The sequence below is a fragment of the Pogona vitticeps genome, chromosome 3 (assembly GCF_051106095.1).
Source record: "Pogona vitticeps strain Pit_001003342236 chromosome 3, PviZW2.1, whole genome shotgun sequence".
NCBI lineage: Eukaryota > Metazoa > Chordata > Lepidosauria > Squamata > Agamidae > Pogona > Pogona vitticeps.
This window is the reverse complement of record NC_135785.1, coordinates 83,239,780-83,383,958: the sequence shown is the minus strand read 5'-3', so window position 1 is coordinate 83,383,958 and position 144,179 is coordinate 83,239,780. Positions and strand designations below refer to the sequence as shown.

The 144,179-nt window shown below is 40.6% G+C and overlaps 3 protein-coding genes and 2 long non-coding RNA genes across 9 annotated transcripts in view; 2 read left to right on the top strand and 3 right to left on the bottom strand.

The window, feature by feature from the left end:
* FGFBP3 (fibroblast growth factor binding protein 3) overlaps positions 1–2,923 on the bottom strand; it is a 3,300-nt gene extending 377 nt beyond the window's left edge. The window contains exons 1-2 of the mRNA XM_020803211.3: positions 2,619–2,923; positions 1–1,239 (exon numbers count right to left, since the gene is read on the bottom strand). The exon at positions 1–1,239 is cut by the window's left edge and continues 377 nt beyond it. Coding sequence (XP_020658870.3) covers positions 390–1,163 — 774 coding nt within the window. The 5' untranslated portion in view covers positions 1,164–1,239; positions 2,619–2,923 and the 3' untranslated portion in view covers positions 1–389. The remainder of the gene's footprint in view (positions 1,240–2,618) is intronic.
* A 16,198-nt stretch (positions 2,924–19,121) lies between these two features.
* LOC110084122 (D(1) dopamine receptor) lies at positions 19,122–28,757 on the bottom strand. The gene has a single exon (XM_020803192.3). The coding sequence runs from the start codon at positions 23,346–23,348 to the stop codon at positions 21,972–21,974; it is 1,377 nt and encodes a 458-aa protein (XP_020658851.3). The 5' UTR covers positions 23,349–28,757; the 3' UTR covers positions 19,122–21,971.
* A 20,792-nt stretch (positions 28,758–49,549) lies between these two features.
* On the bottom strand, positions 49,550–59,479 carry LOC140705921 (uncharacterized). Of its 3 annotated transcripts, none has more exons than XR_013543969.1 (3): positions 59,374–59,479; positions 50,986–51,045; positions 49,550–49,744 (listed from the first exon to the last, which is right to left on the bottom strand). It is a non-coding gene; the product is annotated as an uncharacterized LOC140705921 (long non-coding RNA). The 3 variants fall into 3 exon arrangements; XR_013543968.1 differs by lacking the exon at positions 59,374–59,479 and adding an exon at positions 59,111–59,239; XR_013543970.1 differs by lacking the exon at positions 59,374–59,479 and adding an exon at positions 51,760–51,892.
* A 183-nt stretch (positions 59,480–59,662) lies between these two features.
* Positions 59,663–143,122, top strand: TBC1D12 (TBC1 domain family member 12). 3 transcript variants are annotated; one of them, XM_072995305.2, is made up of 15 exons: positions 59,663–60,688; positions 94,584–94,707; positions 104,019–104,075; positions 106,737–106,781; positions 112,392–112,507; positions 117,195–117,277; positions 120,479–120,596; positions 121,697–121,803; positions 122,905–122,985; positions 124,078–124,172; positions 135,687–135,758; positions 137,159–137,287; positions 137,640–137,749; positions 138,591–138,849; positions 141,442–143,122. In XM_072995305.2, the coding sequence occupies exons 1-15, from the start codon at positions 59,802–59,804 to the stop codon at positions 141,505–141,507; spliced, it is 2,349 nt and encodes a 782-aa protein (XP_072851406.2). In that variant the 5' UTR covers positions 59,663–59,801; the 3' UTR covers positions 141,508–143,122. The 3 variants fall into 3 exon arrangements, with proteins under 3 accessions (XP_072851406.2, XP_072851407.2, XP_072851409.2); XM_072995306.2 differs by lacking the exon at positions 106,737–106,781 and having other exon boundaries at positions 59,664–60,688; XM_072995308.2 differs by lacking the exons at positions 104,019–104,075; positions 106,737–106,781 and having other exon boundaries at positions 59,664–60,688.
* On the top strand, positions 126,987–132,835 carry LOC144588415 (uncharacterized). Its single transcript, XR_013543967.1, has 2 exons — positions 126,987–127,704; positions 132,518–132,835. It is a non-coding gene; the product is annotated as an uncharacterized LOC144588415 (long non-coding RNA).
* Positions 143,123–144,179: the final 1,057 nt, after the last annotated feature.

Here is a 144,179-nt window from a genome sequence, read left to right as displayed (position 1 = left end):
GCCCTGTTGCTGTACCATTCCCCTTACTATCCCAAATCTTTGCTCATGTTCTGTTGACACTCTGAAGCCTGCCTCTCACCTGCTCCTTCATTAGTCCCGCCTTCATTTTCCTGCACCATTTGCTGTCCAGGCCTATCTTTTCCTAGCCTCTACCATACAGTGCTTTCCCTTTTCCCTCCCTCCCCTGCACCCCAGCTTCGCAAACTTACTTTCTGGGACTACAGCTAGCAGAATACCCCAGGCAACATGACTACTATATTGGGGTTCTATGACAACTACTACTTGCATAACTGTACAAGACCACTACATGGTATTCTTGTCGTCCAAAATAAAAAGGTTCACTTTTCCAAGCTCTGTTTGCTCCTCTTTCTTCCCCTGTTGTTTCCAGTTCAGCCGTTCCAGAAATTCACAAAGAAGTTACACAGTGAATGCCACTTCTCCTCACAGTAGGCCTCTACCACGTCAGCATTGAGCTCGGTGGGCTGCTCGGTGCCTTCCAGGGCTGCTGTAGAGTGCCAATTTGGTGGTTGGGTTGGGGCCATGGAGGAACTGGAGTTTCCTTTTCTCTTCCCTCCTTTGTTCCGCTTCTCTGGAGGATGTGTCTTTCCTGGATGGGGCAGCACCTGATCCCTGGCCGCTTTCTCCACTGCTGGTGGGTCCTTGGCCCGGGCCTTCCCTTTGGGTTTCACTTTAGCAGGACTCGCAGTAGCCACTGGGGCTTCTGTGCTGGGAGTGGCAGTGACCAGGTGTAGCTGTGCTTCAGATCCCCCCTTCTTGCCACTACAAAGCCGGGATTTGAGCGGGCTGCTGTCCCGGCAGGGGTGGTGCTTCTTGCGTAGCTTGCCCAGGATCTGCTTCCAGAACTGACGACCTTTGGAGCTGTAGGCAGAGCATAACTCTGGCTGGCCCCGATAGACACACTGCTGGCCCTGGTTGATGTCCTCTTCAGGCAGGTGGCAGCTAAGCTCGATTTCAGTGGCTGCTTCCTTGGTGATCAGCTGCCAAGTGCACAGGTGTTTGTCCCGGGTGGAGAACTGCCCAGATTGTGCCCAGGCAGAAGCAAGTTTTGCTTTTTCATTACTTTCTTTGCTTTTCCTGCCAGTGCTGCTTTCCAGGCAGCTCAGGAAGAGAAGGGTGAGTGGAAGGGTTTGAGGGAGCCTCATTTCCTGAAGTCAGTGTAACTGATGGCGTGGGTCATTCAAGAACATCAGATAAGAGACCTTGGACATTTCCCAAGTCCTATGGAGACAGAAGAAGATCAGCATTGGACAGAGGGAATGCTAATCTATACATGTATAGATAACCCATCAACAGAGATGAAATTATGTTAGTATTCAAAAGACCTGACCAAGGCAGTCTTTCCTATCTGAGAATGCTTATTTCCTGAAGATCAATTACAAAACAAAATAAGCTGATTTGTAGTGATAATCACATACAATCAACACTTGATGCATTTATGCTTTTCATGGCAGGTTATTTGTTGTATAAATGTTGACCCTCCCTCAGCAACGTGGCCAATGTGATCTAATAGATAAAGACTCAAGAGACCCGTGTTTGAATCCCCTTTTGGTCATGGAAACTAAAGGGGAAAGGGGTGACAGTAAAAGCACTCCTTAAATATCTTACTTATTTTGAAGGCCATGTTACGGCCACAATAGCCCTGTTCAGAGTTGAATGCATAATACACACAAGTTCTTAATCAGAGCTTTGAAATCAGCTCTAGGGATTCTGCTTCCCAGGAACCCATCTTAACAGAAAGATGCTTCCTCTTGTACTAAAACAAACAAACAAACAAACAAAAGTAATATTTCCAAGCTCTGTTCTTAAATGAATGCATGATCCTTCCCAGGGTGCAGTGCCCATACAGGATGAATTCACCCTCTCCTTTAGAGAAAGCAAGTACTTAGAGTTGAAGAGCATAGCCAAAGACTAGGTACTTTGCATTAATTACAACCAAGGATATCCTTACCTGTTACACCAGTGGCATTTAACTAAGCCTTAGCCAGATAAAATAGTTGCATCTTTTGATTTGCATAAAGACAGTCATTCTTTTAAAATAAAAAAATAGAAAACTTAAAAATGAATTTTAAATTGTTTCCTTCTTTTAAAATTAAAGTATTTAAGACACCCCATGTCTGTGTTCTACATCATTTCTCCTCCCATGTGATCAGAGGAAATGCCCCAACCATATTTTTCTTAAGAAACACAAGCTCCACCTGATTTTTCTAGCAGATTTCTTGCTGAAAAGATCAGGAATAAAAAGTGTCGGCAGCAACAGTCCTTGTACATGTTGTCTGCTATTACCATAGTTTCCTTCTCCCCCCCCCACACACACCTTCCACAAAAACATTGTCATAATGCTTTCTTCTGTTTTCTAGACTTTGTTTTCACACTTCTTGGGGTTGGGGAGAGGGGGGAAAAGCTCTTTCCAATTTGGTACTGCTACTCAACATTGGCAAGCTGCTGATGCATATTGGCAAGAAGTCACTGAAAGGGTGATTCAGTAACAAACCAATTCTTTTCCTTGCTGCAGCACCAAAGCAGACTGCACAGCTAGAATCCCTCAACTAACGGAAGTATTCCCAAGACTGAACATCTTCCCTCTTGTTTCCACTTACCGTTGTCAGTGAAGAAGGCAGGGAGCTCTGCGAGAAAATAGCAAGTGTGTTTAGCCTCTGTTTCGGGGGATGTCCAGTGCATGCATGTGTTATCAACAGCCCAGGAGGGGCTAACCAGAGGCTATGCCCCTCCCCAGTCTTATGCATACGCGTGTACACACACACACACACACACACACACACACACACACACACACACACACACACACACACACACAGAGGGGGGGAGAAAGGAGGCAAACAAACCTCTCTGACACAGAACTGAACTGTTTGGCTGCTACAGATTTGCAGGCAACATCAGAACTAGTGTAATCCATTGCTTGTGGGAAGAACTACTACTGCTTCTCTTGCTTTATTAAGTTTGAAGACATTTTAAATGCCATATTTCCCCAGCTATATTAGTCTGTTGAGGGTGAGTGTTGTGCCTCCTTATTGAAAGATGAACATGTTTTAGTTGGCTTCAGTTAAGATCTACAGCAGCCCTGAGCATGTTTATATTTTATACATAATGCTATTTGTTTGGCCTGAACCCAGTTGTTAACCTCCAATACAGTAGGTCCGCTAAATCGATGGGAATGAGCTAAGTCAACACTTACACAACTTTCATTGGTTGAATGGGTCTACTCTAGTTGGGACTAACATTTGAAAGTTGGCCTTAAGATGCCAAGAGACATTTAGGAGCTGACTTGTGCAAAGGGGATGACTCAAGGTCATCTCAGATGTTTCATGGTTTAGCAGAGAATGGGAATAATCTGTTTAATTTCATCACGGTTCTGCATTGAATTATTGCAAACTAACTGTCACAGTACTAGCAATGATCTCCTAAGTCAGCTGCCAGGGCTTATGCTCCGCTACAGATTCATTGGAACTGGGGGAGGGGAAATGAGAGGTTCAGGGGGCTCACGCCACTCCTGCAGATCTTTTCAAGGGCAAAGCTGATGGCACTTGCCCCTGCTGAGTCAGTCTGCTCGGAAGCCTGAGCCACGGGGGGAGCCTTGATGTCCTCGATGTCTTTCAGATGAGGCCTCCACCGTGGTCCGAAGGTGGGGGCTTGGAAGAGGTGGAGGCTTCTAAGCCCACCGTCTGGACAGGGCCTGAGTCTGCCAGGTACTGGCTGCTGCTCTTGCAGCGGGAGGTGCTGCTACCACTCCTTTTACTTTTCTCACCTCCAGCATCACCTTTGGGTAGGAGTTGGGCCAGCTTGGCCTGGTGGAGGCTGCTGAGGATGGACAAAGCATTGAGGTGCGAAGCCGAGGGGTGTGCGGGCATCCTCAGGCTAAGCTGGCTTGTCTCCGAGGGACCTTATCCAGGGGTCATCATCATCATAGATGTAGTCCCAGTCCTTATTGTACATCCAGACCTCCTCTGTGTTCAAGAGTCTGTGCTCCGGTCCTCCCTCAGCCTCCTTTAAGGTCTCTTTTATGTCCCTCACCTGTCATGTAGCTCCATTCCCCTTGCCCTTCACTAGTTGGCTCTCATCTGCAGAGGCCTCCTTTCCAGGGCTAATCACTCCTGCCCAGCTTGTGCTTCAAACCTGAGGATCCCCCTGCCTGGATAGGGGGTGGCAGTCCACCAGGGGTGGCCACAGCAACCATTTCACAGGTACCACACAGTTTTTGTCTCTTTTTTCCATTTTGTTTCTTTTCTTTTTTTATATTAGTCGTGATACATTCTTATAGTGCAAATACATGGGCAAATATCACGGGATCTGCTTTGCTTATAAAACTGGTGAATTCAAAATATTTTCTACTGATCACATAACATAAAAGGCTAATTCGAACTGGTCCAGCCCCAATCAGCTTTTTCTCTTTTGCTGCTGGGGCCCTTCTACTTTTTCAAGTTGGAAATATTCAAATGGGCTTTCTTCCATGTGATTAGTCGTAATGCATTCTTGTAAAGAAGGAGGGGTTTGTCCATACGTGGCGTTTCCGTGACATAGGGAGTTGGGATGTGATGTTCAGGCGCAAAGCAACATAGTTTTAATGTGGGTAATTCGGTACCAGTCCTAAACCTTGTCAAACACAGAAAGATTCAGATCGTGTGGGAAGGCTTTTTGGTGTGAAGCAAAGGCATAGTGCTGTTAATTACCTTACTTAGAGGCCTGAAAGTACTGTAGACTTTTAAAAGTCATGCCAAAAGTTTAAAACTATATAAGACATAAGACATAAGACATAAGAAATTTATTTGTCATTGCGCTCACAAGTGGGTGCAACGAAATGAGGTGCTCTTCCCCAAAGATGTGACCAAAGATGATGTAATTCTTGAAAACAAAGGAAAACAATAATAGATGGGAAGGTGGGGATGGTGATCTCTGTTATGGAATCATTCTGACATGTGGATTACGATATATTTTGCAAACTTACTGTTCAAACTTTTGATGGTCTGTACTCTTAGACTGTTAAGTACCTTTCCATTTTGTTTTTCTTTAGAAAAGTTTTGGAGAAATGTAGCAGTTTGAACCTTGAAATGAGAAAGTGGCTCTACAGTGAACCATAAAAGGATCAGCAGAGGTGCGAAAGAAGGGGGGCTGTGGGCTAGAATGTGACCCACATTCTATCCAGTATAAAGAGTGCACGCCTGAATCAATCTGCAGTCCCTGTCTGAGCACTGATTGAGATTTCAAATGCAATACAGGCTACAAATCAGATCACAGCAAAGCTGAATTTTTCAGTGTAGTCAGACTCATAATTAGCTAAAGAAAAAAACCTAACTTGATTCATATATCTAGATAGCTCATTAAAAGAAGTCATTAACACTGTACTCATATATCATTACTGCCTAAAAAATCTTAGTATGTGACTTTAACGACTAAACAAAACAAAAGAATTGAAATGTCTCTTGCCATTTATGGGCAATTTCTTACAATAGCATTAATATTTGCAACATTACCTGTACAGCTGTTCTCTTTCTTCATTACAACACTAAAATGTCTGCGAATTGTTTGGGTTTGTGGGTGTTTCCATTAGCATTTATTTAGAGCACACATTACCATCCTCCCCAAGCTGATGTGCTCCAGAAATGGTGGACTACAACTCCCATCACACAGACAATCCCATACTATCTAGGGATGGTGGGAGTGTAGTCCAACTCCACTGGAGGATGCCAATTTGTGGATCTAGAAGGATCCTGCTCCCATTTGTTCTCTTTCTTGGGAGGCTGAAATGTTTTTAAACCCTGTTCTCAGCAGTAGAGAATAGAAGCATCCTTCCTGTCACCTCTGATCTTGTTCAGCTTAAACCGAGAACAGTTCAGCTTGCACACATGGGCCTACTTCCTCTCCATCACACTCATGCACATCTGGAAGATAACTCAAGAGAGGTCTACTGCAAACTGCAGGACTTTTGCAAGAGTAAGCCCTGAGATTACAGAATTAGCCTCCTGGAAGATATGTCTACCTATCCCGCTTTACCCATCTCCTGTATTTGCTTTTGTGAAAAAGGTGAAGCCTTTTTCAGATGGCTGTCTAATCTGATACACGTTGACTTAGAAGTAAATCTGTTTGCTTTCAATGAGCTTTACAATCTCAGCTACCCTCTTTGCCCATCCACCTGATCAGTGCCTCAATACCCACAAGAAAGCATGAGGCGCAGCATGTGAACCATAGAATACTCTTCCTTCACTGGTTAGTGGGTCAAAAACCTGTAATTTTTCAAATAATATTAAAAGTAAAGTTATACTGTTAAAAGAATGAAGTTATTACACTGGCTTAAATCCTGTTGCACAGCTTCCCCCCCCCCCCGTGCCACATCACACTGTGGCAATATTAAGGGGAAAGCATGGCAAAGTGGTAGTGTTATTCACAGAACGCTTCTGCATGCATGCTGCTCAATGGGCAAAACAGAAGTCACATGGGCAGTCGTGCAGTCTGGACTACTTGAGCGTAACACCCAGCATGATTATGCATGTATAATTTTACATTACATGAAAATGAGCAGAATTTTGGCTAAAGCAAAGAGCAAAGCATGGTGCTAATATGCCACCCCATCGCACTTAAAGCATTATCAAGGCAGTTTACAATGTAATTATGCAGGCTACACCTTGTCCGCCCCCCAGCAAGCTGAGTACCATACTCAATTTACCAACCTTAGATGGATGGAAGGGTGAGTGAATCCTGAGCTAGCTACCTGGAATTGAACCCAGATTGTAAGCAGTAACCACTGTGCCACAAGTTGCCACAAGCCACCAAGTTAGATTCATACTACATATGATTCTGCCTTTGTGTTCAGAAGAAGGAATTCATCACAACTGTGTGGCTTTTTGTAACTAGGTACTTCCAAGCTCTGGGCAGGGGTCTCCTTGCTCTTCCTCCTGCTTTTCATAGCACACCCCCCACTCATGTATAGCAATTTCACCTTGGATTTTTTTGAAACTTTCCTTGATGTTGGGGAGGTTTTTAATAAGTTAAATTGCAGAAAGGAAGGAAGGAAGGAAGGAAGGAAGGAAGGAAGGAAGGAAGGAAGGAAGGAAGAAAGAAAGAAAGAAAGAAAGAAAGAAAGAAAGAAAGAAAGAAAGAAAGAAAGAAAGAAAGGAAGAAAGAAAGAAAGAAAGAAAGAAAGAAAGAAAGAAAGAAAGAAAGAAAGAAAGAAAGAAAGAAAGAAAGAAAGAAGCAAGTAACGTAACAAACTTTTCTGCCACAGGATGCAGCAATAGTAAGAATTTTCTCATCAGTTGTTAAATAAAAGAGCAAATGGCAGAGCAAGAATTTATTATTTAGCCCAATGGAGACATCTAGTGGCAGTTTTTTGTGAAAACACAGGGTGGCCCCACAGATGGCTTGGAAAGGTACTTTTCAAAGGCAGTTAATATTTGTAAAGTTTGGAGGGTATGCTGTTGTTTAGTCATTAAGTCGTGTCCGACTCTTCATGACCCCATGGACCAGAGCAAGCCAAGCCCTCCTGCCTTCCACTCCCTCCTGGAGTTTGGTCAAATTCATGTTGGTAGCTTCGATGAGGAGGGTATAGAGACTTGAAAAAACTGGGGAAGTTATTTTTGAAACTACAGTTCACCAAACAACCCCAACCCTAGACAGGATGTCTTTTTAATGTCGAACTCTGCTAGCTTGTGGGGGAAGGGGGAGGCTGCACTACCTTGACAGGTGCCTGAATCAGTCCAAAGTTGCTTGAACTTTGACTGTACATGATAGACAGTTATTTATTTTATTTATTTAAAATATTTCTATGCTGCCTTTCTCCCCCAAAGGACCCAAGGCAGCTTACATCACTAAAACAGTATTTAAAAGCTAAAACAGTAAGTAGATAAATATTTAAAAAAGAATTAAACAAGTACTATATTATTAGACTGTAATCTTATGCACATCTCCTGGGATAAAGTCCCACTGACATCCATGGGACTTCCACATGTATTTATTTATTTACTTATTTATTTATTGCTTCACAAAATAAAATTCTGTAGTGACATACAAATATATGAATATACAGTGGTGCCTCGCAAGACGAAAGTAATTCATTCTGCAAGTAGCTCTGTCTTGCGAAATTTTCGTCTTGTGAAAAGCGGTTTCCCAAAGGAATGCATTGCAATGCTTTCCTATGGGAATTTCGCAAGATGAATGAATTATTTTCATCTTGCAAGGCATCAGTCTTGTGGGAAAAAAATCGTCTTGAGAAGTACAGCCATAGAAGAAGCCATCTTGCAAGGCACCACAGCGATCGCAAAAACTATTCGTCTTGCGGGTTTTTCATCCCATGAGGCGTTCGTCTTGTGAGGCACCACTGTCTGTTCAATCAAATAAGTATTAAAATTCTAACCATTCAGAGGAAAACAACAAGATAAAATATAAAAATCAAGAGGGAAAGCATATGTTTGTCATTATCATGCTTTTTCTTGTCACATGCAAAATTTTTCCCTTCAAAGTTTCTGAGGTGAATTACCGCCTGCCCCTTGCAAGCCTTACTCTTCGACCTGCTTTCTCCCACTCCCTCCTTCCTTGGTGTTACCACTTTCTATTACAGTACCTTCAAAAGAATCAGTGTCGTTTTGGTAGGGGAAATGGAGCATCACCAATGAAATAGATCAGCATGTTTTCAAATGGTCCCGGTAGAGGGGGGCACTGATGTGTAATTGAATAGTTTAAGTTGTTGGGGTGTGGGTGTGTAGTTCTTTTTATTTGTTAGTCTTGTATTATTATAGGGACGTGGTGGCGCTGTGGGCTAAACCGCAGAAGCCTGTGCTGCAGGGTCAGAAGACCAAGCAGTCGTAAGATCGAATCCACGCGACGGAGTGAGCGCCCATCGCTTGTCCCAGCTCCCGCCAACCTAGCAGTTCGAAAGCATGCAAATGCGAGTAGATTAATAGGGACCACTTCGGTGGGAAAGTAACAGCGTTCCGTGTCTAAGTCACACTGGCCATGTGACCACGGAAGATTGTCTTCGGACAAAACGCTGGCTCTATGGCTTGGAAACGGGGATGAGCACCGCCCCCTAGAGTCGGACACGACTGGACAAAAACTGTCAAGGGGAACCTTTACCTTTACCTTTACCTTTACCTTGTATTATTAATGTTGTTTTTTAAGATTCTTTAATAAAGAAAAAATGTATTACAGACAAAAACCCCAACAACTTGCTGTGCCTTGTTGCAATATCTGTCAGTGCCACATCTGGGTCCCCCAAATGTACTACTCATTGCACAGCCCAAGTCAGAGAGCTGCACATTTGGTATCCACCTACACTGGAACATGTGCAGGTCCCCACAGCCAAGAAAAGGAAAAGTTCTGCAAGGGGCAGCAGCAGTCATTGAAAATTAAAAGAAAGTAGTAAACAGTGTAGGGAGGGCAAAAATAGTTTCTAGAGCTCCTTTGACCTATGGAATCAAAATCCACACAATAAATATTGGTGAGGTCCATCTGAGCCCTCCTCAGGGCTCAGCTGGTGGAGTTTCCAGGAAAGAGTTTGGCTTTCATTGAGGTATCATCTATCAATCTCCTTCAGGTTTGGGACCTCATTCTTTTGCTACAACAACCAGCACCAAGCATTGTTGTTCAGATTTTAGTATTTTTAACTCTCCAAAAGCTGGAACAAACTGCTGTGATCTGAGCAGTCAAATGGAGGCTTCTTGAACTACCCTGTATTTTCTCTGAGTGTTCTCTACAAATATCCGTGCTTTCGACTCATTTGGCCATGCTTTTTTTTAACTGAAGGTTGTGGACATCTCTATTTGATTAACCTATTGAAGTGAGTTTTACTTGGAACTTTAAGTTTAAAAACACCTTAAAACAGTGAACCCAAGAGTTCCCCATTTCAGGTTTCACTTCAGCCAAAAAAATCACCATAATCCTCATCAACAAAGCAACAACAGCAGGTTCCCATTTCCCCTTCCTTCCCTCTGAACAAATAATCAGAAGAGCTGTTGCAATAATGCACAGGAGTTTGGAAGTATCTCCAACATAAACGCCGAGATGGCAGGAAAAAAACTAGAACATTTGTTAGCATGACCAGGATGGACATATGTGGAGGTGTATCAGAAGAAGGGAGATGGGGTGGGGTGGATGATGGAAATGAATGTGGAGGTGGAGGTATGTTCTCGGCTTGTTTTCTGCTGCTTCCCACAGACCTCACAAGCCACGAAGCTAAAAATCAATATTAAACAAGCTATTAGTGAGATGTGTGTTATTTAACCTCAGGTCTAACTTATTTTCTTTTTCTTAGACAAGGAATTTAAGGTATTACTAGCAGACCAATCCTTCATTTCTTTCTTCTTCTTTATGGTAAAACAATTATATCCTTTAATTTTGGACATCAGACAAATATCTGCATCTCTCTCTAAAGGGCAAGATTAAGGAGTATCAATAGAATAGAAGAACAAGACAAAGGAGGAGGAGGAAGAGGAGGAGATTCAATTACAAGCAGAGTCTTAAATTGCTTTATTTTAATCAACCTTCAAAGAAACCTTCAAATAAACCTCTGTGAGCCTTAGTTAAAGAAAGTAGTTTAATGGCTGCTGCTGTACAAATGTACAATCTTATAAGGATGGCGTAGTAGTTCTCTGAGTAATTTCAGGTGAATACAAGTGAGAACAGTTGGAATTGAATACAGTAATTGATAAAAATTACTTTATAAACTGGTTAATCCCCCCCCCCCCCAAGATGTCCTAAAAAGAGTGTGGATAGCTTCAATTTTGCAAGAAAAACCAATGATCAGCCACTTCACTTAAGTCACAATTGTTTGTGTGGTCTGATGCATGTTTGTGCAACCCATCTGCAGAGGATATTGAGTCTGACCAACACATGGAAAAGTGTTTTGTTGCTTTTGTTGCTTTGAACTACAACACTCCAAATCCCGCAGCCAGCACATTTGGGATATCTGGTCCAACATGGACCTTTTGCCAAGCTGTGTTTCCAATTCACCTCTCAGGAAATGCCTGTTCCCTGTCTTCCAAAAATATAGCTGGGACACACATGCACCCAGCTCACACAATGCTCTGAGATTCAAGGAAAGAGGGGTCTCTTTTTTCTCTCCCTTCTTTCTGCAAGAACATACAGTACTAGCTATCTACATTCATGATTTTTGCAGTCTGGTGAAGAGTCGTGTTAGGAGACAGCTCCCAGGAGTTGCTATTTGATTTGTAACTGAGACCATCCATCCTCTCATTTTTTTTTTTTATTTTTAATTTTTTAATTAACATATCCATACATAACCATTTCTCTTATCTTTACATAGTCATCATTTTCCTATTTATTTCTACCCCCTTATCCCACCCCCCCCCAAAAAAAAAAAAGACCATTTAATTTTAAATCTGCAACCATGAGCACACCTTTTGGAGTTTAACCAATATAACATTATTGGCCCCCCCTTCTCTTACCCATCTTACATATCCCGACCATTTCTTTCTTATCTCTAATGTTTTTTCTTCCCATACCTTATCCTGTGTCAAAATCGACAGTATGTCTGATTGAATCCATTCATATAAATACCAATTCCATCTTTCCAAAGTCCATTTTGATGCATCCTTCCACCCATAAGCTATTACTGCATGTGCTGCTATAATCATAGCTTTAAATAAATTCTGTTTAGGTTTTTTTACTTTATTATTCCCCAGAACTCCCATAAACAAGATTTTCCCAGTCAGCTGCAATTTAATATTACACACGGCGTTCACCTTTTCTAAAATCAGCTGCCAAAATTCAATAACCTTAGGGCATTCGCACCAAAGATGTGCATAATATCCCTTACTCCTCTTACAATGCCAGCAACTTGAATTCAAACCTTTTATCATATAAGACAACTGAGGGGGTGTCCTATACCATTTCAATATTAATTTCATCTCCAATTCTCTAAATTTATCCATTTTGATTTCCAATATGCCTTCCATTAACCCATCTATTTCGTATGCTGACAATGTCATTTCTCTTTCCCACTTCGTTTGTATTATCCCAATCATATAATCTTTATCTGTATTTATCAAGTTGTACAACTTCCTTGCAATACCCTTCTTATTATCCTCTTTATTATTATATAGTTTTTCTAGCGGGGTATCCTCTTTATTTAGTATTCCAGAATACCTTCTCTGTTTCAAAATATTATATAAAGCCATAGTCTGTAACCAGTATTGTCTTCCAACTTGTCCTACTACATTTTGTGCCGGAATCTGTGTCCCCTGAGGGTTATATAAATCCTTCACTCTATAATAGCCAGTTTCTTTTAGTTTCTTCCAAAAAGTTTTCTCAATTTTCAAATCCTCACCTAGAGATTCTAGTGGGGTCCATTTGGAAAGACTTGGCATCCAATTAAGTTGCCTTTCCCCCCATATTGTTAGTGCTGTCTGTCTTGGGCCTATTGTATTTTTAATGTCGTTTTTAACCTTCTGTGTAAATATTCCAAATTTACCTACTCCTTTATTTATTATATCCTCCCATCTTACCCATTTCTCCACACTTTTCCCATCTAATTCCAATAGCATTTTTATTTGAAAAGCTTCGTAATAGCTTTCCAAATGTGGGAGACCCCACCCTAAATCTTCCTGTGGTGAATATATTACCCTCTTTACTATTCTAGCTTTCTTCTTCCCAAAAACCCAATTTTTTAATTCTTGATCCCATACAGCTAATTGTTTTTTTGGGATGTACTCCGGGAGTACCTGAAATAGATATAACATCTTTGGTATTATAAACATTTTTATTGCCCTTATTTTCCCTAAAATACTTATATATCTATTATCCCATTCGTTTAGTTTTTCCTGTATCCTTCTCCAAGTTATTTTATAATTAGTTCCCATCAAATTTTTAATACTTTTTGTTATTGTTATACCTAAATACTTTAATCTCCTAATTCCTAATTTCATACCTGTCAGCTTTGCTATTTCTTTTTGTTCCTTTAAATCTATCCTTTTAAACATTATTTCTGATTTCGAAATATTTACTCCTAAACCTGAATATTCTTTAAACTCTTCTAAAATTATCAGTAGTTCTCTTATTGCATCAAGAGGATTTTGTAACACCAATATTATATCATCCGCATACAGATTTAATTTAATTACCTCTTTCCCTACTGTATATCCTCTTATTTTACTACTACTTCTAATTTTTTCGGCTAAGGGTTCCATAGATAACACAAACAGCATTGGGGATAAGGGACATCCCTGCTTCACTCCTCTCTGGAGCAAAATTTCTTTTGTATAATTATCATTAACTTTAATCATTGCCTTCCCTTCTCTATAAATTTCTTTTAATGCTATCAAAAAGGGACCGTCAAATCCAAATTTACTTAGTACTTGAAATAAATACCCATGACTTAGAGTGTCAAATGCCTTATATACATCTAATTTTAAAAGGGCAAATCTTCCTTCACTGTTTCCGTGATGTAGAGTATTAATCACATTCCTTATAGGGTGTCCAATATATCTCCCTTTAACAAAACCATATTGATCCTCTCCTATTAATCTTGGGAGTGTTTTCTCTAATCTATTTGCTAAAATTTTTGCAAAAATTTTATAATCCTGGTTTGTTAAACTAATAGGCCTATAAGAGTTGGGGTCCGTCGGGTCTCTCGATTGTTTCAAGATTATCATAATTTCTGTTTTCCTCCATGATTCAGGGGCTCTCCCTCCCTTCATTATCTTGTTAAACAAACTCTGCATTTCTGGAACTATTAAAGGCCCCACCATCTTATAAAATTCTGATGTAAAACCATCTAAGCCTGGTGATTTCCTACTTTTTAAATTTTTAATAACTGTCAAGATTTCTTGTTGTGTGATTTCTTCATTTAAAATTGCTAAATCTTGTTTCTTAATTTTGTTCACAATAGCTTCTTCAAATTGTTTCTCTTCATTTACTTTAAATAACTTACTATAAAAATCTTCAAAGATCTCCCTTATTTGTTTGTCTTTAAACACCTTACTTCCCGTTTCATTTTTCATGCACCCTATCTTTTGTTTTTCCTTTCTTTTCTTCAAATAGTTTGCCAATCTTTTCATCGAGTTTATATTTATTCTCTGATACTCATTCCTCACCAATAAATCTTTTTTCCACAAAAACAAATTATCTAACTCTTGCAGCTCCTCTTTCACCCTATTCAACTGTTCCTGTATTTGTCTTTCAAACTTCACCTGTAATCTTCTTTGTAATTCAACTATCTCCTTTAATTTTTGTTCCCTTTTAAAATTCACCTTTCTTCTAAAATGAATTTCTTTAGAAATACATATTCCCCTGATTACTGCCTTTGCAGCATCCCAAATTATATCTTCCTCCGCAGATCCTTTATTTTCTTTAAAATATTTTTGTATCCCTCTTATTAAATCCTCTCTATCCTTTTGTTGCAAAAATATCCTAGAGTTAAACCTCCACCTTCTAACTTTCTGTTCCTCCTCCAAACCAATCTCAACAAGTAATGGTGCGTGATCTGAAATCCATATAGCTCCTGTTTCCACACTATTAACTTCCATATCGTTAGTTTCTTTCACTAAGATATGATCAATACAGGAAAATTTTTTATACCTTTTTGAGTAAAAGGTAGGATGCTTTTCATCCTGCAGGAGACTAAATACCTCTTTAAGTTTCCATTTTTTTAAGTTTAATTTCTTATTTTCCCTAATATCATTATTCAAATCCCCTGCAATTAACAAGTCTCCTTCATAAAATGACTGCAATCTTTGAAAGGTTCGGTTCAAAAATAGGGTTTGTCCTTTGTTAGGTGCATAAATACATGCCAAAGTATACTTCTTTCCATTCATTCTGAATTTCACAAAAATAAATCTTCCATCTCTATCTTTACATTGTTCCAAAACATCTATATTCATTCTAGAGTGCAAGAGAATAGCCACACCCCTTGCTTTGTTTGTTCCCCTTGACTCTATCTGCAAACTCCAGTCAGAGGACTTCATCAAAGGTCTTACGTCTCTCTTACTCTTATGCGTTTCCTGCAAACACAGAATATCAACCCCTTGATCCTTTATCATCTTATTTAATCTATAACGTTTCAGATCTGAGGCCAAACCATTCACATTTAAGGAGAGTACTTTAATTATCCTCCCCATTTTTTGTCTATCTCAACTCCCCCTGGTGTGCCCCTATTATTTACTATTTTTTGATGGTCTTTCCCTCCCCCATAGCCCAAAAATAACCCCTTCCCAAGGAGTTGGGTGAGGATACTATATCCCCCCATTTTCGTCTCTATACGTGGAGATCTGTCTACCCACATACTCCCCCCCCAAAAAAAAAATTTCATTCTTTTCAACCAACACTAACCAAAAACAAAAAAACTATTTTCACATGGTATAAATTTTACATTCCTGAAGGAAGCTTATTCATATTTACAGTCACATATAAATTCCCTCAATCTTCTTCTTCTTCTTCTTCTCCTCCCTCCTTCTCTTCTTCGGCCTGCTGAGTAGTACGTTGTATGTTAAGTCTGTATAGTAACTTCTCCGCCTCTGCTGGGTTGCTAGCTTTCAAGAGTTTTCCATCTTTAAAAATTAAAATATTGGCTGGATAACCCCAGGAAAATAAAACACCATTCTCATGCAACTTCTGTGCAAAGGGTTTCATAAGTCTTCTTTCATTCATGGTTTCTGGTGATAAGTCAGGGCGAGGAAATATCTTCTGTCCCTGAAGTTGTAAGTCTTTAATTTTCCTGAGTTTGTTCCAAACATAGTTCTGCGTTTTCTCTCTTGAAAAAGCTATTATAATGTCTCTAGGCCTGGCTCCAGGCTTTGGTTTCGGTTTCAGAGATCGGTGAGTGCGTTCAATGTCCTCATCTGTTATATTTATGCCATGTTCCTGAAAAAAAGCAATTACAGTCTTCCCAAGGTCTCCTGCAGCAATGTCTTCTGTTACTCCTGAAAGTCTTAAATTCTTTCGCCTTTGGCGGTCTGATAATATGGCCAGCCTTTTTTTTAATTGCTGTATTTCTTTCTCGTTGTTTTCACTTTTTTTCACAGCACTATCTGCAGCTGACCTTGCTGTTTTAACCTCTTCCACTAATTGCCCAAACTTAGATTGAAGCGTTTTTAGGTCTTGTCTAATATTTTTCTCCATATTAGTTATCAACTCCGACAGTTCTTTAACTTCACGTTTTGTCGCCATTATGCTTGTTATGTTGTTTTGTTGTTTTCGCGGTGAGTATTATTGCTTGTAATTAGCAAGGAAAAACTCACCAAGTCAAGGGAAAGTTTGTAGCTGAGTTTCCGGAACCTCCTCAAAAGTTCCTTCAGGCTTATCTTTCAATTGTTTGGTTGTATTATAGTTTTATCTGTAAGTTTCCTGGAGGGCGATGTAAAGGCGTCTAGCTTCGTCGACGCATGCGCAGATCTCCCCATCCTCTCATTTTAGCTCATTTTTAGAAAAGGGGAAATTAATCCAAAATGCACCCACTTATGTAAACAATCCTTAATTTTTATCCTATCTAGCATTATATCGCTGTCCCCACGTTTGCTGTTTTGGGACTGTATTTTCCCCCAAAACAGAATTATTGTCTTCATTCTCCAGTAACATGTTTATTATTCCATGCTTTCTTGGTGATGATTTGGATGGTGCAGAACTTGGGAAACACTGGCTGGAGGATTCTGGGAATGGCACTTTCAGAAGTAACTTCTCCAAGCTCTCAGATCATATTTTTCCTTCAAATGGGAAGTCGGGCTCAGAGAGAGTGACAGACCTAATCACCCAACAAATGTCACCACTGAGAAACTGGAGCCTCTTCTTCCTGAGCAGGAATTGTTCTGGGGAAGAGGTGAGTCGGGACATCACAGACATTAACCAATCAGACCTGAGCAGATCAGAATTCTGTTTCAAACTTACAGAATCAGTTTCCTTGATCCTAGACAGAGAATGGTTCACTCCATTTAAAATGTCTTTAGTGAGCTTCTCAATTGCTGACATAACAGGATGACCATGTATGCCTGAAAGGGCTTTATCGTTTAACATAAAAATATGTTGTTGTTGTTTTAAAAAAAGAGATGATTCATAAATAATAAACAATAAGTATTTATATTAAAAATGGAAGATAACATTTTAAAAAATTAAAAGCAGACAAATTTCAAGCAAAAAGCCATGTAATAGCTTTGAAATTGTGCTTTGTCTTCACTGTCAGTCTATTTTAAATTGGATTTAGTAGCTAATATGTCTGGGTTATGTGCATATGCATCCATAATTTTAAATTGTGCAAAGCTCCAATACGAATAAAGATACGCAGATGCACTTTTGGAGAGAGAATGGGGGAAAGTGACACATCGCAGCTTAGGTGTTGGCAGGATTCTTGACAAGAGGTTCATTCTGAGCTCAAGTATAGCAGATGGATGCATCCTCCTTTCTTTCACAAAGAGCTGCCACTATTTCAGAACAGTGAAATGATGCACCATAACATTATATAATTTTCAGATTTATTTTGCAACCCTGGATAACACTTTAATATATCCTGCTAAAAAAAGTACAAGTTTTGAAACTTTTAATGGAAACTAAATGGCTATGAATTTTTTACAAACTCAGAAAAACTGTTCAAGCCCTCTGAAAGTGTAATTGTCTTTGAAATTAGCCAGTTCTGCTACAATAGAAATTTTATTTTTTTAAAAAATAACTGCCAGCCAAATCAAATGCCAGCAGATTCCTCTATTTAATTACCCAACCAGAAGGAACATTACTTTTTCCCCTTAGTTCCACAGCAATGGAACTAAGACTACAACTAGTTCAGAATTCAGCTGCCAGATTAATAACTGGGGTGAAGAAATTTCAGCACATCTCCCCCATTCTGGCCACCCTTTGTTGGCTACTGGTACACTGCCCAGAGTGGCATGGTTGCCAGATGGTGCGGGGGTATAAATCCAATAATAATAATAATAATAATAATAATAATAAGAATAAGAAGAAGAAGAAGAAGAAGAAGAAGAAGAAGAAGAAGAAGAAGAAGAAGAAGAAGACTGTATATTTTTGAAGAATTGGTAGCACACAAAGACACCACTGGCATTCAAAAGAGCAGATGACATTTACCTGTAATGTCAGTTATTTGTTAAGAGTAGAGAAGACTAATTTAGTCCCCTGGACTGCAAGGAGAACAAACCTATCAATTCTAAAGGAAATCAGAGTGCTCACTGGAAGGACAGATCCTGAAGCTGAGGCTCCAGTACTTTGGCCATCTCATGGAAAGAGAAGACTCCTTGGAAAAGACCTTGATGTTAGGAAAGTGTGACGGCAAGAGGAGAAGGGGACGACCGAGGATGAGATGGCTGGACAGTGTCATCGAAGCAACCAAGATGAATTTGACACAACTACGGGAGGCAGTGGAAGATAGGAGGGCCTGGCGTGCTCTGGTCCATGGGGTCTCGAAGAGTCGGACATGACTAAACGACTAGATGATGATGAGTATGCTTAAGTAGAATTTTTTTTTCTCTCATGGTGCAGATATTACTTCAGATTATATCAAGTACCTTTGAAGACTGAAATTTAACAAGGCAATTGTACACACATGTACCTGGAAGCAAGCACCACTGAACTCAGTGAGGTTCACTTTTGAGTAGACAATACATACCAAAGTTTGTACTGTAAAGTAAGAAGGGGATCAAATTATTTTCCATATACTGTACTCTGAGGAGGTAAATGCAGGTTCACTGGCTCTGAAAAGCTAAGCACTGCTTCCGTCAAAAGTCTTCTCCTCATGCAGCCTGGAGATACTATGGCACCACCAACATTTTATTCACAGATTTGTGTGCGGGGGGGGGGATATAACTGTAAAACTGCATTTACCTCTATAATTTGGGTTCGTAGCTATACTAGGCCTTAGAGTTGGGCTTGCATTCTGTCCAGCTGTTCTGTACTTATTGCCAGGTGTGACTACTGCCTCTGGCACAAATACTAAGAATTAATGTGAGCAAAATGTTGCTGCTCCCATTAATTTTGTCATTGAGACAAGACAGAAACAGCATGCTTGATCGACATGGGTGTATAATGAGACTCCGATTCAAATAGAAAGAGTATAGTGTTGCCAAATTGTATCAGGATTTTCAAGGTTTCTTCAATCATAGCTGACTTGATCCTCTGCCCCCACCCCACCCCAGAAAAATGTATTTTATCTAGGAGATTTTATTGCCCAGGAAGCAGAACAAAAGCAAAGCAAATATCGGTACTTACATTCTTATTCATATAATCATGAGAGGTCTCACAGTGAAGTCCCACTAACGTGACATGCCCAAGATAAGCACAATGTCTAATTGTATGCGTTTCAATGCTGTGGCAGTACCTTATGTTTTAAATGCACAGCCCAAGCCGCCTTAGAGAGAAATGGGATGCTTGAGGAATCATGCTGGCCTCAGGCGCTTTACACTGCTGAGAGTTTTCCTTTTTTCTCTCTTTCTTTGAAGATCAGGGTTATGGGCTAGGCACGAAGGATACATGCGCCTGCGAGCGCACACACACAAACACAATTCCGTAGTTGCCTATGATAATATTTAATATAGCAACCAAAAAAATGAAAGGTTTCAGGTTGCTGGATCATAGAATCTGAATTCACTTTAGAGACTGTACGGCTGAAAGTTGAGAGCAGCAAAGTACCATATAAAATGACTACTGCATAATGCCAGGACAACATTTACATAGACTTACCATCATACTCTTAAAGTGCATATTTAGATATATCTTTTTTTAAAAAACAGGGATGGTGGGGGTAACAGGCAATACACCGTCCATCTTCTCATCTGCTGAGGTGTTTCCTCTCAATCCAGTCTTTAACCATTGCTACGAGGGAAATTGAGAAGTACCTTGCCGTTTTCTCTGAGCTGGCACTACCATTGCCCTAAGGCAGGTGGCTGGCTGCCTCTGCTTGTGAGCCTTAGGTTTCATGAAGACTTATTGTGATCTGTTTTTCCTGGCCAAGGAAAGAGAAAACTGGTTTTGCAAGGGTCTCCCTCACAGGCCAAAACAAGATGGCCTGTCAGGGGAACTCTGCACCTTGACCTGCTTGAAAAGACAGCCATCTGTTGCTGTTCCAAGTCCTCCATACAGAGCACGTTACCATAGTCTCTCGAGACTGAAGGATGCCTAATCTGCTGCTTTGCCTCAGGCCAAAAAAAAAAAATGCCTTGGGCTGGTCTCAGAGCCTGAAAATATTGCTTTCTTGAGCTGGTGAAGCTGGCCAGAGGATTCTGGGAGTTGTAGTCCAAAACAGTTTTGTTTCCAAGCTCTGGCCAATCCTGCCTGCTCCTCCTCCAGAGGGCATATAACAGTGGATGGTATCTGAGAATGGCTTCATTTTTCAAGGCACACTTCAGCCCTTCCAACAGCACCGTCTTGGAATTAAGTACAGTATTGTAGCCTAGACATTCTCTCCCCACCCCCAACATGCACACACCTTCAAAGCCAGACCACTCATTGCCAACACATCTATGCAGGTAGGATTTTGCTTGGCTAGTTGCAGACTCCGTTGTAACACTGCAGGTTGCTAACATACGCGTCTTCACCTGCAGAGCTCTCAAAAAAGCTACTTTCCCCAACTATATATCCCAGAATCACACAACTAGGCTAGCCAATGGGCATGAGGGCTAAGAAGCCCTTTCTCCTTTTGTTTTTCAAGCTTCTCCAAGCCCTTTTACACAGCATCTGTTCTGTATATTCTCTGCCCTTTCCTCAAACTTACTGCTGCATTTCCCAATCAACTTCCACACACTGGTCTTTACGACAAAAATAGTCCTGTGAGAAATAACATAATTAAACGATCATAAATTCAAAAGAAGTAATAGCATGCTTAGCACAAAGCATGCAAAGCACACGTGACAGATCCATGGATTCACATAATGCATTTGAAGTAAACTCTGTGTTGTGTATCCAGTACAATACTGATTCTAACACTAAATAAATGCTTAAATAAAAATATCCATGGTCTAAAAATATTCTTCTAAGGTTAGGGCACAACCAGAGATATTAGAAACAGGATAAGACGAATGAAAACCCAAGTGTGCAGAAATGCTTAAAATATGATGTGGAAATTATTTCCATGCATGGTCATTTCCGGGATGGAATCTGGATTTTGCACAAAGGATGACTTGTGATGTCAAAGTGGTAAATTAAAATTACAATTGGGCACCCATGCTATAAGTATTGTTATATACTGTATGTATTAATTACGTTTATAACTCACCACCTTTTCTCCACTGAACCCAAAACTCACCTCCTCCTCTGTCTGGTTGTTTTCCTCACCACAGCCCACATCTTCTCAGCCCAAGAGTGTGACTGGGCCAAGGTCACTTGGGGAATTTTTTTATTGCTCACCAAGGACCAGATCTGGAATCTCCCAAATTCTAGTGGCACTAACCAGTACACTGTAACATTATGTGAGCCCCATTTGCAACCTGACATGGCCCAGAGACAGGCCTACAGAGAAAAAGACTGGTCAAATGCCAACCAGTGGCAACCATTATGAGGAAAGCAAAGGAGGAACAGGGTAGCCATCTTGAACTGTTCCAAATTTATGGCGGGCAATTATAATGGCTATAGGCCACCTCCAGTATCAGGGCAGAAATAGAAAAGAGGGCTACTTCACAGAAAGTGACAAAACATTATTCCACCATTTACAAAATGAACTTGCAAATTGATTCCAAACTGATACAAAAATATCTAATTCATAGGGAAAAAAACCAAAAGTCTATTCACTCTTAAGGGAGATGTGCTTCTTATCACAAAACTGCCCTTTTGTCCGCTTCTGCCCTTAGAGGCAGGAAGCTACTCCATCCAAATAGTAGGGAAGAGAGCTGTTGTCCTCACACGTTTCTTGAGGACATCTCAAGACACACATGGGCTGACCACAAGGTGCCAGAGCACGTAGCCCAACTCTTTTTGACTAAAGAACAAGGGAAGCTTCTAAATGGTCCCATCCATCCACAGATATGACCGTGACACATTTCCTGGATGGGTCTATAGACACTCTAGTGTCCAGTGATCTCTGTAAAGGGAGTGATAGTCTCTAAAGAGACCTCCGTTTCACATTCAAGCGGGAGCAAAGCTCTCTGGCAAACATTTGTGGCCTCACTCCTGTGAATGGCCTGACACGATGGTAGCTTCTCTTTCTGAAGCAGGGGTTCGCCACAATTCTCCTCCTCTCCTTGAGAGTCCACAGTGTGAGGCAGCGGCTGGCTCCAGGCAGCAAGCATGGGCGATGGCAATGGGAAAGGGCCGCTTCCTCTGCTTTTGTGGCAGGAGGAGTTGTGGTGGTAGGAAGCCAGCTCATTGCTCAAGTTGACTCTCTCAACAGTGGAACTGCTGGGAAGCCCACAAGGGCACTGGGGGCAGCCCAGCAAGCTGCTGAATGCCCGCCGGAAGTCTGCATTGAAAGCGTAGATGACTGGGTTGAGGGAAGAGTTGGCCCAGCCCAACCACATGAAAACATTGAAGACAGCCGGGCTCACGCAGGGGCCTTGACCAGAAAGTCGGCCTTCCTTGTCTGGCTTGGAGTCGCAAAAGGGCAATAGACAATTGAGGAAGAAAAAAGGCAGCCAGCAGCAGACAAAGACCCCCACAATGATGGACAAAGTCTGAAGCACCTTGGTCTCCTTGCACAGCGAGGTGCGCAGGGAAGAGGCAGGCTCCTTCCCCTGAGCCGAGCACAGGCCTCCTGCCTTTTCCAGTGAGGAGATGCGGCGGATCTGAGCTTGAGCGATGCGGTAGATCTGGGTGTAGGTCCCAATCATAATAGAGACTGGGATGTAGAAGCTGATCAAGGAAGAGGTGACAGCATAGGTGGGATTAAGCCGCGTGTCGCAGCGGTGTGGCGGATCAGGGCTGCCCCGTTCCTCGGCTTTGTGCCAATGGAGCTCCACCGGGACGAAAGAGATGAGCAGGGAGAGGGTCCAGGCCAAGGTGATCATGGCAGAAGCCACCCCCCGCGTCATGCGCCGCTCATAGCGGAAGGGGCTGGCAATGGCCCAGTACCGGTCCAAGCTGATGATGCAGAGGTGGAAGATGGAGGCTGTGGAGCACATGATGTCAAAGGCCACCCACGTGTCGCAAAAGCGGGCGCCAAAGAGCCAGGTCCCCCCTGCCACCTCAGTGACAGCCTTCCAGGGCATCACCAGAAGGGCCACGCAGAGATCGGAGACAGCCAGCGAGAGGACAAACCAGTTGGTGACTCTGGCACGCAGGTGGCGCGACCGGATAACAGCTAGGCAGACCAAGCTGTTGCCCGCCAGGGTACTCAGCACCAGCAGCGCCAGCAAGCAACCTGCCAGCACCTGCCCGCTATGAGCGCCGGCCTCCTCCGGCTGCTGCTCCACCGGTGCACGGCTGTCGTTAGAGGCGTTCTCCATCAGAGGGCGCGCTCTCGATTCCTGTCCAGGAGACGCTTCAATCGCTCTTCGTCCCGCAGGGTCCCCGCCTCTGCTCGGCCGGCATCAAAGCTTGGTCGGCTCCTTCTGCGGCGGCTCCCGCGAGCATCGCTTGCAAGCGCCGGATCCGGAGCAGAGGCAGCGCGTCGTCAGAGCTCGATCCAACTCCCCGGGGCTGGGCGGGCGGGATCGGTGCCGCTCCTCCGGTGCCAGCCTCGGATCTCCCCGCGGGGAAAGCTGCGAAAGTTTCCCACGATGCCTGCCGCGCCCCGCGCCTGATCCTGCCCGGTCAGAGAAGAGGCAAGAGAGTCAGACCGGTGGAGAGGAGCCCCTTTGGGCTTACCTGCGCTCTGGGCACCTGTCGGTTTAGGAAAGGAGGTGGCGCGGGAGCCGCCGTTTCTGCAGCGGCTTCGCTCAGTCCGCCGGTGCTTTGGAATCGGGGCGCTGTCTCCCTCCTCTTGCATCGCGGGGGCAGCAGGAGGCGAGGAAGGAGCACGTGGGGAGGAGACCAGCCCTTCCCCCGGGTGTGTGCGTGTGTGCGCGCATTGCTTTATATGCACTTGAGTTACGTGCCGCCCCCTGGTCTTTTGCGCGCTGGGGAGACTTCCTCCTCTTTTAAACTGGTCGCTCAAGGTCACTTAATTCACACACAGCAATTCAGGGAAAGGGACAGGTGGCTCTCAGAATTTCTCCGGCTTCAATTCCCAGCAGCCCCAGCGGACTCCTCGAGGATGATAGGAGTTATAGTTCAACAAGGTCTGGAAGGGCCCAGGTTCCTCTCCAAAAACAAAATTGAGCAAGGTGAGATTATAGCTCAAATATGCTTGTCTGCAAGGTTGCTGATGTCTCAGCCCCTCCATCTCCTAGGTCAGTGGTTCCCTACCTTGGGTAACCCGGGTGTTCTTGGACTACAGTTCCCAGAAGCCTTCACCACCAGTTGTGCTGTCTGGGGTTTCTGGGAGTTGCAGTCCAAGAACACCTGGATTACCCAAGGTTGGGAACCACTGCTGTCCTAAGGCCATCCGATCTCCACCACTTTCTTTCCTCCTATGGATTTACCAGACCTTCCTTCGCTGTCTGCGGATCTTATATCTGTCATATTTTCTGACTTGCCACCATTTCTAGTCCCTCCTCCATTTTATTTTTATATCTTCAGTAGACAAAATATTCTATAGCTGCTATGGGAAAGCTGTAATCAAAAGTTGTCGGCTGCTGGATATTTTCCCCTCAAAGTGGTGTCACGGTTTGTGGCCCTGAAACCAACATCAAACATACTGTTTCAAGTACTGGTATAATGTCATATGGAGTTAAACCCTGAGTGGCAACTTTGAAGGCTTGTGAGGGAAAAGTGAGGACATAGGGAACAGTGAGAATGAATCACTTCATGTTACTTTAATTATCACTACTCCAGTGTGAACACTTCCCAACGAGAAATTCTGGAGAAAAAGCTATTTTGGCACACTTCTCCTTCAACAACACTGGGGTTGGGGTGCCAGGCAGCTGGGTAGTTCAGAATCCATGTATAACTCTTATACCTATTGGAATAGCTTCTCTCGAGTCAACTGGCTGTCCTCTCTGGAAGCACTCTACTACCTATACCACATGGCTTGTCCTGCACCGCTTGAATAAACTTGCTTCTCTCAGGCATAGGTGAACATGCTAGGCTGACAACATAGAAGTCCAGTTGCCAGTCCAGTCCAGTTCTGCTCCGTCTTCTTGTCCTTTGTTCCAGATAGCAAAAAATGTTGGGACCATCCTTCCCCCAGCATCCTCTTAAAAAGTTCAAGGCCTCCCCTGGAAAGTGTGATGTGGGGTACATGTTGCATTTCATCAACTACTAGCCAGTTTGGTGTAGTGGTTAATCTGTGTCAGATTAAGAGACTTGGTTTCAAACCACCATTCGCCCATGAAACTTGAGCCCCTCTCTCAGCCTGTCCTACCTCAAAATGTTGCTGTAAGAATAAAATGGTAAGGAGAGCCACATACACTACCTTGACTTCACTTGAAGGAAAGCCAGATATAAATGCCATCCATAAACAAATAGGTTTAGTTCATTAAATGGTATATTATTTCCCTATCATGCAGACACTGTTTATTTACTGAATGTACTTTATTTATATCCTGCCTTTCTCCCAGGGAAGGGACTCAAGGTGGTACGTAACAGCTAAAACACATGTTTAAAAGCACAGTAAATTAAAAGATTGATATTAAAATACAATTAGCCCCAAACAGTGTTAAAAACATCATTAATTTTTTTAAAAAAATACATATTTAACACATCCCTCAGCATCTTATCCTGACCTGTTAGTACAAAGTTCAGCCTTTCATGCAATGTGGGGAGTGTGAATGCAGATGAACTCCACCTCTGGCATGAGGCCAGAGCAAACCGTTGCCCGTGAAACATCTTGCCTCAGAAGGTGGTAGGTTCATACTTGCCGAAGCATCTCAGGGCCAGCATTAAATTGAAATGTATAGATGAGAGTGCCTTCAAATCTTACAATTATGAAGATAAAAATTCGTGATATATAGATTTTCTAAATTTTAGCATCTCAAGCTGATGTCTTTCTGCCTTGTTTTGTCTTTTTTTTGTGGGGAGGGCTTGCTAGAACTTGATTCCCCAATAGTGCTATTAATGTTACAACACAGTCTGCACGGCACCGTGTCTGAGTTATCACTTCCTCCTGGGAATTAAAACAGATACTGCGACAACTTGAAAGAAAATGTTACAGCTGTGAAACTGCTTACATTGTTCTGTGAAAATGATTGGCTTTAAAATAAAAAGCCAGCTGGATTTCATTTGAGGGTGAGGGCTGCTCATAACACGATTAAAAAACAGTTTTATGCCTTATGGACTGCAAATCTAAATGGCAATTCAAAAATGCAAAAGAGTCCTCTCAGATTTACAAAACTCTCGAGTTTAACCTCATGTAATGAAGTGGGCCTGTTGCCAGGTAAGGGTATTATATAGGATTCCAACTTTGATATTCCAACATTTTTATTACAGTATCAACACATTATGACTGCTATCTTTAACCTTCTTGGACGACTCTGTGGTGAGAGGTAAAATGGGTTGATACCGTGGTCTTCCACTTTACCTCTGAATAGACTCATAGATATTTACCTGCAGCAATGCTTGGAAAGACAAGATGGTTCCCCCTTTTTTTGGACTACAGTTCTATTGTCCATGCCAGCTGGGGATTTTCTTGCAGGCAGAGTGCATGAGGAAACTGAGTGTGGCTTAGTAAAATTTAAAAAATAAACTTCCTCTAATTATACAGTGGATGAAATGGTTCAGTCAGGAACCTACAGAGCCGATTGGTCTCTCTCAGTAGACCTTATTTTGTTAGTTTACCTCTGTTGGCACTTTTTGTCTTAATATATTCACTTGGAGAATCTAGTAATGAGAAAGAATAAAATGTTTTCAGTTTACTTACAGCTCTTCATTAAAAAGAAGCCCAAACATAATGTGTGGGAAATAATGAGCTTAACTGGTCAACTAGCTTCATTACTGATTAACTGACTGGTTACATAGCTGACAGTACACTTCACTGTAACTGTCCCACTTCTGACAGACTTCATTGCTAACAGTGACAGAACCCTGACTGGGGGAAAAGGTGGGAAAAAGAAACTGTACAGTGACCTTAAACTTTTACACACTGATTTACAATTGGTTAGCTAGCTATGGTGCCCAGGTGCATAGATGGGATATGGGAAGCCTTGGATCCCTTCCCGACATTGCATTTTTGCCTGGGGGTGAGGAAGCAACTGCCTGTGGAATGGGCCATTACACACAGGATGAAAACAAGCAAGGTTTTGCCTAATTAGTGAAGCTAAACCTTTAATTAGCAGCACTGTTTTGTGCACATACACTTAAAAGTGCCTTCCACTAAACTGAATGGATTTAACTAAACATATATGGGATTACATCTGAACTAAAGCCGCAATGCACATTTGCCTGGGAGTAAGCCTCACTGGACTCAACAGAATTTATTCCTCAGTAGAGATCTACATATAGGCTTGCACAGTAAACAGTACAGCCCTAATTTAGGTGAATTTAACACCTAAATCAGCGTGTTCTATGTAGGGACACAACATAAAGGAGAAAATGCATAATAATATTTTTGGCAAATGATACCTGTTAGGTATTAAGCCATGATACAAAAATAATTTGGCAATTATAATTTCTTAATGTTATGTCAGTCCTGTTGCCTTGCCCTTCTTCCTTTGTAGACTGAGTAGTACAGTCAAAGAGGAGAGGTCTCTGCAATCAGGAGTTATGTAGAAGATGGAACTTCAGAGATTAGCTGAGGTTCCTGTGCACCTATTACAGACGTTCTGAAATTGGCCGTCCTCTTATCAAGGGTGGAAATGTCATTCTGATTGGAATTACAGAAATGTGGGGAAAAAATCACTAGCGTGTCTACGGTGGTGTAACTAAAGGTTAGGGATTTGATGAAGTGGGCCACCAGTGTTCCTGAATAAATAAATGTCAAATCATCTTAGCCTTGAGGGTGCTACAGGGCACTTTGCTGCTTTCACTTTTATTAGTCTGGAGTTTTTACCCTCTCCCTATGACTAGAGGTTGAGTCTCCTCTCACACTCACTTAAAAAGTTTTATATGATTTGGAAATGTTTCTTGATTGTAACATGACCCTTAATTTATTGAACGAAGTGTAAAAGCACTGAGAATTAATTTGCTGACAGGCTTCTGCAGCAATGAACACTTACCACTGTCATTCCTTGTGCAAACTGAAAGGCTGTCTGCTATGCGTTTCTGTTGGTTAGAAATTTTTAGCATTTAATATTTAGGCTACAGTCTTTTACGTACTTTCCTGGAAGTAGGTACCGATAAAAGCCATAGGACTTGGATCTCAGTTGCACAGTTAATAGTTTGGAAGAAGTAGCCGTGTTAGTCTGTATAAAGCATATCAGGCCAAATCCAAAGAAACAAAAAAGACAAAAACATGTGGTGCTTATTATATTATATAACAGATGATATAGAGTGGACGAGTAGTCCAGATAGGCGGGGTATAAATCAAATGTTTGTATTTTTAGTGGGGGACTTTTAGTGGGTGGGGAGTGTTTGGGGAATTTTATGTGTGTGCATGTGTCTGGTCTCTGAGTGTCTGTGAATTTCGTTGTATGGGTATATACTTACAATGACAATAAATTATTATTATTATTATTATTATTATTATTATTATTATTATTATTATCATCATCATCATCATCATCATCATCATCATCATCATCATCATCATCATCATCATCATCATCATCATCATCATTAAATAAATAAATAAATGAATGAATGAATGAATGAATTTTAATGCAAGCTTTTGTGGACACAAATCCACTTCGTCAGAAGTATGGAAACAGAATGAAATATTGAATGAAATACTAGTTCATACTAAATATTGATTGGCTTTTGGATATACAGTTGTGTTCAAAATTATTCAACCCCCAATGCTGTAAAGGGGTTTAGGGACTATAGTGTACATTTGGAATTGTATTCAGAATGAAATCCTACAAGGACGTTTTAAAGAACCAAATGCAACTAAAATAACATCAATTGTTTATGTAATACAGTAGTAAATGTTTCTTTTGTGGTTTCTTCATTGCCACAATTATTCAACCCCTTAAAGACTACCACTCTGAAGAAGAGAGGTTCATTCAGGTGTTTTCGATCAGGTATTGAAAACACCTGTGGATGTCACCGAGCACCAATCAAGCATAATAAGCACCAATTAGGCAGCTTTAAAATGACTGTGATACTCAGCTCCTTCTAGACATTTACTGGTGTGGTTACAAACATGGTGAAGTCAAGAGAATGGTCCAGGAAGACAAGAGAAGAGGTGATTTGTCTTCACAGGAAGGGCAATGGCTATAAGAAGATTGCAAAGAAGTTAAACATACCAAGAGACACCATAGGAAGCATCATTCGCAAATTCAAGGCAAAGGGCACTGTTGAAATGCTACCTGGTTGTGGAAGAAAGAAGATGCTGACTTCGACTGCTGTGCGCTACCTAAAGCGTAGAGTGGTGAAAAGTCCCCGTGTGACTGCTGAGGAACTGAAAAAAGATTTGTCAGATGTGGGTATAGAAGTTTCAGCTCAGACAATAAGGCGCACACTGCGTAATGAAGGTCTCCATGTCAGAACCCCCAGGCGCACCCCCTTGCTGTCTCCCAAGAATAAGAAGAGTCGACTGCAGTATGCCAAAAGTCATGTGGGCAAACCACAAAAGTTGTGGGATAGTGTTCTGTGGACTGATGAAACAAAATTAGAACTGTTTGGGCCCATGGATCAACGCTATGTTTGGAGGAGGAAGAACAAGGCATATGACGAAAAGAACACCTTGCCTACTGTGAAGCATGGCGGAGGGTCAATAATGCTTTGGGGCTGTTTTGCTTCTGCAGGTACAGGGAAGCTTCAGCGTGTACAAGGTACCTTGAATTCTCTTCAGTACCAGGAGATATTGGATGAAAATGTGATGCAGTCCATCACACACCTGAGGCTTGGGAGACGTTGGACCTTTCAACAGGACAATGATCCCAAGCATACCTCCAAGTCCACTAGAGCATGGTTGCAGAGGAAAGGCTGGAACATTTTGGAGTGGCCATCGCAGTCACCAGACTTAAATCCGATTGAGAACCTCTGGTGGGACATAAAGAAAGCAGTTGCAGTGCGCAAGCCTAAGAATTTGACTGAACTGGAGGCTTTTGCCCATGAAGAATGGGCGAAGATACCCGTAGATCGCTGCAAGACACTTGTGTCAAGCTATGCTTCACGTTTAAAAGCTGTTATAACTGTAAAAGGATGTTGTACTAAGTACTAAGATTGAATGTCACTTGGGGGTTGAATAAAAACGAATAATGATGTGAGCACAGAAAAGACATCTGTGGTTATTTCATTATAAACTTAAGGTTATATTTCTCTGACCTACAAGTGCCTCTTTCATGTAAATGTAAACAAGATGACTGAATGATCAAAATCAATGTCAAAATGGCCAAAACATTCAATTTCAGTGGGGGTTGAATAATTTTGAACACAACTGTATGTTGCATTTACATGCAGTAATTTATGGTTTCTGTTGTTTTAGAGCTCTGTTGTAAAAATTCCTCAGGAGACGAAAAACAGACAATGGGCAAAGATGAGAGGGGACAGAGAAGAGAGAGGTGTGAGGGGATTGAAGACTGGGTATTCACTTAAACCTCAAGATGGAGGGGAAAAAGAGAATATTATTCATAAAGGTGAAAGAAGATGGCAGAGGAATCATGTGTGTTAATACAGGGAATATTGACAGTTTTTACCTTTGAGCCTTTTGATGAGAGATGGACTTGGTGGTTGTGAAGAAAATAACAGTGGCAGTAGGTAGCAGCTGAGTTATTATATTTGGTGATGACTTAAAAAGCCTAGGCTTATATTCAATCCATTTATATGGGTGTCCATCATGCATTTAAATTTTCTCTCAGCTGTTTCACTCTGTATTCTTTATTTGTAATGATTCTGCTCTAAAATAGTGTCTTTCGAATCTTCCACAGAGTGCCCTGGTAGACTGAAATGGCTGGAGACAGGTTTATGTGTGTTGTGGTTTCTGATGTGAAATTTGTGACTGTTCCCCTCTTTCTGTAGAATTTGTCCTGCTTGCCTTTGTAGAGCGCAGAGGGGCATTGTTGGCAAAAGATGGCATAGATCACATAAGCTGAGGAGCAAGTGAAGCTGCCTTTGATATTGCGTGTGGCATTGTTAGGTCCTGTGATTGTGTTGCCAGAATAGATGTGTGGGCAGAGTTGGCATCTGGATCTATGGCAGCATTTAGTCCCCCTGTCTGTGTTGCTGTTTTGTGGTTCATTGTGTTTTAGTGTTTGCTTGAGGTTGGGGGGGTTGTCTGTATGGGTCAAGTACCAAAGGTTTTGGAGAGTGAGTTGTTCTTGTCAAGACCGGACTAGAGATCATTAAAGATGTGTGTGAGTGGTCTCAGTGGTCTGTAAGTGACAATTAGTGGTGCTCTGTCATTTTGTCATCTGGATCTGTCAGTAAGTTACTTCTGGGTATGTGTCTTGCTTCGTTGATTTGTTCCTTAATCATTTGATGTGGGCATTGCAGTCTGAGGAACACATTTTTTTTTAGATCCTTGAGTCTGGAGTCTCTATCCTGTTGTTGGAGCAGATGCAATTGTATCTTAGGGTGTGGCTGTATACAATGGATTTTGTTGTGTGTTCAGGATAGAAGCTGGATCTCATCTTCACAACTACCAAGCCCAACTCTCTTTACAAGGCTTAAAGGTAAAAACTGTCAATATATCCCTTCATGTGTTTCCTCTGACATTTTCTTCCATCTTTATAATTACCGATAATGTTCTCTTTTTCTCTTAATCTTGAGCATTTAAGTGAATCCTCAGTCTTGAAACCTCACCCCATGTCTCTCTTTTCTCTCTCCCCCCTCGTCTTTGCCCAGGCTTGGCATCTATATTCTGTCTCCTGATAAATTTTTACAACAGAGCCCTAAAACAACAGAAGCCATAAATTACTGCATGTAAATGTAACATTCATCCAAAGGCCAATCAATATTTAGTATGAAACTGATATTTCATTCAACATTGCATTCTGTTTCCATGTCTGATGAAGTGCATGTGTCCACGAAAGATCACATTAAAATATAATAGTCTTTAAGGTGCCACATGTTTTTGACATTTTTTGTTTTGTCTTTGGATTTTACCCCATACAGTTAATGGTGTTTATGTATAGGAAGGCAGGACCTACTGAAATTAAGCATGTTTAGATCTATCTTATTAAATCTTTCTCATTTCTCCCTTTTTTCATTAAAAGAGGACTTAAAGTACATGACTCATTCTTCCAAGAAAATAAATCTGGTTATAAAATGAGAGAACTTTGTATATTTAAAGGAACAAGCTGAGTAACAATGATTCTATTGATTACAGCAAAAATGTGCATTTCCTCTTACCATGGAAAGCCCAGGGTTATCTGTTTGCTTAAGGGAAAAACCTGGAAAATTAGTGATTAATCAGTTAAACTGACATGCTTCCTTAGCAGTGATCCAGATCTGAAGAAAATTTATAGGAAAATAAATTGATCAACTTTCTTTAAATGTTTGAAATTTACCATATGCCTTTTTGTCTGGGACTATTTATTGTAAGATTGTTGTAACAGATTTGTTCAAATTGTATTTGTGCTTTATATTTTTCCCATATAAAAAAAATCTAACTTTGGAAAGACTGGACTGCAATGCTCCCTATGAGATGCTTATTTTGGATACTGTCATCTTGTTTTGAATTTTGTATTACATTTTCTTCCTTGAATATATCACTTGTACTGCAATCTTCCTATATGTAATAGTGGATTAAGTATCTGGCTGTGGAGACATAGTTTGGGAATTTAATTCCCCACTGTGCCTCCTGAGAGAAGAGCCAGCCTCTGTAGCCTTGGGCAAGCTGCAAAATTCCAGGGTGCCCTCAGAAGGGAACGATAAACCACTTCTGAGAACTGTCTAACCTGGAAAACCCTGAAAATATCGCCACAAATTGACTTGATAGCACATGATTGTTTGTTATTGAAGAAGATTTTTTCCATCTATGTATTTATTGGTTTGGGGTACCCAGTGTCATCTAGTGTATAGAGTAATGGACTGGGATACAGGAGGCCTGAATCATCACTCAGCCATGTGAATTCATTAGGTGTAGAACATGCTACAGGTTGTTTCTGATTTGAAGGCACATAACAACATTTATTGGTTTATTTATATACAAAAATATTTATTCATCACTTTCTGCCCTCCAGGACTCCCAAGGCAATGTATAATGAAACAGATACAAGCTGGGTCTTCACATTGGAAAAAGGCTATGCCAAAGTAGATTAGTAGGTTTATAGATTGTCACTGCACAGACAACGTATTTCCCTTTGTTCTGGAGCAGAGATTGGCACTAACATATTACAATAAATGAAGTGATCCATAGTTGGATATTTTCTCACATAACTGGACAATTTAATTTGTGTTTGACTTAACGTGGAGTGTTTGCATCAAAGTTTTTCCAGTGATAAACATAGTTTTGTATAGCAAAGTGCAGGGAAAGAAAGCTATTCCAATGAACTATGTAAGAAAAGCTGTGTTTCTCCTCCTGCACCAAGATCTGCATTGTCCAGTCGGATTAAGAGTCTTACGGTAAAGAAAGAGCAAGGGGTAAGGAGAAGATTGTAAGGGAGGGAGAAAAGCAAAAACAAGAGAAAAAAATTTGGTTGAGTGGCCAAGAAATAAGAGTTGCAGCTCTTTCCTTCATTCAGAAGCTCAAAGGGCAAAGGGAGTAAAATCACTGATGAGATTTTTCATCTTCACGAAAAAGGCTTTTCATCTAGTAATGTAACATACATTAAAACACAAATGTCCGATTTCAACGTAAATGTAATTTAATTAGTTGGTGGGTTTTTAAAAAAGATTGTTAACAAATAACTAAATGTATGACAATTTATTTTTAATTTTTTTAAACATCATATAACATCCACGAACCATAGATGAACAACACTTGTAAAAAGACAGATACTGTATAGAAGAAAAGAAGAGGGGGAAAACCCAAGAAAAACAAAACAAAACAAAAGAGGAAGGTGGCTACAATAATAGAGTATAATCGTGGCTCTATGGCTATGTCACCATACTAAAATCCATATGCTATATTCTCTACTCATACTGGTTTCTGGGCCTAATCATAGAACATTTTCCAGCTTTCTTTAATATATATTCTCAGGTTTTCATGTAATGCCTCTGAAAGGCTATCAATTTCTGCAATATCCAATAATCTTTCATCAGCTCCTCCACCTTTGGGTTCTCCTGATTTTTCCATTTTGAAGCCCAAATCAGCCTTCCAGCTGTGAATATGTGTAACAGCATGTATTTAATTTTTTTATCAACAATTTCTGGCATTATATTCAGTAAAAACATTTCTGGTTTAAAGGTTATTTTTATTGTATAATTTCTTCTGTAATATCTTTTATCTGTCTCCAAAATCTTTTTACAATGGTGCCCCATATGACGATGATAATCCGTCCCATTGAAATCTCTGTTTAGCAAAATCGTTGTCATCCGAAAACCCTCTCCCCATTGGAATGCATTGAAACCTGGTTTAATGTGCTCCAATGGAGAAAATACTTCCTTGTCCAGCAAAGATCGCCCATAGGGAAGCCATTTTGCGAACGCCGATCAGCTGTAAAAATGGCTGCCCTGCAAAGCATGGGTCTGGAAAACACTGGGCAGCCATTTTGCAAAGCCGAAAAAATAGTTGTCTTGCGACCAAATGGTCTGTGAAGAACGGACCTAATCGACGTCCAGCAAAAATCCCCATTGGAATGACTGTTTTGCGAATCGCTATAGCGATCGCAAAACATCGTTGTTATGCGGATTCGTTGTTTAGCGGGGTCATCATCTTGTAAAGTACCACTGTACTTTATTGCATGTCCACCACATATGAAAAAAAGTCCCAGGTTGCTTATCACACTTCCAACATGAGTTACTAGCTCCTGGTGCCACTTTTGCCAACTTTACAGGTGTGAAACGCCATCTATAAAACATCTTTAAGACATTTTCTCTCAAATTTATTGGCTTAATCCATTTACAGTTATCATTCTACATTCAAATCCAATCATCTATGTCTATACTGTAACCAAAATTTTGACGCCATTTAATCATTGTTTTCACCCTTTCATCTTCTAAATTGTATTCTAACAAAAAAGTCTAAATTTTTTGTACAATCTTATTGCTGGTATAAATCTGTAAGTCATCTACCTGTACCTTCCCCATCATAAAAGCCAATTGTTTTATCTTTTTTAAACCTCGATTCTTTCAACAGTGCCCACCAGTCCATTGGTGGACCCATTTCCTTCAAGATCTGTATATATTTTAGCTGTTAATCTTTGGTTAAAAGATCTTTATGTGTGTATCTCAATTCTTTCGAGATTTTTTTTTTGTTGTTCAGACGATGCAAGACCTTTATCAATACTTTTGTTCTCGCTCTGTGGAAAATCCAGCCTGCTGGGAGGCTACTGCTATAGTTGTTCTGTATTTCACCATGCAGTTCAACCAACATCCCATTAAGTGTGTACTCTGAAACCAATTCATTTCCCATTCATCTGGCATGCAGTCCCACCTCCTTCACCTGGTGTTGTTTGACTCTCTTACATTTTTAAAATTAATTTTCAAATGGGAAAAGGTCAGTGCATTGGTATACTTCTGTCAAATATGGAGCATCCGTCCTTCTACTGTCTTTTGACTGCCACTGCAGTGTGTTGTGGGTTCTCCTTCACAAAGGATAATGAAGCATGGAAATAGGAGGAAATGGTCCAGATCTGTACTGTATGTGGCCAGCAAGGGTGTTCCGCCGACACAGCAATGTACCCACACTTTTTTTAAAAATGGAAGCAGGGCAGATAAAGGTACAAGAAAAGGAAGGGGATATTCCCACTCTAGGGGTGTAGATGAACATACTGTAACTAATTCACCCCCCAAAGCAGAATGGTTAAAAAAGTATGAACCACTGCCACAGGATATATGCCACGTGACCACAATGCAGGAAGCAGAAGACACAAGAAAGAAGGGGGGCATTTCTCTTGTGAGACTGTGGCCTGAGTCACTCTGCTTTGGTGGTGGTGGGAAACCCTTAAGCAGTGGCCATTTTGATTCAGAATGGGTGTGTCTGTGACAGTGTGTGGAACAACAGGTGTGACTGTGAGTTGAGGAAAGATGAAAAGAGAAACTCCCCAAGGTCCAGACTGCACTCATTTGGGGCAGGTTGCTGAGTTTGGAAAAGCTTTGCTGGGCCACATCTCCAAGAATCTTCCACCCACTGGCCTGAGTTAAATATCTTCACGGCAGAAGTTGAAGGGGGTAGCGGAGAAACAGGCAAGTCCTAAAAACTCTGGATATGTTACATTTTTGATTGTAACTCAGGGCATCGCCCAGCTCGGGGAAGCTGGAATTTAAAGAATTAACTTTTCTCAAACTCTGAATGAGACACATCCCAGATCCCAGGACTTTTTCCTTTAATTTAATAAGGCTTTGAGTTACTATTGAAACATTTTGTTCTGAGCACTTTTTGTTTCTTAAAAAACACACTGGTGAGGAAATATCTTTCTAATCTCAAAACAATTTGAAAAGATTAATTTGGATCATAAAATGGTGCCTATTGAGAAGCTAGATATCTTGTACTATCCCAGTACATAAATGAAACACAATAAAATACAGGAAAGAAGGTCTTGGTGATTCGTAACATGCTCTGCAGCACAGTCCTGGGAACAATTAATCACAAAGAATTTATCTAGCTGAGCAGAAGTTTTGAAGTGGCCCAATTAAGCTTGTCTTCCAGCATTAGATCTGAACACTGCTGCTTTAGCACCAACAAATACAGAGGAAGTGTTTTGGAAAAGTCCTGAGCATTGCCCTTCTCTGCAACAAGGTCATTTGCATATAACAAAGCGAAGAAGAAGTCATTATAACGGAACAAATGAATCCACTGGGAAGAGGAGAAGAGGAGGTCTAAATATAACATTCCGTCAGATTCCCTAAATTCATGCTAGCTCTGTTCAGAGCTTAGTAGACTTGGAAGCCTGAGGAGAACACGTGACCCACAGGAACAATCTGGCCCATGGGTGATCCCAAGCTAATCTCTAGAAAGAAGCCCCAAAGTTCTAGCCTTGAGGGTGGGGCTGGATTCCTTCACATTTCCAGAGACTGGAGATAGCAGGATTTGCCCTGCCCTATTCACATTCGCTATAGGGAAGGCAAACAGGATAGGGAGAGGGAATCCTGATATTATCTCCAATCACTGATCAGTGATAATGCTGGGAACCCCTTCTTGTGCCCCACGTCTTCAGAAATAACTTTGTGTAAAGAGATGGAGAAGGTGAAAATGGGCAATGGAGCAGAGGGGAACCACTGAACATCAGGGAATGGGTTTGAGTTTAGGATAGAGCTTCCCAAGAGATGCGGCCTGCCGGCAATCCACCTTCTCAAACTGAAACAGTTCCTTTCCTATTGTGTGGGCAACATTTAAAGGATCAGAGATCAGTTTTTGCTAGGATCCACAGTGGCGTGCAAAACACAGTGGCCCCCCAAACAGAAAACAGAAATGATCCATTCAAAATCCTCTTTCGAACAAGAAAAGAACAAGGAGTGCTGCTACTGTTGGAAGTTTCCAGGAGTGGCAATTTCCCCTTTTTTGATATTTGGGGGAGGGAAAGGCTGGGAGGGTTTCAAGGATGCCATATTACAGTACCTGGTAGGCTGGTCTTTGCCCAGATTTTAGATGTGCCATGTAGTGCTTGTTTAAGCTATTAGCAGGCCTGCAGTCTAAACTGTCATTTTATTAGCAGACCAGAAATATCTACACTGGAATTAATAAAAAATAATTGATCATTGTGGTAGAACCTCAGGATAGGCAATTAATTGGTCAAAATCGGAGCTAATGTCCGTGGGCAGTTATAAAACATTTGTATTGCATAGTAAACTGGAGTTTTGTTGGGTGTCCAGATGTATTGACATGTTTAGGTATTTTGGTCCCAAAATATATATCTCAAATTATTGAATTGAATTTAAATAATTTGATTAGAGAGAATTCCAATGACCTAGAAAGATGGGCATGACTTAAACTTAATATTTGGATCTAGGTTTATATATTTAAGATGAATACACTGCCATGAATAATATATAAATGTTGTGGTATTTCACTGTTTATTCCCCAAGTACATTTTAAAAAAGATCAACAGAATATTTCATGAGTTTATTTGGAATAACTCTCCACCTCGCTTCTCACTTAAGAAAATGCAGTTACTAATATCAGAAGGTGGTTTTAACTTCCCAGATACCAGTTTGTACCATAAGGCATATCTTTTAGCACATGCAAATTGTTGGCAAGTCTCTGCTTCTATAAATACCCCAGCTTGGGTGACTTCAGAGATGGCCTATCTAGCATCTGTTTACAGATGGTTTGTTCTGGGTTCCAAATACAGTAAAAAGAAAGGAGTTATGCCTCCTTCAATTTTAGCAATTAGAGAGACATGGTGTATACTGACTCATCAGCTACAATTTGATCCCTATGTCCGTGGTAAAATAACTTTAAGGGGAAATCCGGATTTGAAGATAGAAAGAAAGCCCTTTCTGTATAAGAAACAGGTGGAATGTGGTATATATAGATCTGACATTCTCCACTTTACATGCAAAATATGATCTACCTGTGAGTGCAGAATGGCAGCGTCTCCAGTTTCAGTATTTGCTGAGGTCCTTCTTTGGCCTATCTGCACTGAATGGTTCAGCCTCACCTGTTCAAAGTACAGTATACAATTTGAGGAAAAACAGATAGGGCCTGGAAACTCAAATTATGCCTCTAACATTGCTAATGCCATACATTGTAATACTTATAGCTTTGGGAAATGGAGTAAATATAAAAAGGGAGTCAAAATGAAAAAAAAATCTCATATGAAAAAACATAAATCTGAAATAATTTTTCTTCATCATCTTCATAATCATCATCATAAACTAGAAGCAGACAACATCATGCACACAAAAGTTAAAGGACTGACAGAAAGAGAATGTATATCAAAAGACTGCGGGAAATCTTGAAATCAAAATTAAATGGTGGAAATACAATCAAAGTCATAAACACATGGATCGTTCCAGTAATCAGACACCCTACTGGAATAATAGGTTGGACTCAAAATGAATTAGAAGAATTGGATCAAAGAACATGGAAACTAATGAACATGCATCACACACTAGATCCAAAAAGTGATGTGGACAGATTATATTTACCATGAAAAATCGGAGGCCATGGAGTACTGCAAATACAGCAGGTAGTAGAGGAGGAAAAAAGAAGGCTAAATGATTATATCAGTACAAGCAGAGAAAAATTGTTTAAGGCAGTGAAAATGGAGAATATTTTGAAAATAACAGAAACAAAGGCTCAATATAAGAAACAACAATTAGAAAATAGATTAAACAGCTGGAAAAATAAACCACAAGATGGACAACACCTGAGAAATATTGATGGAAAGCATGATCACAATTCAACATGGGCATGGCTAAAACTGGGGACCCTTAAGAAAGAAACCAAAGACTTGATTTTTGCTGCAGAAGAACAAACACTCCAAACCAACGTGATGAAAGCTAAGATCCAAGGAATTAGTGCTAACAGCAGATGTCGACTCTGTCAAGAAAAAGATGAAACTGCGTCACACCTCATCTGTGAATGTCCAAAGATTACACAAACAGATAACAAAGTTAGATATCTGGCAAAGTTAGTGCACTGGTCATTATGCAAAAAATATAACTTGCTGGCCTCCAAAAACCCATTGAACACAAGGTAGAGAAGGTGTCAGAAAATGAGGAACTCAAGATCTTGTGAGATTTCTGGATCCAAATGAATAGACACTTTGAACATAACACACCAGACATAGTAGTAATAGAACAAAGAAATGTCCAGATCATTCACATTGCAATTCCAGGGGATGCTAGAGTTGAAAATAAAGAATTGGAAAAACTAACAAAGTACAGAGATCTAGCAATCAAAACATCTTGCCTCTGGAAGAAACACACTTCAGTGGTCCCCATAGTCATTGGGGCTTTGGAAACAATATCAAGAAATTTCACATAATACTATAATCAGTTGCAGATCTCAGAAATCACACCATTAGAGCTACAAAAAAATGGCAATATTAGGAAAAGCATACATACTACGTCGATATTTAACATATACTTAGGTTTTTGGTTAAAACATGTGTCTATTATATAGTACCAATATTTTTATAATTTTGATTGGCAGTGCCTAGTGTTTTTGGATAATAATAATAATTTATAATGATCAAACACATAATTCTGAAATAAATCTATTGGTTTTTAAAGCGCTCCAATATGTTTTTTTCTTCTTCTTAATTCATTCACCTCTCTTCCCTCCATTTTTAATTTTGCCAGCATGCTGAGCCAGTGATAATTGGATATTTCCTCGGAAAAGAGTCTTTTATACTACCACTTGATGGCGCCAACAGGTTTTTGAAACCTGAACAGACTGTGTCATAATATGTGATCCTTTAACCAACCACAGCCTGGAACAGAGGGTAAAACTACAGGGACTTAATGTCAGCCTTTCCTCTACTCCACCGTCAAAACAGTGCTTACTTTTAACGTTTCACCTAAGGACAGTATTCCAGAAAGCTTCTACAGCGTTATTTGCCTCTGCAATCCTCAATCTGGAGTTTGGTCTTTTGATCATCACTTACTTGCCCTCTTGTTAAATTATTCATATATTGTAGTTTTAGACATGCATAAATATATACATATATCTCAATTCCAAACCACTGAGGACAGAAAAGGAAGTCCAGAAGAACCCCCAAACTGTTTCCTTTTCCTCCTGGATTATCTCCCAAATAAGAGTTCTAAAATTGTGTTTGAGGAGACAGCAGACTAAATTAATGCTACGGCAAGAAAAACAGCCTTGCAGCTATATCTAACATTGCTTCTTGTTTCCAACAGAAGTGAAGGGAAACAGTAAATATATTTATTGGAGTGCAGATGTCAGCAGAAATGGAGTATTTCACTGCAGAAAAAGCATGGCTAGGGAGAAAAAAGCAGTCCATAACATGATAGTTTATTTTCTTGAGGGAAATGTAAACCAAAGTTATATTTTAAATGTAATACAAGTAAGCATGATATCAATATGCAGAGTAATGAGTTTTCTAATTACTTTTTCTAGCTAGCAATGAGGTTTTAAAGGCACATGGAGTTTTAAGAAGCATCTTCAATAGAAAATGTCAAAGTTTGGCATTCCCTTGGCAACCATGATAGATCAAGAAATGCAAACAGCTAAGCAACAAGTTACCTTTGAAACGATGCACTGCATAACAGGAATTAAAACGTTTTCTTAAACATCAGATGGAGTAATACCAACAAAATACAGTAGTTCTAATTAGTAACTCCTCAAGCTCTTCTGGGGGGAGGGGTATTATCTTACTGTTCCTCTGTCTACTCTTTCACATGCCTCAGTTCAGACCAAACAAAACTTTTAATGCACATTTTAATGAACAGAGAAAATAAATTGCACAGTTTGACTGCCATCTGGTAAATATCTCAACTGTTATGCCATTAGCATGAGAGCAAGAAATAGGTAAACCATCCTGATGAATACATTGTTGGATTTTTTGGAGTTAATGTTCCCCTAGTGCCCATTTCACAAACTTTTATTTTTAACTGGTAATTTTTTATTTCTAAGAAAATTGGAAGTAGATAGGAATGGTCATCAAAAAAGTTTAAAGGCAAGAGGAATTATTTGGCAATATCTTTGTAAGAAGGATATTAAGGAATGAATTTTACATGAGGGGAAGTTCTCATATCTCCTCTCTAAGTAGCCACCATGACATAAGGAAAACCTGATGATCAGGACAATTTCTTATTATCTTCTGTTTCCACTGGTGTTAGGAATGATTAGTGATGACCTTGATTATCCCTTTCTTCTCCTACCAGAGACCGGATGACGGTAATGGCTCTTCTGTCTTAGGCCCTTATCACACAAGGGAAATGTTCTCTAGTTCTTCCAATACTTCCCATACATCTGATATACTGATTCTCTGTCATGTGGTATACAGGTATATACTGGGATGAACATTCCAATAACTTTTAGCCGTAACAATTTATTTCCTCCTATTTGAATAATTATGGCCAGCTACATCATGGTGCTAGTTTATTTTCTCACTAACTTCAAGGGGCAGTTCAGCCCCTTGATTTATATAAATATATATTTTTAAATAGTTATTGATACATCAATATATCAGGAAGGGGTTTCTGTTTTGGAATACATCCTCTTTGCACTGGCTGCTCCTGAAGAATCACATTGTTCTGTCTACGTCCCCTACCATCTCCTCTGTCTTTCAGCTTAATCTGCCATTCCCACTCACACACACACACACACACAACCAGCCCCTGCAAATGTCTTCTCACAATGACTGGCAAAAAGTGGTGTGCTGAACTGTCGCTACTGCAGCAATGGCTCAAATTGCTCTGTGACGTGCTTTTACCAACATATGGACGTAACAGCCATGAAATATGGGCGGGTTGTGCACACAGGCAATTTGAGTAAGGAATGCACCAATATTTATTACAGCGGTAAAAAATAACAGAACTCTCAGAGGAAGTGGAAAATAAACTGCAGTTACACCGCTGCCTGGGAAAATGTTTCAATTTTGACTTTGCATCCCGTGACCAGAAAAAATAAAGTAACACTCTAACTGGGGGATAACTGGAAGACATTTACCTCATGTGACCAGGGCCTTAGACACTCTCCAGCCTCCAGGAGGAGGAGGAGGAGGAGCAGAAAAGTTGACTAAGTATCTTCTCTTTTGCTTCAGGCAACAAAATACCTCGGCCTGGCTTTGTGCTGCTCTTTTGTGTGACTCAGCTCCCACCAAGTGGCTTGACTCATGCTCAAGAAATATTTGACGTGGACAGCAGTCTCACAATGAGGCTAGCCTGTCTGATGACTCTGAAGACACAAATTACTTTCTGTATTGTACAGCAGCAACCATGTGGAAATAGCTCAGAGAAGTCTTGGCATTCCGCTCTGATTGCAAAAAATGGCCTGTGCCTCTTAGAAAGAGGAAGCTCATCCTGCAGCCTAAGGATACCACAGGAGAAAAATTGATTCCTAAGAATGTTGGTACTTGTGACTCATTCCCAGTTCCCTAGCTGCACAGAGCTTTGAAACAGAACTCAGTCAGAAAACACAAGAGCCTATCACGTGCCTGTCCTTACACCTGTTAATAAGCTTTAATTGCCCCCAAGCATATTGCACTATTGAGCAGTATATACTAGCATAGGCATCCTTCAGTCTCGAGAGACTATGGTAACATGCTCTGAATCGAGGAGTGTCCTCTCCAGAGCATGAAGCCTGGATAAAGTAATATGGAGGATAGGCTGTTACCCAAGTAGCAGATCCCCCCTCTCCACATTGCTGAAATGGTCCAATGGAAAGGCAAGAGCCAATACAACTGGTTCCAGCAACGTCACAGGAGTTGGCAGAACGACACGAACTGCTTTCGGGACTCCAGCTCCGATTTTGCCTCTAGGTTAACTCCTGAAGCCTTTTCCATGAGTGGATATAGCCACAAGGCAGTGGAGGTATATACTGTAAGTCAAATAAACAAACATTTTATATAACTCTCTAATGAAATGACAATTTCCTTCAAGATGAACAATAATGATCTCCAATCAAAACCAACATTTTTGTGCAGCACTAATTAATCATTTTTTACTCCAAATGACAATAACACTTAAGAAACCAATGGTATGAATACTTGATAAGCTTTGGGGTACTCTGCACAGTACACCCACATGTCCAAGGGAGTATCCTTTACTAGATGCTATTAAACAATCTCTGGTTCAACTCTAAAGACATTCAAGAGAAAATTGGAGAACCATTTGTCAGATCTGCTTTGATTTGGATTTGGATTCCTGCATAGAGCTGGACTCAATGGCCTTCTATGATCCTAGGATTTATTCGCACAAGAGTTCCTCTGTGACACATGCTAATTGTTAGTCATGGTGCTCCCCCCCATGCCAATAAAAGCCGAAATATGCAGGCAAACACATGGAACAGGATTTGTGTGCTCCATGATTTGGGGTCGGCCAAGCTTTGGTTGACCCCAAATCAGGGATCCATATTGTGTCTGGTACTGAACTGTGTTCACCCAAAAGTTTTGCCTGGAGATAATATACCATCAAGTGCAAGCATTAGTGCCAGGAAGAGCCAAAATATGTAGACAAGGATCAGAAACTGAAGATATGTGTCCAGCAGCAAACTTTAGTACTTCCCCACACCTCTGCATGAAGGACAATGTTTCCCACCCAAGCAAATGCTGAGTAGACATAATTCAATCCCATCTTGTAGAGGCCACTGCCTTGGAAATGCAGTGGTCTAATCTGGACAGAAATTGGGTAAATTACCTTTCGGACAATTACTCTCAAAATCCCCCTGCCAGTGAAGTCACAATACACTCCAGGTTCCAGGAAAATATCCTCTACACAATGGCACCAAGTGCTTTGTTCTCTCCAGGGTTGAGAGTTAGCAAAGTTTGCCTGTCCGGAATTATTTATTTATTTATTTATTTATTTATTTATTTATTTATTTATTTATTTATTGTTTGTTTGTTTGTTTGTTTGTTTGTTTGTTTCCCACCCATCTGATCTAAAAGACCACTCTAGGTTTTGGATTGCAATTCCTGTGTGTCCTACCTTGCACAACCAAGAGAAAAACGCTGGGAGTTGCAGTCCAGTAACATCCAAAGGCCTTCATTTTATCCACCCTGGCCAAGCATGTGTTTTCACACCAATAGCCATATGTGGGAATAGCAGGTGTGTATCCCAGTATTGTAGAGAGGATTTTCATTAAAAGTCTGAACACCAGCAGACGGATCGTCCATAGCAACTATAAACACAACAATGACATTAACTAATTTCTATTTGCATCAGTGGAGGGTCTCTTGGCACCAATGACATCATGGCTGTTCAAAATATTCAAGATAAATCTTAAGTACAGTACAGTTCCCAGAATCACACCCTAGACAGTACTGTATTCAGAACTTGAGAAAATTGCTTTTTAAAGACATCTCCCAGAATCCCCCAGTCAGCGTGGTCTATAACAGTGGTTCTTAACCTTGGGTTACTCAGGTGTTTTGGACTGCAACTCCCAGAAGCCTTCACCACCAGCTTTGCTGGCTGGGGTTTCTGGGAATTGCAGTTCAAAAACACCTGAATAACCCAAGGTTAAGAACCACTGGTCTATAGGTTCTGGGAGTTGCAGTCTTTAAAAAAGTAACTATTTGGCAAGCTCTGCTTGCTTTACAGATGACGTTGGGGCAACTGATGCAGGAAGAAAATGGTTTCCTTAATACCATCACTAAGACTTTGGGTGGGACATATCTAAATCACAGATCCTGTGCTCAGCAATCAAAACGCTGTACCAGAGATGCTGTCATGTACTGTATGTTGCAGAGCTGTTTCCTGGCTGAGACGTCCAGCTGTTTTTGCAGGGTGGTATCAGCACTCTGGGCAGGTTAGGTCTGGTTCACAACCAAGCCGCCTAAAGAAAAACAACAGTCTATTTCACCAGGGACACTCTGAGGCTTGAAATGTTGCATTGCTGAGCTGTCAGTTTCTCTGAACAAAGCAAAAGATGTGTGACCTCCATCTGCAAGCAGTTTTATTGCCTTTTATAACCTGGCAAGAATGATCTAGTTAGTACAGAAAAGGCCATATTGAATCTGAAGATAAAAAAGCAGTGCTGGAGTAATACTTTTAAGTTCTATGGGGCTATATGCTTTCTTAGCAATCTATTGATGAACCTTGCAAACACAATTGCACAAAATGAGTTTTATGCACAGACAACACAAGCAATTATAACAACAAAATGTTTCAGTTTGTGTACCCAAATCCTAGGCAACAGCATCAATACAGATATGGCTTGTAGAACTGCAAAGTTCACATTCAGATAAAAATTTAAATTCAGATAAAAACCCAAGACATCTTGTATTCGCGAAGACATCTTCTTCAATTGGGCTGGGTGTCAAATATGTAGAAGGATCAGTTCCACATGTGGAATCTTCAGAATCCTAAACCAAGTTGGCAAGGGCCTCAGCAGTCCAAATGGCAACAGCAGCTCCAACCTCTTCAGTTCTCCTGCTCTTTCTGATTCCAATTCCTTATTCACAGCCCTGCTTTCCTGTTCTTCCCTTATTAGCTGTTGTTCTTCCATTTTTTGCAATCCAAAGATAAGACATGTGGAGATGTAGCTAGATGTAGCACATTACCTATATAAGAACAAAGCCGTGAACTGTAAGTAAAAGTCTTCCTTTTCCTATATCCAAGAAGGATACAGACTGATCATGTTTTCTTCATCCAAGGAAGAGAGTGGAACTGCGAAATCCCAACATGTTATTTTCTTTGTTCCAAAAGGGGAATACTGTAATGAAATGCCAAATCCCTCTAACAATCCTATGGTAGCCAGGTCACAACTATACACCACAATCATACACCCTATGGGACAATCTTACACAAGTCCTGGACTGGAGCTTGGAAAAACCCTGGACCAGTGGATTCAGGCAGATGTGGTCCAAAAAGGAATATTTTCCGAGTTCTACTTTGGAACTGGCTCAATAAATGCCTCTCCCCAATTCATATCCAATGAAATGTGGTACAGTGGATAGAGTGATGGACTTGGATTCTGGAGAACAGGGTCTGAATCCCCACTTGTTCACAGAAAGTCACTGGGGGAGTGGAACTGCTAAAACTACTCCTTAATTATCTGACTTTCCTTGAAAGCCCTATTAAGGTTGCTATAAACTGGTTCCGACTTGACAGGACAGAGCACACACAAGTGGGTTTTAGTCAACAAAAGCTTGTGCTCCAATAAATATATTCATCTACAAAGTGTTGACTGTTTCTGCTGTAACAGATTAACTGGGCTGCCTATCTGGAAATTTCTGTTGTTGTCTATTAAATTATGAAATGTTCCTCCTATTCCTTAAAAGAAGCCATGGAACCGGTTTTATTCTAGATATTGCAGCCCCTATACAGATAAGAACAGATACCTTTTGGGATCAACATAATTTTAACAGAGGCATGGATAGGGGATGAAAACCTTGGAGGACAGCAGACGTGTGGAAAGACAAGGGAAGCAGGGAATTAAAATTCATGTGAGAACTTAATACTCTTGCTTTACCAGCCCCGAAATAGGACCTGTACGTGTGGCCTGTAAATTGTTGTAGCATAAAATGGACTGGATCCTTGTAACAGGCACACTTGTAATTAATACAATAAATAATAAATGAGTTGAATTGGTATTGGTAATTCAAGGTTGGCATCGCAAAAGATCTCCAGTGACTTTGCTGAAATGTGGTTTTAAATGAAGCAGCACCTAGGGTGGGTAGTGGTGGTCACACTTATAAATAATAAACTGCCTTGGGCTGATGGAAGATATCTTTTCTGGGTGTGCAATAGATAGTGTCTGCTATGACTTCTATCGATGCTGGGTTTAATAGACAATCCTAGGGATGTCTATTCAGAAGTAAGTCTAACTGACACTCTCCCAGGTTTATACTGACTGTGAATGCAGGTCTTTCAAGGTAATCTTCCACCAAAATAAATATAAATAAAAGGTTCAGTTCGTACGGATTTGTTGAATCAGAGACAGACATCTGTTTTAGAGATACTGTATTTTCCTGGCACTTAAGTTAAAACATTTAATCGCTGGAAAATATTTTTTCAATCTTTGACTAGCACTGTAATTATGGGATTGTAAATGTTCTCTAATTAGAGCTGGCCCTACTGGTAGGTAGAATGAAGTGCAACCACACAGACATTTGTCCCAGGCTTATGCAAGCTTTTTTGTACCACACCTTGGCATTTAAATCACTGTCACCATTCATAAAAGAATGTTTAACCCGGGAAGTTGTGTTTCAAGCATCCACATGTCACACAACCCCCTTCTCCCTCACCCTTCTTTGGCATTATTATTACACTCTCACTCACCTAATGCATTGGCATCTTCTTTTTTAGTGTTTAGCAAGTGAAATAGTGCTGAATTGACAATACAGTTGAATTACTACTTGATTTAGCACTACAATACTAAACTAAGAAAACATTTTTAAAAACAATTTACAAATTATATTCCAGTTGTAGTCCCTACCAGTGCAAACAGAAGGCAGACAATAGAGTAAGGTTCACCCCCACACCATGCTCCACTCTGCATCATCAGTGATATCATCTCGAAATGCCCAGCAAGTGTCTGAAAGGACTGTTATAGGCCATCAACCAAACCGAAACCAAAAAGAAATAATGTAACTAGATTGCTACTACCAAGAAGAAGAAGAAGAAGACGAAGAAGACGAAGAAGACGAAGAAGAAGAAGAAGAAGAAGAAGAAGAAGAAGAAGAAGAAGAAGAAGAAGAAGAAGAAGGAAAGGGGAGGGAGAGCCAGCTTAACAAAATACAGCACACAATCATGCAAAAAGATTGGATCTACTCACAATTAGTGCTAATGTTGAGTAGCTGACAGATTAAATATTGAAAGAAACCGTGAGAAATGTGGCACACACAACAGGACAAATATTTGTCTAATTGCTGAGTAGTTACTTCAGTAAACAGATTTTGGGATATTGTGTAGGAGTATATTGTTGTTTATTTATTTATCTTTTTATCCGCTAGAGTCTGACTGACTGTTAGGCCTATGGAAGTATAATGGTGTAACTTGGAGTGACTACCTGCTAGCTAACAAGTCCTTAATTGAATTCCAAATTTGATTGCTAGTTGTATGACTTGGCATGCCACAAGGATTTCGCCTATGGATTCATTAATTAGAAGCTATTTGCTCTTCCGAGTTATACTGTTGTAGTTACACCAGCATATACAGTATATTAAAGTGGATTCAAAGCATTTTTGTATTTGTTTAAGTTAACTGTCAGGAATAAACACGGATTTTATGTCTCATGCACCAGAACAACTTGATTGACACCATCACAGTAACACAGTGACTAGTACTTGTGACATTGTTATATTCAACATTTCATAGCTAAAAGTAAGAACATTGCTGTGTTCTTACAATACTGTACTGTACCTTATTCTCTCACTCTACCCCATTGTCTGTGTATATCAGGGTAGCTATGGCCCAGAAATGTTTCAGGATGGCAACTTCCACCCTTCACAGCTCAACAACATATAGAGATCCAGGAGTGGCCCACTGCACCGCATGCACTAATGCCCACTGCAAAATGACCTTCCGTTGTTGTATAAGAAATTCCCTTATTTGCAAGGACATCTCCAGGATCACCTTTGGAAGCACTGTTAAAATAAGAATAGCTAAACTTTGCTAAGGAAGAGTCATGGGCAAGTGCTCTGCAAAGTCTTACCTCATCAAAGTTTTGGAGATCCTCAACAGCAGGACTGAGATATGTGTGGCCTTCCAGATGTTGTTAGACTATATCTCCCAGCATTCCTTACCACTGGCTATGCTATCTAGGCCTGATGGGAACTGATGTCCAAGGTGACCACTTACAGAAAGGAAGACACCCAAAACGAGCACAAAATAGGATAGTAATTTACATAAATTTGCATATACCAATTAATATGAGCAGATGCAAAATTAGAGGTGATTTTCATAGTTGAAACAAATTTATTATGTGTATCACTAATGTTAGGAAGACAATAACCAGGTCACATATGAGTTGCTGAGTCAAGGCCTTCTGTTTCTTGATCTTTAACGCAGTCATGGTTTGGGCAAATGGAGAACAACTTCAAAAGTAGTATTGTCCACTGGCAGCCCTTAAGATGGAGAACCATCTTTCCTGAAAGAGGATACAGGGTTACCCTATATTCAACAACAGTACAGTAGATGTATCACAGTTCCTAATGCTTACTGAAAAAACCCACAATATTGATCAGTGTAGTCCTGCCCACATTAAATATTGGAACTTTTCTTTGAAAATGACCAAATCTCATACCAGACATTTACCTGATTTAATGGCTAGGCTTAACAATGGGAAGCTGAGTGCTTGTCCTAGGCTCCGAGGTGAAGGATGCCCCAAACTAAGCCCATCCAGACAAGCTGTGTGCCTTGGATCAATGTGGGTTGGAACTGTGGCCCCTTTCCCCCCCCCCACAGATCTGAACTGGGTCACTGCAACCTCCCATTCCTGTAGTCAGTACTTCCAAGTGGAGTTTCCATACCAGAACACATCCTCTCTCTCCCTTCCACATTCTTTCCTTTCGTGCCCTCCCCATTTTCCACTCTGCCTTTACCCCTTGAGTGTTTCCCTCCCTTGGTGTTGCTTCATTTGGTAGAGGAAATTTACATTTTGTGAAGAAGGGGATGTTAGTTTCTTCCTGGTATGGTGAAAATTGCCATCAGCTCTTGTTTTTTTGCTTTACTTTTGGTAAAGCACCTCGGCTTCGTATCTATCAGAATATTGACCCTGACAGATATGAAGCAGAGGGCAAGAGCCAGCTGTGTTGGGAAGAAACCGAAACCCCAACCCCAACCCTGTTTAGGGAGTTAAGTGCAGCCACTCTCAACTGTTTTTTTAGCCACAAGCCTTTTAGGAACTATTCTAACATTCAAGGGGCCACTGTGAAACAAAGATGCAAATACTGTAAAGCACAAAATAAAGTGATTTGGTCTGTGGCCCTCTTCAAATGTATCAGGGCCCCTGTTGAGAATGGCTGAGTTAGAGCCAACTTGTTCTGTGCTGAGGAGAATACTCCCACAGGTGACATCACACCTGATGCCAGAGGTAGTTCCAATTGTATACAGTGGACCCTCGACTTACAGACGGCTTGACTTACAGACTTTTCAAGTTACCGACTTCTCTGGCTGCAAAATTTAGATTCGACTTGCAACCAGAGAATCGACTTACAGACCAGAAAAAAACCAAAATGGAACAAAAATAGAATAAAAACCACTGGTTATGGGATTAATCGGTTTTCAGTGCATTGTAGGTCAATGGAGATTCGATTTACAGACTTTTCGACTTGCAGCCACCATTCCAATACGGATTAATTCCTTAAGTAGAGGGTCCACTGTACTCACCCACAGGACTCACACTTGTTCAAGACAAAGGAAGAGATGGGATAACAGATCTGGAAGACTCTGGGATTGCAAAAACAAAACAAACAAAAAAACAGTTCCCAAGTGAGGGCAAATAATCTAAAGGGAACAAGGAAAGATTCAGTACTCCAGTAAGGTCATGTGGATCTGCTGGACTAATACGAATCACTGGAGCCACCTCTTTGCCAGAAGCAAACAAAACTCATGGATGTGTTTGTTGAATACAGTACTCTGCTTACAATGAAGATGAATTAAAGTACAAAGGAAGTAAATGTCTACCTTCTCCCATCCAAAGTGCTGCTGGTTGTTTGCAGTAACTACAAAAAAATGTCTACCATCTTTAAGTATATTTCCTTTCCCCTATCCAGTTCAATGTTATCCACTCTAGATAAAAAATCTACAGAACGTGGCTTTTCTTTGAGCTGACATATTTACCAAACATTTTAAGTACTTCCAAGTACTATAAACACAACAAATGGAGCTTGGAAATATATCTTGATTATTTCTATTTTAGTAAAGGAAACTGACCAGGGGTGTGGCACTGAATCTGCTTCCTGCCCAGGAAATTATTTATTCTAGGGCTCCTGCCTCTAGATAGATGTATCCATAGGGTTGCCAGAGCAGTAGCATCCCATGCCTTGAGATTTCAGGGCCTTTTAAGAATCTGACACCTTGGCTTTGTGGGCCCTCCTGATATCACAGAGGCAGAGCAGGCAATGGTTGGGAAGGAAGCATGCAGAATAAATAAGTCAATACCTTTGTCCTTCATCAGTGAGCCCCGGCACAAGCTGGGAGTGGGGCAGAGATAAGCACCAGGAATTAACACCACCAAACAAAAGAAAACCATGTACTCCTGATTTGAAGTAGGTGCCTGGATCAATTTCCCTCCTCAAATCTCCCTGCTGCTCTTTGCCTCGACTACAAAGGGCTCCTTGAAAATAGAGGTGGAAATATACTTCTGGGTAGCAGATGCTGGCGACAAAAAAAAGCAGAATTAGAAAAAAAAAACTATTTTTTTTCTGGTCTAGAGCTATAAGCATAGCCAGTAGAAGTCTCAGCAACTTTGCCAACTTCTGAAAATAAGATGGAGGCATTTAAATATATATATATGAACTATATCAGGACTATATATATAGTCCTGATTTTCAAAAGCATCCTATTGGCTTCTACTGCAAATAAACTACCAGAGCAGATGAATGTAAGCAGAGTTCTTTATTTATCAGTTACATCTAATATCCTGCCTTTCCTTTAAGGGGCTTAAGGCAACATCCGTGGTTTTTAATCTCCATCCTCAAATGCTTTATATTACAATAGGGAAGAGTTGCAACATACAGTTCCCTGGAAAACCCATTTCCCTCTCAATCACTATGAAGATCATAAAAGGAACAAGAGAGCCTGAGGTAAGTGGCAAAGGATGCTGGAAAGTCCTGGGATTTCAAACTTGCAAACTCTGGCTCCACTATACCACTGCTTATGAGGGCTCTGTTTATTAGATTTTCCAGCCATTTTTCAAAAACAAGTATTCTACCATCGAGCCTCCCCATAGATCCTATCAGGCCTCTTTGTTCCAGTTCTACCCTAGATTTCCAAACGGGCACCAGTATAATATGGTCAAGGTGAATTAAAAGGTGCACAACAATGGAAAACATTTAATACCTGAGGACAGCTTTTTTTTTAAAGCAACTAAATGCTTTCAAATTTGCAGTGGAATATTTAACTCCCAGAGAGAAAGATTTTATGCCAAGTTTCCCTCAGGAATGTACTTTTATGGTTGAGTTATAAACCTGTGGAAACAGAACCTTGTAATATTAAAACGACTCAGTTCAAAAATTACAAGGTAAGAGATTAGTGCAAGATAAACAGGCTCTTAGATGAAGTGTACACAAAATAATAAGGGTGACATTGAGTTTGTTATAGAAGACTGGCTTAGGACAGGATAAACTTGTTTTGCAGTCTACAGTGAAATATTTCTAAAACTTAACATTGTATGAGGAGCACCGTTTTATTGATCCAAATGTGGGGGATCATTTGCCTCATCCCACCACTGTGGGATGAAGGGCTGACCCTGACCAGACTACAAGTCATCCTGTTTAACCATCTACAGTATATGCGTGAATTACTCCAGTCTGAAGGCCCAATGAATACTGTGTTATTTACTTTTACACTGTCAAGTTCACTTGGAAAAGTACTGTGGTGTATTTTCTTCTTCTTTTATTGTGTCAAATAATTTTGAAATAAAAACTGTAATCACAGATTGAGTTACCTAAATAATCTCAAGTTTTGGTGATCGTTTCTAATTGTTTAATGGCCCTCTGCCTCCTTTTCTTTTCTGGGGGTCCCCAGGCTTGCATGGGTCTCTCACCTCACTGCGTACTAACAAGATATACAGTAACTCCTCCTGTTTCTAGGCCTGCATGAGGTTTCACTCTAGTCTTCTGTTTCTTAGTGGCTCCCTCCTTCTCTTCTGATCAAACTTTATCACTTAATGAGATATAAACCTTTTGTTTTGTCCCTGTCTTTGCCATAGGTTGCTCCTTCTCGGCCCATTGCCTCCTGTGTCATCTTTCCTGCAAACATGTGATTCTTTTGGACTCTGTCTTATAACTGCCTTGTTTTCTTTCCACTCAGCTTTTAAGCTTTTCCAACAATCCTGCAGGCAAAAAATGCATGTCTATTTTTTAAAACTCTGACATTCTCAGTTCCTTCAAATATGAATACTATGATTTTCAGCCAGAAGTGGGGAAGGGGCTTTGGAATCTTGTATCAATTTATGTGAGTTCCCTTTAATATGATTTTCTAGATGCTTTTTATTCCTTTTTGATCAAAAGCAGATTTTTGGGAGTGGGGTTGGGGAATTAGCAGGAAAACCTCCAGAAGAAAAAGGGTTTCAAAGCAGGTACTGCTGTTGTTGCACCCTTTTTTTCTAATACCAATATCAAACCTCCCTTTGTCTTGTCACTTGACTTTTTATGTTATGGTCCCTTTCAATCATCATGGGAATAGGTAAAGGTAAAGGTAAAGGTTCCCCTTGACAATTTTTGTCCAGTCGTGTCCGACTCTAGGGGGCGGCGCTCATCCCGCTCTTCAAGCCATAGAGCCAGCGTTTTGTCCGAAGACAATCTTTCCGTGGTCACATGGCCAGTGTGATTTAGACACGGAACGCTGTTTACCTTCCCACTGCGATGGTACCTATTTATCTACTCGCATTTGCATGTTTTCGAATACCCTGTGTAATATTCTTGATATGGCCAGCCCTCAGCATCACTCAGCTTGACTATAGCTAATAACGTTTCATTAAAACAACAGTGTTAAAAGAACATTATTTATTGCTAAATTTTAAATTTACTCTCTCCATTATCTATTCCCACCCCCAATCTCTCTCAGGGCACGTCCACACCATCCCTTTCCATACGGGCTCGTGTGATGTAAACAGGGTTGCTTGAGGTCATGGGGGAGGACAAATATCCATTTGGTGTGATCCTCGCATCCAAGTGCCATTTCAACCTCAAGTGAGCCTCCAGCTCCTTATGCTGTCAACTGAATACTCCCTGCTCCTTGGTAGAGGGGCAGGAGAAGTGATTTTTTTTGCATCTGCTAGACCAGTGGTCCCCCAACCTTTTCCAAACTGCAGACTGGTTGGGAGGGCAGGGTGCATGTGGAAGAGCGTGGCATGTTCACATGCACTCGTGCATGCAGGTGGGTGGGCTGTGCGTGCATGTGGGCGTGTGTGGGGGGAGTGCAATGGGGGCAGGAGATCTGTCTCCACTGGCCAGTCCTGCAAAGGCCACAGACCGGCAGTGGGCTGCGGACTGGGGCTTGGGGACCCCTGCGCAGACTGGGGGTTGGGGACCCCTGTGCTAGACTATCACTGATGTGTTGAATCATTTAGATATTTTTTTTAAAAAAAAAATCCCTTTCCCTATTGTGTAAGGTAAAGGTTCCCCTTGACATTTAGTCCAGTCATGTCTGACTCTAGGGCGCGGTGCTCATCCCCGTCTCCAAGCTGTAGAGCCAGCGTTTGTCCGTAGACAAGTTTCCGTGGTCACGTGGCCAGCGCAACCAGACACGGAACGCCATTACCTTCCCACCGAAGTGGTACCTATTTATCTCCTTGCATTTTTACATGCTTTTGAACTGCTAGGTTGGCAGGAGCTGCGACAAGCTTCCGTATTGTGTAGTGCTGATCAAAACTGTGGCTGCAGGGAGTTTCTCAATCAGCACTACACACAAGCGAAAGAAAATATTTTTAGAAATTTTATTTAAGTGATTTTGAGCATCAGCAATGGTGATGGCAAAAAATAATAATTTCATTTCCCTGCCCCTCTGCAGAGGAGCAGAGGAAGTGTTCGATATCCCAAAGTGACTTGATTATTAAGCTACTTCATGATATTGGGAATTCAAACTCGAAGGATCCTTGGCAACTTTGACTGGTGCAAGTCTTGATTTTAATCCACCCGCAGTGATCACACACACAGGAAACAGACTAAATTAGAACACATCAATCCTCACCAAAAAACCACCTGACAGGGGTTTAAAAAGATCTGTAGGCTAGGGTCTCCTGAGGGGCTCATTGTGTGGTCGCTAAAAAAGGAGTGAACTAACCCACCCCCACAATGCACGAAAATAGCAGGATAAGTGCCTGTCTGGTTATGCCCTGAGACTGCTTTCTCCAATGTCTCCGACAGACCCAAGACTCCAAAACCACCCTCTTCTTAATATGTCCAACCCTAGACGCTCCCCTACATCAAGCTTCTTTTCCTTATCCAGTTTCACTCCCAGCCAATCAGAACCATTCTTACCAACATTCCATACTCCTCACTTCCATCATATACTTACCAAGCCAATTAATTTCAAACAATACACCTACCATCACAATATAAACAATACATTTCAATGCATCCAAACTGCATTAAGAGAGAGAAAGAGTGATGGGAGATAATTTGACTCTTATTATTTGTTTTTTCCTGCTGTGTTTATATGAGTCCCTGTCCCCCCCCCCCCCCATAACCTTTGGCATTACAAATGTTGTGGCAGTTTTAATATTGTATTATTGAGCAGACAGAGTCTTAACAAACAACACTAGTTGGTGTGTGTGTGTGTGTGTGAGAACCACCCTGCCATTTTGGGACACATACACTCACCACCATTGCGACTTCCAGGCCAGAGAAGGAAGAAAGGCATTTCTTTGCATTTGACAATCAACACAACTTTCAGTCTATAAACACAGATTGGTTGCTACTTAAAATTTCCCCATCCCAACAAACTATTAAAAAATGTGAAGGAGTCGCCACAAACAGAGTGGAACAAACAACACCTCCTTCAGTTTGGATGCACTTTAGCTGTGTGAAGAGAGAGATCTGACATCCTGTGGTTCAAGGACTGGGATTAGGACTTGAGAAATCAAGGTCCAAGTTCCCACTGAGCTGTCAGTTTTACTGGTTCACCTTGGGCCCATTACTCTAAGCCAGACTTAACTTCCACGGTTGTTGTAAGAATACAGAATTGATACCACCTTCAGCTCACATGAGAAAAAGCAGGATAGTAATGTAACCAGAAATAATTGTCTTAAAAACAATAATCATATCCCATTTATGGTTCCGTTTGTGCTGTTATAGAGCTAACACATTTTGAAAAAGGGAAGCATTTTTAGATTTTTCTAATAGCTTGGGAAGATTACAATTTTTGTGTAATGCTGTGAAAATATCTTCACAATTTCAATGCCCTGTGCCACTGTATAAACTGAAAAACAGGTAAGATGATTTCAGACACTAATGTGAAGGATTTAGTTGCCTATTGAATTATTGAGACATGCTTTCAGCTGAGGAGCCTGTGATTAAATAGACTAGTAGACCAGGTCTAGTTGTCTTACTGACAGTTAATTCTGGCCCCTTGTTGGTACCTGTAACATTAGATGACACCTACACAATACAAATCATAGACAAGAGCATGGTTCCTAAGACTAGCAGCTAACTCATTCAGGGAATTCAGATCTGCAGGCAAGGACAGTATGATAATAAACCACTGGTGGGAAAGTTAGTTTTTGAACTATGATTTCCAGAATAATTTTTTTAAAGTAGATTTCCCAACTGCACCCAGGCCCTGTGAGATCCAGCACCGCATCCCAGCTCCCCCAAAGCCAAACAAAAACCCTCAGGCTGAGTGGTTGCTTTAGTATCTGTTACACTGCTTTCAGCAGGATTGCTGACTTTCAGGACTAACGCAGGTGAAGAAGAGGAGACTTTGGCCAAAACAAACAAACAAAAAAGGTGGTTTAATATGATTCAGGCAGTTTGATTTAATTATTGAAATCAATCTCCTCCTAACCCTTAAATTATATTATGTGACTCTGCCTCTCATTTAAGTTCTTAATAAACACATATACATAACCTAATTTTTTTCTGTTTCTCTATCTGCACACCTATCAGTTTCCAATACCACGTGTTATGTACAACCACATACTAAAAAAAACCCAAACAAACAGAATCAATAGCCAGCATTACCAGTAGCCATGTTGATGCACTGGTTCTTAACCTTGGGTTACTCAGGAGTTTTGGACTGCAACTCCCAGAAGCCTTCACCACCAACTGTGCTGGCTGGGATTTCTGGGAGTTGCAGTTCAAAAGCATCCGAGTAACAAAGGTTAAGAACCACTGGACTAGAGGATTCTGTGAGTTGTACTGAAAAAAAATCAACTTCTCCTATTTCTGATATGAAGAGTATCTAGGTCCTGGTTCAGGTCGATTATGGGAAGTGGGTGCAGTTGAAAGAATTGTTTCATTACAACCTAACTGTGCTGCTCCTACCGAAAATGCACACACCGATGTGGATACAGAAATATTTTAGAGGCTATTGTGACCAATCAGTCACCATGACAACCAGTTTATCTGTGATATATCTGGCACTGGTGGATTTCATTTCAAACTGGTCAGGATTTCATTTAAACTGGGCTATTATGGTTTGAATATTAGGGCTGACTTGTAGAGTAGGTGATCAGCACGGATACCCTGTCCTCAACATATATCACAATGTTCCCCCAAACATCTGGAATTTGTGACAAATAAGAGTTTCAGAACTGATCAACCAGCATACAGGGTAAAAAAAAAATGAGTGAAAGCATCCAGGTTCTAGACTCCACTGAATCATGAAACTCACTGGACACCTTCAGCCAGTCATTCTCTCTCAACCTGACTTACCTCACAGAGTGGTGGAGAGAAGAACCACCATGTACACCATCTTAAGCCCACTGGATGGAAAAATCATAGTAACATGCCATCACATCAATTGTGATTCATCGTAACCCTTTCCAGATTATCCTAGCTAGAGAGTACTCAGAACTGGTTCACCACTCCCTTCTTCTGAGGGCACTTTCCACTGAGAAGCACAGTGGATTGGATTTCAGGATCATGGATTTCTGGGCTGCAGGGTAGCCTTGCTGTCCAATCTGGTATATACATTTTTCCTATCTGTAACACTGATCTAGCTATATCCCAGTTTGAAAATAATAATAATGAAACAACGTTTATGAGAGAAGTTACACACACACATATATGTGTACTAGATTAGTGTTACAGATACGTATATATAGGTGTGTGTGTACTAGATTAGTGTTTTTTATAGCATGGCGGTGGATGGGCACAGAACAAAAATGTCAAAAGTAGTTCCAGGATGATGTGGCAGCCACCAGAGCATCTTCCTGTAGCTACAGCAACATGGTGTTTTGTTTTACTTTTTTGGTGCAGACATTTTACTCCATGAATGCATAGCTTGGGGAGGGGGAAACACAGGAATCTGTGGCCCCTCCCTGCCAATTTTTAAAAGCCCGGATAGCCTCCTTGGCAGATACACCACACAAGTTGTCCTAAGAGGATGCAGAACTCAACCAAAAACTAGGTGACATTAAACCGATTTCAAAAACCAATCCAGCTCCCGATATATTTCATTAGTGTAACCGTGCCAACAGGGGGCCTGGGTTCAAGTTTCTGATGAGCCAAGAAAACTCAGTGAGCAGGGGTGACAGTGGTAAAACCACTTCTTAAATATCTCACATACCTTGAAAACCTTATTTAGGGTCGTGATAATAAACAACAAAATGTCGCATTATACTAACTTCAGCTTCATTGATTTCAGGGGAAGTGAGATACAGTCTGATTAGAAACTGAAGGCTCGATCATGCTCCTACTTCATAAAGGAGGGACGCGCCGGCATCTAAAATGCGCCTCTCTTGAAACATGTTTTTTATCCATGGTTACTGGTGACGAATGACAGCTTTTATTAGTTTTTTTGCACATGCGCTCATGAGAGACCCAAGTGTGAGTTTTGTAAGCAAACAGTTACCGATAGCCGCGGATACAGAACATCGCGCAGTTGTACCTTGGTTTTTATGCGGAGATTTTACATGACATACGGTAAAACGGGGAACTTCCGCCGAAGTTCCTCTCGTCAGGTAAGGGAAGAACCCATACCACACCGGATGTTTACAAGCCTACATTTCCGCACCGACTACGTCTTCTCTATGATCAACGGCGGCGGCCAAGACGGCTGATGGGGACTTATGCGCCTGCGCGAGCCGGGCCCCCTTAGGCCGCTCCTGCCTCGACTACCACGGTAGTCGTCTCTGTGGAACCGCACCGGCTGGCAGGGCCGAGGAGCGGGGCCGCAGTCGCGGCCGTCCCGGGTGCCGCGCCTTCTCCTCTCCCGTGGGTCCCGCTGCGCCGCCGTGAGGGGCTGCTCCGCCTCCTCACCCCCCTCTCCCCGTTCCCAGCCGCGCCGCTGGCTCCCCTGGGCTTCTGCGTCGGCAAATGGTTGGGCCGGAGGATGCCGGAGCTCAGGGCGGTGCAGCCTTGCTTCCCTCGGGCCGGGAGGAGGAGGAGGAGGAGGAGGCGGCGGAGGAGGAGGCGACGGCGGCGGACGACGACGACAGTGGCGACAACGCGAAAGCGGGCGGCCAGCGAGATGGGGGCCGGGAGGGCCCCGAGGCCCGGTTGCATCGCTACTTGGCCGGTAAGCGGCGACCCAACGGAGACGCGTGCGGCGGAGGGAGGATGACCAACGGGGACGCCGGCTTCCTGCTGCCGCCGCCGCCGCCGCCGCCGCTGCCTCCGGAGAATCCGGCTCGCTCAGAGGAGCCGCCCCGGCCGCCGCCGCCGCCGCCTTCGGAGCGCAAGGAAGGGAAGCTGCACAACGGCGGTTGCGCCTTCTTTCTGCCCGGGGCCGAGAGCGGGAGCTCCTTGGAGGAAGTGCTGAAGAGCTGCAGCCTCTCGAGGGTGAGCGGGGCCCCCGCCTCGGGGCCAGCCGCCACTCCGGCCATGTCCCCGTCCCCGTCCCCGTCGTCCTCTTCTTCCTCGGGGAGCCCCTCGCCAACTTCGGAGCCAGCGGAGAGCCTGTCATCCCCGGCGAGGGGCCTCCCTTGTTTGCCCTCCTTGGCCTTCATGGACATCAACCTCCACTCCCGCAACACCTTCGAGGTGAGCCGCCGCCGCAGCGCCCCGGAACATTGGCAGCCGCCTCTGTCGCAGCCGCCGCCGCCACAGCAGCCGCCACAGCAGCCGCCCTCCTCCTCCTCCTCCTCCCTCGCGTCCGCCGCCAGCGCCGGTGCGGCTGCCGCCGGCGGGCCAGACCACCAAGGGGACCGGGCCAGGCGGGTGGGCGGCCTCGCCGGGTCCAGCTTCGCAGAGTTCTTCACGAGGTAAATGATTCCTATTGAGCCTCTTTGGTTCCTCCCCGGGGGGGGGGGAGGGAAGGTACGTGGTGTGTGTTTCCCAGACAAGATGTCGACCTTGTGCTCAAGTCATTAAACTGGAGTCACCAGGGATTCCTGAGTCTTTCCTTGTTGTCATTTATACCCGGCGTCTTGGCAGTTAAGCTTTGGAGGGGAAATCATGTGGTATCGTTTGCTTCTGGGAGTCAGGGAAGGGAGCTTCGAAGGAGGTATCATGTAAAATCCCTTAATTGCCTTAGAGGGAACCGGTGGTGTGTAGTTTTCTGGCTAGTATCCTTGCAGTTTAATCCACTCTGCTAATGGAACTGGCCGGCAAGTCAAAAGTTTAAGGGAATAGTTGTGAAAGAAGTGTCGAAGTTACATATAAATAGTATTTCGATGGGATCATTACTTTCTCTTTTCTTTTCTTAAATGTGTGTTTTTTACGCCTGGTCTCAAAGGAACACATCATTTTTTAAGTCCTTGTTTTCTCTGCTCAGTTCTGTCTCAATGTAGGAAGTTCTGCCTGTAAATGTGAGTCTGCAATCATGTTTATACTTCAGTGCTGTGTTACTCTCTGAAATTGAGACTGTTTTGTGAACTTAGAGCTGAGATAGATTCTATATAAAATTTCCTAAATATCTGAGTCTTATATTCATAGCATTGTTTTGCACTGAGTCTTTGACATCCAAGCTGTTTTTTATTGGATCTCGTGGATTTGACTTATGTGTCTGTATATAATTGCTATCAATTTTTTTGTTTAATCAGTCTTGTTAATCAGCAAGGTGATACAAACATTTGCATAGTGCTCTGCTCCAGTACTTCAGTTAAACATTTCCCAACAGGCACATGCTATATCTTTGTTTAAGCATGGATTGCTCCTTGTGACATCTGAAAGAACACACCTTGATACATTATTAGCACTTAGTTGATTGGGCCTATCCAGTCTCTCTGCATTTTTCTGGAGTGACTGCCCAAGAACAGTTGAGTAGATTCAGTACTGTTACAAAGCTTACTCAAACTACCGTAGTTAAATGCTAATGGATTTAATAACTTCTTTATTATATTTCACTGTATGATGGCATTTTTTTTTTATAATCCTAACTGTACTTGGGATATCAGACTCCAAATTGAGAATTTCTAGATCAGAAAATAAGAATTTCCAGTTGTAAGCCAGTGGTGGGTTTTTATACAGTACTGTGATGTTTCAAGTTAACCAACTCTTAGAATGAAAACATACATTGATGTTGGCAATGAAGAAACAACACATTCTGCTTTGCTGAATTTTATATTATTCATTTCCTTAAGCCATGTTAACTTAGAAGCAATTTTTAAAACATCATTTGCTTCTTGGATATTAGTCTTACAGGTGACCATTTACAGTTAGATGCTGATCTTTGCATCTCAAGTGTTTAAGACATTTTTCTCCCAGGCCTAGCATGACCAAAAGAGGTGCAGGAATGAGTAGAAAAAGAAGCTATAATGTGCAAAGTTGGTTGAAATATCCCACAAATCCTTTGAATGTTGATGTAATTGTTACATCATTGCCTTAAGAGGAGGAGGGGTAGGACTGGGAGTGAGTACTGAAATTTCAGCATCAGCATGTGCGATCCTTCTGCTGAGTAACTATTTGATGCCATCCTGCTACTTACTGCCATTTTTTTCTCTTGTCACATTCTATTTGTTCTTGAACAGCTACTATGGCACCAGCAGCTTTGACATTTTTTCAGAAACAGTTCTGCATTTTATTGCAACTGAAATTCTTACCACCTCAGAATATAACTTTATATAACAAAGGAAGATATTTGTGGCATGTCATATAAGGAAATGTGCATGTTATCTTTTAACTACAGGAGGTTTTAGCATTGTATTGTAAATAATCCTGAACTCTGACCTGGACTGATCTTTCTTTTTAAAAAGTATTTCTTTAGCATCCTCCACTGATTTGTTTTGAAAAATTACATTAGAAAAATAGTTTGGATACAAGAAACATGTCTAAATATTTTAAGTTATAATTTAAAGTAGCAGGTATAATGTAATACTATAATGAAAGTTGGTTGTACTGTCTTAAGCTGTATTCTGATACTGTGTGCAACAAATTTTTCATGATATAGCCATTCACTTGAGTGATTGTGTTGCTTACTGAACTCCTGGAATTACAGTTATCACAGTTAGTCATCTTACGTTGACCTGTTGCAAAAGCTGGCATAGCATACATTTTCACATGCCTGCTGATGGCTATTTACAATAGCTTCTGAAAGGAAGAAAAAAAAAAGACAGAGACTCTGCTACAATATTGTGTGAATGGCAACTTGTTTCTTTTCACTAGCAAACCATAGCCCTCTTTGGGATTTTTAGTGAGGAGGACTAGATTTACCCTTATAACTTTCATACAAGCTACTGTATAGCTTTCATGCACTTGTGTGCATCAATTATGATTACAATATATCACAGAAATGAGTACACCCCCTCACATTTCATAAATATTTTAGTATATCTTTTCATGTGACAACACTGAAGAAATGAGATGTGGCTACAATGTAAAGCTGTGAGTACACAGCTTGTATAACAGTGTAAATGTGCTGTCCTTTCAAAATAACCCAACACACAGCCATTAATGTCTAAACCTCTGGCAACAAAAGGGAGTAAACTCCTAAATGACAATGTCCAAATTGAGCCCAAGTAGCCATTTTCCCTCCCGGGTGTCATGAGACCCATTAGTGTAACAAGTCTCAGATGTGAAGGGGGAGCAGATATTATCGCTCTCACTCTCTGACAGGTTACTGGAAGTTTCACATGGCACCTCATGGTAATGAACTATCTGAGGATCTGAAAAAACAAATTGTTGCTCTACATAAAGATGGCCTAAGCTATAAGAAGATTGCCAAAACCCTGAAACTGAGCTGCAGCACGGTGGCCAAGACCATACAGCAGTTTAACAGGACAGGTTCCACTCAGAACAGGCAGCACCATGGTGGACCAAAGAATTTGAGTGCCCGTGCTCAGTGTCATATCCAGAGGCTGGCTTTGGGAAATAGATGTATGAGTACTGCCAGCATTGCTGCAGAGGTTGAAGGGGTTGGGGGTCAGCCTGTCAGTGCTCAGACCATATGCTGCACACTGCATCAAATTGGTTTTGAGGGCTGTTGTCCCAGAAGGAAGCCTCTTCTAAAGATGATGCACAAGGAAGCCCGCATAGAGTTTGCTGCAGACAAGCAGACTAAGGACATGGATATCTGGAACCATGTCCTGTAGTCTGATGAGACCAAGATAAACTTATTTGGTTCGGATGGTGTCAAGTGTGTGTGGCGGCAGCCAGGTGAGGAGTCCAAAGACAAATGTGTTGTGCGTACAGTCAAGCATGATGGTGGGAGTGTCATGGTCTGGGGCTGCATGAGTGCTGCTGGCACTGGGGAGCTACAGTTCATTGAGGGAACCATGAATGCCAACATGTACTGTGACATACTGAAGCAGAGCATGATCCCCTCCCTTTGGAGACTGGGCCGCAGGGCAGTATTCCAACATGATAACGACCCCAAAACACACTTCCAAAACGACCACTGTCTTGCTAAAGAAGCTGAGGGTAAAGGTGATAGACTGTCCAAGCATGTCTCCAGACCTAAACCCTATTGAGCATCTGTGGGGCATCCTGAAATGGAAGGTGGAGGTGCACAAGGTTTCTAACATCCACCAACACTGTGATGTCATCATGGAGGAGTCGAAGAGGACTCCAGTGGCAACCTGTGAAGCTCTGGTGAACTCTATGCCAAAGAGGGTTAAGGCAGTGCTGGAAAATAATGGTGGCACACAAAATATTGACACTTCGTGCCCAATTTGTATATTGTCACTTAGGGGTGTACTCACTTTTGTTGCCAGCGGTTTAGACATTAATGGCTGTGTTTTGCGTTATTTTGAGGGGACAGCACATTTACACTGTTATACAAGCTGTATAATCACTGCTTTATATTGTAGCCAAGTATCATTTCTTCAGTGTTGTCACATGAAAAGATATACTAAAATATTTATGAAATGTGAGGTGGTGTACTCACTTCTGTGATGTACTGTATATGCTGCCACTATTAATGACTTAATTTGAGCCAGGGTTTCATATCCAAGCATTCAGAAAGCATGTTGTTACATTTGCTTTAAATCACAGTGATGCTAGCTCTGCACATATCACACTGGCAACATATTATTGTAGTAGAACACTTTTATTCAAGATTACAGATAAACCATCCCCTCTCTAGTTTGGCTTCTTGTTCTTTCCTCAACACTCAGCATTCTGTGGTTGCTAAATATACTTGGTCTCCATAGTATTGCTTTTAGGTTTCCTTCCTTTAGGTTCTCTCTCCCTTGCTTCCTTTTCTGCTTCTGCAGATCTTGGGATGTCTCCAAACCTGCTGACCCCTCTTTTCTATGTGTTTCTATGGTAGCATTTGGGCTATGTGAGCAATAGACTCACCTCTGAACATGTGAAATGGAAGAGAATTACTGAAAGTTTTAAGGTAGATTTTATGTGTTGCTTTGTGCAGTAAGTCCACCTTAAAACTGAACACAGAAGAATAAACTAATAATGCTTAATTACTCCTGGGGTATGCATTTCAGACTGAAAACTGATATTAGGGATGTGACTTTGACATTAAAAGAAAATATGAAATAGGGTCTTGTTTTCATGTTCATGTTTTTTCATTGATTTCTGCAAGAGAGAATTTTTGTGTGTGTGTGTTCCCTTCCATTACACTTTTGTTCAGCCTGTTGTCTGTCAAACTGCCTGCAAATTTCTAATACTATTGGTATTGCAAGGGCTCCTGTCAGCAGTGAATCAGAACATCCAAGAAGGAGGAGTAGGAATTGGTTGAATCCAGCAGGGCCTGGATTGGTTGAAACTCAGAGTGCTTTAATTTGGTCATATTCTGGCTGTCCAACAAGGCCTTACAAATAGCAGAGAAGAGAAGGGAAACAAATGCAAGGGAGATAGGGAAAGTTACAGAAAATGGATTGCAGACTTCCAAAGAATAGCAAGGAGAGACAAGAAGGCCTTTTTAAATGAACAGTGCAAAGATATAGAGGAAAATAATAGAAAGGGAAAAATCTATTCAAGAAAATTGGAGATATTAAAGGAACATTTTTAAAGAATTAAGTTGTATCTGTGGAAAAGATATAGAATGTAAGGCTGAGATTGCTTTGTTATCAATATATGAGAACGTGGAATATGACAAAATGATTAAAGAATTGATAACTAATCTAATAACAGCAGCTAGATTGATTATTGCTAGACAGTGGAAATTAAAGACTGAATTACAAATTGAAGAATGGTATAAAGAAATATGGAATATAGCATTAAATGATAAATTAACTTGTAATTTAAAGATGAAGAAAGGAGAGTTGAAAAAGAATAATTTTTATGTAATATGGGGCAAATTTTTGGAATATGTGTTAATAAGGGGAAAAGGGAGAGCTCCAAATCAAGAATCTATGCAGTTCTGGAGAGGAGGACAATAGAAGAAGAAGAATGAGAAGAAGAAGAAAAAGAAGAATATGGCAAGAGGTCCCGTATATGGTGGTGGGGAACACTGTTATTGTGTTGTAAGTGTATATGTTTTATGTATATGATTTTTTTGTTATAGTTATAAATAAATAAATAAAAATATTAAAAAAAAAAAGAAAACATGGCTAACAACAAGGCCGTGGATGTGATGGCATTCCAATCGAACTATTTAAAATCTTAAAAAATTACGCTGTTAAGGTGCTGCACTCAATATGCCAGTGAGTTAGGAAAACTCAGCAGTGGCCAGAGGACTGGAAAAGATCAGTCTACATCCCAATCCCAAAGAAGGGCAGTGCCAAAGAATGCTCCAATTACCGTACAATTTTACTGATTTCACATACTAGCAAGGTTTTGCTCAAAACCCTACAAGGTAGGCTTCAGCAGAGTGTGGACTGAGAACTCCCAGAAGTACAAGCTGAATTTTGAAGGGGCAGAGGAACTAGAGACCAAATTGCTAACATGCACTGGATTATGCAGAAAGCCAGAGAGTTCCAGAAAAACATCTACTTCTGCTTCATTGACTATGCAAAAGCCTTTGACTGTGTGGATCACAGCAAACTATGGTAAGTTCTTAAAGAAATGGGAGTGCCTGACCATCTTATCCATCTCCTGAGAAATCTATATGTGGGACAGGAAGCAACAGTTAGAACTGGATATGGAACAACTGATTGGTTTAGAATTGGAAAAGGAATGCAACAAGGCTGTAGATTGTCTCCCTGCTTATATAACATATATGCAGAATACATTATCCGAAAGTCTGCACTGGATGAATCCCAAGCCGACAAGGCTGTAGATTGTCTCCCTGCTTGTATATGCAGGATACGTCATACAAAAGGCTGGACTGGATGAATCCCAAGCCGGAATTAAGATTGCTGGAAGAAGTACAGTGGGGTCTTGACGTGAGAACTTAATTCGTATTGGAAGGCGGTTCTCAAGTCAAAAAGTTCTCAGGTCAAATCTGCATTTCCCATAGGAATGCATTGAAAACCATTTGATCCGTATCTGCTCTTTTCCGTCCATAGAAACTAATGGGAAGCTGCTATTCTGCCTTCGACCACTAGAGGGGGATATTTTGTTTCTTTTTTTCTTATGTCAAGGAAGGTTCAGGGAAGGCAGGGAAAATACAGTCCAGGCAGTACAGTACCAGGCAGTCTCCCAGTCCACTCTCTAAACGCTGGGAGGAGTGAGGAAGCAGACAGGCACCCTTTTCACTGGCCAACAGTTAACTGAAAGTTCAAATTTTGCACTTTCCCTGCCTCCCACGTGGTTTTTTTCAGTTCTTAACTCAAATCTAAGTATGTAAGTCAAGTCAATATTTTCCTATGAGAGTGGTTCTTAAGTCAAAATGTTCTTAACTCAAGCCGTTCTTAAGTCAAGACCCCACTGTATCAACAACTTCAGATATGCAGATGATACCACTCTGAAAGTGAGGAGGAATTACAGAATGAGGGTGAAAGAGGAGAGCGCGAAAAATGGTCTGAAGCTCAACATCAAAAAAACTAAGATCATGGCCACTGGTCTCCATCACCTCCTGGCAAATAGAAGGGGAAGAAACGGAGGCAGTGTCAGATTTTACTTTCTTGGGTTCCATGAGCACTGCAGATGGTGACAGCAGCCACGAAATTAAAAGACGCCCTCTTCTTGGGAGAAAAGCCATGACAAACCTAGACAGCATCTTAAAAAACAGAGACATCACCTTGCCGACAAAGTTCTACATAGTCAAAGCTATGGTTTTTCCAGTAGCGATTTATGGAAATGAGAACTGGACCATAAAGAAGGCTGACCACCAAAGAATTGATGCTTTTCATCTGTGGTGCTGGAGGAGATTCTTGAGAGTCCCCTGGACTGCAAAGAGAACAAACCTATTCATTTTGGAGGAAATCAGCCCTGAGTGCTCACTGGAAGGACAGATCCTGAAGCTGAGGCTCCAATACTTTGGCCATGTCATGAGAAGAGAAGACTCCCTGGAAAAGACCCTGATGTTGGGAAAGTGTGAAGGCAAGAGGAGAAGGGGACGACAGAGGATGAGATGGTTGGACAGTGTCACCGAAAGTACCAACATGAATTTGACCCAACTCCGGGAGCCAGTGGAACACAGGAGGGCCTGGCGTGCTCTGGTCCATGGGGTCATGACTTAATGACTAAACAACAACAGACTACTTCAGGATTTGTTTAAATGGTAAGGAGTACAGATATATGTCAGATAGGTCAGTAACAAACCTTGAGTTAGTTGTATTAATAATGGAGTTTCATTCTCTGTTTCTGGAGAATGAGTAGTGAACGTCTATTGATCATGAACTTTTTAACAATTAAGTTACAGCAACTTCATGTGCATATGGTTTTGATTACAATTCACAGGTTTGTTTGAGCCTAGTACCAGAATGATTTTACTAATTATCATTTGGTTACTGGTATATATTAAGCTTAGCAGGACATGGTGGCGCTGCAGGGTGACTGCAGAAGCCTCTGTGCTGCAAGGTCAGAAGACGAGCAGTCGTAAAATTGAATCCACACGATGGAATGAGCTCCCATCGCTTGTCCCAACTCCTGCCAACCTAGCAGTTTGAAAGCATGCAGATGCATGTAGATAAATAGGTACCACCTTGGTGGGAAGGTAATGGTGTTCCATGTCTAGTTGCGCTAGACCACGGAAACCGTCTACGGCTTGGAGTCAGAGATGAGCACCACACCCTAGAGTCAGACATGACTGGACTAAATTTCAAGTGGAATGTTTACCTTATATATTGAGCTTAGAGATAAGTGAAACAAGTACAGTGGTGCCTCACATTACAAGCGCTCCGTTTGACGACGAAATCGCTATACGTTGATGTTTTTGCGATTGCAAAAGTGATTGCAAAACAATGTTCCCTATGGGGGAATTTCGCTTTGCGATGATCGGTCCCCTGTTTCGGTAACCGATCATCGCAAAGCGATGATTTTTGCACAGCTGATTGGTGGTTTCAAAATGGCCACCGGCTAAAAAAAATGGCCTTCCACTGTTTTCTGGCACAGATTCTCGCTGCACAGGTAGCAAAAATGGCTGCGCTATGGATGATCTTCGCTGGACGGTGAGTTTCAAGCCCCTAGGAACGCATTAATCGAGTTTTAATGCGTTTCTATGGGCTTTTCAAAATCGCATAACAAAGTTTTCGTTTTACAGTGATTTTTTGCGGAATGAATTAACGTCGTCATGCGAGGCACCACTGTAATATTTCAGTATTCAGGTTTCTTAATTAGAATTGACTTCAAATGTTGAAGTGAGCATGTTACAATGATAACACATTGATTTTGAAAATCTGAATTGCTAAATAGTTACGTTAACCAAGGCACCTAAAGTACTCTGCTGTATAAAGCACACATTGGAAATAATCTGTTTCGCGATAGGAAAATGTTTTTGCTCTATCTTGGCTGATCTGAACTAAATATTATCCTTTTTTACTTATAAAGGAGCATTTGCTATTTACCATGTTGGTTCCAAATGAGATTTGGAGCATAAGGACAATAATAACCAGTGAATGGACACAAATACCTAAATATAATTATTAAAAACTATTTACTACATTGTTTGAGTTCTTATGAAACTGTTTAAAAACAAAATATTCTGATGTTTCTTTTTTCTTGCATTTTTCTTAACTTTTATGTTTCTGTATTATTTTGAACACTGTTCCTAAGAAGTAAATCCTGTTGAACAGTGTAATATATCTCTGAATACACATGCAAAAGGTTGTGCTTTAAGATGACATTTCAGGCCATTAGATGTTTTACATCTCCAGGGCTTCATCTGTCTGTACTTAAGAGAGAGTTTAGAGAAATCTGTTCTGAACAGTGCTTATCTGCCCTAAAATGAATAATAGTGATTGTGTAGAATCACTTCTCCACTGAATTAAAGGCTTATGTATGAATAGTTCTTCCCACAACCTGCTTGAAAAGTTGCTGAACTTGAATTTTGGAGCATTGCAATGTGCAGTGACATGTTTTGCTGTGCTCTGGCTTGCAGTTATTATTTTTCAGAAATCTAATTTTATTCCAATTAAAACAAATTAGACTACTACTAGGATAAGCCAAAGGTATAAGAACAAGTTGGTGGTCTTTTACCATTTTTAAAATTGAAATAATTCTGAAAGCATAGTTGGAGCCAAATGTCTTGAGGTTTTAAACTTACGTTGACTGTAGATTAACTCTGCTTTTCCTGGTATGACTTAACGTTTCTCTTTCATATTTGTGGAGGTGATACTTCTCTGTGTACTGAATGACTTTCACAGCTACCAATTTCACCTTTGTTTCAACATGCTCCATAGAGCTGGAAAATGCTCTACCTAGTACATGTATATAAGCAAAAGTAAGTGTTAATAGACAATTACCCTGTCTACGGACAACAATGCCTTTGCACAATTAAAATTAGGATTCCAGCTGTGCCAGTTTCTTGAGAGGGCTGATCTTGCCATGGTGACACATGCCCTAGTTACATCTTGACTACATTACTGTAATGTGCTTTACGTGGGGCTGCCTTTGGAAAATGTTCAGAAACTCCAGAGGGTCCAAAATGCAGCAGCCTGATTGCTACGTGGGGCTGGTTACAGAGCTCTTGTGACCCTCCTGCTACAGCAGGCTGCTGGTCCGTTTCCAGGCACAGTTCGAAGTGCTGGTCTTAACCTATAAAGCCCTAAGCAGTTTGTGTCCAAGCTAAGTGCTGGTCTTAACCTATAAAGCCCTAAGCAGTTTGTGTCCAAGCTATCTATGTAAAAGACCATATTTCCCTATATGAGCCTACCCGGGCTTTAAGATCATCAGAGGAGGCCTTTCTCTTGGTTCCACCACCTTCACAGGTGCACTTGGTGAGGACACATGAAAGGGCCTTTTCTGTTGCTGCTTCCAGGCTCTAGAACTCCCTCCTGTGAGAAGCTAGGCTGGCCCCATCATTCCTGTCCTCCTGAAAGCAGCAAAGACCTTTCTCCAGTGAGGCTTTCCCTTAATAACTGGTGGTCTAAGAGGGATTTTTTAAATTTTCCTTATAAGGATAGTATAGGTGAGGGACAACTGGTATGGGGTACTCTCAGAGGGGATGGATTTGAATGGATACATTACAGATCATTATTTTCCATAGTAATTCTATACATTCTATCTAGTACTATTTCTACATCTCAAAAAGAAATAAAAAGAGTGAGCAAAAGGGAAAATCAAATTTGGACCGTTATATTATTGTTCTGATTATTGATTATACAGCTGATAGTCTTTATCCATTTTCATATTTTTTTTCTTATTTCCCAAGGGATATGCTTCAGTGTCTTCAGATTCCTTCCTTCTCTTCGCTTGTCTTGCGTTGCTTTCAGAATTTTGTCTCTGTATATGGTTTTAATGAATCTAATTTGGATTGCTCTTGAGGGATGATTTTTTAGTATATATACTGAGGAAGTTCTTCTGGCCGCATCTATATTATACTTAATTTCACCCTTTTCATAATCAGGCCAGTCTGATAGAAAATCAGTTGTAACTTCTAAGAGGTCTTCATTTTGAGTTTCTGGTAGATTCTGTACTTTCAGAATATTCTTCATCTGGGTTTGAGTTCTTGATGTCTCATGTTGGGTTTAGTCTGATTTCAACTTTTCCTGTCCTTCTGAAGTTGTATTACAGTGGTGCCCCGCATAGTGACGATAATCCGTTCCAGAAAAATCGTCGCTATACGGATTTGTTGGTATGCAAAATAAAAACCCCATAGGAATGCATTAAAACCCTTTTAATGCGTTCCTATGGGCAAAAAACTCACCTTAAAGCGAAAATCCTCCATACGGCGGCCATTTTCGCTGCCCGGTAAGCGAGGAATCCGTCCCTAAACACAGCGGGCGGCCATTTCTTTTACCTGACGGCCATTTTGGAACTGCCGATCAGCTGTTCTAAAAACATCGCTATGCGAAAATTGGTAAGCGAAACAGCTTACCGATCATTGCAAAGTGATTTTTTACCATCGCTGTCCTAATTGTAAATTTATGTCCTTCTGTTGTTTGGAAAGGTCAGACACTTTAGTTTTCAGAGCTGAAGTACCGGACTTAATTTCATCAAATTTTCTATCCAAATGGGCATGGTGCTTATAAACTTCTCAAAATATTCTTTCGTTAGTAAAGAGGACTGAGTCCTCTTTCTCAATCTCAGTGGTGTAGTTTCTGGTGCTGGACTTCCTTTCCCCACCTTAGGTTTTGCAGCCATTTTTTGCATTTCCAAAAAACAAACAAACAAACAAAAAAGAAAACAAAAAAACCTACAACCCTTTATATAACAGTTCTACAATATTCTCCTCCGGTGGGCCAAGAGTTGTGATCAGCACCAACTCTAGCATTAAAGTCTCCGAGAATGAACAGCGGCTCTCTCTCAGGGACGTTTTTGATAGTAGCTGCCAAATCGTCATAGAATTTGTCTTTGACTTCTGTTGTGGATGACAGTGTTGGTGCATATGCAGTGATGAGGGTGACCAGTCCCGCTGATGAGTGGAGCTGCAGAGACAGGATTCTTTCACTCCCCACAGTAGGTGGAACAATGGATCTCAGCAGAGTATTTCTGACCGCAAAGCCAACACCATATTCCCTGGTCTCGTTCAATGGTTTTCCCTGCCAGAAGAATGAGAAGTTTTTTTCTTTGACAGATCCCATGTCTGGCAATCTCGTCTCTTGCAGGGCAACAATGTCCATCTGCAGTCTACTCAGTTCAATGTCGATAACAGCTGTCTTGCGCACGTCGTCTATTTCCTGCAGGTTGTCAGAAAAGCCAGGGGTCATTGTCCGAACATTCCAGGTTCCCAACTTTAGGGCAGATGTTTTCTTTTGATTGTTGCGTGGTGCATGGTTATTGATCTGTTTTCCGGCTCTCTGACCATCAGAAGTAGTCCCTGGCATCATGCTCTGTGCCAATCGAGCAAAACGTATAACCAGTAACTGCTAGTTCCTGTGTTATTTCGACACTGTATGCAAAGCTGGAGTGTCCTCTCCAGAGCACGAAGCCTGGGTAGAATAATATGGAGGATAGGCTGTTACCCAAGCAGAAAATCCCCCCTCTCCACGTCACTGAAATAGTCCAATGGAGAGGCAAGAGCCAATACAACTGGTTCCAGCGACGTCGCAGGAGTTGGCAGAACAACACGAACTGTCTACGGGACTCCGGCTCCGGATTTTGCCTCGAGGTTATCTCCTGAAGCCTTTTCCATGAGTGGATATAGCCACAAGGCAGTGGAGGTTTGAAATCCGAGTTTTCCTTCTCCTAGATGGGCTGCCTTACATGGCTGACGAGTCCCACCTACCCGGCCTGCTCCCTAATAGTGTGGAAGTATGATCCTACTCCTGAAACATTCCTGCCGCCAGGTGTAAGAAATACTATTTGGCTATCCTATTTAGCAGATTAAAGTAAAAAAATAGAGTGAGAGGATTTCGCGCGCCGTTAGGCGCGCGCTTCTGCAGGCACTAATTTAAAGCCAAAGCCCCGCCCCCTCAGACCATGTGGTCAAAGGGTCAGCCTACCAGGAAGAACTCACCAACTAAAATGGCCCCCAAGCTCAGCTCCCTCCTGCCTCTGCTTCCTCTTCAGGAAAGGGGCTTAGAGCTTCTGCAGGCACTAATTTAAAGCCAAAGCCCCGCCCCCTCAGACCATGTGGTCAAAGGGTCAGCCTACCAGGAAGAACTCACCAACTAAAATGGCCCCCAAGCTCAGCTCCCTCCTGCCTCTGCTTCCTCTTCAGGAAAGGGGCTTAGAGCTTCTGCAGGCACTAATTTAAAGCCAAAGCCCCGCCCCCTCAGACCATGTGGTCAAAGGGTCAGCCTACCAGGAAGAACTCACCAACTAAAATGGCCCCCAAGCTCAGCTCCCTCCTGCCTCTGCTTCCTCTTCAGGAAAGGGGCTTAGAGCTTCTGCAGGCACTAATTTAAAGCCAAAGCCCCGCCCCCTCAGACCATGTGGTCAAAGGGTCAGCCTACCAGGAAGAACTCACCAACTAAAATGGCCCCCAAGCTCAGCTCCCTCCTGCCTCTGCTTCCTCTTCAGGAAAGGGGCTTAGAGCTTCTGCAGGCACTAATTTAAAGCCAAAGCCCCGCCCCCTCAGACCATGTGGTCAAAGGGTCAGCCTACCAGGAAGAACTCACCAACTAAAATGGCCCCCAAGCTCAGCTCCCTCCTGCCTCTGCTTCCTCTTCAGGAAAGGGGCTTAGAGCTTCTGCAGGCACTAATTTAAAGCCAAAGCCCCGCCCCCTCAGACCATGTGGTCAAAGGGTCAGCCTACCAGGAAGAACTCACCAACTAAAATGGCCCCCAAGCTCAGCTCCCTCCTGCCTCTGCTTCCTCTTCAGGAAAGGGGCTTAGAGCTTCTGCAGGCACTAATTTAAAGCCAAAGCCCCGCCCCCTCAGACCATGTGGTCAAAGGGTCAGCCTACCAGGAAGAACTCACCAACTAAAATGGCCCCCAAGCTCAGCTCCCTCCTGCCTCTGCTTCCTCTTCAGGAAAGGGGCTTAGAGCTTCTGCAGGCACTAATTTAAAGCCAAAGCCCCGCCCCCTCAGACCATGTGGTCAAAGGGTCAGCCTACCAGGAAGAACTCACCAACTAAAATGGCCCCCAAGCTCAGCTCCCTCCTGCCTCTGCTTCCTCTTCAGGAAAGGGGCTTAGAGCTTCTGCAGGCACTAATTTAAAGCCAAAGCCCCGCCCCCTCAGACCATGTGGTCAAAGGGTCAGCCTACCAGGAAGAACTCACCAACTAAAATGGCCCCCAAGCTCAGCTCCCTCCTGCCTCTGCTTCCTCTTCAGGAAAGGGGCTTAGAGCTTCTGCAGGCACTAATTTAAAGCCAAAGCCCCGCCCCCTCAGACCATGTGGTCAAAGGGTCAGCCTACCAGGAAGAACTCACCAACTAAAATGGCCCCCAAGCTCAGCTCCCTCCTGCCTCTGCTTCCTCTTCAGGAAAGGGGCTTAGAGCTTCTGCAGGCACTAATTTAAAGCCAAAGCCCCGCCCCCTCAGACCATGTGGTCAAAGGGTCAGCCTACCAGGAAGAACTCACCAACTAAAATGGCCCCCAAGCTCAGCTCCCTCCTGCCTCTGCTTCCTCTTCAGGAAAGGGGCTTAGAGCTTCTGCAGGCACTAATTTAAAGCCAAAGCCCCGCCCCCTCAGACCATGTGGTCAAAGGGTCAGCCTACCAGGAAGAACTCACCAACTAAAATGGCCCCCAAGCTCAGCTCCCTCCTGCCTCTGCTTCCTCTTCAGGAAAGGGGCTTAGAGCTTCTGCAGGCACTAATTTAAAGCCAAAGCCCCGCCCCCTCAGACCATGTGGTCAAAGGGTCAGCCTACCAGGAAGAACTCACCAACTAAAATGGCCCCCAAGCTCAGCTCCCTCCTGCCTCTGCTTCCTCTTCAGGAAAGGGGCTTAGAGCTTCTGCAGGCACTAATTTAAAGCCAAAGCCCCGCCCCCTCAGACCATGTGGTCAAAGGGTCAGCCTACCAGGAAGAACTCACCAACTAAAATGGCCCCCAAGCTCAGCTCCCTCCTGCCTCTGCTTCCTCTTCAGGAAAGGGGCTTAGAGCTTCTGCAGGCACTAATTTAAAGCCAAAGCCCCGCCCCCTCAGACCATGTGGTCAAAGGGTCAGCCTACCAGGAAGAACTCACCAACTAAAATGGCCCCCAAGCTCAGCTCCCTCCTGCCTCTGCTTCCTCTTCAGGAAAGGGCTAGAGTTGGTGCTGATCACAACTCTTGGCCCACCTGTCTAGGCCGTTTTGGCATTGGGAAGATGAATGAAAATGGCCAACGTTTGCTGGAGTTTTGCTGTTATTATGGTCTTTGTGTCACCAACACATTCTTTAATACAAAGCCTCAACACAAAGTTTCCTGGAGACATCCAAGATCGAAGCATTGGCATCAGCTTGATTTGATCCTCACTAGACGTTCTAGCTTATCTAGTATTACGATCACACGCAGTTACCAGAGTGTTGATTGTGACACTGATCATTCCCTGGTGTGTAGCAGAATAAAACTGCAAACAAAGAGATTGTATCACACTAAAAAGGAAGGAAAACCACGTATAGATATCAACAAGATTCGCAATCAAAGAAAAGTGGAGGAATTTGCCCAAGCGCTTCAGGAAACCCTTCCAGGCCCGGCTGATGCGAATGCACCTGAACGATGGGAACACTTCAAGAACGCTGTTTATAACACTGCCTTGTCCACATTTGGCAAGAAGACCAAAAAGACGGCTGACTGGTTCGAAGCCCATTCAGAGGAGCTGATTCCAGCCGTCGAGGATAAGAGGAGAGCTCTAGCAGCATACAAAGCCTGTCCTAGTGAGTACAACTTGCAGGCTCTTCGAGCTGCTCGTAGCCAAGTCCAACAGACTGCCAGGAGATGTTCCAATGATTATTGGCTTCAGCTCTGCTCTCAGATACAGATAGCAGCGGACACAGGTAACATCAAGGGAATGTATGATGGTATCAAGCAGGCTTTAGGTCCAATACAGAAGAAATCTGCTCCCTTGAAGTCTACTACAGGCGTGATCATCCAGGATCGAGCACAGCAGATGGAACGTTGGGTACAGCACTACTCTGAGCTATATTCTAAAGAGAATGTAGTAACGGAAGAGGCACTAAATAACATTGAGTGCCTGCCTCTCTTGGAAGAGCTGGACAGTGAACCAACTTTAGCAGAAATAAAAGCAGCCTTGGATTCCCTTGCCTCTGGCAAGGCACCTGGAAAGGACAACATCCCCGTTGAAGTTTTGAAGTGTTGTAAAGAGATCATCACCACTGAGCTGTATGAACTCTTTTCTCTTTGCTGGAGAGAAGGTGGAGTACCACAGGACATGAAGGACGCAAACATCGTCACATTGTATAAGAACAAAGGCGACAGGGGCGACTGCAATAACTACCGTGGTATCTCTCTTCTCAGCGTTGTAGGGAAGCTGCTGGCCCGTGTTGTGCTGAAGAGACTTCAGGTGCTTGCAGACAGAGTGTATCCAGAATCACAGTGTGGTTTTCGAGCTAACAGATCCACCACTGACATGGTATTCTCCCTCCGACAGCTGCAGGAGAAATGCAGGGAACAACAACAGCCACTCTTTGTGGCCTTCATAGATCTCACAAAGGCCTTTGACTTGGTTAGCAGGGACGGACTTTTTAAAATACTTCCCAAGATTGGATGTCCACCTCAACTCCTTAATATCATCAGGTCCTTTCATGAGGAAATGAAGGGCACTGTAGTTTTTGATGGCTCAACATCAGATCCCTTTGACATCCGAAGCGGAGTAAAACAAGGCTGTGTCCTTGCGCCAACCCTGTTTGGGATCTTCTTTGCTGTCATGCTGAAGCAGGCCTTTGGAACTGCAACAGAAGGTGTCTATCTCCGGACTAGATCAGATGGAAAGCTTTTTAATCTCACTAGATTGAGAGCGAAGACCAAAGTCCAAATGAAATGTATGCGGGACTTCCTCTTTGCTGATGATGCAGCCATTGTTGCCCACTCTGCTGAAGACCTCCAACAACTCATAAATCATTTTAGCAAGGCCTGCCAAGACTTTGGACTAACTATCAGCCTGAAGAAAACACAAGTCATGTGCCAGGGCGTGGACTCACCTCCCTCTATTACTATCTCCATGCAAGAACTGGAGGTTGTTCGTGAATTTGTATACCTTGGCTCAACAATCTCTGACACTCTCTCCCTAGATGTCGAGCTGGATAAACGCATTGGGAAAGCAGCTACCATGTTCTCTAGACTCACAAAGAGAGTATGGCTTAACAAGAAGTTGACGGCATACACCAAAATCCAGGTCTATAGAGCCTGTGTCCTGAGCACACTCCTATACTGCAGCGAGTCCTGGACCCTTTGTGCACGGCAGGAGAGGAAGCTGAACACCTTCCATATGCGTTGTCTCCGACGCATTTTTGGTATCACCTGGCAGGACAAAGTTCCAAATAGAGTAGTCCTAGAACGAGCTGGAATTTTCAGCATGTATACAATATTGAAACAGCGCCGTCTACGTTGGCTTGGGCACGTCGTGAGAATGGCTGATGGTCGGATTCCAAAAGATCTCCTGTATGGAGAATTAGTGCAGGGAAGCCGCCCCCGAGGGAGACCACAGCTGCGTTACAAGGACATCTGCAAGCGGGATCTGAAGGCCTTAGGAATGGACCTCAACAGATGGGAAACCTTGACGTCTGAGCGTTCAGCCTGGAGGCAGGCGGTGCATCATGGCCTCTCCCAATTTGAAGAGACACTTGTACAGCAGACCGAGGCAAAGAGGCAGTCCCGAAACAAGCAAAACCAGAGAGCTGGACAGGGGACAGATTGGATTTGTCTCCAGTGTGGAAGGGATTGTCACTCTCGAATTGGCCTTCTCAGCCACACAAGACACTGTTCCAAGACCTCCATACAGAGCACGATACCATAGTCTCTTGAGACTGAAGGATGCCTACAAAACAATATTCTCCACTGGTACCTGCTTTTTCCCCTCTCCCTTCTTATAGAGGCTTAAATAATGGAATATGGACATATGGAAGGATATAAGAGCAACCAACAAACAGAAATCATGCAACTAACAAATGGGGATCACCCAATACAAACTGAATCAAAAAAAGAGAGTCAGTGTTATTAATGAAGGAGGGAAACTTTCCTTGACCACTTTCAAGCAGGGAAAATATTTCCTGAAGATAATAAGTACAATGTTGCCTTGCTTGACGAGGATAATTCGTTCCATTGAAATCGCTGTTAAGCGAAATCTTCATCAAGCGAAACGAAAAAGCCCATTGAAACCGGTTCAATACGTTCCAATGGGCTAAATACCTCAGCGTCCAGCGAAGATCCTCCATAGGGCGGCCATTTTCGGTGCCTGTAAAGCGAGGAATCCGTCCTGAAAACACAGCAAGGAGCCATTTTGCACAGCGGGTGGCCATTTTAGAGCCGCCGATCACCTGTTTCAAAATCATCGTTTAGCGAAAAATCGGTTCCTGAAGCAGGGAACCAATCATCTTTAAGCGAATTTTTACCATTAGAACATTTTGCGGTCGCAAAAGCGATCACAAAAATTCATCGTCAAGTGGTTTCGTCGTTTAACGAGGTAATAGTTAAGTGAGGCACCACTGTATAGTCAATATTGCTCCACTTCAAGAAAGCTATTTATGTCTAGATTTGACAAAGTAAAAAAAGAAAAAAAGAGAGACAAAAGCCAGCTAATTCAGAGTTCTGGGCACCTTTCCAGACCTTGAGAGAGATAAGATAGAGTGGAAGAGAAGCTCCTTGTCTCTTCCAGTGTCTCCACGCAATTTCAGGAACAGCAGGAAAATTAAAATAATACCCCCCCCCCAATCTATTTTTCCAACTCCTTCCCCAACCACGCTCAACAAAATAAATAAAATCAAGAAGAAAGAAAAATAGAATCCAATCTATTCCCTTTTGTAATCCACAGGGATGTTGCTTCATTTATAAGCAGCCTCCATTTTCTGCTTTCATATCTGTATCGGACGTGTTGGTTTTTTTCAAGCATAAATAAATTTCAAGTGGGTGTAGCACAATCCAAATGATTAGTATTGTGAGACTGTTCAATAACATTCAATAATAACCAGCAGGTCTCTAAGGGGGAACCCTGTCTGGGTGTGGACCAAGGATTAATGATTCCATCCTAAAGATGGGCAGAGCCAGAGCTGTTGGTGGGCTCAGCATTGGCTGCTAGTGAGAAGTGTAGGTAGTGGTGATTATAAGCTGGACTTCCATACATAAACACCTGCTTTAAACATCAGGTAGCTTTCTTCCAGATAATATTGATCAGTATGAAAGTCACCCTCACCATCTCTCTCTCACATGCAAACATTGTTTTTAAGCTCTTTCCTGGATATGGTGAGTCTCAACAATCCTGGTTTACTCAACCATTTCTTACAAGAAAGTCTGAGAGGCATTATGGAGAATTTCTACAGTTGGCCAGACAGGCTGCAGAACAGACTTTTAAGACTTCATGTGGGCCACAGGCTGAACTTAAACTTCAGGGACTCTGAGGACTTGGATGCACGTTGCAAGTTTTATTTTTTCTTATACTTTGTTTTAAAATCATTTTAAAGATTTCTAAATTCAAGAGATGCAGCTTTCCTTTCTTTTGAAAGCCTGCCTGAAAAGGAAGGTCTTTTGATGGTGATGCAAGGATCAGCTGGAAGGGGCAGTGCATTGCAGACAGCCACTGAGAAGGCCCTCTCTCTTCCCCTGGTCAAATCAGCCTGTGAGGGTAGTGGGACCAATAGAATGGCCTCCCTTGAAGCATTTGAAAACCAAGGAGGCTCATAATACTGTATACTGATCCTTCAGAAGTTACGAAATTAAAGGCCCACTGGTCACTGTCTGATTTCTCAAAGCTCATTCACTACTTATAATACTGAATTGGAAGTCCTCACTGTTGAATGTATTTTATCTCCTTGTTTGTTCTTTTGGTTCTCAAGTGATCGGTGGTAATTATATTTGGAAAAATGTTTTAAATGTCAGGGCTCTGTTCTTTAATTGAATAAGATGTAGATATGCTTCCAGAGCCAGTTGCCAGGTATTTGCATTTGATGAAAAGCAGTATTGTTGTATCAAACTTGTAATTGGTTTTTTAGTGTCACTAGACATGTTCAGTCTTAGTTTTCTCTGCGGATTAAAAGTTACAGTTCTTGGGGTAAAATACAGTATGGGAAAATATTGGTATTTTCACAATTAAAGGATAGAATTCTTTCAGAGTAAAATATGGGGAAATGTTGGTATTTTCATATAGCATTGGATGCAACTTCATATTTAACTTAATTGCATTTGAATAACTGGGCTCATTTCCTTGATACATGTATATACAGTCATGTGAAAAAGAAAGTACAGTCTCTTTTAATTCTGTGGTTTTAAATATCAGGACATAATAAAAATAATCTGGTCCTTGGCAAGTTTGAAAATGAAGTACAGTGGTGCCTCACTTAACGATTTTAATTGGTTCAAAAAAAATCGCTATGTGAAAACATCGTTAAGCAAAACACCATTTCCCATAGAGATGCATTGAAAACCAGATAATCCGTTCCAATTGGAACGGATTACCATCCTTAAGCGAAAATCGCCATAGGAAAAAACGTTAAACGAAACACGGTTCCTCCATTGAAATGCATTGAAGCCTATTTCAATGGGGGGAAAAATTCACAAAAAAATCAAAAAGACTCAGAACAAAGCCAAATTAAGTTAACGAAGGTTTTATTAGGTGCACTAACGATTCCAAGCATTTTAAACATTTTTTAAACATTTTAGAATATTTTAAAAAGAGCGAAAACTGGGCTGTCAAAAAAAAGTTAAGCAAAACAAGGGGACCTAAAACCAAAAACGTTGAGTGAAGCATGGTCCCAAAATCGTTAAGCGAAAATCGCCCATAGGGAAAATCGTTAAATGAAGCACAAGATCGCTCTGAAAAAATCATTAAGTGCATTTTTCATTATACGAAGCAATCGTTAAGCGAGGCACCACTGTAAATAAAATCTCAGATGAATGACAACACGTGACATACTACACCATGCCATGGTTTATTTTACAAAAATAAAGCCAAAACGGAGAAGCCATGTGTGAGAAACTAAGTACAGTGATGCCTCGCATAGCGACATTAATCCGTGCAGCAAAAATCGCTGCTAAGCGATTTTGTCGCTATGCAGTTTTAAAAAGCCCATAGAAACACATTAAAACCTGTTTTATGTGTTCCTATGGGCTTAAAACTAACCTTAAAGCGAAGATCCTCCATACAGCGGCCATTTTCGCTGCCTCTTAAGTGAGGAATCCGTGTGAAAACACAGCGGGCGGCCATTTTGTTTACCCGGCGGCCATTTTGGAACTGCCGATCAGCTGTTAAAAAATCATCGCTTTGCGATGATCGGTAAGCGAAACAGGGAACCGATCATGGCAAAGTGAAAAAACCCCATAGGAAACATCGCAAAGCGATTGCAAAAGCGATTGCAAAATCTTTGTCGCTATGCGTTAAGGCATCACTGTATTGTACACCTTATGATTCAATAGTTTATAGAACCAACTTTAGCAGCAATAACTTGAAGTAATTGTTTTCTGTATGATTTTATCACTCTCACATTGTTGTGGAGGAGTGCTTTACAACGTTGCTTCATTTCATTGAGGTTTGCAGGCATTTGTTTCTGCACAACTCTCTTAAGGTCCCGCCACAACATTTCAATTGGGTTGAGATCTGGACTTTGACTGTGCTATTGCAACACCTTGGTTCGTTTCTTTTTCAGCCATTCTGTTGTAGATTTGCTGGTGCACTTGGGATAATTGTCCTGTTGCATTACCCAGTTTAGGCCAAGCTTTAGCTGTCAGACGTACTTGACTCTAGAATACTTTGGTATACAGAAGACTTCATGGTTGACTCAGTGTTTGCAAGATACTCAGTGACTTGTAAAACAAGCCCAAATCATCACCCCTCCACTACTGTGCTTGACAGTTGGTATGCTGATATGCTGTGTTTTGTTTTTGCTAAATATGGTACTGTACATTATGATCAAACATCTCCACTTTAGTCTTAGCTGTCCAAAGGACATTATTCCATAAGTCTTATGGTTTGTCCAGATTCAACTTTCCAAATCTAAGCTATGCTACCATGTTCTTTTTAAAGAGAAGAGGCTTTCTTCTGGGGATCCTTCCAAACCAACCATACTTGTTCAGTCTTTTTCTGATTGTACTGTCATAAACTTTAATATGTACCATGCTGAGGCCTCTAGAGTCTGAGATGTATCCTTTTTTTTTGCAGTTTTTCTGAGCATTGCATAGTCTGAGCTTGTGGTGAATTTGCTTGAATGTCCTCTCATGAGAAGATTGGCAACTATCTTGACTGTTTTCCACTTCTGAATATTCTTCTTTACTATGGAATGATAGAGTTTAAATTGTTTGGAAATGGCCTACTAACCCTTCCCAGATTGATGGCCAGCAACAATTGCTTCTCTACAATCATTGCTGATGTGTTTCCTCCTTGGCATTGTGTTAGCACATACCTGAATGCTCCAGACCAGCAAACTGTTAACACTTTCATTTTTTTAGAGGTGGTCATGCTTGCTGACAAAGTGGAGCTGTTTTGGAATGATATCAAGGGTATTTGGTTAGCAGCACCTGGCTGCTACAGTACTTAGCTTCATAACTCCTAGGGAAGAAGTAAGGGTGTACTTAGTTTTTCACATATGACTTCCTAACTTTGGCTTTATTTTTGTACAGTAAATCATGACACTGTGTCATATGTCATGTGTTCTTCATCTGAGGCTGTCTTTACTTAATTTTCAGACCTGCTAAGGACTAGATAATTATGATTATGTCCTGATACAGAAAATCATAAAAATCAAAGAGGGTATACTTTATTTTTCACATGACTGTATGTACTGACACAGTGGGATCTGGATCAATTAATTTTAAGGTGTAAGTCATACACTTTGAATGCATGGTTGTGATAGTGTTTCTTGGGAATTGTACATATCTGAATGAATAGGAGGATTATTTGTTTATTAATTTGATCATCTGGTTAAATAACTTCTTCCTATGTTTTCCATTTAGTAGATATGCTAATGAATTAATGTGAAAAGCAACCTTCTTAAGCGTCCCTTTAGACAAGAGGAAGTGAAATATTGGGGCATATGAGTTGGTTTCCTTATAAATTTTAACACAGTGCTGATGCTGTTAAATGTGTCAAATGACTTTTCAGGGCAGGTGGATTTCTAGTTCCGCTTTTAAGATCAGAATTGTCATTGCTATGTAGTTGTTTGGCAGATGTGGGGAGAGGGGGGAAGAGTATCGGTGTTTGGTTCAGTTCAGTGTTGGTGCCTGAATAACCCATAGCTCTTTTGTATGTTTTTTCTTATTGTTTTATTACCTGTATTTAACTAATCATGCATATAGTCTAATTTGTTTACCCTGATGATTGAGCTTGGAAACTGTGGTTATCTGCACATGAATGCCTGCTTCATTAGAAGGCACTAAGTAACTGGTGCAGGGACATGGTGGCGCTGTGGGCTAAACCGCAGAAGCCTGTGCTGCAGGGTCAGAAGATCAAGCAGTCGTAAGATTGAATCCATGCAACGGAGTGAGCTCCCGTTGCTTGTCCCAGCTCCCGCCAACCTAGCGGTTCAAAAGCATGGAAATGCAAGTAGATAAATAGGGACCACTTCGGTGGGAAGGTAACAGCATTCCGTGTCTAAGTCGCACTGGCCATGTGACCACGGAAGATTGTCTTCGGACAAACGCTGGCTCTATGGCTTGGAAACGGGGATGAGCACCGCCCCCTAGAGTCGAACACGACTGGACAAAAATTGTCAAGGGGAACCTTTACCTTTACCTTTAAGTAACTGGTATGTTGTCCTGAACATTTTGAAAAGTGGGTTTTTCACATTTGCATTCCTCTGAGGTTGAACATAAAGCTCTCATCCCCTTGTGTTGCAACTGAGTTTTGATTTGAATACACCTTGGAGGAGTCCACCCTGGTTCACTATACAGTATATATAACTTTGCTTGTTCTTTTGTTCATAGTATTGTATAGTATAGTGTTAGTGTTACATGCAACATTCCCTCTAATTTTTGGCCCCGCTGCATAGGAGCCACACCCCATGAGCACACACGGGCACAGTTCTAGTCAAAACTGGAACTAAATGCACAGGAACACACAATACTGTTGTGTAGCCCCCATGCAAGCATTGTGTGCACATGTGCACACACAGCTTATAAGGAATGTTGGTTACATGTGCTTGAATTTCCATGTATATCCTAATCCAGTGATGGTGAACCTTTATGAGCCCAAACTGCAACATGAAACCAACTTATTTATTTCAAAGTGCCAACACTGCAATTAAACCTGAATGCTGAGGTTTTGGTTTAGGAAAAAAAAATCCTGCCCCTGCACTGCAAGGGTTAAATGCTTGGTTTCCCCCCTGCCCCCCAGGGACAGTATTAACAGAGAAATTCTTACTGGCACTCCAATCCCACGTCGGGCTAGACGGATAATGGCTGCTATTGCACCCCTCCGCTGGACCACTGCACCAGCAGAGCGGAGTGCCGAAATCTGGGATTGGAGGATGGGTACGTTTTTCTCAAAGGTGACTTATGGCTCGTGTACTCAGAGAGGGCACTGTGTGCCAGTTGTGGCACGTGTGCCATAGGCTTGCTGTTACTGTCCTAGTTTATATCTAAAATCTGACAAAGTGGAGCTGTTTTGGAATTATATAAAGTAGTAGCCTGTTTATGAAGTATACTGTATTCAGTAATATGTAACTGTTGAATGAGCCACTTTCCTGCTTACTTTCCTACCCATTGTCTTGGAACACCATATATGAATCTAGTTCTCATTGAGATGATGGATTTGTCAGGGTGGACTTGATTTAAATTTTAAAAAATCAGATTTTGTTTTATAATTTAAATAAAAGATGATTTTATAAATAAATAATTTAAGTCATGATTTAAATCAGTTTGATTTTAAAAAATCATTGATTTTTATCTACCCTTGGATTTGTATCTGGACTGAATAGAATCCAGATTCTAGCCACATAGACGTCTAGAAAGTAAGTTTCTTTCTTGTTACATGCTAGCATTCTGTATGGAGAGAATTGGTATGGAAAAGCATAAGTCACCCCCCCACACACACAAACTCCCAGTAGTGTGCCCAAACAGAATTACCTACTCAGCAAGAACTATATTGGGGAAAGAGTAAGCTGCAGAAGCAGCAGCATCAACCTACAGCAACACTCTAAACATTAAACATGTACAGTAGTTGCTTTTCCCTCTTCTTGCCTTTAGACATATATTAGTTCTTTAAGAATTCGCAAAAATGCACAATGCTTGGCTGCAGGTTCTCTTATTTCTTCTGAATTAGAACAGCAAACAACACCCAGGCATACAGCTGCTGTAGTATATATTTTCTACATAGGTGCTTATTGGAGAGCAGTCGCTACTTGCCCAAACAAGTACACAGAACATTTTGAGCCAGGATTAAACTTGCAAGAGGTAGAGCAGAGGCTGCATAAGAGCAAGAATAAAAGCCTCAGAGTTGTTTAAGACATCAAATCAAATTCAGAATGGTTTATTCTAATGTGGAAAAGTTTATTGGTTCAATCAATGTGTAGAATAAATAAAAAAACTTCATATTATTACCTTGGTAAATAGTAGTAATAGTAATTACCAACTGCAAGGATTACAAGGAGTTGTGTGAGAGAAAGAGAAAATCATTGTTTCTGTAGTGACTCAGAAGCTGACTGCTATTTATACAGCTAGTATAACTTTACATAGATGACTTCCTGCTACAGTACCTCTACTTTCAGAGTAGCATTTATATCAGACCTGGGCAAAGTGTGGCTTGAGGGCCACATATGGCCTGCGAGCCGCTCCTGTCCGGCCCGCCGGTCGTCGCTCCAGTACGGTGTTCAAGCACTTGTTCAAGCCCAAGACAGACTGGATTTCTATCACTGAACAAGTTGAACATCAAAACCATTTATAGCTTTTTGTCTAAAGTTGATCAGTTGCTTATCTTTAACATACTGCAAGAAACCTCTTTAGTATTTGTGAAGATTAACAAGTTTAAAATAAAAACAATCATAACATCACTGTTTCATTTTATTTTTAAGTAAAGTTGGTTCGGCCCCCAAACACAGTTCAGATTTTTCATGTGGCCCCCTATAGAAATTAATTGCCCACCCTGATTTATATCTAGAATATTAATGGAATCTTTTTGAATACTTGTTTAATGATGAACGTTCCTGTCCAGTAGCCGCTTTGTCAGAAAAGGCCTTCAATTCAATTTTATAATTTAGATTAATTGTATCTGTTAGAGAAGAATTTCCATAGTAGCTATATCTGGACACAATTCTAAGTGCCAGTTTTGATGTCATAAAGCCTTAACAACTTTGGTCTAGGCTAGTTGGAGGACATCTCTCTTTATGAGCTTTCTCGGATTTTAATGCCTTTGGAGGGGTGCCTTTTCTCAGTCCATTCTTCTTCACTGAGGACATGTGAAAAGTCATTTTCTATGATTGTTCCTAGGCTGTGGGACTCTCTCCCAAGAGCAAAGACTTTACTGTTCAGGTAGACCTTAGTAAACTGACTGGCTGCCAGGGAAGGGGTTTTGATGTGGGATATTATAATTTTTATGCCTTTTGAAATTTGCTTTGTAGTGTTTTAAATTGTTTTCATTCACTGATTGTTTTGAAGATGATATATTTAATTGCTTTTAAATAGTATGACCTGTGGGTTTTTAAAAATAGAGGGAGGCGGGGTTTTGTCACAGCGAGAACCAGTCTGGTTTCAGACAAGATCCTGAAACTGACCGGGAACCCTCAGTTCTGGGGGCCCCCTAACAAGGGGGAAGGGAGGATGATCCACTAGGAGAAGCGGCATCTGAAGCAGCAGAGATGAGAAAAGATGGGATAGGATTGGCAAAGGCTGGTTCCCCCTCTGAAGTTGCATCTGAGTGCATGAATCAAGGAGGAAGCCATCTTGGCAAAGAGCTGGGAACACTCCTAGCAGAGAGTGGGAGAGAGCAAAAGGATGTTGGAAATATCTCAACCAGAGACAATGAGTAAGTTAAAATATTTGTTCATGTCAGGAAAATCTCCACAGCCCCAAATAACTACACAGAAAAGAGATAGACATAAAGCATCAGCAAAATGGACTTTACCTTTTAAAAAATCTTACTGTCATGGTAGAAGCGAAACCCGCCCACCCCGTTAAACAGCATTCCCTATTTACTTAATTTAGGAAGAAAGGGAAAAAACATTATGGCAACAAAAGGTGGAAAAGAGAGAACTCAAAAGAGGCTCAACGGCACAAGAACAGAATCTCAGTGGGTTATTGGGATGAGTCATTCAAGGACTGGCAACAGTATTCAGGATATGCTATCTATAGGGCTACAGCAATTACAAAGAGGGATGGCTCAGCTATGTGTACAAATGAAGGACTTGGGGATGCAAATGACAGATATTAAACATCAAATTACAGAAAATAAAAGAAATAGTCAGAATAGCTGGGACATTAAAAAGAACAGATAAAACACTGGAGATTATGAATACAGAGATGGGTGAACTAAAATGGGAAAGCAAGCAAGATGAAATTACTTTGTTAAATCTACAAATGGAAAGAGCTAATGCCATACTGTACTTAGATTCCAGAATCTACCAGAACAAAAAAGAGTAGATACAATGGAAGTGATTACTACAGTACTTATTTAGCATCGCTCATGGAGATGTGACCAGAGGATGTTCAACAGAATATAGATACAGCATGAAGAAGCAATACAGCATACACCAGAAGTAAAAATCCAGAGAAATTTGTGTTAAATTTACTAGAAAGCTCTTTCAAGATAAAGTCCTAAGAAACTTACAAGGCAAAGAACCCAACAGAAAAGATAAAGAAATTAAGTTGAAACATATTCTGTAGCAAATAAGACAGAAAAGGCGGCAATATGCAGAGTTGACATCCCTCTTGAGAACAAACTCAATTATGCATAAGTGGTTAGTGCCTGAAAGTGTCCTCCAGGAGCAGAGTTACTATATAAACTGAAAAATGAAGGCAGAAGATTTTATGAAAACAAAGGGGAAGTGGCTGGGCAGAAAAGAAGAGAAAAAAGCAGATGAGAAACGAGAAGAGGAGAAATAAAGTGGATCATCAGGATTAGAGGTAGAAGGAAGTGGTAGAAGGAAGCTCAACTAGAGTAGAAAAGCAAGTGCTCTAAAGGAAAGCGCAGTATAGAAACAAGAAGATCCAGGAGGAGGAAGGAAGACCTCAACAATAGAGGGACTAATGAATAAAACATGAATGTGAAAGATGAAGTGGTTAAAGACTGTAGAATAAAATAGGTATAAAATGGTAGAAGAATATAAATGTTAAAAAAATCAGTATTAAAGAAAATGTAGATACGATGTTTTATAAATGGTACATGATTTACTGATGGTACATAATGCCAGTAAAGTTTTTTTAAGGTACAAAAATGTTTTTAAATAGTGTGGGAAATGTAAAACACAGGAGGGCACTTTTATCATGTTTGGTGGATATATAGGGAATTACAGTGGTGCCTTGATTTATGAACTAATCCGTTCCAGAAGATGGTCATAACTCAAAGCACCATTTCCCATAGGAATGCACTGAAACACGATTACAGTGGTGCCTCGCATAACGTTTGCTTCGTTTAACGTTTTTTTCGCTTAACGTTTATTTTTTCAGAGTCAGATTGTGCTTCGTATAACGTTTTTCCCTATGGGCGATTTTCGCATAGCGTTTTTGGGACCATGCTTCGCTTAACGTTTTTTGTTTTAGGTCCCCTGCTTCACTTAACGATGTTTTTTTTTTTAATTAAAAAAGTGTCTTAGAAGGGTCAAAAATGGTTCTAAATGCTTGGATTCGTTAGAGGACCCCTTAAGACATGTGCAAACCTGATTTGGCTTTGATCTGACTTTTCGTTAATTTTTTTGTGAATTTTTGTTTTTTGGCCCATAGGAACCAATGGACCTGTCAAAATCTGACAGCTCCATGCTTTCCTATGGGGGAGAAAACAATTTACAAAAAATTAACGAAAGTTCAGATCAAAGCCAAATCAGGTTTGCACACAACTTAGGGGGTCCTCTAACGAACCCAAGAATTTAGAACAGTTGCTGAGTCTTCATTAATTTTTTGTGAATTTTTTCTTCCCCCATAGGAAATAATGGAGCTGTCAGATTTTGACAGCTGTCAAAAGTTGGGGGAAAAAAATTCACCATTAATTAACGAAAAGTCAGATCAAAGCCAAATTAACTTTTGCATCCGTTTTAGAGGGTGCAGAAGCTAATCCAAGCATTTAAAACCATTTTTGACCCTTTTATGACACACTTAATTTTGCAAAAATTGACTTCGCAAAGCCATTGAAACATATTGAGTCAGCTACAATACATTCCAATGGAGGATACATTGTATCGTTTAACGATGTTTCCTATGGGTTTTTTCGCTTAAGGACGGCAATCCATGCCTATTGGAACGGATTAACCGGTTTCCAATGCATCTCTATGGGAAATGGTGTTTCGCATAAAGTTTTTTTCGCATAAGGTTTTTTTTTTGGAACCAATTAAAAACGTTATGCGAGGCACCACTGTAATCTGTTCCGGCTGCTTTTTGGTTGTATCTCAAGGTTCCAGTCACAAATCAAGGCATTACAGTGGAACCTCTACTTACAAACGCCCCTTTATACAAACGATCCAAATTGCGAACAGCTTCGTTAGCAAAATTGTGCTTCTACTTGTGAACAGAGCTTCAAGATACGAACAAAAATGTGGGGGAGGCGGAGAAAGCGCTAAATTTGCACTTTCTGTTAACCATTGGCCAGCAAAGCGGCTGTTTATCTGCAACATTGCTCGTCCAAGCGGTTAGAGAGTGGATAGGGAGAGAGTCTTCAAACTGCCTGGTACTGTACTGTACAGACTGTATTTTTTTTGCTTTTTTAATGTTAGATTTTTGGATTTTTGATGTTTGGATGTTTGATTTTCTTTTTCTAAACAGAGAGACTGCCTGTTTTGCAATTTAGACTCTTTTTGTGATGAGGAGTTCTGTGCTGGAATAATGCTTGTTGGATTCTGTGGTTTTTTTAAAGGTGTTCTGTTTAAAAGGTGTTCTCCTGCCCTTTTTTAAATCAAAAAGGTGCTTGTTTTTAAAGGTGTTCTGTTTAGAAGGTGTTCCCTCCCCCCTCCTTCCTTTCCTGCCCTTTTTAACCTAAAAGGTGCTTGGCTTGGCTTGGCTTGCTTTAAAATCTGTTTTTAAAGGTGTTCTGTTTAGAAGGTGTTCCCTCCCACCTCCTATCTTGCCCTTTTTTTGACCTAAGTTCATCTTAGGTCAAAAGAAGAAAAATTCTCCCCCTAGTGGTAGAGGACGGATTAACCGGCTTTGCATTAGTTCCTATGGGACCCAAAACACATTTCAAAAAGCACTCAAAAATGGTTACAAACAAAGCTCTGGAGAGTTCTGAAATGGCCAGCAATGAGTCCAGATCTGAATCCCATAAAACAGTGGTCCCCAACCTTTTTGGGACCATGGACTGGCTGAGCCTCTGAGGAGGGCGGGGCACCCCCCACGCTCGTGCAGGCATGCTTGTGCTCTTCGGTGCATGCGCTCTCTCTCTGGGGTGCATGCATGAAGCGGTGGGGAGTGCACACCCGCCTGCCAGTGCTGATGTGAGCGCTTCCCCACCTCTTTGTGCAAGCGCTCCCCCACCCCTTCGCTTGGACGATCGCGTGCATGCGTGAAGGGGTGGGGGAGCGCTCACGCTGGCGCTGGCACGCATGTGTGTGCAAAGCAGCTGTGGGGAGGGGAGTGCGTGCCGGGGGGGTCTGTCTCCGCGGCCTGGGCCGGCACTGGGCCGTGGACTGCGGGTTGACAACCTCTGCTATAGAACACCTGTGGAGAGATCTCAAAACAGCAGTTGGGAGAAGGCATCTGTCAAATCTGAAGGCCCTGGAGCAGTTTGCAAAAGAAGAGTGGTCCAAAATTCTAGTAGAGAAGGGTAAGAAACTCATTCATGGTTACAGGAAGCAATTGATTTTAGTTATTTTTTCCAAAGAGGGTGCTACCAAATATTAAGATAAGGGTGCCAATAATTTTGGCCAAAGGGGGAGAATATATATTCTATGAACTTAACTGTTCTCTAAATAGCGGGAAGTACATCAATTACAGTATTAAAAAAATGCAAATCCTAATACAAGTGACTAAAGACAGCAGTAGTGTAATAGGTAAAATTAGCAGCAAGGCCTACAGCAGCCATTCTCATTTTTTTGGGGGGGCCATGTCCATAAATACAGCATGAAAGGAGTATAGGCCGAATCAGGATTGTATAAGTTGCATAATGAACCATATAAGGTGGTGTGGGAAGAATTGTTTCCAGTTTGTGGCCCTCTTCAAATATAACAGCCCCCCATGGGGGGCATATGACCCTTGTTGACAATGGCTGCACTATAGCATATGAATCTGCAGAAAATAGTAGAGGTATGTCATCTTAAAGTACTAAAATGTTTGGGAGAGTTATTTAAATGTTTTCATACTGGACATAAAAAGAATCTAGGATAAGTGCCAGACAGAGTTTGCTAAAGAGACCTTTCCATAGATAAGATACCACCCCTAGAAAGATGTTCTTTCCCTCTGCTATAGTCATTTGGTGGGGGCATCTGAAAAAGGGTCTCAGATGAAGGCCTTGTGAGAGCCATCTGGTTATTCAGATATTTAAAAGTTATAACCCACTTTAAAATATTACATATGGATGGTTCAACAGTATTGAAGGCATTACAGTGGGGTCTCTACTTAAGAACTTAATCCGTATTGGAAGGTGGTTCTCAAGTGGAAAAGTTCTTATGTAGAATCTGCATTTCCCATAGGAATGCATTGAAAACCATTTAATCTGTATCTGCTCTTTTCCGTCCATAGAAACTAATGGGAAGCTGCTATTCCGCCTTCTACCACTAGAGGGGGATATTGTTTTCTTTTTTTTCCCCTTAGGTCAGGGAACAGTGTTAAAAGCACTTCTGACGAAGCTAATTTTGAAGCAATGGACTGAAAACCAATTAATTTGTTCTGGCTGTTTTTTTGTTATGTAGAGGTGCGTTCGTACATTGAAGCATTAGTTCCCATAGGAACTAATGCAAAGCTGGTTAATACGTACTCTACCACTAGGGGGAGAACTTTTTTTAACCTAAGATGACCTAAGGTTAAAAAAAGAGCAGGAAAGTTTTTTTTTCCTGTTCTTATCTTGGATTTTTGTTCTCAAGTAGAAGCAAAATTTAGCAAATGGAGCTGTTCTTAAGTGGAATTGTTCTTAAGTAGGGACGTTCTTAAGTAGAGACCCCACTGTACGCACAGATTCACCTGGTTTATCATTTGTCCTTTGTATTAACTTATAGGATTTCTTCCTTTACTATCTTGAACACAATGTGTGATTTTGCTTTATTGGTTTCTTCTCCATGACTATTTGTAAAATGCTTTTATAAAAATTTTAGCCTCCCACAGCACAGGACTGTGTGTGCTCATTTTTCTGGTGTACAAAGATGGAAAGATAACTTGTTTTTGAGGCAATTATCTTTTATGCAGACTAGCCTTCTGTGTGTGTTATTCCAGGCAAAAGCAGAAGTGGAAGGAACACATGTCTGTGGAGGGAAGGAAATTTATTTTAAGAATGGAACTCGCATATCCCTTGTGTAAATAAGTATCTAGTCTGGGGGACATTTTCCCTTATCCGTTTTTCATTTGTTTCTTGCCACCACTGCTACTGGCTTTCTTGTTAATGCTAAGGTGTCCAATACTTCGCTTTGCCCTTTATTTATTTATATATATTTCTACCCCATCCCCGTAGACAGCGTCTACTCAGGGCAGCAGTGCCATATACAGCAGTGCTATGGAGACTTGTGTTTATGTGCTTGTGTGCCCATTAACATAGTGGTCTTTCAGCAGTAGGCATGAGACCACCGAGAAGCAGATCAGTATTGCATATGTGAAGACTGCATGTGTCAAGCAGTTGACAAAATCTGAGTAGTTATTTTTAATGGTACAAAACAGATGCCCGTGCAGATTTATATTACATTATATTTCATTTATTTATTTAGAACAGTGTGGAAGCTATGCATGCAGTGCCGTCTCTTTGTATTACATATTAATGTCTTTAACAACATGTGAAGGCTTTTGCTTCTATCTTTTGCTCCTGTCCAAGGATTCTTGGATGTTCTCTATTAAAAGATAAGTTACTGCTTGAAAGAATGACAAATTGCACAGCTGGTATAAATGCTTTCTTGCAAAACCATGCAGCAAACTAGATACATAACCACATGTACTAATTGTGCAATTTCTTTTCAGCCTGTTTCAGAAGCAGCAGTGTATGGATATTGTTTCCCACATGTGTGTACATCTGAAATTTTTAAAAAAACTGTTAATAGATTTGAAAGTCAGTCCCACAAAAACCCTTTCCATATTTACTGATGTCCAGACAATCTGGCACTTTTAGTTCATGTGTGTACCTTCCTGACTAAGAAAAATTAACTGGTGCATCTAAATTTCCAAAGAAGGGATGATCCTCACTTGTGTTTTATGATGCTTAACAGAACACTCCAGTAATTGAAACCAAAACATATTTCTAACGTCTGTGACTTAGTTGTGTTAATCTGATCACACTTAAAGGACGAATTTCTCTCACCAAGGTAATAAAATCAGAAAATAAACATTATTCAATTTGTTGTAGAATGAATAGACCAACATAGCAAAATACAGTCAAATTAGAAATGTTGTATTGTCACATCATGTATATTTCTAGTAGGGAAACCACACTGCCTTAGGGCAAATACATCTAAATTTTCACAAAATTTTTCTTACAGGAACTTCTTTACAAAAAGGACAAAGGAACTCAAACCTGCTGTCCACAGTGCTCCAGGCTGGAAGTTATTTGGGAAAGTTCCACCAAAAGAGAATTTACAGAAAGACTCCAAAATAATTCAACAGGTGAATATTTGTAGTGTTGTACACAGAGATGTGGTAAACATGAATTGCTTTTATTTATTTCAACTATTTTAGCATGTTTGTAAACCTTTATTGTTCCCAGAGTTAAAATAAGCTGAAGCTTTGGTTAATAATGATTTTGTTTATGCATTTGCTTCAGCTTACTGGAAAAAGTAAATTGATAGAATCTTTATAAGGCAAGAGCTCACTTCCAGTAAAGAATAGTGTCAGAATCCCAAAAAGTCTACATTCTGGAAACTTAATTTAAAAAGCCTTCTGGATCTTAATTTGGTTAAAACAAATTGTGTGTGTTTTTTTTTTTTTAAATCTAGAATTATAATCCAAAAAAAGTGGTCATATATTTCACACAGCCTTTTGTACCACAACACTACAGTGGCACAGAGACAATTTTGTATGCGCTTTCAACATACGTTGATGAAATATTGGACACAATTGTTTCCTGGAATCCTAAGAGTCTAACACTGTACATTTCTCATGAAATCCCTCTGAAGGAAGTGGGATTTACTTCTGAATAAGCATGGATCAGATTGGCCTTTATGTAATAGAACACAGACCTGTTTGCTAGATTTGGCCTGTGGTTTTTCTTTTTCATCTTTTTTTTTCATGGCATCAAGGCTTAGGAAGAAAAGGCCGAGTATGACTTTATCACAAGTAAGACTTTTTCTCTAAAACAAATGACTTAAGAGGATTTTTAGGAGATGGACATGGTCATAGATGAGGAAAGAATACATAACATACCACCAAATTGTCTTCCATGTAGCTACTTTCAGCTAGTGCTCTTATTCTGGATCAACATCTTAAGACCCTGTTAATTCTTTTGCAAGCAAAATATCACTTTACTGTCCAAAAATAAGTTATTTCCAAGGGGCTTCTGATGGTAGTTAGATTGCTAAGTACTTTATGCTTTATTTTTAGCAGATGCCTCCCACTGCATTTAATAGCAAAACATAGTTTTATTATATTTGCTGCACAGAAGTATTGAAAGGAAACAAAAGTGACATCTTTATATTTAAGTGTGTATATGCATGCTTTTAATTGTAAATGTTTGGTGCTTAACACCCATAGAGTGAATAAATTCCCTCCCACATCCTAGTTGAAACATAGGGGCCAGGACTGAGGAAGTGACATTAGCTATGATACAAAGTGATGGAAAAAAGGGGAAGGGGGAAGAGGAAACTGAATTAAAGGGACAATGGCAAGATATGGAGGAATGGCAGCTTCACAGGGAAGTTGCCATTTTCTAATTTACTTAAAAAAACTTTTTGAAAAAGCTGTCCTACAAATATTCCAGGACAATTAAATAGCAGCAAAATGCCGAATACTAATCCCCAATTAATAGACATTTACAGCAGCTTAATTGTGAGTAGCTGCTGGAAAGCATAGATAAGTTGTAAAAAATAACTCAGTGGATGATTCACACGAGTTATCTCATTTCTTCACAGTATCTTAGGACCTATCATAAATTTGCTAATATCTGGGTCCAGGAGAGTCAGAAAGAAAATATGTACTGTCACTTAGAATGCTTAACCTCAAACATGTTTCTCTACATTTTATTGTCACACATGAAAATTTGATGGATTTGTATGAGAGAAGCTCATATTTATTTTCACATCTTATATGTAGGAGTTAAACACAACTTTAGTATTCAGATTTCCTTTTATACCACATTTTCATTTCTAAATTTTTAAAAATAATTTTAATATTTAAATGTCAAATGACTGATTTTCCCCTTTGTACAGCCTCTTTATGGTGGCCCATGCACACAGGCAAGCTGTCATTTGGCAATTATCATTAAATAATGAAGAGATTTGGGTGAACTCAGTCCCCAAGAATAATTATCACAGTAATTCACTGTAATGCGCTCTACGTGGGGCTGCCTTTGAAGCTGATGCGGAAACTTCAGGTGGTGCCGAATGCGGCGGCCAGACTCCTCGCTGGAGTGAGAAAATACCAACACATTTCTCCAATGCTGGCCGCATTGCATTGGTTGCCCATCTGTTTCTGTGTCGACTTCAAAGTTTTAATGCTTACTTATAAGGCCCTAAACAGTTTAGGACCTTGATACTTGGCGGAATGCCTGCTCCCACCCAGGTCTACCCGGATCACCCGCGCGAGTCAGGAGGTGAGGCTGAGGAGCCTGACGCTGAGAGAGGCCCGGAAGGAGAAGACACAAAACCGGGCCTTCTCGGTGATGGCTCCTCGCCTCTGGAACAACCTTCCTCCAGAGATTTGCACGGCCCCTACGCTGAGTGTTTTTAAAACCCAATTAAAAACATGGTTATACATCCAGACCTTCCCTCCAATCAATTCCTGAAACCTTTTTCTAATTTCCCTTATATTATTTTCTTTATCTTCTGTGATTGCAATTATTACTTTACGTTCATGCACATTCTTGTATTTTAATTGTATTTTATTTTTATTATATACTGGAAACCGCCTAGAGTGGTCTGGTAGTCCATATAGGCGGGATACAAATCAAATCAAATCAAATCAAATCAAATCAAATCAATAAATCAATAAATAAATGCATACGTGCATACGTGCATACGTGCATACGTGCATACATACATACATACATACATACATACATACATACATACATACATACATACATACATACATACATACATACATACATACATACATACATACATACATACATACATACTTTAAAGTTATGGAGACTTTTAAGATACTGTGATATAATAAGACCATATAGATGTCCACAGCATTTCAACTTTATACAGGATTTGCTTAAAATGTGATGTTAGCATTTGAAAAAGCATTTGGCTTTTGAAGGAACTTGGGTCATGCTACTACTACTGGGTGTGCAATAAATATTTTGCATGTAATTGAACTACAGTTTCCTGTGTAATTGTCAAATACATGATCCAAAGCACGCTTGTAAATTTTTGGAAAATGTTGCTGATTTAATTTCAGAGAAATTGAATGCTATAAAGAGCTTGTGTTTATTCCAGATAAAGGAATAAGTGTCTTCTGTTTATAACACTAGGTAACTCGTATTGATAACTTATCTCAGAGCATCCTGGAAATGTAATCTCATATTGCCTAGCATAATTTGGAATATAAGTAAATAATATTTGGGATGTGGAGTTCAGCCCTTGCCCTAATCTAATGTTAATATTTTCTTGAAGTCAGTAGCCCTGTCTGCTCAGAATCTTTGAATAACTTTATTTTAGCACATTTTGAAATTTGGTGTCCCAATGTTTGATGCCTTTGCTGAAGGTCTGAATTTATCTTGGAGTGGCGATGGTGTGCAGACTTTTTTCACTTCCTTAACTGGATCAATACAGTGGATAATTAGGACTAAATCATTTACTTCTAGAATCAATCATAAACTTTTACAGAATGTATTGTATGAGTGGGCAGTACCTTTTATTGGCCCACTTTAAAAAAAGCAAACAAATTGCAAGCTTTTGTGGAAATTTTCCACTTTTTCAGGCTTGTATTGTGTGTACTCTCAAAATGGACATGCAATCTGTTATGATGTTCTAGCAAAGAATCCCTTATGTTTGCCTGCAGTTGTTGATTAAATAGTGGAGAGAAAGAAATCTATACTTTTGATGAAGTTGTGGCATGTAAAATTGTCAATGCTAGATCTTGTTGTCTTAGATAGAGGACGACACTGGAACCAAACATGATTTGCATAACAGCAAAATATTCAGATTTTTACCCAAAGTAATCAGTGAAATTCCTGTTCATTTGTGATGAGGCTGAGATTCCTTTTTTTCTTTGATCCGGTTTCTTATATTTACTTTTGAAGTCATAACTGCTATGTTTTCATACTTTGATATCCTTTTCGTGCACTTTGACAAGTCTTTTATAGACATTTGTATTATTTGTAGTTGAAGCAGTAAGCGGTCATGACATATAGTACATCTTTTTACTGTAAAATAAAAACTGGTAATGTGCAAATGAAGACATAATTGGTTGTCATGGAAACAGGATGCATGTATCTTTTATTGCTATTTCAGATATTGTAGTAGGTGTGCTTTATTATAAACTTGTTTTGTTGTTGTTTAGTCATTAAGTTGTGTCTAACTCTTCATGACCCCATGGACCAGAGCATGCCAGGCCCTCCTGTCTTCCAGTGCCTCCCAGAGTTTGGTCAAATTCATGTTGGTAGCTTCGATGACACAAGAATTAATAAACTTGTTAAAATGAGTTTATTTAGAAAAAGCTACAAATTTTGTGTTTGATTCAGGCACATTTCTCTCTTGAGACTTCCCTGTTTGAGGAAATGCAGTGAACTGACTTGTGCAATTTTCCTTGTACTAAAAGCTGCCTTGGAGGATTCAGGGGCCCTGCAGGAAAGCTTTGGAAATGGTTTTGGAGGCTGCAAGGAGGAAAATTGGCAAATACTGTATCACTTCCTTTTTAGCCTACTCTTTTCTGGATCTTAGTCCTTTTGCAGAAAGGCAAGACTAGATCGAATTCTGTTAACTTCGGTAGACCACAGTTTACAGCGTTTAGACCATCAGTCTTTAATACATTGGTGAAAAGTTGTAATAACACGGGAAGCAGAATTTCATGTAATCACAGAGCGGTTTAATTTCCACTTACTTCATTCTTTTTAGTTACATATTATTCATTTTATGCTGATTCTTTAATCTTCTGAATGTGTGACTCAGAGTATTTATTAGGTGCATGCTTCATATTGTTTAAACATTTCACCAAGAAGACAGGTAAATTACAACTGTTTAGCAAAAAGTTTGTTTCTGCACAAACTTATTAAAAGTTTCATAGGTTCTTGATAAAGAGTTCTGGCTGTATTGAGCTTATCATCTAAAATAGTTTATTTGACAGTAGTGAATCAAAGGAAGAAAATACCTTTGGTAATCTAATTCTAGGATTTGATGCATAATCCCCAGAATAGGCCTACTGACAGTGAGAACATTATCTGTGGTCATTTATGCTTGCATATTTTTCTGTGTATATGTCATCTTGTCATGTCTAGTACCTTGCCAGCAGGGGCCATTTGTGCCCCATCCTCATCCCAAGGGGAACTTACGAACGGCCCTACTTGCGAACAATTCAACTTACGAACCCGCCCGATAGGGAAATAACATACTCGACATACGAACTTCCCTCGAGTTACAAACAGGAAAAAAGTTTCTCCTCCCTCCCCTTAGAGGCTTCTGGAGAGGAAAAAAAGGTCAGAAACTTAAAAATAAATAAAAGAAAGTCACTTACCAGGCCTTGGTAGCCCCCAACCTGCAGGAAAAAGAGCACAAAACAGCTAAAAGCCAACACCTAGTAGGGAGCCTGGCAGCCATTTTGTGCTCTTTTTCTGCTCCTGCCCCCTCCTCTCCCTGCCAACAGCTGATCGGCTGGCTCTTAAGAGGCTTCTGGAGGCTTGCTCAGCACCTAAAAAGGCTGAGGAATAAAGCTGGAAATAAAACATTGCTGCTTTCCCCTTGGCCCCGGGAGGCTTCTGAAAGCGGGGGAGCTTTATTCCCCTGCCTTTTTAGGCACTGAGCAAGCCTCCAGAAGCCTCTTCAGAGCCAGCTGATCAGCTGTTAGGCGGGGAGAGGAGGGGGCAGGAGCAGAAAAAGAGCACAAAATGGCTGCCAGGCTCCCTACTAGGTGTTGGCTTTTAGCTGTTTTGTGCTCTTTCCTGCAGGTTGGGGGCTACCAAGGCCTGGTAAGTGACTTTCTTTTATTTATTTTTAAGTTTCTGACCTTTTTTTCCTCTCCAGAAGCCTTTAAGGGGAGGGAGGAGACACTTTTTTCCTGTTCGTAACTCGAGGGAAGTTCGTATGTCGAGTATGTTATTTCCCTATCGGGTGGGTTCGTAAGTTGAATTGTTCGCAAGTAGGGCCGTTCGTAAGTTCCCCTTCTGGGTGTCGGCTTTTATCTGTGTTGTGCTCTTTTTCTTGCAGTTTGGGGGCTACCAAGGCCTGGTAAGTGACTTTCTTTTATTTATTTTTAAGTTTCTGACCTTTCCCCCCCATAGGAACACATCAATTAATTTTCAGTGCCTTCCTATGGGAAATTTAGTTTTGACTTACGAACGTTTTAACTTACGAACAGACTTCCAGAACTGATTAAGTTCTTAAGTCGAGGGCCCACTGTACTTTGATCTCATAGAAATAGGTCACAAGATACGAACCAGACATTTCCTGTGTTTTATTTTAGAACACAATGTCACCTTTAGGTTTCATTTACAAAATTAAATATATCATATGCAATATATATCTGAATAGAAAAACATTTTTCCAGATCTCTAAGAACTGAGGTTGTGGAGTGCATTCTTCAGAGTTTCTAATGGTCACTCACACTAATGGGACTAACTGCAGTTTTTAAAGTCAGCAATTTTATTTCCTCTTTCTTTCTTAAGAAAGCTGCTTTCTTTTCCGTACAACTTCTTTATTTCTCTGACTATACTGGCAGTATCACTATGTGCTTATGCAAATTGAATTTCTTTGGTAATCTCTGTATACTTGGATTTCCTTGAGTTGAGAAACCAGTTGACAGCAATTGAATCATTAGTAAATGGAATGTGGAACAGGATGAACAATGTGGCCAGGTGGACTTCAGAACTGGGTCCTTAACTAGTAGCTTTTCACTAGATTTCTGAGGACAGATAGAGCAAGAGAGATAATCTGTAGGGTTGTGCTAGCTAGATCTAATGTACAAGGGAGTGCTGATAAGTATTGAGTCTTACCCAGAAAAAAATTGAGCCAGGAAGCTATAAATTGCAGGGTGTATTGACCAATTTGTCTACATTCAATGGTGCAAAAATCAACTACCTATGATTTTAACTTAAGTTTCATGTTCTGGTCCAAAGTGAACATGGTGGCACCTCTAGAATAGTTCAGTGTGGAAGAGCATAGGACCATAATCAAGTTCCTGTTTCTCCAAGGGAAAGATGCAAAGCAGATCCATGATGAAATGTCACAAACTATGGGTGACAGCGGCCCTTCATATGCAACAGTTAAACGTTGGGTTGTCAATTTTTAAACTGGCCATTTCTGTGTTGAAAGTGAGAAACCCAGTGGAAGGCCTGTTTCTGTGCCTGCAAATGTGAAAGCCATCCATGACATGATCATGGAGTAACGCAGAATATCAGCCAAATGTATTGCTATATATCTGAAAACATCACGTGAGAGAGTTGGTGCCATTACCCACAACGACTTGGAAATGAGAAAGCTGGCAGCAAAGTGGATACCCAAACTTTGACAACCAAACAAAAGAGGAAATGTATGAAGTCATCAGTGGCTGCTTTGGAACATTTTGCAAGAAATGAGTCAGATTTCCTGGGCAAACTGGTAACTGGTGATGAGACATGGATCTACTGTACTGTTATGATCCTGAGACAAAGGAACAGTCTAAGGAATGGAGGCACAGTGGTTCCTCCAGGCCAAAGAAGTTCTGAGTGCAAAGGTCAGTGCAGAAGCAAATAGCAACTTTTGGGGGGATAAGAAGGGAATTCTGCTGGTGGACTACCTCCAACAGGGTTCACCCATCAATGCAAATTATTACTGTGCTTTATTGACGAGGTTTGAGGCAAAACATCAAGGAAAAACGTTGAGGAAAGCTCTCCAAGGGTGTCATCCTGTTGCATGACAACACCTTGTCAAACACTGCAGGTGAAACAATGGCAAAACTGACGTCCTTAGGCTTTCAAGATATGCCCCATTTACCCTATTCTCCTAACTTGGCTCCTTCTGACTATTATCTGTTTCCCAAACTCAAAAAAACACCTAAAGGGACAATGATTTGGGAGTGTTCTAGGGGCAACTAATGCTGCAAATGAGTGGTTACACCAGCAGTCGGAAGAATTTTATTTGCAGGGACTTAAGCTGCAGGACAGATGTTGAAAGTACATTGACTTCCTGGGGGAATATATATAATAGTGTGGCAGTTACAGCTTCCTAGGTCAATTTTTTCTGGGAAAGGCTCATTACTTATCAGCACCCCCTTGTAGCTCTTTCCTGATATGGGCTTGGTGTTCTGCTTGGATTGAAGGAACTGACTGCCTGTTTTAGGCAGAGCTTGGAAGCTGCCGCCTTGTATGTGGTTTATTTATTTATTTTATTTATTATTATATATTGAAGTTTAGACCTCAAAGTTATAAGGTTTAAACGTTTATATCAAGCTGTTACCAGCATTCCTTTTAAGTGGTCTGCCCATCCATCTAATATGTAGAGACATAGCACTTCAGTACCACTTTTGGGGCTGTTTGTTGCAGTGCAATTAATGCATTTTCATTGCCAGTTACTTCAAAAATAGAGTATGTTAAGATGAATCTGAGCTCAAACATCTACATTATTTCCACTTGATTTGATTGCACAATTCTGCATGGAACCTTTGATAGTTTTAAAGACGTGTAAGCTGATAATTTACTTAGAAAGCTTTCATAAATTTGTTAAATAGAATCAGTAGGATTTAGAGTAACATTTCATAGGAACCAAAGATCTCAAATGTGTTTTCATAAATTTATATATTTTAAGGTGGACTTTTAAATGGGAAAGAACTTAAGACCTTTGACTGAACTGAGCATGGTTTTACTGGAGCGGCTGGAATGGATAACTAATTTTTTGCCATAACATATCTGCTCTTGAACATGCATTTAACATTAGGTGCTAACTTTGAATCGTAGTGATGTGATGTGAGATAATTCTTGATGAGGTTCTTGAGTAGTACTGTAGCTTTTGATAGAGAAAGTACAGATGTTTATCTTTCACAACAATTAAATGGAGCAGCTAACCCTGGCAGAGTTGACTTACACCCTTGGCTAGTGCTTCAGGCCTCTTGGCTTTCAGATTTTTGTTGGAAATGGTGAACGAGGATTGAAAATGTCATATTACAGTAATTTTGAGCTAGCAGAAGCAGGATCTGAAATAATATAGGCTAATAATGGAGATCTGAAAAACTTTTACATATGAAAGCACATATAGGAAGTATTTTGAACTGGGCATTGGTTTCTGTGTTAAAGTTCACACAAGTCTTCTCAGTGCCTGATCTCTGACATAATCTCTTGAAAGAGTTGATCCTTTCTGAGCATCTAGAAGTCAGGAGCAGATTTCAATTGTTACACTTTGTTTGTTTAGTTTTCCTCACTCTAGCTTTAGAATTGTAGCTGCTGTCTGATGTAATTTTGTTTTGGGGATGGATTCACAGGCTGCCCAGTTATCAAACCAAACCTTTTTCTTGACATGCCAGTGCTATGTCTAAACTGTAAAGTGGAATCTAAAATTTGCATGCATATTGTATATTAATGACTGTTGAATGTTTCTCTAAGGATTTACTTCTGTTTCTCTCATTAGGATGAAAGTTCTGGCAGTGTTGCATCAGTATCTACACTCAATCTATTAAACACAGGGGTATGAAATTTAATATTTTTCTCTCACACTCTATGCCATGCATGGGATCTTCTTAGCAATCATTGAAGTAGATGGCACATCACATAGTAGTAGCATGAGTTAACAGCACTAACTCATTAAGTCATTAAATGCCATTACTGAAAAGCAAGTTTTACTTACAGCCCTTGTTTGGTTTGAAATACTGCCTTGGTGCCATTGTTTTCATTTAAAATTTATCCAGGTTTCCTGTTGTAGCTGTGATCTTTTTCATCCTAGTTGCCTTGTTGACATAAAATCTCTAGGCCTTTTTAAGAATACCCAGCATTCCTAAAAGTTGTAGTGTACAAGGTTTTTGGTGGGTCCACTGTTTCTGGCTGCTTTGTGAAATCACATAATTTTAGTACAGTTTCCCAGTCTCCAGATATTAAAATGCAAATGGGCTGCGGAAAGTAAAATGGACTTGTGCTTAGCAAAGCTTATAACTGTATTCTAGTGTAAGGAAAACATCTGAGAGTCAGGAACAGGTGCCAGGTGGACCCATAAGATATATTTCTTCTACCTGGATGCAACATTTCCCCATTTTTAAAAGCCAGCTGCTATATATGTCTGTGTTTCAGGTAGTGCTGTATCATTTAGTAAATGCAGAGAGGAGTTGCTTCTTTAATAAATTTGAAATTATTACACAGTGAGTACTCTCTTCAGTTATTTATCTGAAAGGCAAGGATTGTTTCATAGATGACTAATGAAAAAGAAGTTGTAAGTTCATGTGGAGGGAATAGTTTTATAACTACCCTGTTTCCCCGAAATAAAACCTAACCTGAAAATAAGCCCTAGTAGGATTTTTCAGGATGCTCATAATATAAGCCCTACCCCCAAAATAAGCCCTAGTTAAGTGAAACCCCGCCCTCCACCATTGTGCAGCAACCAGAAGATGACATGACTGTATTTGAATAAATGTAGAATGTTGTACATGAAAAAAATAAAACATACCCTGAAAATAAGCCCTAATGCATTTTTGGAGCAAAAATTAATATAAGACCCTGTCTTATTTTCGGGGAAACGGTATTCTATTCATGTATTGTACTTAGAAACTATATGCACCAATCCATTACAGTTCCACTGTACATCACTTCTTATTCACTAGTATATTACTTGCACCAGTGAAGTGAGCCATATTCCCAGTGCAGTCCAAAAATGGAAGTGTTTGTGAAGTCAGTCTTTAGCCATTCTAGTCAATACATCATGTAGATTTTATTGTTTGTCTGAACCATTAAATGCTCTTAATTTTTAACTGTTCCCAGTGTTTTATTATTTTAATTATGTATACCATTCTGAGTGTTCTCAGAAAGAAGATTGGCATATAAATGGGAGTGGGAGAGAGAAAGAAGGTGAGAGAGGGAGAGAGAGGGGATTTAAATAGGTATGTATTTGATAAAGACAGGAGAAAAATAAAAAGATTCCAACCACATGTGATTTGCTTCACGTACTGTACTGTATAAGAACCGTACTGTATAAGAATCTCTATCCAACAAGTATCAGAATAAGAAACTTGCTGGGTTAATATAGGAGTAGATGTGCAGATGTAAGAATTTAGATTGCTAGTTCCTCCCCCTGTCTTTATGTATTTTAATGATACTGAACTTATTTTTCTGTCTTGCAAATATTTATTTGATCTTTATATATATATCTGCCTTGTTAAGACCTTACAGAAGGTTTTTTAATTATTTTAGTTCTGACTAAAAGAAACGAAAAAGCAAGAGTGAAATCTAATTGATTTTGCAGTATGTGATAGTGGTGGAGTGAGGAAGGGATCAGCAGTAGCATTGAAATAATACTGTTCCTTTAGAAGAAACAGGAAATGTTAATAATTGGTTGATGTTTACTTTCTATATTTTGTTATTTCCAGTTTTCCCTTCTTGAGGTAATTATACGCTAGCATATAATTTGCAATTCAAAATATATATTCCAATTCAAAGTCTGCTTATAAAAATTCATTTGAACCTTTTTATAATGCTTGCTACCAAGCTGTCTAATGTACTAAACCTCTCTTTGTTCCAAATTCCTGATCTTATAAAAATAATTACTTCTTGGATTTGGAGTTTTCATTTCTTTGTTGCCACGTAGAATTAAACTTTGGATCCTCTCTTAGAAACGGTGAAATATTCTGATTTTTTCAGAATACAGTAATTGCCCCAAATTGGAATCATATGGTTTGTCTGCTGTCTCTCAGTTACTTTTCTTTGTTTCCTAGGGAAATACGATAAAGTTCCTGTACTGCAGGGAATGGCAGAGATCCACTAAACAGCATCTTGTCACTGTATATTTCCTATTCATCCTGTGCTTCTTTAAGTTCTTTTGGGGATAGTATGGATGGTAACAGACTTATTAGGGCAGTAGTTCCCAATCTTGGGTAGTCCAGGTATTCTTGGACTGCAGCTCCCAGAGCAGCAGAGCTGGTGGTGAAAGCTTCTGGGAGTTGCAGTCCAAATCCCAGAAGCTGGGTTACCCAAAGTTGGGAACTACTGTATTATAGAAAAGAAACGATTGATGAGATCAGGCAGAGCTCGGAAAGAGTCTAATTTCCTTGGCATCTACAGTCTGATGGCAGGAATCCATGTTCTCTCAGTGTGTTTATCTAATACGTAAAACATACTAAGCACTTCTTCTTCTTTTTTTTAAAAGGATGGTCTCTACCTACAGGCTTATAATATAGATTTCACCAAAGAGGTGAGTGCTGGGAAGGGAAAAATCTGGAGAACAATCAGATATTAGATGTTCTAATGAACAAAACTTTCAAACCCAGTTTAAGTTCAAATGGATTTGTTAGGCCTTGAGATACTGCTACATGCTGGGAATGAGGGCAGTTTTGTAATATGTTTTTGAGGATTCTAAATTTGGGAAGGCTGCCTTAAGGGGGGGGTCTAAAGGTGGAATAATATGTACCTTCCTAATGGGGTGCATAAAGCTTCCTGTGCATCATAACCCAATGTAATGTCAAATAAGACCCAGCAGCTGCCAATCCCACAAGCAGCTGTGTGACACAGTCTGGAGAGGCATAGTGTATATGTGTTAATAATGCTGCACAAGCAGTTGTAGTTTTATGGATAATATTTATGGATGCTAATATTCTTGGCTGGTTTTACAGTTGAGCGAAGTCCCAAGGTAACAGTATTCGCTTAAAGCTTTACATTGTCTAAAACACTACCTCTCAGTTGCAGAACATTCAAAGAAGGTTTTTTCAGTTTGTCACATGTACCACATAATAAAGGAGTTCAGTGTTCATAATTTCTCATCCTTCTCTTGCCCTTTATGCATTCTAGTATGAACACAGGGAACAGTGTCCCAAAAGGCAATTGATTTTCTTCCTTGCAGACAGTAGCAATTGTCAAAATATTGCTGTTTGTAAGGTGCCTGTCACTGCTAGCCTTGACGTACCTACTTAATATGACTTTCACAATGCCTGTGTATAATCAATGATTGCAGTGTGCAAGCATAGATTTTAGTACTGGGTGCAGAATTTGGCAGCCAGATAATACTACCATTGATGTTTTGGGAAAAGGAGTCTTCTAGAATTTGTGGCTGAGAAGAGGCGCCTGGAAACAGATTTGGCAGTGCCTTGTAAAGTACAGTATATTGCAAAAAAGTGGGGCTAGGCAGGACTTTTAAGTCATGGGGTGAGGCTTACTGCAGTGCAGAGCTGCCTGCCTCTGTCTATGATTAGCAGATAAATTTAAGTAGGATAAGCACATGGAATTCATACAGGGTGCAGAACATGGATTACTTTGGCATAAAGCTTTCTTTTTTAACTGTAAAAAGGAAACATGGCCACAACTACAACAAAAAAGCCTGGCAAGTGATGAGCATGATATAGTCACTTGGACATTGTTTGTTTTTTCCACATTCTGTTGTGCAGTTTGAATTAAAATACGCTTGTTTGTTTTTGACATTCTTGGAATAGGTATACTTTGCATTATGTTAATTAGATTTTATGAAAATGTTTGAGCATCTATCTGTGTTACTTTTTTAAGTTTGGGGAAGGTTTGGGGACACTGTTTTCTTTCATGGGTCAAATTTTAAATTTTAATATAGACTTGTTTTGAAATTGTTACTATAGATTCGAGATGGAAGAAGATTGTTCTGTAGAGTTAAGTCTAAACATGTTTGGCTGTAATAAATCTCAGTGATTCTCTGAGTCATTGTATGCCAAGTAATTGGGATTAAGATAATCTCTATGACCATAGTATGCAAATTCCATTTCTGAATGATTATTTTAGGATGAAATTGTAAGATCAGTTACAATAAATGGCATTAACACAGGGCTAGAAATACAGAGGGGCTGGTAATGTTAGCATTTGAAGATGGCTCGTAGTCTTGGTCTTTTTATTTATGTGGTACCTGTCTCAGAATCCTTTTTTAATTGTAATGCTCTTATGGCTCAAGAACAAATAAATGCTGCAGTCTCTACGTCACTATCACTGCAGAAGGCAAGAAACCTTTATTATGTGGCCAAATCAGAAATGATGGATTTGAAGCCACAATGATAGTCCATGAATGGCTTCATAAAATGAAATAGAACTTTAGAAGACGAAAGCTCCCAGTATTCTATTACACAACTTGATTCCCTAAATGCTAGCAGGCCATAAATGAAATATCTCTTGCTTAAACTAAGACCATTTTAAGAAACAACACTATTGCTTGAATACATTTTGAAATATTTATTGTCTGTCAATGCCTTTGATGCAATAGTACTATTCTGGCAAAAAGCAGTTTTTTTCTGAACAAAGAGTCTTTGAATACCTTGAGTTTTTACATTTAAAACTGCAGTCCTATGCCTGCTTACCTGAGAGTGAGATTAATTAAACTCATTGCAATTTACGTTTGACTAAATGTGTAATTGCACTGTTAAGTGTTTGAAAGCAGGAAGGAGATAAGAACATCAGAAGAGCCCTGCTGGGTCAGGTCAAGGGCCCATCTAGTCCAGCTTCCTCTATCTCATAGTGGCCCCAGCAGATGCCTCTGGAAGCACACGAAACAACTAGATGCCTGTCTCCTGATACCTCTCCTCTGCATCTGGCATTTTGAAGTACAGTGGTGCCTTGACTTACAAACTTAATCCGTATTGGAACAGTGGCCATAAGTCAAAATGTTCGTAAGTTAAAGCACCATTTCCCATAGGAATGCATTGAAAACTGATTAATCCATTCTGGCTGAAGAAAAAGATACCAAAAACAAACAAACAAAAAACACTGCAAGTCCCATGCTGGGACTGCAAAAAACAACAAACAAACCATCAAAAAACAAAACAACACAGAAACGTAACCCCCCCAGCCCAAACCTATCCTCCAAAACTCACCCAGAACAACTTTTTTAAAAGGAAAAAGCAGCACTTTACCAGTCCGAAACCTCTGTGGAGGTTTCCGGGGCTTCCAAAGCACGGGCACCCGGCCGCTTCTCCTTCCTCCTCCTGTGCCGCTGCTGCACGCCCAGCCCCGTCCACAGAGCCCCTCCGACCCGCTCCTTTGGCAGAACTTACTCATGAGTAGACCCATGCCTTCAGCGGCACTTACTTGTGAGTAGACCCGCACCAGGGATGGGCAGGGAGCACACCGGCTTCCCGTGCCCAGCTGTGATCCGGAGCCGCCCTGTCTCTCCTTCCTCCTCCTGTGCCCCATGAGTAAAAAAGTTCCCTAACTGCCTGCTCTAACCATTGGGGTGAAAGAGCTACAAAGAAGCAGCCTATTTGCCACCAACAGTTTGAATTTCCTGCCTTTTTCCATTTGTAAGTCAAAACTCCAGCCACAAGTCAAAGCAAAATTTTGCAGCCGGAGTTGTTCATAAGTCAAATTGTTTGTAGGTCAGGGCATTCGTAACTCAAGGCACCAGTGTACCTTCCTTTTAAGCCTGAAGATTATACATCCTCATCATAGCTTGTAACCTGTGATTGACTTTTCCTCCAGAAATCTGTCCAATCTGCTTTTAAAGGCATCTAGTCCAGATGCCATCACCTCATCCTGTGGCAAGGAGTTCCACAGACTAACAACACACTGAGTAAAGAAATATTTTCTTTTGTCTGTTCTCACTCTCCCAACACTCCGTTGGAGTGGATGTCCCCTGGTTCTGGTATTGCGCAAAAAGGAAAAGAGCTTCTCTCTATCCACTTTATCCATCCTCTGCATAATTTTATACATCTCTGTCATGGCCCCCCCAAGGCGCTTTTTCTCTAAAGAGCCCCAAACACTGTAGCCTTTCCTCATAAGGGAGGTGCCCCAGCTCAGTCATCATTTTAGTCACTCTCTTCTGCACCTTTTCCATTTCCACTGTCTTTTTTGAGGGGCGGTGACCAGAACTGTACACAATACTCTAGGTGCAGCCTTACCAGTGTTTTGTACAATGGTATTATATTGTCAGCTGTTTTATTTTCAGTCCCCTTTTAAATGATACCTAGCATGGAATTGGCCTTCTTCACTGCTGCTGCACACTGGGTTGACACTTTCATCTAGCTGTGCAACAGCATACCAAGATCTCTTTCCTGATCCATCATAGACAGCTGAGAACCCATTAGCTGATAACTAAAATTTTGATTTTTTTTGCCCCTTTGTGCATTATTTTACATTTTCTTATATTGAAATTTATTTGCCATTTTGCCGCCCATTCTCCAGGTTTGGAGAGATCCTTCTGGAGCTCTTCTTCACAATCCCTTCTGGTCTTCACCACCTGAAAAAGTTTCATGTCATCTGCAAACTTGGCCACTTCAGTGCTTATCCCTGTCTCCAGGTCTTTGATGAACAGGTTGAAAAGCACCGATCCCAGGACAGATCCCTGGGGGACACTGCTTTTCACCTCTCTCCATTGTGAAAATTGCCCACTGACACCTACTTTCTGTTTCCTGGTTCTCAACCAGTTCTCAGTCGAAAAGAGGACCTGCCCTTTTATCCCCTGATGTTACCCATGTATTTAATAAAAATATGTTACTTGTGTATTTAATAAAAAGAAAAGTTTTTAAATGAGAAAATTGATATACATCTGAGTATGTCTGACTTTGATTATGTAGTAGTAACAAATCCAGTACTTAAAAAAAGTATAATTGTCAGTTATAAACAAATTAGATGCTTTTAATAGTGTAAAATGGAATGTGTTGGTGTTCGGGATGGCTTTTAGGAATCTTTCATAGAAAGCTGTATTCAGTAGATTAGCAGTAAAGTGCCCTGATCTCCTTATACTAAAAAGTAAATATCTAGTGCAAAGTTAAAAGTAAAACCACCTGAATGCATTTTTTTCAAACCTTTCTTAAAGTGTGGTTTTGACTAAAAGTTGATAGTTCATGTCATTTTTATGTGTTAAGCAATGGGATTTGTTTATATGTATGGAAAGATGGGTAAAAGCACTTTGTTTAATACTGTTTTGGTATACAATGCAGCTGCAAAGTTACTTTCAAGACAGTGTGATTTATTAATTTGGCAGAAGGTCTATACCCCTCTGTATCTTCAAATTGCTTTGGCAACTGAGATTAAAGTCAGAAGCACCATTCAAACATAAGAGTAGACCGTGATTTAATTATAATGGGAAAGCACCACAGCAAACCTGGAGTTTATGTTTCTTTTCCTTTCTCTTTCTGGAATAGCCAAAAGGAAATCAGAAGCACTGCCTTTCATTTTAGACTAATCTCTGTGTTAGTGTTACAAACTGCAAGTAGACTTGATTTATTTTACTTGAAACAAACCAAACTACTAAGTGTAATTAGCTTGTTTAACTCCAGTTAAACCCACAGTTTGAGATTTGGATTGAACATTTAGTGATCAGTCAGAAACAGAAATAGAAAGTTATCTCTCTTCCTAACTGGCATGCTGGAGGAAGGGTGGGAAAGGGACAGTATGTGGGCCAGCCAGTGACTCTTATAATACATTTTTGTTGCATCCTAAGTAGACAGATATCTCTTTCAGTAAGTAGAGGGTTATTTTCCTTGTGTCCATTTCTTTTTGTTTATGCTTCATACAAGTTCTAACTTGCATATGTTTATTTCATATAACTTGGCTAATCATAGTTTGCATGTGCATGTCACATGCACACATAATTATCAGTATAACATTTCTCACCCTTGTATCTTAAAAGCTATCACAGTATGGTTGCTAGCAGTATTGATATAAAGCTGATAGTACCCAGATTACCCATTTTATTGTTGCATTGAATCTTGAACTGTTCAGTTTTATCACAATTAGAAATACACAAAATATAATTTTGTTAGGTCATATTATTGTTGTTCTGCATGTTTTGTATTTATGAATAGTAATAATTAAAAAAAAGAAATATACTGAGTACATATAATTCAATTTTGTTTAGGAATATGAAGCAAGAACAGGAAAACTGTGCAAACCTGCCCCCCAGGCAACAAGACGTAGACACTTTGAATTTGAGCCACTTTCAACTACTGCTCTTATTCTGGAGGATCGACCATCGTAAGTTTCTAGTAAAAATTTTTCAAGCATAATATCAATTTCATGCCAGAAAGTAATTTTTTTTCCAGGCTAGTTTCTGATGGTAGTCAGTTTGCTAAGTACTTTATGCTTTAATTTTAGCAAACGTGTCCCACTGCATTTAATAGCAAAACCTCATTTTATTATATCTGTCACATAGAAGTGTTGAAACAAAAGCTATTTCTCCTGTATACTTAAATTTTATATGTATACTTTTAATTGTAAATGTTTGATGCTCAACATCACTATAATCTGTAAATGCTATGCATTCTACATGAGATTTATAAATCCAAAGTGATCTGGTTAAATACTTTTATAACAATGCTTCTCAAGCTGGTGTCTCTGTCAAGATTTGAAACTGTGTGTTTAAGAGAGTTAGAAAAATTAAGGGGGTGCAGGAAAATTTGCTGTGAAAGGAAAGTACTTTTAAATAGTTTACTTGAAAAAAATAGTTTACACAAGTCATTAAAACAATTAGCCAGCTCTGACAGAGCAAAGCCTGTTAATTACTGACAGTCTTGGCAACTAAATGAATGTTTTGGTTATGATCTATACATTTAGAAATGATATTATCATAAATAACGTTCTGAAAGAAATGTGACAGGCGAATGAATGAAAAACAGTATTCTTCATCGTGGCCTCTGTGAATACACACAAAAGGGTTAAATCAGCGCCTGCGCTGGACCTCTCAGAATATTCTAGAGCTTGAAGAGAAAAGTAACAATAATGTGACAGGCGAATGAATGAAAAGCAGTATTCTTCATTGTGGCCTCTGAATACACACAAAAGGGTTAAATCAGCGCCTGCGCTGGACCTCTCAGAATATTCTAGAGCTTGAAGAGAAAAGTAACAAAGTTTAAGTTGCCCCAATAGTGCATGCTCCACCCACCTCCGCCTCCAGTTCCATTTCGGTTAAATGTGCCAAACAAACCAAGCCAAAAGGTTCTATTAAATCTAAAGAACCCCTCAAACAACTGCCTCCAGTCTTGGCATCGATTCCTTCACCGATTTTGGAGGACTCTTCCCGGGATCGGGAATGTCTGAGGCAGCAACCTCGCTACCTCCTAGACAAGCGGAGTCAATACTACCTGTGGGTCTGACATCTCCGACCCCGAGCCAACTTGTACAAGCTACCACAAGTTTGGCTTCTGGCCCAGATAGCCCTGTGTCCACCGGGCGGGCATCTCCGGCTCCTTCTTCGGCATCGGTTCAGTCAAGACCGACTTCGCCTCCATGCAAGAAACTGAGAAGACTAAGCATTTACTGTCTTACCAGCACCGTTCTTGTCATCGATCATCTTGACGTCGACATAAGAAACACTACGACTCCGACGACTCCGAAACTGACCGAAAAAAGCGCCGCCATCGACGAGACTCCTCCAAGTCAGAATCCTCTTCAACATCGACTGATCTTTATAGACGAAAGAAGAGGTCGAGACGTTCATATTCCTCAACATCTTTCTCCTCTCTTTCTACATCTCCCCGTTGACGTTGACACCGAAAAATTGTCGATGTCGACAAAAATGATAAGCGAACACATCGCCCGAAGACTGCACAGGCTCAGCAAGGACCTGTGCCACCTTTTTTGGCGTCGACAGTCTTGTCATCTTCCCAACACACTAAGTCTACATCTACTACCATGGAAAAACATTGTAAAAGACAGCACTCACCTTCCACATCAGAGGAAGAGGCAGATTTTTCAACTAACGCCTATCCTCCTGATGATGAAACTTGTCATGATGCATCAGCAGATGATCTACCTGAAGGAGAAATAATGGGTTCAGGTGCAGCTGACCCCCACCCCTCATCTCCATCTGAGTATTTTTCCTCGTATGTGCAAATGGTGTCTAGAATGGCTAAGACACTAAAAATGGACACAGAACAATCTAAACCGCCAACTGACGATTTGATTTTCGGTGACAATAATCAAGAGCGCACCCCACCGCTCAGCTTGGCTTAGAACCACTACAGTCATGCACGATGAAATATAGGTTTTAGGATTCCATGTTATTACTAAACTAGCAGATATGTCAGACAGACATTTCCTAGAGTAGTATGAACAGGCAAAATATAGGTGCTTGCCAAAATTTCTGTTCTTAGGCCAGGAATTTGAGCAGATGCAAAGTTTATGAGATTTTATATTATGGCAGCACATCAGTGGTTTCCTACTATTGGAAAAACTGGGTTAGCAGGAAGAAATGATTTATGGTCAGTGGAACTATGATTTTAAAATACAACTAAATATTAGTTAAAGTTACAATAAATTCCCAGTGTGGTATAGTGGACAGAGTGATGGACTTGGACTCTGGAGAACAGACTCTCTCTCTCTCTCTCTCTCTCTCTCTCTCTCTCTCTCTCTCTCTCTCTCTCTCTCTCACACACACACACACACACACACACACACACACACACACACACACACACACACACACCCCTCTTTAAAAAAGCAAAGTGTGTTGCTTACATACTTCCCCATGTGTGTTGCTTACATACTTCCCCATAGTAATTAAAGCACTCTCTGGGAGGTTTACAATTTAATTATGCAGGTTACATGTTTGTCCCAGATCTCCCCCTCCCCGCAAGCTGGACACTCAGTTTGCTGACCTTGGAATTGTGAGTGAACCTCAAGCTGGCTACCTGGAATTGATCCTAGGTTGTGAGCAGAGTTTTGGCTGCAGTACAGCAGTTTAACCACTGCGCCATGAAGCTTTTCACTGATGTATTCCTGAGATGTACTCTTATTGGGCTATATGCTCTTCCGTTATCAGTAATTTAAAACATTCTTTTTCATATTTTATTATACTGTTGTCCCTGTATTTTGGATTCAAACATGACTTATTCAAACATGACCTATAATTTAAGTTGCATTCTTTGCATTATTTAATAAGTTGCAGGGAAGTTTTTTAAGTATTTGTGTCTACAATTTGCATCATAGGTGCAAGACGTTTGGATTTTCCAAAAATTCTGAAGTTTATGCATTAGGAACATAGATAAATAAAGCTTATAGAATAAGACAAGCTGATGTTGTCTGAAATTATTGCAGCAGATACTCAGCAGTGAGTATCACTGTGCCACCACGGTGATACTCAGATGAGTTTGGATTTGCTTGTCAAAGATTGTTTGGTTTCATTTCAGCTTTAACTCTTAATTGGGATAAATGCCAGCTGTGACTAATACAGGTTTCTGATTTTTCTCTGGAGGTCATTCAGTTTTGTAGGATTCCTGGAGACAGGAGTTCAGGCATTAGCTTGAGGTAACCTAACAGCTGGGTGTGTTGGACTCACACTATTTTATGTGTTCTGTTGTGCTTTAAATAACACACCTTGAGATGATTGTATTGGGTTTGGGATCTAGATGAGAGTCAGATAAAATGTGTAGCATGTGAGATATGGAGGAGATGGTCAGATAGGGAAGATGAGGTCCAGGAGTTATGGCAGGGGTGGAAAATTTGTTGTCCTCCTTATGTTGCTGAATTTCAGCTCCCATCAGTTCCAGCCACCATAGCAATAGGGTTTTTAGGTTGAAATAGGGAAGATTTGGTAAGGTTAGATGTAGGAATTTAGTATTAAAACGTACTGTTGTTTCAATTGTAGCAACTGTTTGCCAATGATATTTTAGGTGTAGGTGTGCAGCTTTCTGCTCCTATGAAGTACAGACCAGTTGCCACCAAGCTAGTATGTGTCTAGCAAATCACAGTGTTGTGGCAGTTTCAAGTATAGTGTTTGCATTCCTCTAATAACTGTTTGCTCTCTACCTTTCAATCAGTACAGCCTTATAGCTATATGTCTAAGGAGCATAGTTCTCCCGTAAAATCCAGTGCAGCCCTCCACCTTATTTGTGTAAAAATAGTTGTATTTTAGCACTGGAAATAATTTTGTGTGAGACAACTAGAAATGACTTTCCAGTTGCTTTCTGCTTTGTCTGGATGGAGTGGTGAAGTCTCCAAAGGGTCTTGGAGATGAAAAATTGCTTGTGTTATACATTCTTGAAATAAATGTTATAGATGTTACTATGCAAGGCAGTATCTTAAACCTGGATGTGTGAATGACTGTACAGTGAAATTCTGTCCTATAGACAGTGGCAGTTCCCATAGACTTCTAGTATTATTATTCCAGTATCCAAATTTGTATTCAGTTGTACTCTAGTTTTCTTGGTCATATGTACCTGCAGACTTAAAAAATGGTTTAGTGGACATCTCCTCTCTTGTGGAAAATCTATGAAAGAGGGTTAAAGATCTCTAAAAGAAGCTCTCAGTATGCTTACTGAATTTAAAAAATTCCAATATTCTTTAGAGGGAAGCAATAATATTTAAACGTTGGAAACACCATCTACTACTTCATACATTGATCCCATCAATTCTCCTTTAGATACCTTCCCAAAAACATACTTCATAAATTCTGAACTTGAATTATATCCAGAATTGTGCCCTTTGTAGTATACTTCATTCTGTCTATCATCTATTCCTTCAGTTGTCCATATCCTGAGATTTTAGGTTCAAAATCTTCCTTAAATAAAACAGTTATGATAGCCTGCAGGGCTTAGAAAAGGAGATTGTATTTGGAATGAGTATAGTATGGATATTCATTCCCTTTGCATGAGAGGTAAAACAAGACAGTAGTCTTTAGGTCAACTCAGCCACCTGTATATATATTTGCAACCTTTTTTTCCAGGAATCTTCCTGCCAAATCGGTAGAAGAGGCTTTGCGTCACAGACAAGAATATGATGAAATGGTTGCAGAAGCAAAAAAGAGAGGTATGGATAATCTAATGAAAATACTATTGCCTGTCTCCAAAATGATTAATACATAATAACTGATACATATATATGAAAAGATGTTGAACAGAAATTTTCTAGGTGAAAGAAAACTAGTTTTTAAACATTATTTATTCACTTAAAACATTTGTTTAGTGTCTTTCTGTCTAACGGAGCTCTCAGAATGATTTATAAAACAATATAACAGTATATAAAACAGTTATTAAAACTGACTGAAAAAATGTTTAAGAGACAGAAACATTCATTAAAAGCAGATCTAAACATTAACTAAACATTTTTTCAAAAAACGAAATCTAGATATCAAAGGTCTTTTGGAAGAGAGCAGTTTTCGAGTTGCATCCTATCTAACTTTATTTGGGAAGGGACTCCACAGTGGGGTGGCTGTTGCAAATAAAACCCTATCTCTTATACCAACAAACCTAGGTTCTCAGAGTGGCAGGATATTCAGCAGGGCTTCAGTTGGGGATTTCAGATTTCAGGAAGGTAAATACAAGAGGAGGCAATAATTATAAAACGATTTTATAAAACACTTTTATGGATTATATTCAGGAACCAATATGCTTTCTTTATGGGAAAACAGGTGACCCCTTACTCCTAATCAACCTTTCTCAGAATAGCATTTTGTCTTTGCCTCCCACCATCAATACTATAACTTTTAGCCTAAGATATTTAAACTGTCTTGTAAAAAATACATTTGCTTGTGTACTCAGAGCTTATATCACTTGATACATGAGTGTATACATACGTATTGAATTGCTTCATGACTTTCCATCCCCCCTTCACAAATGTTAAATTCTGTGAGGATGATCAATTTTGTATGTAATGATAGATCAGATTCCAGAGTCAATGAAACTATTCATTTGTAGGCATGTTGTATATGTTAATCAGCCAGGATAGTTAACCACTTAATTACACTTTTTCTGAAAATTTTATTCCTCTACACAGGTAGTATTGTGTGAACCAATAAAATGTATATTATGGTATATTCAGGCCTACATTTCAAATTTGGCCCATCCTGGCATGCAGCAAAAATACGCACATTAAATCCCTGGTGGGTTGCATTAGCCTTGATTGCTCACATGCTGTGGGGTCAGTGTTTTAAAAAACAAACAAACAAACCCACAAAAGAAAGACAGTTATGTCTGTATACAAAATATATGAAGCAGTCCTAAAGCTGAAGATTAAATACTTTTAATTGAAAACAAACACAAATTTTCAGTTTTACGTGGGAGAATTCAGTAGTAAAGTATAAAGCATCTGATTACAACCCTTGTATTCCACCTTGTATCTCTATGTACTGCCGAGTTTAGGAATACCAACTTTTTAAAGTGTTGCAAACGTTCTAGTGGGAACTAAAACACAACTGGAGATATTATCTGCTTTTAAACACCACATAGTTTATAACAGATAGACTTGTGGTACTTTAAGGTATAGTGGGGTTCTTGTGGCATAAATTGTGTAGTTCTTGTGGCAGCTTAATAAGATATATTAAGTATTGGTGGGCAAGTGCATATAGGAATGTTAGGGGGCAGACTGAAGGATAGGGCTCCATGGGAATGAAATGCAAAGAGGTAGTTTAACAATGCAGTACTGTAATTCAAGATTCAGGCTGTACTGGTTTTATTTGCCATCTACATCATTTGTATTTGTATGCCATTGTGTGTGTGTGTGTGTGCGCGCGCGCGCACGCACACACGCGTGCACCCTTGCCAACAGAGGATAGAATGACATGCTCTAGAGTGGGCTCTAATATATGAAAGTTCATTCCATAATGTATTTGCTTGTCTTCAAGAAGCAACAAAACACTTTCTTTCTGCATGAACCTAACATGATAGTTAGTAATTTGTTCCATTATTCACTTTAAGTTGAATCAAATTTAGATCTGCTTATGCTCTAACCCAGCAGTGGCGAACCCATGGCACGCGTGCCACAGCTGGCATGCAGAACCCTCTTTGTGGGCATGCAAGCCATAAGTCACTGGATCGCTACTCCCTCCCCCCCACAGCCAAACCTGAGCTGACACCCCGACAGGTGGTGGGCCAGGATCCGGAGCAGCTGGCACTGGCGGCGGATCCGGAGTGGGGTCCTGAGGCACCTCCGTGCCCGGGATTTCCCCTTCCACTGTTGTTTCCGCTGCCACCCATTGTTTCCCCACCCCCACCCCCCAGTTTGGGCATTCAGGCCCAAAAAGGTTCGCTGTCACTGCTCTAACCTATTACCTTTCCTTAGTTCATTAAGAACCTACTATTATTAAAAGACTATGTATGATCTGAAATTTAGTTAATAACTAATTATGTCTGGTTTCACTTAGCCTGTCATGGTGTTATTAATAAAGAAATGGTCTGTTATGAAGAATTTCAGAACAGCTTCTTCATATTTCAAAACATTAATTCCAAAACATTTATCTTGTCAAGTGAGTGGGCTGTAGCATTTCCTTTTAAGCTTTTTTGGTTAATAAATTAATTTCAACAGAGTTTTAGGAGTGAAGAAATGTCCTGAATCTGATTCAAATATCTTGAATAGAGATGGGGGTATTCATATTCGAATACCCCCGCACAACTAGACTTAATGGGCGTCCAGCTGCGTGGGGCTGGACTGTTCACTCACACATCCAGCAGTGGCGGTGGCTTCACCCTTCCTTCTAATCACTCCCAGAGCACTGCTTGGCTAGCAACTTGGCAGCCTTGCAGAGAGACTCATCCTCCCTCCCATTGCCAGGAGAGGCTAGATGAGCAGGGCTCCGAGAGTGATTGGAAGGAAAAGCGAGGCTGCCACTGCCTCTGGACACATGAGTGGACAGTCCAGCCCCAGGGGCCCAGACCCTTATTAAGTTCAGCTGTGTGAGGGTATTCGTATATGAATACAAATAGTTTTGAATCAAAAAAAGATTGTAAATTTTGATATTTTTGTTGTTTTGTAACTGCAGAACACAAGTTATTTTTTGTATAGAGGTTAAAACTGTGTAATCAAGTGTATGATTAGCATGCATAAGATGAAGAGGAAAAGGTGTGGTGTAAAGCTAGTATTTCTGTTTAAACCTAATTCTGTACTGTGGAATGTGAGAAAACTGGAAGTGACTTGCGCTTTGGTCACCCATAGTCTCTAGTGATACAATCTGCAGTCTTAATACAAAGCTCTAAAACTCTAAAACCATTGCATTTAAATTTCTGGATTTAATAGAAATTAAGGATGCACACAGAAGGAAGAAAATAATGAAAGAACGCTTCAAGCAAGAGGAGAATATTGCTAGTGCTATGGTGATTTGGGTCAATGAAATACTACCTAATTGGGAGACTATGTAAGTATAGACAGTGTGGTAATATAAGTTTGGTACAGACATTAGTGTCCCTTTAAAGTATTGCATGTCTGTCTTTCTATTCTCAATAATCTCTTATGACTGATCATGGTCCAGAATTCTATTTTGTTGTTTAGTCGTGTCCAACTCTTTGTGACCCCATGGACCAGAGCACGCCAGGCCCTCCTGTCCTCCACTGCCTCCCGGAGTTGGGTTCTAGTATCCAGTAATATTGTTTAGAAATACCATCTGGAAGGGTGGAGTTTTAATTGGCAGTTGTTTGAAATATGTACCCTAAGGCAGTGGTTCTTAACCTTTTTGAAAGAAACGCCCCCTTGAGCCATTGAGGAAGTTATCATCGCCCCCCTCCCTGAGGTGATGACATCTTTCTTATTTATTTATTTATTTATTTATTTATTTATTTATTTATTTATTTATTTATTTATTTATTTATTTATTTATTTATGACACTTAAATCCAATGACCCCTGAAAACAAAATTCAATTCCAAGAAAATGAAATGCCCCCAAAAAGTAACATTTAATGATTTAGTTGCAAGCGAATTTTAAGACGCAAAAAGAAATATAAAAAGGGCATAAAAACAAACCACAATATAGGAACTAAAAATTTCAAGACAAAAACTCTGAAACTAAATTAAGATTGGAGGCAAATATATATTCATGCACACTGTAAAAAGGCTGCAGCCATCTTAGCAGGTTTGGCTTCCTCCAGCGCCCCCCTACCGCCCCCCTTCTGCTCCAGCGCCCCCACGCCGCCCCTTTTCATTCTACCGCCCCCCTGAAAAATGAAATCACCCCCTGGGGGGCATTATCGCCCACGTTAAGAACCACTGCCCTAAGGCATTATTGACTTTTATTTGCTACATGAAATCATCATTGTTGAGCTCAAAGTTCTGTAAAGAAAGGGACTGGCATCTCTTCAAAGATAGGTGTGTGTTTTGTTTTTGTTTTGTTTTTTATGTACCATTCTCAGGATTCCCCTGCCAACATGGCCTCTTCAGACAATGTGGAAATGTCAAGTGACAATTAAAATGTCTGGACTCCAAAAATATTTAATCCTCCTCTTCCTCCTTGCTCTGTATAGGCGTACTACAAGGAGAGTTCGAGAACTGTGGTGGCAAGGGTTACCTCCAAGTGTCCGTGGGAGGGTTTGGAGTCTTGCTGTAGGAAATGAACTGAATATCACTCCTGGTACGTGTTGAAGCATAGAAATTGGATCCTTACTAGTGTGGTATTCTTTGAAGACGATGTAATCCAATACTGGTTTCACTGAGTCTGTGTTAATTTTTGTACTGGTGAGGAAAAGTTGCTGAAAATCTCAATAACATAGCAGTTTTGCTTTGCTTTGAAGAGATAAAAAGCTGCAAGATCCTTAATCTATTTTCAAATGAAGGCAATAAACTGGCCAGTGGTGCTATATATGCTTAAATGTAAGTAGCCCATGCCTAACACAATTCTCATTAAAGAGTTCTTTTTTAAAAACAAACACCTACAATCTTACTTTTTATGAAGAGATTGTTTTGCCATGTTTGATTTTCCTTATTTTCAGTAAGGTAAAGGTAAAGGTAAAGGTTCCCCTTGACAATTTTTGTCCAGTCGTGTCCGACTCTAGGGGGCGGCGCTCATCCCGCCCTTCAAACCATAGAGCCAGCGTTTGTCCGAAGACAATCTTTCCGTGGTCACATGGCCAGTGTGATTTAGACACGGAACGCTGTTTACCTTCCCACCGAGATGGTACCTATTTATCTACTCGCATTTGCATGCTTTCGAACCACTAGGTTGGCGGGAGCTGGGACAGGCAACGGGAGCTCACTCCGTCGCGTGGATTCAATCTTACGACTGCTTGGTCTTCTGACCCTGCAGCACAGGCTTCTGCGGTTTAGCCCACAGCGCCACCACGTCCCACTTATTTTCAGTAAAGGTTGATCTAATTGGTTTACCAACAGGAATAACACATATATTCTAAGAATTCCTATATTTGTTGCTTGGACACATTTTCTGATTTATGAAGAATAACTAGAATTTTTCCGTACACAATAAATATAACAAAAGCATGGATTTGACTTCTCCCTTCTTGCCCTGAAACTTTTTAAAACCCACCTGGAGATTATTGAAGCTGAAAGTATGGTCACTTTACTTCAGTCACATTGTGTGATAAATGGAGAATTTCCCCAATTACTCATATTTTGGCCTTCATCTTTATGATAAAATTGCATAAAATAAAAAACAGCATGACAGTAAAAATCCAAAGGACTGTACTGATAAATACACCTTTTGGCTTATTTTTTACAGAACTCTATGAAATTTTCTTATCTAGAGCAAAGGAACGATGGAAGTCATTTGGAGAGACAGGTGCTGAGAATGATGCTGAAGGTATGTTGGGATGGTATTGCTGTATCTAGCAGCATTTCAGTATGCATTCTAGTGAGAAAGCAAGAGCCAAACCACACATTCAAAAATTTGGTAGTGTAGCAAAGCACTCAAAGGGTTAAAGAATGTAGCAGATGATCTTATGTTTGATAATTGCTCACAGAAAACTACCATGCAAGGGAGGAGTGTAAGCACTTCTCTATCTGTTCTCTGAAGTGATATTGTTCTGAGCAGCCTGTATCACATAAGATTTTTGGGTGTGTCTAAGGCTAAAGGAAAAACAGAGAACACTAGGCATTTTCAGGCTACTATTGATTGCAGCAGGAGTACAGGGATGCAGGCCTGTAGGAATTCTGTTCCAAGCCATGATCAAATTGGAGAGATTGTCTGCAGGATTCCTCTTGTAACATTGATTTTTCACTTAACCAGAAAGGGTTTTCCAAAACATTTTTGTTTAGGAAAATAGAAATTGAATTATCTGAAAGAATATGACCATATTTTCAGAGGAGCAAACAAATGGATATAGTAGGACTACTTTCTGCTAAAGGGGATGTGTGAGCATTGGGTACAGCTAGAAAGTCACATTGATTTTTTTGTATTTCCGGTTAATGAGTTGCTGTCATGGTTAAATCAGGCTGGATGGGGAAGGTAGATGGGTAAGTCCAGGGAGTTCCATAGTCCATAATCACTTAGAATTGGGGCATTCTTCCCCATGTTAACAATGGGTGACACTAATTCGGGTTGCTCTCCCTTGCCAGCTATAGACTAGTAGGGAAACAAAGGCAAAATTGAGGTGATGAGAGAATATGAAGCACACTAGTAACATATGCATGCATGTTTCGGTTAAGGAAATGGATTATCACTACTGACTTCTAGAATAAATCAGTTTGACTGCTGTCACATGTTGAAATGATGGTTAAATGAAATAATTGCCCAGTTTCTCTCTATACTCACTTGCTTTAATAAATATTATTTCCTTTGAAACATGTCTGTGATTTGTTTGAAGTAGCAGTTGAACTGAGTGACTGACATAGCCTTACATTATTAGGTAAATCAGTATTCAGTAATTCCTATACATCTGCATGTTTAATCTAGATGCTGGAGTATCTGTTGCTGACCGGGAGGCTAGTTTGGAACTAATAAAATTGGATATATCCCGCACATTTCCATCCCTCTATATTTTTCAGAAGGTAAAATGTTTTTGACTTTGATCAGAAGTAAAAAGTTTAAAACACTATGTTTTTTCTCTTGTAGTTAATGCTAAAACCTATACATTTGTCTCAGAGTGCTTTTTACAGAAATTAGAATTTTCTGTCATGATTTCATTCAGTTGATCAAGACCATAGGCATTTGTTTACAAAATAATTGAATGAGCCTGTACTGTATCCTGTAATACACTATATAATTTAATGTGTTATTTGGAATAAATAATTTCTGTGATCTGTTGCTCATTGTGGTTATAAGAGCCACATGGCCAGTTGCTAGCTGTACACTGAACATAATGTAATTAATAGGGAAATGTTAATTAATTTAAACCCCTCAGTTAAGGAATTTAGCACTTAAAATGACCTACATGCAGATGACATTACTCTTTGTTTCTCTGTGCTTGGTTAGTAGAGAGCAAAAGCTGCTAGTCACGCAGTTTGCAAGCTGGTGAATGCTGGGTGTGGGGGGCAGTGATTCATTTTACTCTCTGCTGCACAGAAATAGAAATGTAAAGTAGCTAAGCTTCCATTGCCTTGCCTCATTAAGCAAACACAGCAAATTTTGGAGGCTGAGAGCTTTTCTTTTCTTTCTAGTGACAGAAAATGATTATAGCCAGAGACCACCTGGTTAGTTGGAGGCAGTTTTAATTCACTACAGCCAATAGGAAAAGTGGTTTTCTCTATGCCAGTACTCTAAGGCAGGGATCTCCAAACTTTTCACATGGAGGGCCACATAATATATTTTCAAGATTTTCAGGGGCCGATGGAACGCATGCACAGATGGACACACACTTGCCCACCCCCACTCCCACCCCCACACACAGACCGGATAAAAAGGCCAGGCAGGCCAGATGTGGCCCATGGGCCATACTTTAAAGACCCCTGCTCTAAGGTGATTTCAGCTTTAAGCAGCAAGAAAACATTTGGTAGAAAGGCTGCTCTGTAGTTACTGTATATATAGGCCTGCAAGTGTTAGGTGTATTTTTAATATATATATTTTAAACGTTCACCATTTCTGTTTTCCTCAACAAATTTAGGATGAACCTAGAACTTGACAGTGTCCTACTCAAAATCACTTGTTCAGAAAATTGCATACGTGGTTGAGACGGAGGTCTCCTTTCTGCTTGGAGGGGACTCTTCGAGTAGGCTGCTTTTTATATGTGAAAGTGTTCAGATGCTATATGAGTGGAAAGGAACAAAAACCTTATGAGTTATGCAAAAGTTTTTCTCTGTATTTGAAAAGTCTTCTGGTTTATTGCTGTTGTGAATTCAGAGTTGAGTTTTGTCACTACTGAATTTCTCTTGGTAAAACCAGTGCTGTTTAACTGTATATTTTGGAATATGGTATAACAGCCAAGTTCATTCACATTGGTGGTGTTGCTAATGACCTTAACTCGGAAGATGACTTACTTCACTGGCTCATGCTTGATTTGTGGTGGTGTAGTTCGTGATGAGTGCAAGCAGCAGCTTTAAGTCCTTTTCCTGATGAGGAAGCTGAGGCAGGAGGTGAGCTGTGTTTGGGAGGACATTTTATTAGGTGAGGTATTTTCTTCTAGGCTGACCTTTGTTCTCCCAGACCGCATGGTCTGAAGAGGTGGGGTTTTAGCTTTAAATGAGTGCGAGCAGAAGCAGAAATTCTCTGGTTCTTTTTTGACTCTAGTCTGCTAAATAGGAAAGCCAGATAGCATTGCATACACCTGGGGGACAGGAAGGTTTTAGGGGTCGGATCATAGTTCTGCATTATTAAGGAGCAGGCTGGGTAGGTGGGGTTTGTCAGCCTTGGAAGGCAGCCCATTCTAGGGAAGAAAAACTCCAATTTCAAACCTCCACTGCCTTGTGGCTGTATCCACTGATGGAAAAGGCTTCAGGAGTTAACCTCGAGGCAAAATCCGGAGCCAGAGTCCCAGAGGCAGTTCGTGTTGTTCTGGCAACTCCTGCAACGTTGCTGGAACCAGTTGTATTGGCTCTTACCTTTCCATTGGACTATTTCAGCGATGTGGAGAGGGGGGATTTGCTGCTTGGATAACGCTATCCTCCATATTATTTTACCCAGGCTTCGTGCTCTGGAGAGGACACTCCAGCTTCGCATACAGCGTTGAAACAACACGGGAAGTAGCAGTTACCGGTTATAAGTCTTTGCTCAATTGGCGTAGAGCATTACGCCAGGGACTACTTCCGACGGTGGGAGAAGTCATTGCACCTCACTAGGTAGCTACCGCCTGCCTTAAGCTGGGCAATCCTCAGCCAGTAAGGTGCACCTTGCCACAGTCTGTTAACCTCATGGGGTGAGTGGGGTTTAGGATGAAAGCTGACAAGCAGATCGATAACCATGCAACAATCATAAGAAAACTTCTGCCCTAAGGTTGGGCACCTGGAATGTTCGGACAATGACCCCTAGCTATTTTCTGATGACTTGCAGGAAATAGACAACATGCGCAAGACAGCTGTCATTGACATGGAACAGAGTAGACTGCAGATGGACATTGTTGTCCTGCAAGAGACGAGATTGTCAGACATGGGATCTGTCAAAGAAAAAAAATTCTCATTCTTCTGGCAGGGAAAACCATCGAATGAGACCAGGGAATATGGTGTTGGCTTTGCAGTCAGAAATACTCTGCTGAGATCCATTGTTCCACCTACTGTGGAGTGTGAAAGAATCCTGTCTCTGCAGCTCCACTCATCAGTGGGACTGGTCACCCTCATTAGTGCATATGCACCAACACTGTCATACACAACAGAAGTGAAAGACAAATTCTATGACGATCTGGCAGCTACTATCAAAAAACTCCCTGAGAGAGAGAGAGAGAGAGAGAGAGAGAGAGAGAAACACTGTTCATTCTTGGAGACTTTAACGCTAGTTTGGTGCTGATCACGAATTCTCGGCCCACTTGTCTAGGCTGTTTTGGCATTGGGAAGATGAACGAAAATTGCCAGTGCTTGCTGGAGTTTTGCTGCTATTATGGTCTTTGTGTCAGCAACATGTTCTTTAATACGAAGCTTCAACACAGAGCTTCCTGGAGACATCCAAGATCCAAGCATTGGCATCAGCTCGATCTGATCCTCACTAGACGTTCTAGCCTTCCTAGTATTAACAATCACACACAGTTACCAGAGTGCTGATTGCAATACTGATCACTCCCTGGTGTGTAGTAGAGTAAAACTGCGAACAAAGAGATTGTATCACATGAAAAAGGAAGGAAGACCACGTATTGACATCAGCAAGACCCGCAATCAAAGAAAAGTGGAGGAATTTGCCCAAGCGCTTGAGGAAACCCTTCCAGGCCTGGCTGATAGAAATGCACCTGAATGATGGGAACATTTCAAGAACACTGTTTATAACACCTCCTTGTCTACATTTGGCAAGAAGACCAAAAAGATGGCAAACTGGTTTGAAGCCCATTCAGAGGAGCTGATGCCAGCCATCGAGGAGAAGAGGAGAGCTCTAGCAGCATACAAAGCCTGTCCTAATGAGTACAACTTGCAGGCTCTTCGAGCTGCTCATAGCAAAGTCCAACAGGCTGTTGTGTTTTGTTTGAAGAATTTAGCAGATGTCCAGCAGAAAGAAGCACAATGAACGAAGTCAGTCCTTCTTTAGAGGTATTTTACTTGAGATGATAAGCAGTAGTAGTAGAAAATAACAGTAGATATACAGCAGTTAACAGCAAACGAACACTCCTACACACGTAACTCTTCACCAACATTAACCCACACCAAGTACTGGCGTTTTTGCCTTATATACAATGTCTCTTATCAGCTACAGCTGTGATGTCTTGCAGCTGTTCTTTTAGTAAGTCTTTCCAGAATCTCAGGGAACAAATGCCGGTTTAACCATACCACGACACTCCTCCCATTTGTCTCTGAGTTTCTGGTTCTTATTTATATATATATTGTTTTACAGTTTAATTTTACATGTATACAGACCTTCATTTGGTTATTGTATACTGTACATATACATTTCATTTATACAGTGTACATTTTACATATTTGTTAGGCATATATATATTACATATTCATTTCATTCCCATCATTTGTACACCTTTAATGAATTTTGGTTCTGACAGAGGCTTCGTCAGTATATCTGCCAGATTTTCTTCTGTTGGGCAATAATTTAGGGTAATTATCCCTTCTTGTACCGCTTGCCTCACATTGTGATATCTGATGTCCACATGTTTGCTTCTTGTTTTAACCTTTTCAGAGTTGGCTAATTTTATACATGCCATATTATCTTCATATACAGTAATTGGATCATTTTGGTCTATTCCCAAATCTTTCATCAATTGTTTAATCCATATCAGACTTGTACATAGTTGTGAAATTGATGCAAATTCTGATTCGCAGGTTGATAATGCTAGGTATGCTTGTTTCTTTACTGACCAATCTACCAAAGTGTTTCCAAATATTATGGCATTACCTGATGTGGACTTTCTATCTTCTGCATCATTTGCCCAGTCACTATCCACATAACATTTAATTGTTAGTTCACCCACTGGTGTAATGTTAAGTTTCAGATCTGTTGTGCCTTTTAGATATCTTAACACTCTCTTTAGATCTGTCCAGTTTTTGTGGCTTGGATTATTTGAATATCTACTTAGAATGTTAATTGCATTACATATGTCAGGCCTTGGCCATAAGGCTATGTGTTGCAAACTTCCTAACAATGATTTGTATTGTTCTACATGAGGATATTGTTCAGTATTTTCTTCTGCAATTTGGCTTCCTACAGTCATAGGAGTTCTAGCCGGTTTACAATCTGACATCCTCCATGTTTCTAGGAGTTGTTTAATTTTCTGATTTTGATGCAGTGCAAAACCCTTTGGTATTATTTCTATTTCTACTCCTAGGTATTGCTTTACTGGTCCTAGTGCTTTTAGAGTAAATTCTTTCTTTAGGTTTATTGCTGTGTGTTCTATTTGCTTCATATCAGCACTCATTATCAGTAGGTCATCAACATAACATATCACTATTATTTGTTTAGTACCTGTACCTTTTATGAATAAACATGCATCAGCTTTTGTGGCTTTAAAGCCCAGGCTTTCCAATTTTTCCTTTAGATGTAGAGCCCATCTTCTAGCAGATTGTTTTAGGCCGTATATAGAGCGATTCAATTGGTATACCTTTTGCTCTATGCCTATTTCTGGTAGCTCGAAACCTGGTGCTTGTTCCATATACAATGTTTCCTCAAGTGTGGCATTCAGGTAAGCTGTCTGTACATCATAGTGATGCACATGCCACTGTCTTTGAGCTGCTAGTGCTAAGACATATCTAATGGTCTGAGCTGCTACCGTAGGTGAAAATATTTCCCCATAATCTATATCTTTCTTTTGTGAGAATCCTTTTGCTACTAAACGTGCCCTATATATGGGATCTGCTCCCTCCTGGGGTTTGATTCTATATACCCACCTGCAACCTATAGCTTGCTTTCCTGGTGGTAAATTACAAGTGGTGAAGACACCGAGTGTTTTCATGGCTTGCATCTCTTGATGCATTGCTTCAAACCACTTTTTCCTTTCACTTGTTGGTAATTCGAGAATGTCCTCATATTTTTGGGGTTCAAGTTGTACATTATATGCTACAGCTTCTCCTACAACGAACCTTTGGGGTGGTACTCCCCTTGTTGTTCTTGGTGGAAGTTCTCTTCTCTGTACTATAGGGCTGCGCTCTATAGGCGGTGTTGTTTCTTGTTTTATGGCTTTTGGAGTTATGGAAGGAGTTAAAGGTTTATGCTCCTCATCCTCACTATGTGTTTTTGCTGGTGTATGTTGCTTTGTCAACTCATTTTCTCTTTCCTGCAATATGAGGGGTATGTCTGATGTAGGAAAATAATTCTCCTCCTTTTGGGGTAATAGTTCTTGTTCACAGAAATTAGCTGATCTGGAAATCACTATATTTCGCTTATCTTTAGTTAGAAATCTATACCCTTTTGTGAAAGGTGAATATCCAACACATATGAGTTTTTGAGTTTTAGAGGCTCCCTTCTTTCTTTGGGATTTTGGCAGATGTACAAAAGCATAAGCACCAAAACTTCTGATATAGGATAGATCTGGTGCCTTCCCATACAGCAAGTTATATGGAATGTTATCTACAGATCTACTATATACCCTATTAACCAAATGTGTAGCACATTGCAGTGCTTCCCCCCAGAATACTTGACTTAGCTTTGATTGATTTAGTAAAGCATCTTTCATGATCTGTAGTACTCCTGCCTTTCTTTCAGCAACTGAATTTTCAGCTGGTGAGTACGGGTTAGTAGTCCTATGTTGGATTCCTGTCTTTTCAAGCCAGGATTTCATGGCATTGCTCATGAATTCTCCCCCTCTATCTGTTTGTAATTGCGCCACCTTGTGGTTGAATCTGCGCTCTATCATATGAACCCAATCTCTAAATTTTTGAAATGCTTCCCTCTTTTCTTTCAGTAGGTAACAGAATGTAAATCGAGAGTAATCATCAACTATTAGTAGAAAATATTTTGCTCCTCCCACCGTGGCTTTGAATGGTCCTACTATATCTGCATGAACCAATTCAAAAGGTTTTTGTGATTGTCTGTCACTCTTCTTGTTTACAGGGGCTTTTCGTGATTTTACTTGCTTACAGGTGTGACAATCCACATATTTATTACATTCTTGCACGTTTATGCCACGAGCCAATTCAGCTGTTTTTTGTATATATTTGTAATTTATGTGAGCTAGGCGATTATGCCATAGATGTGCACATGCTTTATGGGTTTCTTTGTTTGTGCACAATGCTCTTGCCACCTCAGCCTTAGGAGTGGCTTCTAGGATAAAGAGATTATCTCTCATTGGCACCTTTATACACTTGTCCCCTTTTGTAATATTGCATGTTTTTCCTTTAAATTGTACTGTGAAGCCCTCTAGCAATAAGCATGATACGCTTAACAAGCTTTGTTTGAGTGAGGGTACACATAAAACGTTAGATATTACATCATGCAACCCAGGTACATATACTTTACCAGTCCCTTCAACTTTTGCAGATGCTCCATTGGCTAAGCTTACTTGAGTCCTTTCGGAGGGTTTCAAGTTCTTGTACCTTGTTGGGTCACAGCAAATGTGACAGCTGGCGCCACTATCGATCAGCCATTGTCCTTCCTCTGGATCTTGTGTTCTCACCACAGCTACTTTGCCTCGTCCTGCAGTCTTCCCACGTCGTCTTGACTCTTTTGACTTGCAGTAGCGCTGAATGTGAGATGTTGAACCACAACAGTAGCATCTTCGTGCTGCATACACGTGTGGTGCCTCTTCCTTCTCTGTTGTCTTTGCTGTAGATGGATGGGTTCTTTCCCTCCTCCTTTCCTGTGTGTGCTCTCGCCGTTTCTCCTCCTCTTCCAGCAGTCGGCTGGTGATATATGGAAGGGTTAATGTGCTCTCCGGAATCGCCTCCAAGGTCAGAGCAAATACGTCCCAGCTGCTATCTAATGAGCCTAGCACAATTAGTACTTTCTGTAGCTCTGGAATGTTCACTCCTACGTCCTCTAAATCTTTGAGCGTTTTCTTCATGAGACGAAGATGAGCTCGTAAATCACCTCCAGGCTCCAATTTTGTGTTGTATAAGCGTCTGGACAGGCTTATTTTCGAGGCCACAGACTGGCGTGTGTAGATTTCTTTAAGTGCATCCCAACATTGTTTAGCTGTGTTCAAGCCTCGTATGTGCACAAGCAATTCATCGTCCACGCTCAATCCAATATGAGCTTGTGCCCTCTCATCCTTTTGTAGATTTTCTCCAGTCAAGGGGGTGGGTGTTGCTTCTACTACGGACCATAATGACTCCCTTTTCAGTAGCAGTTGCATCTTATGAGACCATGCTGCATAATTTGTCTCATTTAAACGACATATAGGATAGAGAGTTATCTGTTGAGTTATAGCTGCCGCTCCTCCAGACATTCCTGGTCCTTCATCTGTGTCCGACATTCTCTGTCGCTGTTTTATCTTCAATGCTACTCACTGCTCTCAAGCTTTGCTGCTCTCAGAAGCGCAGGCTGGATCCCATAACCTGTTGTGTTTTGTTTGAAGAATTTAGCAGATGTCCAGCAGAAAGAAGCACAATGAACGAAGTCAGTCCTTCTTTAGAGGTATTTTACTTGAGATGATAAGCAGTAGTAGTAGAAAATAACAGTAGATATACAGCAGTTAACAGCAAACGAACACTCCTACACACGTAACTCTTCACCAACATTAACCCACACCAAGTACTGGCGTTTTTGCCTTATATACAATGTCTCTTATCAGCTACAGCTGTGATGTCTTGCAGCTGTTCTTTTAGTAAGTCTTTCCAGAATCTCAGGGAACAAATGCCGGTTTAACCATACCACGACACAGGCTGCCAGGAGATGTTCCAATGATTATTCGCTTCAACTCTGCTCTCAGATACAGATACCAGCGGGCACAGGTAACATCAAAGGAATGTATGATGATATGAAGCAGGCTTTAGGTCCAATACAGAAGAAATCTGCTCCCCTGAAGTCTTCTACAGGCATGATCATCCAGGACCAAGCATAGCAGATGGAACGCTGTGTGCAGCACTACTCTGAGCTATATTCCAAAGAGAATATAGTAACTGAAGAAGCATTAAATAACATTGAGTGCCTACCTGTCTTGGAAGAGCTGGACAGTGAACCAACTTTAGCAGAAATAAAAGCGTTCTTGGATTCCCTCACATCTGGCAAGGCACCTGGGAAAGATAACATCCTTGTTGAAGTGCTGTAAAGAGATATCACCACTGAACTGTATGAAATCTTTTGTCTTTGCTGGAGGGAAGGTGGGCATGAAGGATGCAAACATTGATGTATTCGTGCAAACATCGTCACATTGTATAAGAACAAAGGAGACGGGCAACTGCAATAACTACCGTGGCATTTGTCTTCTCAGCGTCGTAGGGAAGCTGCTTGCCCATGTTGTGCTGAAGAGATTCCAGGTGCTTGCAGACAGAGTCTATCCAGAATCACAGTGTAGATTTCGAGCTAATATTTATTTATTTATTTATTTATTTATTTATTTATTTATTTATTTATTTATTTATTTATTTATTTATTTATTTATTTATTTGATTTATACCCCGCCTATCTGGTCCGAAATGACCACTCTAGGCGGCTAACAACCATAAAAATAATATAAGACAACGAAAATAGACAATTCTAAAAGAAGAAAGCACTACATTAAATCATATAATACACAAAACAAAAAACAAAAACAGAAAAGAGGGGGGTCAAGAGGTGTATGATGGAAAGATCCACCACTGACATGGTATTCTCCCTCAGACAGCTGCAGGAGAAATGTAGGGAACAATGACAGCCACTCTTTGTGGTCTTCATAGATATCACAAAAGCCTTTGATTTGGTTAGCAGGAACGGCCTTGTTAAAATACTTCCCCAGATTGGATGTCCACCTCAACTCCTTAACATCATCAGGTCCTTTCATGAGGGAATGAAGGGCACTGTAGTTTTTGAAGGCTCAACATCAGATCCCTTTGACATCCGAAGCAGAGTGAAACGGCTGTGTCCTCGTGCCAACTCTGTTTCAAATCTTTTTTGCTGTCATGCTGCTGAAGCACGCGTTTGGAACTGCAACAGAAGGTGTTTATCTACGGACTCATCTGATTTTTGTGCCTCTATTCCCAAATTTTGAGATTGGGCATACAAAGTGCCAAACATTTGATACTTTAATTTTTTGGAGGCCATTTCAATCTTTCCAATAAGTAGGGTCTGTATAAATAGTACTATATCCTTTACCAAAGTGGCCAACCCTCAAATATCTTTCCGAAATTTCCACTATTTTATCAACAAACCCAACCTACAATCATAAACCTCCCCTAGGTTCTTCCTCCCATCCATACACAGATATTATAGTATATAAATCAACTTTTAGCCCAACAATTTAAATTACACCCGCGGCAATATTATGAGAGTCCCACACAGTCCAGCCAAAAAAAAAAAAAAAATCCAGACTAAACAGCAGACACAGGGAGTCAATCTCTCCAGTAGATATTCTTATAATCTGCCTGATGTTCTTTCCATTAATCCAAAGATTCAATAAAAGAAGAAAACTCCAGTCCTGGTTTTCCTAGCTCCTCAGTCTAGTTTGTTACGTCGTCTCACTGATGATTCACAGTCCAATTTCTTTCTTCCAAAAGCTTATTCCTCCTTCTCCAAAAACCCAGCAAGATTCTGTTATCAGAGTACCACGCAGTCTAGGGAAAAAGGTCCAGGCTAAACAGCATTCGCAAAATTTCAATCTCTTAAAGCCTTTTCATTTGTATTTCACTCTGGGATTTTTTCCGGAAACAAAAGATTTTTCCATCTCACTGTCTCTCTTTCGGCCTTGAACCAGCCTGCTGTTTGAGAATCAGTTTCGTTTTTGAAGAAGCAGGCTGGTAAGCAAAACTCGCCACTCCTTATCTTCTTTCGGCCAAGTATTTTCACTCTAATTTCTTTTTCAGCTTAATAGGGTTGTTCATAAATCAAAGGCTTCAACTTACCTTGTTGTTATATATTTTCAATGCCGTATTGCTTGTTCTCCTCTCCTCGGGGGTGGATGGTGGTGGAGGTGCTCACAGCTCTCTGCCAAAATGGCTCCCACATCCGATCTGTGCTCAGGTGAATTTTCAGAAGAAAGAAATACCAGGTTGCTGCCCAATCTTCTTCCTTCTGGTGCTCACCAAGTGCTTCAGAGAGACCTCTCCTGGTCTCCCCTTCGATTCCCCATTTCTAGAGGGACCCCCAGACCGGGCGGTTCCAGCTTTTCCCGGGAGCTGTTCCTGGGAGCTGCTGGCAGCACCGTGATGAAGCTCTGCCTCCGGCCTCTCCCAATTTGAAGAGACCCTTGTCAACAAGGCTGAGGCAAAGAGGCAGACCCGAAACTAGCAAAATCAGGGATCTGGACAGGGGACAGATTGTATTTGACTTCAGTGTGGAAGGGAGTGTCACTCTCGAATTGGCCTTCTCAGCCACACTAGATGCTGTTCCAAGTCCTCCATACAGAGCACGTTACCATAGTCTCTCGAGACTGAAGGATGCGTAATTTAATCTAAGTTTATGATTCATGCAGTAATCTTCTGTAAAGAGCCAGCATATTTTAGGAATAAAAACATTTTAATTTTAAATAAATGTGTGAGAAACACATGTTGGTATGTACAGATGGCTGAGTCTGCAGTCTTGAGTTGTTACAGTTATATATAATCAATCTGCTAGATATTATTTGACTGGATTGAATCTAGTTTGTATTTTTCCTTTTTAATGATCGGAGTTGAAGTTTATGACTATTAATTCATGTAAACAAGTGTTGATATTATGCACTTGCTTCAACTTTCTAAATATATTCTTCATGTAAATGGCAACTGAAGTAACTTTGGTTTGCATTTGGGTTTGAAATTCCAACATGTAGTAAGTCTGTGGGGTATGTGTTGTGTGCGTTATTCTGAATTTTAAGTAAAATTTACCTTATTTCTCTAGTATTAAAACATACCTCTTTTCCTCCACTATTTCCACTTTAGGGTGGGCCTTATCATGATCTTTTGCACAGTGTCTTGGGAGCATATACATGTTACAGACCTGATGTAGGATATGTAAGTATCTGTACAATATTGTAGTATACTTTATTTGTAATAAAGTAGAGGTGCAGAGGTTAATTTAAATCCACATGATAGCCATATGTTCATCAGAATTCATAGAGGAGACAGAAGAAGCAGAGGAATAGCCTTCTGCATCTATTGGTACTGGTTTATCTGTAGTACGATAGGATGTCTTATAACAAAGGGCAAGTTTCTAATGGCCACAACATTTGAAGAAGGAGATTGAAAATGTGAAAGGGATCCAGAGCACTTCAGGTGATGGTCTGGAAGCCAAGCCTGGTGCAAAATAGTTGCGGCAGTTTGATGTGTTTTTCTTAGAGAACAGACAAATGAGAAATGCCATTATAGCCATCTTCAGATATTGGAAAGTCTATTGTATGGAGGATGATGCAAAATTGTTTTCTATTGTTCTAGAGGAGAGGAACTGAACTAATGGATTCAAATTACAAGAAAAGCAATCTTGACTAAATATTAGGAAAAAACTCCTGTCTGTAAAAGCTGTTTGACAGTGAAATGGACTATCTCGGAAAGATGGACTTTCCCCCATTAGGGATTTTTAAATAGAGGTTGGTGGCCATCATTCAAGAATGCTTTGGCTGTGGATTTCCTGATTCATTGGAAAGTTTTGGGATCCTTTCCAACTCTATAGTTCTATAAATGATGATGCAAACTTGCCTGGGACTAATCACTGGTAGGACAAATGAAGCTTCTGCTGAAACATGCACAGAAGTACAGTATTTCCCAGTGACATTTTTCCCAGGCAGGGGAGAAAACCCCTGAATGCCGCCATGTCTGTGGATGCACAGGTTTCTTTTGCTGTAACATATTAGTTTGGAACTACCACTTTTAGCTTCTTTCTATAGAAACTAAGAGGTATGGTTTTGTCATTCGCAATGTTGTACACTTTAACCCATCTACCCACGAGTAGAAACCTGAAATGTGACTGTATTACTTCCCCTTAACTGCTTTGACAGTTTGAGTGATACATCTCAATGTGTGCAGTACAAAATAAATGTAACATTTCTGTAACTCATTACTCTGCTTTTCATAATTTATTATGATGGTAGTACACTAGTAGTCAGTGAAATTAGCTTATACATAATTGTATATACTATATACAGTGGTGTGTGTATCTGTATACACATTACAGTTGCTCACTCAGGGTTGGATAAATGGGATAAGAGATATAAGAACTTAATGGTTATAGGACCTAGAAGACTGGATTGGATGTGGCACAACATGTCTTTAGAGGTACTAAATCCAGAGTCCATACATCCACAATGATGTTCAGTATCTGGCAGAAGAGGAACAATAGGAAGAAGATGGACAATTGCCTTGACATGAAAAATGTGACTCTACTCGGTATGCTCACCCACTGCTTTTGTAATTTAAAGGTCCAGGGAATGTCCTTCATTGCTGCGGTCCTCATTCTTAATCTGGAAGAGGCAGATGCTTTTATTGCTTTTGCCAACCTCCTGAATAAGCCATGCCAGCTGGCCTTTTTCCGTGTGGATCACAGCATGGTATGTACTCATGTATATGTACCTTATGTTAATATTCTTACTCCAGGTTTTTACTTGACTGTGTTATTTTATATACCATACTCTGTTAAATAGTTGGTGTAATTTCTTGGTATTATAGGGAAGATTTAGATATCTATATAAGTAAAAATTTTGCTGTTCTCCATATTGCAGGGAATCTGGGAGACGAAATGGTGTGTGTTTGAATAGTGCCTAAAGTTATTGTTGGAGACATATATGAGATAATATGTTGTTCTTTTTCCTTAAACCAGCAGAATATATTCTATAGTTCCTTCACAGTTTAGCACTGTTCTTCTGAACAAGATTATTCTTATTTTTCCCTTTTTTTAAACAGATGCTGAAGTACTTTGCAGCATTTGAAGTATTTTTTGAAGAAAACCTCCCCAAGTTGTTTCATCATTTTAAATCCTACAATCTTACCCCTGATATATACTTGATAGATTGGTAAGTTTAGGGATTATTCAGATTTATTTCTTTTCATTTATGGCCACATCAAGTTAAATTGAGGGATTTAGAACTGATAGTTGACACAAAAGAAATGGCTCCCTGGGAAACGTTTCTTCTGTGGTTGAAAGTGGGCCAAATTGGGATAGTGTTAATGAAATTATGATGTGGGTGATTAAACTAGACATGGACATAAAAAGTAGATTCAGTGATAGATCTGTGAGGGATATATGGAATATGGCCAGTGGTTTTTGGCTTCCATTTGTTTCATGACAATGACAGAAGGCTCCCCTACTTAAAATAGACTGCTGGTATAGAAGAAAGAAGGTTGGTAGAGAAGCAGGTGTGATTTTTTTTGTTAAAGAATAAGAGTTCTGTTGTAGCAGAAAGAAGCTCCTTGGCTCTATCTATGTCCAGGGGTAGAGTTGCTTCTTAATTATAAATCTGTTCCTCATCCTTCTAAGCCACTGTTTTGCTAATAGCTTCAGGTAGCCTACTCTGGGATTTTAGTTTTTTAATAAAGGAAACCCTGCAAGCCTTAAACCTATTCTGAGCAATTTGCCATGTTTACAATTGCATCAGTGAAAATTTGCTTTAGGCAAGGTGGTTTTCCCACTCACTCCTCCGTGTTACAACCCAGGAAGACCTTGGTGGTACTGTTTTGTGGGAAATGGGTTAAATTAGGCAGATAAACTTGTTCGAGTGGAATGTCTATTGTCATCTTCCTAGATCTGAAGCATTACATGATGTTTAAACAAAGTTGTCATTAATATTGAAAGATGGAATCAGGGCATGTGCTTTGTTTTCCTGTGCCTTGATGTGTTACAATTTCAAAATGCAGGATCTTCACCCTGTACAGCAAGTCACTACCCCTTGATTTGGCCTGTCGAGTCTGGGATGTCTTTTGTAGAGATGGAGAAGAATTTTTGTTCAGAACTGGTTTAGGAATTCTTAGGTTATATGAAGATATTCTCCTTCAGATGGACTTCATTCATATAGCACAGTTTCTAACAAAGCTGCCTGAAGACATCACATCAGAGAAGCTCTTCAGCTGTATTACATCTATTCAGATGCAGAATAGTAACAAAAAATGGGCCCAGGTAAGTGACAAACATATCTAGTTAAATATATTTAAAATTAATATTAAAATGAATGTATTAAAGAACTGATATTCTGTTATTCAAACAACTTACAAACAAACAAAAATGAAAAACTTTCAAAAACAGCTTATTAAAACCATCAACATTGAAAAGGGATTTATAAAGCAGAGATGAAACTGATTTGACAGATCTGGGAAGATAAGTCTTTAACTGGTGCTGAAGGACTGTCCCTAGTCTCCCTGTGTATAGCATTTTATAACTGGGATGCCACCATTGGGGGTCCTTCCCGAATAACCAATTCTCAAATGGTAGTAGAATCTGGCAAATGTCCTTTGCTGAGAATCTGTGTGTAGAGGCCAGGTACATTTGTAGGCAAATGAAAGGCAGCCCATCTAGGAGAAAGAAAACTCCGATTTCACAACCACACTGAGGTGCTGCCATCGCCGCCCATGCCATGAGGGAACAGACCGGGTAGGTGAGACTCATCAGCCCTAGAAGGCAGCCCATCTAGGAAAAGGAAAACTCTGACTTCGAACCTCCACTTGCCTTATGGCTATATCCACTGATGAAAAAGGCTTCAGGAGTAAACCTTGAGGCAAAATCCGGAGCCGGAGTCCCGGAGGCAGTTTGTGTCATTCTGTCAACTCCTGCGACATCACTGGAACCAGTTGTATTGGCTCTTGCCTTTCCATTGGACTATTTCAGCGACGTGGAGAAGGGGGATTTGCTGGTTGGGTAACACCCTGTCCTCCATATTATTTTACTCAGGCTTCATGCCCTGGAGAGGACACTCGCGTACAGCATCAAAACACTAGATGCTGTTCCAAGTCCTCTATACAGAGCATGTTACCATAATCTCTCGAGACTGAAGGATGCCTATGAAGGTCTTTCAGAGATAAATCTCCAGCCGTAAATGTTGAAGCCAGCATTTTGAACCACTCAATGCAAGATGATCCCCTATAGTAATCTAGAAATTGCATTTTACACTATAAAGTTTCTAGCTTCTTCCCCTTCAGCATTGTTTGCAAATACAGCTACACATATAAGGCAGCACAGTAGTCTAACCTGAAGGTTATTATGGCAGGATTATATAGCTAGGTTATTAGGACATGATTATATGTATTACACTTACGCTTCAGTTGGATCACCACCTGAGGTTGTAAAATGAGCTCTGTGCTATTGAGGTTATTTGTGCCTGTAGAGATAAAGATGTCTCAACAAGCAGCCATGGACTGTGAAGCAGTTACTTCAGAGGAATTATAAGTTTGTCTAGTACAGGATAAACCCCATGAATCCAAGTAGATAAATCACTCGACAGCATTTCTGTGATACATTTCTGTATCCATATCTCTTACTATAGATGTGCTCTTATTCAGCACATTGATTGCATACCAGATCAGATGTAAAAAAAAGTAGTAGTAGAGCTAAGTGTCATCTGCATAGTAACAGCAACTCACCCTACATTTGCAGATATAGATAACAAAAAAGTGAAGGTACAAAAGAAAATAGTTTCAAACTCAACTTTATAAATGACAGGGAGCCGTCAATGGTTGATATGCATCCTTTTTGGAATTAACCATCCAAGTTAGATCAGAACCAGCATAACATAACAATCAGTACCATCCATTATTTTCTCAGAATGTGTCTTACATTCAGAGTGCTTATTTTTCTTTCTGTAATGAATTCTCGCTCTACTACATTGTAGACCAGGGGTCTCCAAACTTTTGACCGTGAGGGCCACAATGGATATTTTCAACATCTTTGAGGGCTGAAGGAACAGGAACGTGTGCTGCACGTTCGCGCACACGCCCCCCTTCCCACCCCACGCACACATGCCCTCCCCGCATGTACAGATGCATGTATGCACGGACCCCTGCATGTGCATGGGCTGAAGGGAACAGGGTGGGTAAAATGGCAAGGCGGGGTGGATGTGGCCCATGGGCCGTAGTTTGGAGACCCCTAGTGTAGACCAATACATCAGAACTCTTGTCCTAAAATCTGGCCACTTTCACACTGTGGTCCTTACGTGTGTCTAATAAACCTTGTTAAACTTATGTTTGTTGTGGAGAATAAAGTAGTGAGGAGGAAAGCTGTGTATGCTACTTTCAGCTGACTGGAAGAAAGGCGACATGTGGATATAGAACAAGTAAATTTTTACACACACACACACACACACACACACACACACACACACACACACACACACACACACACACACACACACACACACACACACACACACACACACACACACACACACACACACACACACACACACACACACACACACACACACACACACACACACACAGAGGCTTTTTCTGAAGATTAAAATGGATACTCCTTTCATTTGCTTGTTGTGGAAGAAGTTGTTCTGTTGACTGGAAGGTAGAAGGAAACATGACATGTATTTATGAGGCTGCTCTCAAAATGTTGTTTCACTTAGTCATGGCACTGGACCACTGTGAAACATTGTGGTGGGGATAGATTGTTTTGCTATGTATGGAAAGACACTGTATTGAGAATAATATTGATTAATATTAATACGATGATACAATGACTCACATTAACGTTTATTTTAATAATTTACAGGTGTTTGCCTCATTAATGAAGGACAGTAAAGAAGGAGATAAGAATAGTCCAGCACTAAAAAGTTAACTTCCAAGTTTAATGGGAATAATAAATAAATAAATGTATCAAACACCACTCACTTCTTAAAGGATTTTAAACATCTTCTCCATGAAAACCACTAGAGAGAAACAGCCTGGGAGACTTAAAGAAGAGACAGTATTTGACTGAACGCAGTGGTGGAATTGGACGGTCTTCACCCTGCTGCCAGTATTAAAGAACTTTTTGTGGGAAGAGTTCTTTTCACAGGAAGTGCAACAATTAAAACTTGTGAACCTGAGAAAGTGGCTAATGCATATTTAATATTTAAAGTTGAATGCAATAAAATTTGTAATAACTTTTGTTGGTACTTAAAATTTTGAGGGATACCTTTTTTTATGATTACCACAAAGGCACTTTTGGGAGGAGGGCTGGTGTTTAAAGTAAGGCCCAAAAACTGCTACCTGAACCAAACATTTTGGTACAAATACCTCCAAAATTAACTAGTGAAATATTTAGGACCAAAAAAGATATATTTTTGGGGTATGCATGCTTGCCAGATAATAGGAAGCTTTATGTATGTCTTACTAAGCTCCTTTTAAACTGCAGCTTCACTCTTCAGCTAAGTGAATGTATGTATGCTAGAAAAGATAAAGCTGCACTAAGTCTCCCCACAGGGTCATTGGCATAAAGATGGCAGTAATAAAGTAAATCATTTGGGTAGTGTACTTGTATAAACAAATGATGGGTATTCAGAATCATTTTCTTCTTCTTTCTGAAGTTTTTTTTAAAGTACTTGGTGGACAGCGTGGTTAAAGGCAAAATTGGATTTCTGTTCCATGAAATTCAAATGAATTTTTTGTTTTTTTAATCAAAGTGGCTTATACTTGATGATAAACACTAGTATAATTAATAAGCTAGTGGTAAGTCCTTTTTGCACATTTTAAGCAATGTTAATGTTGAAAATTTCAGTCCCTATATATTAAAGCTTTTTGCTCACTTACATTCAGTGGTAAATAGTTTTGAACTGCAGTGTGTACAGTAATGAGTTCCCCAAATGCATACTGTCAGTCTATTATCTTATTGTTCAGCAACATCATACTGTATGACATATGAACTTCTTAGACTTCTTTCACACTCCAAAACATTTTAAAATGGTTTTGAACCAGAGGGGGAATATTTAAGGATACCTCTTAAATTTCTGAACAGCTAATGTTTGTTCTTTCTAAGTCCATTTTGATAGTATTAATGTAAATAAGACTGCATTATGTTATTTTGTACACTGTCCCGTCATGTGCAAATAAAGTCAAAATTATCATTGCATTAAAAAAAAGGAAAAGAGTGAGATCACTTCAGTTGTCAAATGTTAAAAGAAGTTGCAGAACCGGTTTTAAAGATTTGGCTTACAATATGTTGTAATATTTATGTTGCTATCAGATTTAAAACTACACTTTACTTACAACATACAATTTGAAGTTAAACTGTTTTTCCTTTTCTTATGTATTTACTTACTTGGTTCCAGTGTATGTCCTCTGTGTGGGTTCTCTTGTACAGTTTTCTTACTTTTCAAGTATAAACATGTATATAAATTGTAAATAGAAGGAATTTAGCCTTCATCCAGGACCACTAGTAACAATTCCTCTGTAAATAAAACTTGTAAGCAGCATGCCTGGTGTCCTTATTTGATTTTCTGCTCTTATACTAAACACAAAGGAATAATTACTGATTGCATAACCTTCAGCAGTTTCTAAGGGACCATTTATGAATCCATGGAGGAATGGAGGAATGGACCCTGAAGTATGTACATTGAAGTTTTTCTCCTTGATTTTTTTTCATAGTGAAAGCTCCTACTTGGTTATAACTTTTCAAACAGTTACATTCTTCCTTGACTATTTATTTTATATTAAGGAATTAAACAAATTAGTTTGGCCATAGATCCAAGTAAAACCTTAGTAGGAAAGCAAAATAGAGACCACACAGTGATTTGAAACTGGATATGGCCAGGGAATTTTTTATTCCATTGTTATCAGAGTCTGGGCTTCTTGGCTTTGGATGCCTTAGTGCCGAAAGTATAATTGGATTTCTTGGGCAAGGAAGACTTATGGATGCTTGCCATTTAGAAGTTAAATGTGGCAGTGCTGCTAATTGGGCTTTTCTTGATTTGCCTCTCTCTTTGGAAGAAATGGTACTACTAATAGACTTATAAAAAATGTTGCTCGCTTCTGACTTCCTTGCAAATAGTTTTTGGCACAAGCCTTGAAGTTACGATTGTGCGAGAGAAAGGACCTTTGAGGTTAATATCCCCATAACATGGGGGTGGCATTTAGGGAGAGACATTGTTGCTGGAACTCAGCAGAGTCCAGTAGGATTATAAAAATTATTCAGATCAACACACAAGTGTGTATAGTGGACTTACAGAGTCTTCTGAAGCACATTAAGAGGTTTTTATTGTATAATCACAACAAATTCAAGAGTATTATTTCTTTTGTAAACTTCCACAGTCAAGGGATTGGTGTATTTGAGGCAGTGTTGGGTAGTAGGTAGAAAATCAGCCTAGAGATCTGGGTTCAAATTTCCACTCAGCCACAAAAACTCAGCCACTGGGAAATGGCAATAATAGACATCCTTGGATATCTTACATACCCATTAGGATTGTCATACAATGGGAGGGGTTTGAAGACACACAATACTGCCTTTCTGCTACAACAAAAATACTTCTGCCA

Excerpts from the sequence above, each read along its gene's own strand:
- LOC110084122 (XM_020803192.3), bottom strand. The coding sequence starts at position 23,348 with ATGGAGAACGCCTCTAACGACAGCCGTGCACCGGTGGAGCAGCAGCCG.
- TBC1D12 (XM_072995305.2), top strand. The coding sequence starts at position 59,802 with ATGGTTGGGCCGGAGGATGCCGGAGCTCAGGGCGGTGCAGCCTTGCTT. Across the intron at positions 120,597-121,696 it reads CTACCTAATTGGGAGACTAT|GCGTACTACAAGGAGAGTTC; the intron begins GTAAGTATAGAC and ends TGCTCTGTATAG. Across the intron at positions 121,804-122,904 it reads TGAACTGAATATCACTCCTG|AACTCTATGAAATTTTCTTA; the intron begins GTACGTGTTGAA and ends TATTTTTTACAG.